General features: G+C 40.8%; 2 protein-coding genes and 1 long non-coding RNA gene across 5 annotated transcripts; 2 read left to right on the forward strand and 1 right to left on the reverse strand.

Moving 5' to 3' along the window:
* Positions 1 to 15,325: 15,325 nt before the first annotated feature.
* Positions 15,326 to 47,626, forward strand: LOC311596430. Of its 3 annotated transcripts, none has more exons than XR_014778831.1 (4): positions 15,326 to 15,484; positions 17,422 to 17,520; positions 46,130 to 46,212; positions 47,474 to 47,626. It is a non-coding gene; the product is annotated as an uncharacterized lncRNA (long non-coding RNA). The 3 variants fall into 3 exon arrangements; XR_014778832.1 differs by lacking the exons at positions 15,326 to 15,484; positions 17,422 to 17,520 and adding exons at positions 45,151 to 45,247; positions 45,329 to 45,416; XR_014778833.1 differs by lacking the exons at positions 15,326 to 15,484; positions 17,422 to 17,520 and adding an exon at positions 45,157 to 45,416.
* Positions 41,350 to 44,182, reverse strand: LOC311596427 (PC-esterase domain-containing protein 1B-like). Its single transcript, XM_084779873.1, has one exon. It carries the CDS (start codon positions 44,148 to 44,150, stop codon positions 42,942 to 42,944), a length of 1,209 nt encoding a protein of 402 aa, XP_084635999.1. The 5' UTR covers positions 44,151 to 44,182; the 3' UTR covers positions 41,350 to 42,941.
* A 24,152-nt stretch (positions 47,627 to 71,778) lies between the features above and the next one.
* LOC311596297 (small ribosomal subunit protein eS10-like) lies at positions 71,779 to 72,369 on the forward strand (the record flags this gene model as incomplete). The annotated part of the gene is made up of 1 exon (XM_084779544.1): positions 71,779 to 72,369. One exon carries the CDS (start codon positions 71,779 to 71,781, stop codon positions 72,259 to 72,261), a length of 483 nt encoding a protein of 160 aa, XP_084635670.1. The 3' UTR covers positions 72,262 to 72,369.
* Positions 72,370 to 144,179: the final 71,810 nt, after the last annotated feature.

The following is a 144,179-nucleotide window of genomic DNA, read 5'->3' on the forward strand; positions in this document are numbered from 1 at the left end:
AGGCCACCCTGGTTTACGAAGCGAGTCCAGGATAGCCAAGGCTACACCGAGAAACCATATCTTGAAATAACAAATAAACCAAAATATCTTTTACAGTTAGTACATCTATGTGTGGTGTATATGTGCATGTATGTGTTGTGTATATGTACATGCATGTAATTGTACTTTTATATGTATATACATGTATATGTGTGTTTGTATGCATGTATATGCATGCATATGTATATGTATGCATGTGTGCATATATGTATGTATGTGTGTGTATGTTCAAATCAGGTGGTATAGGTAACAGCAGAACCATAAGCTGCAGACTGCGTTGCTAACTCATTTGGCTGGTATCCAGCGGAGTTGCCTTTCTATGAAGTCTTCTTCCTCATAGTTTACATCCAATTAAAAAAGCACACAGAGGCTGGAGGTGGTTTAACAGTAACCATTTGATTCCTCAGGAATGTGGTGGCCCTTGTCTGAACAGACTGACATATGTACTACATGGATTTTCATGTCACTGGTGTCGCTCACAGTATTTTTGGAGTCCGATTCACCACTAGGGAAACAACATATTCCTAATGCAGAGCTTCAGCACCCATGAGCTTGGATTAATCTGTCATCACGGTGTTGACACTCTGCAGCAAAAGTTTAGAAATTCCGTTTGCCTGGCTTCTGAGCAGTCTTTGACTAATGAAAGGAAGACAGGTAAGGTGAGGCCCCCTCGGTCATATATTTCTGAGAAAAGATATAGGTTTATCAGATAAACATAAATCAGAGAAAATTGAAATTATTTTGAGAGCAGTACATTTTGGGAAGGTTTTTTTTTTGTAAGACTAACACAGAGGTCTGTCAGCAGCAAGGTGTAAGTCATTCATAATTAGGATTTTCTGAGCAATGAGTCATGTCTCTTGGATAGATGAACAGAAAAGCAATTAGTAGAGTGTGAATTATTTGGTTTCTAAATGGCCTGACAGTTACGACAACTAAAGTTAGATTTTTATCTGTCCAGTGCTGATTCAATTAACATTTTTTCTTAGAATCAGTGAGAAACCTAAAAAAAAAACCATACACACACACACACACACACACACACACACACACACACACCTTAACAATACTTGTTCTACATCCTATTCAAAGCCAGGGAACATGACAGAAAGATGTGTTTCCAGGGCAAGGAGAGGGCTCCGTCTGATGCACAGCACCAATGGGAAAAAGCTGAATTGGGTGGTATAGGGAGTGGGGTACAAATACAAGAGGATCATTGAAGCTGACTGGCTGGCCGTTCTAGCCAAATAGCTGAGCTCCAGGCTCAGTGAGAGAAAACACAGGGTAGAGAGAAACAGAAGAAGGCACCTGATACTGACCTCTGGTCTCTACATGTCTGTATGTGCACAAGGATTTCCATGCATGTGTACCTGCACACACATGAGTGCATATAATGCAGACAGACAGACAGACAGACAGACACACACACACACACACACACACAAAGAGAGAGACAGAGAGAGAGAGATGGTTTTTATACAAAGCTACCAATCAGGGTGTTTGGTCCATGTGAGATTATCTAGTGTAATGCTCTGTTTCCCATCTTCTGATGAAGGGCAAACAAAGCACCTGTTCTGTGTGCACTGTGTCAGTGAGAAGCAGAATACTGGTGACTTAGTTGCTCTGAATTCAGCTGAGATCACTCCACACACCCAAGGTTGTCTCATTTCCTCTCTCAAGCAAAATTTATAACCTGAGTGCACACACTGACATAAGCCTAGAGAACTGAGGACCATGAAGAGATTAAGAAATTAATCATATCCCTGTGGTTTGTTCCTTTGATTTATCTGAGAGTTTACCTATGACAGCATGGGTGACAGACAGAATGCTGCTTAAAAGCAATGTCCTGGGAATAAAAATGAGCAGAATTTTAACACAAGCCCCATATATTTGCATTTTGGATGACCTCGTACTATTCAACTGTCCCTCTATGCCTTCACTTTCCTATTTTACAAGGCTCTTGTGTGGATTAAACAAACATACTGATTAACAGATCTTAAATTTATTGATTTTTTCCCACGTCTTCCTTTTTTGCCACTGAGTCACTTGTACCAAGAAAACTATTTGAAGTATCATAGGTGCATAATAAATGTCAAGTGAATACATGTGTGCAATGTTTGTCATGGTCTCTACTCTATAGCAATGGTGACAGAGACAATTGCCACATTTAGGACCCTTGAGAATATCTTTGATGATTTCCCAATGCTTGTAGGTGAATACTCGAATTCTCATAAAGCCTTCATGATCCAAGTGGTTTCCATGTGTTGGCATAAGGTTATTGTGTAATTCAAATGCTGATTTCTGTACCCTCCATATCTGGTTGCAAGCCTTGTTTTGAAAAATCTCTGGTTTCAATGCTGTATAAACTCTGCTCTCCACTTGTCCCCTTGTATGCCAATAAAGCAGCTTAAAGCCAATCACTGAGCAGGATAATGAATAGGGCTGGACTTCCTGCCAGCCAGGAGAGAAAGAGTTAGGAGAGGAAGTAGGGGGGTCAGCCACTGGCAGAGGTAGGTCCAAGAGACTGAAGAAGATTCAGCTGGAGAAAAGAAAGAAATGAAAAGAACGTAAGTTGGGGATTTTGGCAAAGATGGAGTCAGGATAACATAGAGGGTTAAGTACAGACTTAAAGCTGCTCAAGACCATGTTGTAAAGCTTTATAAACAAAAGTAAAAGAGTCCCAATTATTTGTGTGATAGCCAGATTAAGAGAGAAACTAATTGTACGTTTCTAGGACCCTCTGGATCCTTTTACTTTGCCATTTTCCCATGCTTCTCTCATCTAGAGTCCCAATAGAATGTCCTCCCTGCTGTCTCAGTTTCCTGGTGAGTGAAGGCTTTCGTGGGACATGCCCCATTATGATAGGCAGATTTGGGCCCAGGGGTCCCGCTCAAACTAAAGCACCAGCCAAGGACAATACAGGCCGTAAAACTTTAAACCCCTACCCAGATCTAGCCAATGGGCAGAACACTCTCCACAGTAGAGTGGAGAGTGGGATATTACTTTCTCACATACTCTGGTGCCTCACCTTTGACCATGTCCCCTGGAGGGGGAGACCTGGTGGCACTCAGAGGAAGGACAGCAGGTTACCAAGAAGAGACTTGATACCCTATGAGCATATACAGGGGAAGGTAATCCCCCTCAGGAACAGTCATAGGGGAGGGGAATAAGGGGAAAATGGGAGGGAGGGAAGAATGGGAGGATACAAGGGATGGGATAACCATTGAGATGTAACAAGAATAAATTAATAAAAAAAGGAAAAAAAGAGAGAAACTAAGAGAAATGAATCAAACACAGTTATATAAAAATAGCTTTAACATGTATGATTATTTTTCTCTTGAGTTAATCTAGTTTAGCGCTCTCTCTCTCTCTCTCTCTCTCTCTCTCTCTCTCTCTCTCTCTCTCTCAATTGCATTGCTCCTGTTCTCAGGAGTTGTTTCCTACGTTGAGGAACTGTTTCCTACATTGAGGACTTTGAACTTTTGTGTTTTCCCTTTTTACATCAGTTCTCTTTCAAACTCTTAGTCCTTTGACTTAAGAAGTCTTCTCACTTCTTGTTTAAAGGACCACAAATCTCCTAACCTCTTATGAGGTTGTGCGCTGGCCTACTCCAGGGCACTCTGGAGCAGGAGATCATGTTCAGTTTCTTGCACACTCAGCTAGTTCACAAGCATGGTTGGTGACTTTTTCTGAATCTTCTCAGACCTACATTCCCTCATCTTCTTCTATAGTTATGTAATTATGATTCCCAGTCGAACATTGGGATCAATGCACCGACTAATTCACTGATTAAAAGACAGCAGATTCAGAGAACCTTGAAATAAAGGGAGATCAGATCACAATGAGGAAGGATCCTTCTGTGCAGTCATAATTTATAGAGCAGTCTCCTCTTTTCACTCTCTTCAAAGACATCTGTAATCACAGGATGACAATTTTTAGGGAAGTATAAATAATCAGGTTTTTAGGGACTGTTAAGCATTGTCTGCAAAATGATAGGAATTTCTGGGAACTCTCAGCAGTGTGGTTCACATTCAGAGTAGAGACTTACTGAGGTCAGGTGATGGATGAGAATTGGCCTTGAGTGTCTGCAAACATTCTCTGTGAATTTTGAAAATTATGTAGTCAATATTATTTATATTGGTGTGATGATACAAAATACCATACTATGCGGAAGCCACTAGAACTGGCTTTGCATAAAAATATAGCAACCCAAAGATAATTTGCATGCTTCGAGGAATTACCATGATTATTGAAAATATCACATGCCTATATAATACAGAAGTCATGGTTTCTCAACTTATTTCATCCAACGCCCTCATTTAGTTTATGCAGGAAAACATGATTTTGGAGGAATGCCCGCTTGCGGACCATAGTAAACTTAATTGATTTAACTTCAGTAGTTGCTACTGAACAAAAATGTAATCTTTATTGCTGGAGTAAATGAATGAACTCTCTCCCTCCAATATACACAGATATTGACATGTATAAAGCAAGTGCTTTATCCTCAGTCTCTATGCCATTCTGCTATCCCTAGAGCAATTTGCATTCCATGGGCAGGACTGCTATTACATCATCATTATCCTGTCCCAGGGCTGGAGCGACTCTACAATTCTTGTTTATAATTTTACTGTCAGGGACTTTGATCAGCCTTTTATTCTAGGTGACATCATACTATTAGTCCATTACGTTGATTATATCATCCTGCTTGAATTGGGAGAACATGAGATCGTCGCAATTTTAAGACTCTTTCAATTACCAGTGACTCTTTTGTGTGTACTCGAAAAGAGAGAAAAATTTTCTAAAAGTCTGGAGCTCTTCTACAGTGGAGACATTTCCTAGGGATGTACAGAGAAGTTCAGAAAATGTTGGTTGAGTCAGTTGCTTTGGGGAAAGTGAAAAATGAGAATTTTTCTTTATCTCTAGTTATACATTTGGTTGCCTTTGATCAGTCCATTAAGCAACTCTGTAGAGATAGGAGGTATGATGGTACTTGTGGAATGCTCATATTGGTCTTGAGGTTTCATGTCCACAGTGAAACCAATGAATACTATTCATTGCCAAACAAATGGATTTTAGTGGATAATATAAATAATAAAATGAAATATAAGTACAAATTTTACTACCACTTCTAATAGGTTGGATAGACATTAGCTAATAATGAGGATGCTCTTTTGCCCTCAGGTTACAAACATTAAAAATGGTGGCACTCACATGCTTATGCTGATCACAGGGTCGGGAAACAGAGTTTTGGATGGCAGTTTTAGAACACAGAGATTTGTACAGTGTTGCCTGCAACTTTCTACTGTGATATAGTAGTGACATTCATATGTGTGCGCAACAATTTCAACAAGTCTATGTGTCATGACACTGTAATGTCAAGAACTTGTAACTAGCTGTGGTGGCACAGCCTGCTAAAGCCAGGTACCAGGAGACGAGGCAGGGTAATTCCAACTTCAAGGCTTGTTTGGGTCAGAGACTGGGTTCATAACCACCTTGGGCCACATAGTAAAATCCTGTTCTTAAATTTTAAGAAAAAAAGAGAGGGAGAGAGAGACAGAGAGAGAGAGAGACAGAGAGAGAGAGACAGAGACAGAGAGAGAGAGAGAGAGAGAGAGAGAGAGAGAGAGAGAGAGAGAGATATGGAGAGAGAGAGAGACGGGGAGAGAGAGAGAGAGACAGAGACAGACAGAGAGAGACAGAGACAGACAGAGACAGAGACAGAGAGAGACACGCACACAGAGACAGAGACAGAGACACAGAGAGAGAAACAGAGAGACAGAGACAGAGACAGAGACAGAGACAGAGACAGAGAAGTCTAGGTGGCATAGTTTAAAGGCTCAAGCGCCTGACATATGTATGAAAGGCTCTGGCTCAACCTCCATTATTGCAAAAATTTTTAATTAGTTATATGAATAGACATAGTTAGTAAATGTATAGAGTATCTGCTAGAGGATAAAGCATATTTATATACCATGCGTGCGTTTAAAAACACTGATGTCTGAGAACAGAAACGTTTCTATGGTACATACAGTCATCCCTATCATATGCAAAACCTAATACACAAAACCGATTTCTGAAGGAATCTGTATGGTGTGTTTAACAGTATAAAGTGTTCGCTTCTGGCGAAGTGAGCTGGGTGAAGAGTGACAGTAATGCCTTCATCTTTTTTTTCTCCTATTATTGAAGCTAAAGCCAAAAAACAAAGCAAACAAAACAAAAAACATGTGTATATTAATTCATTTCATAATGTAAAGATTCATATCTGAGAAAATAGAACCTCCAGTTGTGTACCCACTTGAGATAAGAAAAAATTCTCTCCTTTCTAGAGTCTCCCTCTCTCTCTCTCTCTCTCTCTCTCTCTCTCTCTCTCTCTCTCTCTCTCTCTCTGTCTCTCTCTTTCTCCCCCCTCTCTCTCACTTTCTCTTTCTCATCTTCCCCCTACCCTCTATCTTCTCTTGCCCCTCCCCCTCTCTCTCCCTCCCCTCCCTCAATCTCCTCTTTCCTTCTTTCTCTCTCTCCTCTCTCCTTTCCCCCTCTTTTCCTTTCCCTCTCTCCTCTCCTCCCTTCTTTCTCCCCCTCCTCTCTCTTCTCTGTTTTCTTTGCTCGCTCTTCTCTCTGCCCCCCTCCCCTCTCCTCAGTCTCTCTACACGGTCTCACTCTGTATCCCAGGCTAGTATGTCCTGCATGAACTTGTGGTTATTCTCCTGCATCAGTCTCTTAGTACATCAGCGATGCGATTATTGTTCATTCGTTTCAATTAGGGAAAAGAAAACAATGGAAAAGCCGAAGAGGAGCTCTTTCTTATGCAAATAGTAGTTAATGGAAAATTAGCTTTTGAAAAATCAACATTTTATACTTATATTATCTTTAGGTTAAAAGTGGCTAGGTAACTCTGGTGCGATGGCTTGAGTGATAAATGTTCTCCATGGTTTCGGGCGTTTTAGTGCTTGATCGCCACTTAGTGGCTCAGAGTGGGGAGGTGTAGGAGGTGTGGTCTTGCTGGAGGAAGTACGTCACTGGGGATGGGCTGTGAGAGCACAAGGTCTCACCCTCTCTTTTGATTCTTGCTTGTGGTCCAAGATGTGACATTTTAGTGTGCTACTTCAGCTCCCATGCATGTGCCCTGGTCCCTGCTGCCTGCTGACCTGCTCACCTGCTGTCCTTACTATCCTGGATCTCTAACCCTCCCAACAGTAATCCTAAATAAATTCTTTCTTTCATGAGTTATTTGGTGATATTAAGTTATCACTGCAACTTAGAAAAGTAACTAATACATCTGGGAAGGTATAGAAGCCTGTGTTGATAAAGTGCCACTTACCTGCTCTTGCGCAGCATAACCAATAAAGTAGACAAGACAGACTACTGCCCCAAATACTTCATTTTTAAAAAGATGCCTGCGTTAAAATGACAGGCAGGATGGTGAGCGAAAAAGGAGTGTGGAGACAAAGACAGGAAGATTATTCCTGGATCCATGCTCTGCTTTTACCCAACCTTGTAAGACACACTGAGTATACAACCTCTGGCTCTTCACCTGAAAGTGATATTTATAAACACACACACATACACACACACACACACACACACACACACACACAGACACACACACAGAAGTAGGTACACACACACACACACACAGATATACAGAGCAATGCACACAGAGAAACAAACACAGACACAAAGACACGCACACAGACACAGACACACACCCACACACGCACAGGCACACATAGATGCACACACACACATACCCTGTCATTCCTCACAAAGTTGGCCTTTCAGCTCTGTGAACCTTCACATGAGAAGGCACTTCATAAGCTCTCAAAATAAAAAGAAAGAAAGAAAGAAAGTCAGTTTTGTATGATGTCTCCTCACTCCATATTTTTCCTTCTTAGTTCTTAAAGCAATGCAGAAATGATGATCATGATAATAACTAACCAATTTTGAAAATTATTGGATTAATATTTAGTGTCTTCCTTCATCACATGCTTATAGATTCTATCACAGCAGAGAATGCATCTGCTTTTTATTCCCACTACCAAGCAAATCAGACCTTAAACTTTCGTTAACAGACTGAGTGTGGTGGTGCTCACCTTAACTCAGCAGATCTCCGTAAGTTTGAGGCCACCCTGACCTATGGAGTGAGCTCCAGACCCCCTGAGGCTATGGAGTGAAATCCTATCTCAAAAAACAAAACAAACAAATAAACAAACAGAAACCTGTTCAGTGAGTGAATGATGGAATAAAAATTAGTTGTTTTCACTCTCCAGTTCCCTGTGTTTTCAGGTCATGTGTACCCTAAACAGATGAGCTTGTGTTAGTCACCAATGCCTCAAGGTTTGGGGGTAAACCTTGGATAGTGTTGAATCCTCCCCCTGCCATCTGTGCTCAGGGGACTTCCTTTGGAGCAGAAAGGTCAGGATCCAGTTGCCACACCTTTTCTAGGTAGTAAAACACTCCCAGGATTAGCTGGCCCTGGAGCCTGATGGCTGTCTGGAGTCGGGATCCTGACTTGCTGAACTTCCTATTTAGAATCAGCCAGAGCATTTGAAAGGCTGTTGACTTTAAAGGAACGCAACAGGCAAAGAGACTCTGTGAAGGTCTAGACTTTTTTTTTTTGCTAAAACAGCAAGCATTTAAATAGCAATTAGGATAATGAGATAGTTTGTGCGTGTTAGCTGATCAAACCAAACCATGGCCAAAGGGCTGCTCTAAGTGTGTATTGATTTGGGTAGAGGCAATCTCTTCTGGAGAGTGTGTGAGGCATCTTGGATGTAGTTTGGTCCTCAGTTAACTTGTGAAGTTTCTTTGGTGTACAGGAATTGCTCCATTATGCTGCCATTAGATTCCCTTAACTTCCTAAGCAACATTCTCTGAACTTCACATTAAAGGTAACCAGGCAATTCTAAAATTAAACCAGAAGAATCCTATAAATCAGCTTCCAACTCCAGGTGGTAAAAATCTGAAAAAGATCGGATTTTCTTTTCTTTCTTTCTTTCTTTCTTTCTTTCTTTCTTTCTTTCTTTCTTTCTTTCTTTTTAACAAAAGAGAAGTAATGACTTTTGAATCTTTAGAGGTAGTGAAAATATCTTGGAAAATGTCATAAGTTTCGAGAGCCACTTAAAATGCACCAGTTCTTCTGAAAAAGATTTACAAACCTGAAATTTCTCAACTAATTTAGAAAATTAACTGTTAATGGGAAGAAGAAGAAGAAGAAGAAGAAGAAGAAGAAGAAGAAGAAGAAGAAGAAAAAGAAGACGACATGATAGATAGATAGATAGATAGATAATAGATGATGATGATAGATAGATGATAGATAGGCAGACAGATGACAGATAAATAATAGATGATAATGATGATGATAGATAGATAGATGATAGACAGATGATAGATAGATAGATAGATAGATAGATAGATAGATAGATGCAACTACCTTCCCCCTCCACCTCTGTCCTTCGCATGAATTCTATGAAGATTTAATTAGCCCAGTTTGCAGCTCTTATTCATTCTGTCACCAGATGGTGCTACGCTGTACGATGGAGCTGTGTACAGCCCTCTTCTGCTGGCAACTAAAGACTTGTGGTCCTTTTAGAACTCATAGCTAAGAGCCTAACAGCTACTAAGTAGAAGGTGGGTTTTTATTTCCCATCAGCCTGTCTATATTTATACTCCTCTAGTGCACCATGCTTTTCCTCCTCTGTCTTCTAACCTAGTTTCCTTTACTGTCTCCCAATGTATTATTTAGCATTATTCTATGATAGCAAAAAATGCTTAACTAGCTTGAAAATTGTTTTTATTATAAAAACGTAACAGATTTCTTTTAATCTTTGCAATCTGTTAGTATATGGTTAACAGACCATACCAAACTGAAATGTTTACTTTCTGGGATGTCATGACAATTGTGCTAATTTTTATAGTTATTAAGGCCAAACATGTAAAAAATGAAGCCTTACTGGAGTGCAAATGATCATGAAAGTTTGTTTTAAAAGAGTCTTTGTCCTCATATATTTTGTTTACTTCATAAAGTACAGAGTACACTCATGAGAAGAAATGGATTATAAATGGACAAAACCCCCATATTTCTTTTATTTATTATTTATGAATAATTTTTTCAAAGAGACTACTTTAAAGCAAATATCTTTTTATGTTTTCCACTTGGTTTGTTTAGTGTTTGTGTGTATTTGTCTGTGTGTCTCTGTGTGTATACGTATGTGTATCTGTGTGTGTGTGTGTGTGTGTGTGTGTGTGTGTGCGTGTGTGTGTGTATGTGAGTGTGTTCACATGCATGCAGGTGCCCATGGAAATCAGAGGAAGGCGTTGGATCCCCTGGAACTGCAGTTATAGATGGTTGTGCCCTGTCCAATGTGGGTGCTGGGAACCAAGCTTTGGTCCTCTGAAAGAGCAGAAAAATTAATGCCCTTAACTGCTGAGCCATCTCTCTGGCCCTTAGCTAGGTCTTTCTTAAAGCATATTTAAAATATATTACACAAAGCAAGTTTGACCTTTACACTATTGTAGAAACTGATTCCTCTGTCTCCACGCTTACAAGTCATGCATACAGATCCCAGATATTTTACTCAAGTCTTGCATCAGATACTGTGTCCAGTTGTCGCTTACACCTATATGCTTATAAGCAGGAAGCCAACTTCCCTTGCACTGTCTTTCACCTAGACACCCCATGAGCAAGTAATAGTTCCTGTGACTTATTCACCATACCCGATGTCTGACCATGTGGTTGTCTTCTCTTTTTGCCTTTCATGCTCATAAATTGTTCTTTTTTTTTTTTTTTTTTTTTTTGTGCTGGGGCACGTGCACATGCGAGTGGGTAGATGTGGTGACCAGAAGACAACCTTCGGTGTTCCTCTTCATGTGCCTCACGCCCCTCCCCGCATTTCCTGGCCTGGAACGCAGCATCAAGATAGGCTGACCGATTAGCAAGTCCCAGGGATCTACCTGGTTTCACTTGGCCAGTACTGGGAGCACAGGTGTGCACCACCACGCTAGGCTGCTTTTGTGTACGGACGGAACTCAGGACCTCAGTTTTTGCAAATCAACCACTTTACTAACTGAGCTATTTTCTCAGCCCTGGTCAAAAAGAATTCTAAAGATAGAGGGCAGTCGGGCTCATGACAATACTTACGGTGTTCTATTCTTAGTGTCAATTAACAGAAACACCTAGAACAGCAATCATCTAGGCTCAGGGTACTCTATGACCTACAGTCGTTTCCTGACGCTCCTCACCACTCCATTGTTTAGACCCTCCTCAAGCTTTGGTCTAATTCCTCACTGACACCCTGTTGCAATTTTGAGTTGATTTTGTTGGTACTAATCCAATTTCCAGTAAATAATACGTTCTCAGTATAAATAATCAATTTGGCGATTTCTTTTTAATACTCAAAAATGCAATTATTAGTATATCAGTTGGACACATAAACAGGATCCACCGTGGTACTGCCATACATTTATAGGCGATGCATTGGCCAAGTCAGACCATCCTTCTTCTACCTACAGTAGCAGCCCTTAAAATTCCTAATTTCTCTTTCTCTGCTACTCCCACCCTTGCAAATCTCTGGTGACTAGCATCCCATTAGCCACTGCAGGGTTGGTGTATTGGTTTCCATGAGTGGGTAAGAACATATGGTATTTGTCTTTCTGTGTCTGGCTTGTGTCTCCCATCATAATGTTCTCCAACTTTTACTGAAACCTTTGATTGCAATGTGTTCAAATATTGAAAATATTATAATGACATGAATAGTAACTTCTGCCTCGTTTTCCTCTTTGGGAGAGAGGGTAATTTACTTTGAGTATTATTTTGATACACATCATATTCTATGATGATGTGTATAGTAATGGCTTACAGAGTATACAAAATTACCTCTTTTGGAGCACTTTTTTTTTTTTATCATTTTCAACAGTATATAGGGGAGGGGGGACAGAAAGCTTCATGCTATTCCATATGGATAGACTGAATAAAGCAACGAATATGTGTTTGTACATATGTACATAAATCACTTGTGGAAGACATAATTAAAACAAATAATTAGGTTTAAAAGATAATGTAGTTTTATAAGTACTAATAGCATAGGTAAGCTGTTATTGGTGTAGACAAAAGAAAGATTTATAGCATCCATGGGTCCGTTCTGAATTGTTATCAGCCTGATATATTATTCCAAGGGTGGTGCTTTGGGAATAGGGTGTGGCTTGTGGTACAGCCTTCCAATAGACTCACATTAGATGAGTAGGGTATCCTGTGAGGTGCTACCATGGAAAGAAACGCAGGATTCCCTAGATCTAAACAACCCACCCATCCCCAAACCAACACACTTGAATGGATTGTAAATTTGTCTCTGATCCTACAATAAGAGTAAATTAAAGTACAGACTCGAACTTCTCATAGAGTTCATGAAATTCTACTACTAGGGAAGTGAGGGGGACAGGAAAGGAGTCAGCTAAGGCTGTTGCCAGTTTAGTTCAACTTGGAGTTTTAAGGTTTCCTAGCTAGGTTGGAGAAATGGCCTCAGCAGCTAGAGGTGTCCAGCCCTTTCATAGGAAGTCCAGTTTCTTAGCACGCATGACAAGTGGTTCACTAACACTTGTAACTTCAGCTCCATCAGCATCTGATACCCTCCTCTGAGCTCAGTAAGCAAGTGCACACGCAGGCACATGAACACATGCGTACACAGGCATGCACATTTCCTACCTATTCAGATATCAACTTGAAAACACTGAAAGAAAGAAAAAAAAAAAGAACCGAGCATCAATTGATGATCAAACTTCTACATGATCATTTATTTGCAAAAGCATTTTCTTTTTCTGACTTGCTATGTTACAAAAGCATTGCTTTGTGCTTATGGAAACAAGGATCAAGTTTTCCAGGTATGGCAGAACCATCTTAAACGTGTGCATCTTAAATATCAAACAACACTATGATGAACAGAATAAAAATTAGCCGAAACCTGACACAACCAATTTCATTCCACTTCATGGTATAACAGAGCTTATCATTTGCAAAAATTTTACTTCTATCTATTCTACTTTCTAAATTATATATTTTAAGGTAACACAGTCACTACTTTGGTTAGCTGTCAAATTATCTATGGACTGCTAGTTAAGAAAGATGATATATACATACTTAGACATATTTCAATTTTTCTTATTTCCTAAACACTCTAAAAGATTTAGGAAAATTAATGTATGCATTCTTAGACGTGCCCGACACTTATTATTTCAAAATTTTGAGATCTGGCAAACGTCTTGTTTGCAGTTTTAATTCTTTCTCTCTTTCTTTAAAACCTGTATTCAAAAATTATATTTCTTATCTAATTTTATTGTTGTTTTCTCCTATAGTCTGTCTTTTTGTGCTATAATGTTTGAAACTTTCTTATATTGTCTAATGGGAGAAAAATAAATGTCTGTTCATCCCCAGATAAACCACATGTGACATATTAAGTTAATCTGGCCAAGTCAGAAGGCCTGAACCAATGAGTTTAATTAGTGTTATTCACAGAAGTATTGCACAGTGCCAACCATTAACTGCCTTTTCAACTGACAAGGGAAAAAAGGGAAAGAAGGGAGAAAGAAAAGAAGGAGAAATAAGTATAAAACATGCCAGATGCCATCAGCACAAAACAAATGGAACAGTTAATAGGATAGAAGCTGCAATAGTGCCTCACCTTACCACTATTATTACTAATAAAATAATAACAGCAGCTACACAACATATTGAATTCTTTCTGTTGCCCAGACATAGAGAGAACATCCTAGAAGCATCATCTCATCCAACATCCTATCAGAGGACAGCGCTTGACAAGATGTCACGTGACTTGCCCCAGTTACCTAGGTAGTAGGTACCATGACCAAATCTTGAACCCAAGTATTCTATCCAACACTCTTAGCCTCTCAGCCACTCCTGTACAACATCTCCCATGCCTTTTCATTAAATAACGAACTAAAACACAACAATATTCTTAAAAGGGGAGTTAAGAAACTGTAAATATTTGTGGTTATGGTACTTATTTCCTCCAGTGACAGAGAGATTGTGCTTTACAGTTTTAAATCACAATGACCCCATTAGTCTTCAGGTTTTGCTGTGAGAGGGTTTGGAGTTTTGCCACAAAATGCTCTTTAAAGTAAAAGTTATAGCCTAGGAGCAATGGCAGGGCATGGCAGATCTATTAACACGAAGCTGCCAGTCTCGAGTGGTGTAGGAAGCATAATACACACTGCTGACTACACACAAATCCTGAGTTATTTTTAACACTAACAAAGCACCAATTTTTCATACTTGGAAGTGTTCGCAAATAGTCTCTCGAAGTTCACTCACGTATTTTGCAGTCAGGCAATAACCCTATCCTATGAACCACAGCCGAAGACACTTCCTCTATCTCCTCCCATTTTAAATTCAAATATTCCCAACTCAAGTATACTGGAACTTGGGGTAGACAGTATATTCTTTGGATCGAAGCTTACAGAATCACTGCATTATTGTGCATTTAGGGCCCCTGGCTATATAAAGGTCAGAAACTCGTGGAGCTTAAGCATGGAATGAGTTCACTGATCTGTGCATGTGCAAATATTTAGGGCATTGGCACCCAGGTATGTCTGCATCTACATGGTCCAAGTATGTGATCGGAAAGCTACCACAGGTCAGCTATCAACTTTGTTTTCTCTGTGTCCTTCAAATCACTGGCAGGCAATGATTAAGCGGGCCAAGGTGATATATAGTAAGTATTTAGCTTAGTAGCATCGTAACATCAAATGTGCCTTGGTCCTTGTCTCTTGAGCCGATGTCCCTGGATACCTACCATTGGGACCTTCTGTGTCAGGTATCCACCCGTAAGTCATTGTAACTGAATGCCCTGACAGGCTACTCAGGGATGCCACTTTACCTCAACAGGTGTGTTTCATTCTGTACTGTTACGGAAGCAACGACTTACACAAGCTTCACTTTCAAAGTCTTGTTGCAGCTGAGGATTTCAATCTCACCCAAATCCCATGCTGGGTATCGGTGTTAGCCGTAGCTGTTACCTTGACAGGACTTGGAATCACCTGAGAAAAGAGCCTCCTAGGTGAGGATGAGGAATGCTTCTCCTCAGGTTGGCCTGGGAACATGCCCGTGGGTAGGAAGATTGTGTTTAGTGCCTTAATTGGTATAGGATGAGTTAACCTAATTGTGGGCAGTACCTGTGATAGCAGCCCCATGAAAGAACGGAAGAGCGCAAGAGCGGAAGAGCCCAGCGGGTGTGGTGGCGCACGTCTTTAATTCCAGCACTCGGGAGGGAGAGTCAGGTGGATCTCGGTTAAGTTCGAGGCCAATCTGGTCTACAGAGCGGGTCCAGGACAGCCAGGGTTACACAGGGAGACCCTGTCTCAAAAAATAAAACAAAATCAAAAACCAAACCAAAGCCAAAACAAAAGAGCAGGGAAGAAAGAAAGCTCCCTTCTCGTGATGGTGAGTTCCTGTTTCTGTTTGCTGCTGTTCTTTCTCTGGCGTTAGATTCTTTGGGCTGAAGCACTGAACACCAGCAGCCTGCCAGGAGTCTTTAGGCCTTTGGATCCAGATTGAGACTACTGAATTATCAGCCTTCTAGAGTGTGTAATTACTGGGTTCTGGGCCTCACTAGTGTGAGACAGTTACTGTTAAGCTACTCCAACCTTGCTGTGTATATGGGTCTAATCAATCCTCTGGTAATATATATATTCATTTTGTCAGTTTCTAGAGAATTTGGACCCACTGGTAGAGTAGAAGAGATGATTCCTAGTTTACAAGTGTTGGTAAATTAAAACAAGCCTAATACAACAGGATTCTTCCTTAAATCAAGTCACAGAGAAATGCCGTAATGCCACCAACCTCTCTTTTATCAACGTAATGCCAGATTACTTTTGATCAATTCATTTCGAGCTCACTTTTCAGTGCCTGATGATTTTCAGGTGCTAGCGTAGCTGGTACTAACCATTTTTCTTGGCTATAATTGGCGGCAACAGTATTTAAATCACCATAGGAAATGGAGATGAAGTGAGCTTTGCAGGAGAGACTCACCTAGGAGAAACTTAGGGAGCATAAGAAATTTTAAAGCCAGCTTTACATATCTCCTATTGCATTCCACTCAATGGTGAGTGGTGTGTCAAAGGGCCTGGTGTCTCTTTGAGTTGACTTGCTGTTTGATGGAACCAGTATGTTGTGACTTCATACGTGTCAAAAAGGAATTCAGGCAATTAGCCATTGTGTTAAGGCAAAAATCAGCTGCTCTGGTTCTCATACAATAGTGAAAAGTAGGAGGTGAGAATAAATGAATATAAATCATAAAATCAGAAGGATACCAAACATTTAGCTAGAGTAATAAGAAACAAAGAGCAATTTTAGCATTCATAGTTTATATGTAGCCAAGAAACATTTATCAATGAAAATCAAATAGAAGTTGCTCAGAGGAAAATTCTTCAAGGCTTAAAATAAGGAAGGAAACAAAATTGAAATTGACTTCTGCTATGCTACTTTCACTAGCCAGGAATAATAATATCCAACTTCTATGGCTATTAGGAGCATTAAATGAGACGACACTGTCTTATGCCAGGCTCATATAAAGTCCTCAATAATTATTAGAAAATGTATTGCATTTAAATGTCCACTTATGCTGATTTATTTATGTTAAAGTAAATAAAAATGAGAAGGCCTCCCATGACCATATCTAGGGCCTTGTCACTTAAACTTTAATTTCCCTGAAGATCTTGTGGTTCAATCACACATTTGCCAGTGCAAATGTTTCACCAGCCAGGTTGTGGATTGAGCACTGGGGACATTCTACGTCTGAGGGGGAAACTGTAGAGAAAATTTCCCTTCACTAACCAGAGGATCCTGGGAGGTGGGAGAAGCAGCGGGAGGGTGTGTGTAGGCTCTGGTCTGTTGTGCCACAGTGCCACAGCTCCGCCCTGATCCCTGTCAGACGGCAGAAGTCACCCCGCCAACTCCTGCGGTGCGTCAACACTTTACAAAGCTGCAGCGGGTGACTAGAGACACATCTGCGTTTATGGAAAACACCCTCTTAGCATCCACTCTCTTAGCAGTCTCCCATCCTTCCAGCCGCTTTTGTCCCCATTCCAAGCTGTTAGTAGTCCTGTACTTGGAGCCCTCTCTTTAAGATGCAGTTTCTAATAGTCCTGATTGATGCTCTCTTTGTTTAAAGAAGAAAAAAACGGCATCTAACGACGTTTAACTTTCCCCTTCCCATTCGCTAGCCTTTGCATCCCGCCAGACCCATTGATTCCCCCTCGCAAACAAGCTAGGTGCGCCTCAATCCTCTGAGCCAGGTGCAGGTCCTTTTAGCATCAACCGGAAGGACCCTGGCAGTAATAGCTTCATCACTTCTCTTTGCCTCTTTCCCTCCTGGCCAGGCTCACCTCTACAGCACAGATGAGAGAACTCCAACAAAGGTAAACCTGGCATTTCATTTCCTCGTTCACACCTTCTAGAGGATACTCCCAAGTTACAAGGTAAAACCCACAATCCTTTCAGTGGCTTTATGTGATCCTTAGTGATGTTGTCCACTGAGCCAACCTCGGTTCTTAGGTTCTATCTAGTCTCCGAATTTACATCTCCTTCTTCTCTTGTGAGGAGCCTCTCCTCTTGCATTCCTATAAAGCAGAAATGTTTAAAAATTAAAGCTTAAAAATTTCAGCTGAAATGTTCCTCTGTGTGTGTGTGTGTGTGTGTGTGTGTGTGTGTGTGTGTGTGTGTGTTGTCTTAATCCCAGTGTGTATGTGTATGTAAAGGCTTTCTAAAATTTGAAGGTTTTTAATTAGTTTACTCATTTATTTATGCTTTTGTTTCAACGTCTTTTGAGTCTCTAATAGGTACCGGGCTCTAGAATGTTCCTTTTGTTTTGTTCCCAAAGAACTTTCTTATTCAATTACAGCACTGTCCTTATTATGCTGTAATTTCTTTCTTTTGTATCTTTTTTTTTTTTTCCCTAAGAGCACTTGAATTTTCCAAATGGCAAGATTTATCTAGGTCTTAATCTAATCCCCACGGCCTAGCTGTCCATGGCCTGGTTCAAACTCAATAAATAACTGCGGAGAAAGGGACTGAGAAGGGAAGGTCACGGAAGGCGGCTGGGCTAGGGGAGTCCCCTGCACCGACAACGCCGTGAACCCACTTCTGCTCTCCATTCCCGGCCCCCTTTTCGAGGAGTGCCACCCTTTTTCCGTGTTTCCCCTCCAGCTTCTGCATCACATAGCTCTACCCCTCGAGCTAACCGACACAGTTTCATCTTTGGAAAGGTATTCTTACAAGTCATGAAGTCCTCAGAGAAAAACAAACAACTCCACCAGCAAAATCCCACACCCTGGAATATCATGCAGCCTCTAAAAAGAAGGAATTAGAGCTATAGTCAGTTATGGGGAATTTTCCATGATCAGAGACCAAAGCAACAGGCGTAGGCACATTGTGAGAGCATTGTTTTTATTAAACACAGATTCCTTCCATTTTAAACTCAACACTTGATGTATCTCTGAAACTGGGTTGGCACCCCTTAATCATCCTAAGTAGATGATTCTGTGATCATAATGTCACAGAGAAAGGATTGTGCTTCTAAATTGTATCTAGGCGTCTCGGTGTTACCATGGGAGATGTGGGCTAGAAGAGAAATGGTGACACACAGGTGAAGCAGAAGCCAAGCAGACAGCGGAGGGGAAACGCCTGCCTTGGGATGCAGACTATTATAGGGCAAATTTAATGTGAGTGCAGGTGAGGGATATTAGTTTCTCATTTAGCTTTTATGAGAAAAATACAATTAATTTCCACAGATTTCTAGGTAGCGATAACACACTGTTAATTGAGAAAAAGGACACCCAAGCAGTGCATAAAGATGGTGTTTGGTAGTGGATTATTGTGTACATGTGCGTGTAAGCATGTGCATGTGTTTGTATAGAGAGGGAATCAAATGAGCGAAGAAAACAATTAAATAATTAGGTATAATTACATTTATTTATTTTGTACGTGCTCAAGGCTGCTCCTGTGTGTGTATGTGTGTATGTGTGTGTGTATGTGTGTGTGTGTGTGTGTGTGTGTGTGTGTGTGTGTGTGTGTGTGTGTCTGTGTCTGTGTCTGTGTGTGCACGTGCACGTGTGCGTGGAGGTCAGAAGATGACTTTCAGGAATCAGTTCTTTGCTTCCACCATATGGGCCCTGGTATGGAATTGAGGTTCCATGTGGTAGCAAGTGCCTTTACCCTATAAAGCATCTTGCCTTCCTGAGGGAAGTTTTAAATATATATTCTACTTTTATTTATGTATGTGTATGTGAATTTATGCTGCGTGTGAATTTACACCTCTCCTCCTGTGTGCTCATATGTGACTAATGAGGGTCAAAGAGGTCATAAGTTCTTCAACTGTGGTTCTATGTTGGTAAATGGAACTGAAATCAGGCCCTGTGGACGAGCAGGATATACTAGGAACAACCTCCGAGTCATCTCTCCCACTCAAGAGCAATTTTTTTAAAAAGTATCCCCATTTGGTTTAATTTATTACTATAGTCAGGTATTGTTTTTGTAAAGAGAATCTACCAAATTAACAACTTAGAGTAAAAAGGTTGAAGGTGCTAAGATCTGGGTCATTTAATTGGAATGAGGATTAGTTTTGGGGGGATTTTAAATGAATGTGTTATAACCCTCTGAGGTCTCTAACAATAATAGTCCAAGGAGCCCCAGACCAGTAGCCACACCTTCTGTTAGGATTCTGCTACAGTCCACCTACCTGTGATATGTCACTGCTTACCTGCCACGGGGGTGTGGCCCTGCCCAGGGCCATATAAAAGAACAGACCCTCCACATGGCTCTCTCTTGCTCTCTCTCTCTTTCTCTCTCTCTCTCTCTCTCTCTCTCTCTCTCTCTCTCTCTCTCTCTGTACTTCCCTCTACCTCTCTACTTCTCTCTCCTCTCAACATCTCACTACTTCTTTACCTCTTTTTTTTTACCTCTCTCTCTCTCTCTCTCTCTCTCTCTCTCTCTCTCTCTCTCTCTCTCCACATGTGCACATGTGTCTCTGGAGACGGTCTCCGTGTTCCTCTATTAAACCTCTTAAGTGGATCTGTGGCATGACGTGAGTCCATCCCGCGGTACACATTTTAACACCTTCCCCATCTGTAGTGGAAGCCATGGGGAGACTTGTTCCTGGAGTGAAGAGGGAAGAACGAATATGGGAGCTGACTTCTCCAGGAGGTGGAAGATCATCCCATGGGGGGCTCTTTGTTGTTGCTCCTCCACAAAGCTTGCTGGCCCCTCTGCATTTAACATACAGAGCCCAGGACTCCAGAGAGTTCACATAATTGGCCTGGTTTTCTGAAAGTTCCACACAGATAGTCATGGAAAGACAGGTAAGAGGGAGGTGTACGAAGTCACCTAGCCTGAAACCTACTCTAGTTTGACATAAAACCCCAAAAGTATTGTTTACCTAATTTTAGTATGTCCCAAATTTCCCCCAGATGCACTACAGTACAAACTGTAGAGAAATTGTCGTTAGTTTTACTTTCAACGTTCCTTGTACTTGCCCACAGTTTATAATATCAAGAAAATATCGGTGGAGATTAAATCCGTAGTAAAACATAGAATTCATACACAATTAGTTGATTGTGGAGTTGTAGCTAATGGGGGGGGGGACACAATTCCATAGGTCTCTTCCTGCAGTTTAATGTCAAGTCCTCGTTACCACTTTGAAATGCATAATGAATAATTCACAGTTGCTTTATAAAAACTCTTATTACAGTTAAGATACCACTAATTTTTGAAACTGTGTGATAGGTGCTATGGGATGTATAATTTTTATTTTGGGAGAACGAGGGGAGAGCACAAATTATTGTAATAAGAGAAGGCAGACTGATAGGATGCGAAGAACCCCAGGGAGAAGAGCGAGGCTCTGAGAGGCAGCAGCAAACAGGGGGGATCAGGTTCCGGGTTCCGCAGCCCCTGGCTTCCGCTCATCTAGTCACCCTAGTCATGGACACAAACGTGCGGAGGGGCGTGGCCTCCCTACCCACTGGCGTGCTTCCTGGTTATGTGGTGGCGGAGGAACAGAACACAGGCACACACACACACACACACACACACACACACACACACACACACACACACACACACACACACCCCTCTGCTGTGGTTGGATCTAGTGTGCAGGCTGGAAGGGAACCCCAAATAAACCAAGCTAACTGTAGGGTTACTCCACCTTCCCGAATTCTTCGGCAACATCAGGGTGGAGAGAGGAGATGGAGCCACAGGACCACTTGAGGACCTTACTTGAGTCTTGCAGGTTCTCTCTTCTAGGTGAGGCTCCTGGGTTAAATTATCACTCTTTGATTTGTCCTTATTTTTTTAACCTACTTTGCATAAACATAACAGACAATGAGAACCCACCCAAGCATTTCAAAAGCCTTGAACTCAGCAGCATTACTGGCAAACCACTAGTCTTTTTTCTTTTCTTTTCTTTTTTTTTTTTTTTTCTCTCCTTGGTGGCAGAGAGTTTTCAGTGTCACTCAATAAATGCTCTTTCTGCTAGGATAGGTGTGTCTTTACTTCTTCCACCATGAAGTCAGGCTGAGCTCCTTACACAGCTACTTTATTTCTTAGAAGGAGGTATTTGTAGGAGTAAGGAAGTTCAGAAAGTTGTAAGACTTCAAGAAGCCAGCTCCACAATGCTATACAAGTAGTAAACAATTACTGGGAAGGGGAGATTTTTTTTTCCCATGGAGCTGTCTACAGTCTTGGTAGTGAGCTCCAAAGACGTAGCTTTCCTGAGTTGTCTGTCATGCCAAGGTGGGCGCTTTTGGTGATGTAGCTGCCTTTGAGTCATATGCTCCTGTAGGTAGGCCCAGGGGAACTTACTGGTTTACCAAGCTAAGACTTGAGTGTAATCTTTTTTTTTTTTTTAATTCTATTGTCCATGCCATACCTGGAGGAAAATATGAGAGTAGACATTTTACCTGAAGAAATTAAGTATTTGTCGAAAAAAAAAAAAGATACTATTTGAGAATATTGTTTTCCTGATTTTCCTGGGTTAGATTGTGTATTCTTTTTTATTGCTAGACAATGTATTTTCTGATCAACTGTCTGAAAAAGTAAAAGCTTATATAGTTTTAATTATTAAATGGAGTGAGCGAAAAATGGTAGCCTCGCTATAAGTGTAAGTAGTATTGGGGCATTACTTTTGGGTTTTTGATAAAGGAAAAATTTAGGAGGTTACTAAATGGAGGTGTGGGAATACAGTCCCTCAAGGGGGAAGAGACAGGGAAAGGGGAATTTCCAGGCATAAGACAAGTTTTTCCACTCGACAGTTTTTGCCTGGGGCTTATCCTGTTTGTCCTTATCTGGGCTCAGATAACTTGAAACTGAGGCCAAAAGGCTTGTCCTTTGTTCTGCATGGTGGAGCACAGGCAGGCCTCAAGAAGACTAATTATTAGTCTATTGAGGAGAAAAGGCAAGCAGAGAGAGAGAGAGAGAGACAGAGACAGAGAGAGAGAGAGAGGGAGGGAGGGAGGAAGGGAGGGAGATCCATTAACACAATTCCTTACAAACTCTGCTTAATCCTGTTTCTCAAATATAGTTCTACTGCGTTTATGAGTTCCTTTAAGGCATTTTCTCTTCATTATCTCTGTTTTCTTCCCCTTTTTGCTCTGAGTATTCTTGTTTTTATTGATTTTGGACTTTAACCACCCTGCATTTTGTGGGAAATGGAGAAGGTTATAAGAATTAGTCAATAAATTCCGTGCTAGGACAAAGGAAAGACACTCAGCAAAAGGTTATGGCCAACCCATTTGCCTACTTTCTCAGTGTACTGTGCTAGGGATTTGGTTTATGTAGTGGATAAAAGTTTTTTTAAAAATGATTTTTAGACATGCATATATAGATGTTTATCACAGGTATGTTGACATTCTAAGGAAGAATTTTATTTATTCATTCAGCAAATATTTATCGAGCAATGAGTATCGCTATCTGCTAGGGAAACTGTAGTGAAAAGAGAGAAGAAAATGCAAAAATGAAAGGTACCCTAACCAATCCCACGCACCATTAATTTTATGTGGGAAAGAGGGAATAAGTGAATAAACAAATCATATATTGAACACCATAGGGGAGAACAGATTAAATGAATTAGATAGTGACTGTCATGTAAAGAAAAGGCTGTATACATCTACATCTGGAAGAAAATCTGAATGCAGGAGGGAGCCAGTCAGTCTAATATTTAGAGGAGTTCCCTCCTAGGTAGAGAGAGCAGCACAGCCGGCCAAGGCCCTGGAGGTATGAGTGTGTCTGAAATAAGTGCGTAGAAAAGTAGCAGCTGGGTGGATGGGGCAGTGTGATCAGAGAGCAATGGTGACTCAGCTATGAGCAAGTCAAATTAAGACCTTCAAAATCCCTGGAGGGGCTTCTGTTTTTCTGAATAATAGCAGGATGCCATAGATTTTTTGTCTTAAGGACGGCTATGAAATAATCTGCTTTGGCCAAGTCAGTTTGGTCGCCTTGAGACGAGATTAACAGAGAAAACCCCAAAGGTGAGAGGAAAATAAGATGGCAGCAGGGCGGAAACAGACATCTTACAAGCTGAGACTACAAATGTTCCTAACCATGGTCAACTATGTCAGATGTCACGAGGGGGAGGGGGAGGGGGAGGGGGAGGGCGAGTGACTCTGCCTTTTGCTTTTGGCTGAGAGGAAAAGGTGATTGTCTTAGTTAGGGTTTTATTGCTGTGAAGAGACGCCATGAGCGCAGCAACTTTTATGATGAAAAACCTGTAATTGGGTCTCCTTAGAGTCTGTTACCAGCATCGCAGGAAGCACGGCAGCGTGCAGGCGGACATGGTGCTGGGCAAGCAGAGCAGTAGTGAGATGGGGATCTGAAACTGAGCGAAAGGCTTTGATTTGCTTGTTTCAGGACACGTTTCTTCTAAATAAGAGATAACTGACGACTCAAAAGCCATTGGGGCAAAATTGCTGAGTAAGGTAGATAGAATGGGATCTAGTGTGGACACTTGGGGAAGTAAGTGTAGTTGGAATTACGTAAGGAAGGAAATCCATCACAAAAAAGGAGTGCAAAGTCCTTGGTAGAGACGCCCTAGTTAGGTAATGTGGATGCTGTTTTATTGCAAATATATTAGCAGGGCAATCAAAGGTAAGATGATTGGGTAGAAAACAGAGAGACGTGTATGAAAGATGTTGAGATGAGAGCAGAAAGGTTACGACTTGAGAGAGTGCTCCGTTGAAGTAAGGAGAGTGAGCCGAATGGCCATGTGTGCTGGGATTTGATGAGTACACCATGGCCCTTCCTCTACCAGTGTGGAGGGTGACGCATTTCAGGTAAAGCAGATCAACTCTGCTGCATGTCTTGTCAAGTCGCATGCGGCTTCTCTGAGTCAGGTGCAGAATGCGAAGAAGCTGCTGCCAGGCAGCACAATGAATAGGGCAATGAAAGACTGGCAGTAATATTGTCCAGGGAACGTGTGAGCTAGTGAAAAGGACGATAGTTCGAATCTGTTCTACTGGGTAAAGGGGGGAAGAGAAGCTGCGATGATGCCAGGGAACGTGGGCAGGCTTGATCTCCCAGTGCGAATGGAGAACTGTTTTTGTTCTTGGTTTTGCTTCGTTTTGTTATTAAGGAGATTAGCAAAGAGTGTTGGTCACAACTAGGGCATTTCCAAATGAGGTTATTAGTATCTCCCGTCAAGGCAACGAGAGCATCTTCTACCTGACTTGGGAGCGGGTGGAAGAGGGAGGGGAGAATAAAATCACCAGACAGGTGGAGGTCAGGAAACTAAGAACAAAGACAGGGAGAGGACGTTCCACCAGGGGAGTCCACATGGGTACGGAACCACCAGGCTCAGAACAGTTGCTGAATCGTGGCTGTATCACAGAGCGGCTTCTGAATTTCCACTTTAATGAGGACCAATTGACCTCAGGTTCTACCAATGGTTTCAACGGGTGGTAGAGAAACTTCAACTGGAGGCTGTCAAAAGGCATGACCTTTAAGAGAACTGGGATTCCTTTTTTAAGGAAAGGGGATCTAGTTATCTGGAAATGCCAACAAGAAGCATCACAGTACTTTTAGATTTATAAGATGTAAGAAGGAAAAAAATGCTCCCCTTCTGAAGTTCAAAGAGGGAAGCGGTGTTCACAAGTACAAGCAAGCTTTAGCCCAGACAGGAAAGTAAAGGAAACACTCATAAGGAAGAAGAAAGATCCAAGTCAGTGAGTTATCTGGAATTCCAGAGCGTGAAGTTGGCAGGATTTGGGAGGAGTGGAAGATTGTTTCAGATTAGAGTCTGTTCAAAGCGCTAAGGAGATGTGAGAGTTCCCGTGATGAGAGAAGGCTTGTGGTTTCCAGGACTGACTGAAGTGAAAAGGAATGCCGGGCATGATGGGGTGAGCCCAGAAGGAAGCCTTCGGTATCTTCACAAGTGACTACTCAGCCATGACATCGCTTTGGGAAACATTAGGAAAGCTTGGAAGGGCAAGAATCAGGGTGTACGTGTTTGTGATAAACATGTCTAACTATTTAGCAGGAAACTCCATCTTCAGCACTACAAATCACTCGCAGAGCAGCAAAGTGATCATCTAAAACAGTCTAGTAGAAGCAGGACCACTGCCTCACCACTGGTTATTGAATATTTACTTTGAATATTTATTGTGACATGTGACTTATGTCTGTTATGTAAGTTTGACTCTTCAAATGACATTGCAAGTTGGTATAAAAGCAATGACTTCCATTTCATGGTTACAAAGTCAGCTACAATTTAGATGAGAGTGCTCTGACTCCAGAGTGAATGGCAAGCAATGGTGAGAAGTGCCCGAGTTTTGAAATACTGAGGGAGATAGGTGAAGTTAAAGTCTGGTTCCAGCAGTGCTTCGGTGCCAAAAATATCGTGTCCATCTCTTAGCATTGCCCTAGGCCACAGCTCAAAAGGTTTAAGAAAAAAAAAAACCTCATTGTCTTAGAGAAGCTCAACTGGATATGATGTGGTCACCAAGTAACAGTCAATTATAAGTAATACACATAATAAAATGCCCCTGTGTAGACACAGTAGCACAGAGAAGTGATAATCCCTGTATCTCTGAGAAAGGTAGGAAAGGACCAATTGCAGTTTGCCTGGCAAGCAAAAGGCAAGGCATAATACATTCTAGGAGAGGTCAACATAAGTAAAGACATACAAGTATTATGCTTCACTGGGGGGAGGGAATAATTTTCTGAGATTATTAGGAAAGACTTGAGGGCAGTAAAGATCTGCGGATACATGTCTGTGTGGGCAAGGTTAATGAGAAAGTAAGATAAGGAAACGCCCCTTGTTATTTTTTTTTTTAAGTTGTATAGTTGTTCTCACCAAGTTGGAAAGTTTGATAATAAAAAGATTAAAAATTTCCAGGACATCTCATTAATATTCATAAGCATGTCTTAGCCCCATTATGCAGGCAAGAAGGATAGAGACAGAAGTCTAAATATATTTGACTCAAAATCCATAGGCCACATGCACAGATGACAACAAGCATGTGTAAGTTATTTGGCCAGCTTAACAATTGTTCCAAGAGATGAAGCTGGAAAGGAAAATAAAAACCAAAACAAAGAGTACAGTACAGAAGAATTTTCCCAATAAAAATATAGATTACTAAAAGAATTCTCATTCATATATTAGACTATCTGTGAATAAGAATATAAAGCCAAACACCCTGTGTTAGAAATAATTGACATTTATATGTTCAATAATTGATTTTTGGTGTAACACACACATATTTAGGAGTTAATATATGCTGGATATTGTCATGGCTAGGTATTAAAAAAAATCTCTGCCTTGTATGATGTCAAATCAATTAAAAGAAGCATACGTCATTTTCAGAAGAAAACTTGTGGTTTGAGAATCATTCTGTATCGTACTCAAGAAGAAAATGAATGTGAACTTTTCTGGCACATAGTAGATGCTTGAAAATGTTACAATACAGTGTTCAGTGGAGGCAGAAGTGTAGGGCAATTTATTAATTAGTAGTTGATGGGGGAGGGCTCAGCCTATGGTGTGTAGTGCCATCCTGGACTGGTGGTCCTGGGTCTTATAAGACACCAGGCTGAGCAAGCCACGGAGAACAAACCAGTAAGCAGCACACCTCTATCATCTCTGCATCAGTTCCTGCCTCCAGGATCCTGCCCTGTTTGAGTTCCTTTCCTGACTTTCTTTAATTGTGACCAGTGATTTGGAACCCTTTCCTTCTCCACTTGCTTTTGGGTCATGGCGTTTCATCATAGCAATAGAAACCCTAACTAAGACACACCCATACACACAAATAAAAGCAAAGTGTTAAAAAAAAAAATTAAGGAGTACCGAAAGGATAACAAATTTGCGAAAGCCTGACACTTGGATCATAGTGGAATTAGCAGGGAAAAGTAAGTTCTGCTAGGAAATATTTTAAGGACTGGTGTGGACATGGACTAAGTTACACCTTTGACAGCAGGATGATAAAGAAAAGTTCATTTTAAATCACTGCTTCTTTCGAAAAAAAGGTGTAGATAGGGAAACCGGATAGAAAAACTGGGAGAAGGGGAGAATGGGTCTGAGAAGGAGATTTAAAACGTAGACAGAAGCCCGGTGGTGGTGGCAGCAGTGCATGCTTTTAATCCCAGCACTCGGGAGGCAGAAGCAGGAGGATCTCTGTGAGTTTGAGGCCAGCCTGGTGTACAAAGTGAGTCCAGGGCAGCTAAAGCTACACAGAGAAACCCTATCTCAAACAAACAAGCAAAAAACCCACACACACACCCAAAAAAGCAAAAAACAAAAATGGTAGACTGAAGGCAACTAACAGACTTTCCTTCAAACAGACTCTAGCTTGTTTTGGCGTTTACTTACCAAGCATGCAACAGATTTAGAGTCTAAATGCAGGAGCCAGCCAATGGATAAACATGTTTATTTAGCATAGGTGTGTTACAGAGTGTAAAGTGACCAGCGCTCTTCTCTTCTAATATTGAATAGCATGTAAATGATACCAGAAATGGTCCTGAAGGACCACATTGCAGGAGGGAAAAGGCTCCTGGGAAAATAGTACAATGAAGGTAGTAGTTTCCAATTATTGGCCGAAAGAAAAAGAATAAGGACGCTGACATAAGCTAAATGGCAATGGTGCAAGGACTGCACACACATACAGGAGGATGGCCACAGTGGTTAGAGGGACTGAAGTGGTAGGGTTAGTAGCACAGAAGATAAGAGTTAGGCAAACGCCATTTGCGAACAGCCTTTGGCTTGAGGATAGTGACTGAGTTCTATGAATACCAAGGAGTCACTATTTGCTTTGGATCATGGGTAATGGTGTGTGAAGGTAAGTTTAAAGATGGTTGGTTAATTTGGTAGCCAACCATGTGGTGTGACTTCTAAGTTGTCTGTGATTGGACGTCCGAGTCTTTCACATTTGGTTTTCTCTATTGAGCTTTGGTACTTTATATTCTCCTTCCTCAAATGAATTCCTCAGCATCTCTCTGCTCCCAGATTGAATGCTACCATCAGTTGTCCTGCAAATTTTATTCCTTTTGCTTCCTCTGGAAGCTCAGGCTACAGCTATGGAACTTTCTGTCGTGTGGTGTTGGTTCTGCTTCTGTTCTATTAGGCCATTCTTTTTTTTTTTTTTTTTTTTAGGCCATTCTTTTTTCTTTCATTTTTAAACCATCTTTCGCCACAACGCTAATGTAAGTGTTGGTGTGGTGCCTCGGTTCCCCTTTCTATGGCTTAGCCTTTGCTTCCCCACATCTATATATCTATACCACCACTGTACCACACACACACACACACACACACACACACACACACACACACACACACACAATCAGACCCATAAATATTCACAAGATATTCCCCATTTACTTAAATCTGGGCATCTCAAAAACAAGATTCTCATATTTTCTGACGACCCCCCCCCAAAAAAGAAACCCAAGCCAAAAAACCCTGCTTTCTACTCCTAGCAAGGGAAATATGTACTTTCTAATAACACCCTATGTGGGATATTGTAGTTTGTTTCATTAATTGGCAAGATTATGGGAGTTTTGTTTATTTTGTTGCTGTTTCTTTGATTTCAGTAACTTATCTGGAAATAAGAAACAACTTTTTTTTTCCTTCCTTTGTTCCTTTCTTTTTGTTTTATTTGTTTGTTTGTTGAGAGACGGTTTCTCTGTGTAACAGCCCTGGCTATTCTGAAAATCGCTTTATAGACAACACTTCTGTAACTAAAATGTGTAAATATTTTCCACACCAAGTCTCCAGTTCTCTTTAGATGTCAGCAAGGTATCCTATCATCCAGTCCAGTTTAAGGTTTCTGAGAGATACAGCACATCCAACAATATAAAATTTAAGGCAATTCCCACTGGAGATGCTAAAGGCAAGCTGGTGAGTCTGAAGGTTACTTACAGTCTTTGACAAGCCGTTCAATGGCCAGGATATTCCTGTAATCCTTGCCTCAGATTTCATAATCTTCTAGAGTGTTACATAGGACCCTACAAAAGAGTTTACTTACTGTTGCTGATTTAGAGCAAAGGTTTTGTTAAAGAATACAATAAAATATCCAAAGGCCTGGAGAGGTGGAACACAGTCTAGAAATGTGAATATTACCCTTAGTTTGTGTGCAGCCCACGATAGCTATAAATGTGGCCCAATTTTAAATAAAAAACTTACTTAAAACAGGAGGTATGTGGTAGTAGTGGTGTGTGTGTGTGTGTGTGTGTGTGTGTGTGTGTGTGTGTGTGTGTCTTGACTTTGTGGTTCTCAGGCATTTGACAATATATCTCTAGACATTTAGGAGTTTTGTTTACCATAAAATAGTGTGGCCTTCACAACAGGTTGGTAAACTCGCCAGCCTGGGACGCTCTGAAATCTGTAGTCAAGTTGTCCCTGAGACTTCACCATGTATGATCATGAACTCAGAACCCATCCACTCTCTTTTCCCCAAAGACAGGAAGAGTGAAGCTTCAAATTTGTTCTTTCTGATGACCAGAGTCTATGTGGGAGTCTACTAAATATTATGTCATTAACTCAAAAGATGTTCCTATTGTCTGAAGTCAAAAAGTTCAGCAACTGGGCCAGAGACCAAAGAGTAGACTGTTACTAACCCTCCTGTCATTTAGGAAATAACTAAGGTTTGAGGAGATCCAAGGGAACAGACCATATATGTGTATATATACTTGTGACATTATAGCCTTGGTGGTTACAACTTTCCATTAGAGTCTCACTGACACTGTAAGTTGGTCCTTACCCTTCCTTTTCGAGGCAAATGTACTCCACTAGCACATTTCAGACCTTCCCCTCCCTTTTGCAGCCTTTCTTGATGAGTACTATGAAGAAGGCATCTACGTCACTGCTGTCTTGTGCGACTCATTGTATTGCTCCCCCCTTTCCTAATCCATTAGTATTTATAGTGATCCATAAAAATATTAAGGGCATAATGTATATAAAATGAAGTCTAGCTGGGCAGAGGTGATACACACCTTTAATCCCAGCACTCTGAGACAGAGGCTGGTGGATCTCTGAGTTCAAAGCCAGCCTGGTCTATAAAGTGAGTCCAGAGCTACACAAATCTACACAGAGAAAACTTGCCTCAAAAACAAGCAAATTAACAAACAAATTATGACAAAAATTAACCAAACCAAACCAAACCCCAAACTATAGCTTTTAGGGGGCAGCTACAGGAGATTTTCAGAGCAACCCTATGCTACTGTCTCTGCTGAGTCTGAGAAGAATTTGAGGGTGCTTTTACTCTTACCACCGGTTCAGTTACACATGGAAATGATAGCAGCAGACCACTGCGTTTCCATTTCCTGATGTTTCTTTCAAGAATCCTTGTCTTTACCTGTCTCACTTCTTTCGGGTCATCTGGTTCTGCTAACTTTCACGAAAGGAATCTGGGCGTGCAGCTTTCCCCCTAACTTAGCAGAAAGTTGCTGGGAAGCAGAAAGGAATCACACAGGAGACAGAGGAATCTCAGCTTCAAAAAAAGGTGTTTGAAGGAAAGTGGGTTTGAAGAAAAAGGTTAAACTTCACAGGAATCAAGACAGGGGTGGGGCATTACAGCCCAGTTGTAGAGTATTTGGCTAGGAATCAAGAGACTATGATTTAATCCCTAGTACAGGGGTGGAGGAACCTTAGGGAGGAAATGAAAGGGCATTTTACCCAGGATACAGTTTTAGCAGCTTAGCTGTGACTTGCAGCAAAGTGGGCCACCCGAGGACAAGAACATGGATAACTAAGTGGTCTTTATGGATTCAACTGGGATGGATGACCTTTCAGGTCAGCTCTGGAGTGATGCCTCTGATGTATCTTTGGGCAGGTGCCATCCTCCTTTAGCAAACTGCATTAATTATGAATTTGAGGACTGGGGCATTCACAGCTATTAGAGCTGGGTGGAGCTTCTCGGTGAACATGGTCTTTGAAGTTATGAAATTAAAAAAAAATTTAGCTAAGAAAAAAAAAGCCTAATGAATATACCCAGGTTCCCGTTTCCCAAAAATTTGTTTAGTTTTATTATTAATTTATATTTTTAAATTCTATTTATTTTTTAAACTCATGTTTTTAGTTCTTACTGTCTTGCCTTTATTTAGTTCTCAAGAGGAAATGCTTTTGATGTCTCTTAGAGAGAGAGAGATAAATAAAAATAAAAGGGACTGCTTATGAAATAGTTAGAAAAAATGAGTTTAGCTACATGGAATTCTACTTCATATACAAAGATTATACAATAATCATTCATAATGCTGTAGCTGTTTAGGGGGATGGAGGGCACTAAATCACTCTTTCTTCCCCTTCCTTTTCTTCCCACCCCACATGCAGTCAGTCAGCAGAGCTTGAGGCTTTAACCTCAATTTCTTGCACATCAAACTTCCATCAATATTATCTTTGCCCCAGTCATGAAAGGAAGTTGGTATTTGGAATGGTCTCTTAATTTGTCTTCCTAATTCTAAGCTTCCTTCTCCACACTTTAAATCCATAGCCAGAATAATCCATTTAAAATGAGATGGTACCATACCATTTGCCCAATATATATATATATATTTTTTTTTTTTTAAACCCAGCTTAAGATAAAAATAACAAAGTGCTTTTTATGGCCTACAAGGATGGACTAAACCTCAAGAGGCCTCTCTGCTAAAGAGCTGCCACATCCCAACTTTATCCTTCACCTCCTTACTACTCACTGAATTTGACAGCAGGCATCCTTGGAACTTCCCCAGGACAATCTGCAAGGCTTGGTCCTGCCCTTTAGTGAGAGAAGGAATTTCTGCCGTATCTTTCACATCCATCGATCTCACTCTATTCCTTTCTTTCCAAAGGCAGACACCATCCATTTCATTGTAACTTTTACCATTCTTATACTTTAGTTTTTTGCCCCTAGTTATATAGAATCCTTTTGTTGACTTGTTCCCGGACCCTAGCCTAGTGCCTCCCATGGTGTTTTGGCAAATTCTTGTTGACTAAATACTGAGGTAGAAATCACAGTCAGTGTCCTATGTAGTTGAAGCAGAAGAATACAATGGGGGGGTGGAGGGAGAAGAGGGCCTCAAAAGTTAGGACTACTGTTCTTTGTTTCTTCACTTCTTAAAAAAAAAAACTCATTTAATGTACTTTTTCATAGAGACTTTTTAAGATTTGTTTATTTTTATTTTGTGTATATGGGTGTTTGCCTGCCTGTGTGTCTGCGCGCCACACATGTGCCGTGTGCCGTCAGAAGACGGTGTCAGAGCCCCCTTGGGACAGGCGTTACAGGAGGGTGTGAGCCACCAGGTGGTTGCAAGAAATCAAACTTGGGTCGTGTGGAAGAGCAGTCAGTGATCCTCATCACTGAGCCATCTCTCCAGCCCCTAACACTATTAGCAAAAAAATTGCATTCCCGAGATTAAAGGAAGAGTTGGATCCCCTTTTAGCCATGGTTGCTCCCCAGGAAGGGGATCTGTACCTCAGGAAAGCCATGGATTGGGTGGTAGCAGAGTCACAGCTCCTAACGAGGTCTGATATATAAGCTTCAGATTAAGAATTTTGCCAATGGCTAAGCATGGGGGAAAATGTCCTTTTGTACATACAATTGTTGCCTTTTCTTTCTCTGAAGCATTGAGAAGTTAAAAATATACACATACTTAAATCCATGGGATTCTATTTACTGAGGCAGGAGTTAAGAACCAGCCAACGGGTAAGCTACTTGTTTGCAATTGTGCTATAGAAACAGAACATGCAATTACGTTATTGTAATAATTTGTCCTAGAGTAAATTATTATATGTCCAAATAAAACTATATTCCAATAGAACCTACAGAATTTTTCAGTAAGGAGGGAGCCTTAGAGACCATTAAGTCAAAAGCTGACAGAAAGGACACTAGCTGAAAAGCATCCCCTGTAGGAAGATAAGATGCTAATTTTTAGAGGCACTCAGCAGTTGGAAAATCAATTTTTCTTAACGTTGAAAATTATTGAGTGGCTAGAAAAGCATCTTACTCTATGAAATATAGTCACTATTTAGTGCCTTTCCATTTTATTTACTATTTAAAGCATACAACAGCTAGTTAACCAACTACTTATAAAATATATTTAATGTTTAGAGGCACTCAGTGTGGTTATAAAATGATTTTAAGGGTATACAAAAATGGTACGTTAACCACATTTCATGAACTATGGTTCCCTCTGGAAAAACAAAAACATTTTCCCTGGCATCCTGCGGCATCTCATCCTCAAGTTTGTAAATGGCCCATACTGCTCCAACCGGCTGCCTCACTGGCTTTTGATGCCAGCCACTTTAGAGCACACACCAGAAAGATCAATATAACCCCTCCATAAGTGATGGAGCACTGTGCACTCAAAGGCTGTTAGACTCTCCGATAAAGAATAGCTTGACAGATGCAGTGAAATTAAGCAGCATGCACAAAACCCCAGCAAAGAGGTGGTGTGGCTGTAATCTTTTCTCCGTTCATGGTGGATTGATGGGTGCACTGTGACATAGGATGCACCGAGATGAGACTTGTCCCCTGCCATGTGTATGCATTAGCGAGTTTATGGCCTATGAAAGTGTGGGAAGAGTGTACCGAGGGTGTTATAAGAATGGAGCCTTTTTCCAAAGGAGTCTGCTATAGAGAATTACGACAAGTTAGACACAAGGAGACTCAATGTCAACTTGAGCGCAGAAGGGTGTTCAAAACAAAAAAGAAAAAACAAATCAACACCCACATATTTATTTCTAGAGATAATGCAGTTTCTGACCATGCTCCTAATACCTATTTTCACCATTGAAGTTCCGTGGCCCTGATTATTGAGGAAAAGGGATGGAAACCTTGCCTTCAGCCTCTGGCTCGCATACTGCAGTTGGATGTGGTTGTGTTGGCTTTGTCCTGTTTTCCTTTCTTCGTCTGCTTCACGTGGCTTTGCAGAGGGCATGCAGCCCAAGACTTTGCTACGTTATGCCAGGGAAAGAGTGCAAGGATAGACTAAAAGAAATGTGGTACAAACCCACCCTTTGATTTAGTGTTTACTTAGTTCAGGGGAAATCTTACTGGGAACTAATGCCATGGAAGAAAAACTAAATTTTAATTGAGTAATTGCTAGAGGCTCACGACATACAAATGTGAATGCTAAGCCCTTCAGAGGAGCTCAGCGGTGGTGGTGGGGTTGTCTGTGATTTTAAGCTTTACTTCCAGGAGACTTACCAGATTGTCAAAATAAAGATGAGAGAATACCCCCTTAGGCTTCTGTCAGGAAGAGCAAAGAGTAACCATTTTGAAATTTGGTAAGATCTTCAAACACTTGCCCTTGAAAACAAAAAACCCAAACCAAACCAAACCAAACAAAAAACAAAAAACAAAAAACAAAACAAAACAAAACAAAACAAAACAAAAACCAACCAAACCAAACCAAACAAAAAACCCTCTTTTACCAGTGCCTAATTTGTTACTGTGTCTTCATAAAAGTCCAACTAACCTAATAAATAGGAAATGATCCTTCCTTAGCTGGAAACACATCGCAAAGCCCTTTTGAAGACCACAGACTAGCACAGTAGTTTTCAACCTTCCTAATGCCGGGACCCTTTAACACAATTCATGTTGTGTCGATTTTTTTTTCCCCAGATAGGGTTTGTCTGTGTAGCCTTGGCTGTCCTAGAACCCACTTTGTAGACCAGGCTGGCCTCGTGCTCACAGAGATCTGCTTTGCCTCTGCCTCTCTAGTACTGGGATAAACGAGCCACCACTGCCCAGCAAGTTCCTCATGTTGTGGTGACCTCAAGCACAAAATTATTTTTATTGTTACTTCTTAATTGTACTTTTGGTAGCGTTAAGAATCATAATGTAAATATCTGATATGTAACCCTCGTGAAAGGGTTGGTCAACCTGCAGAGGGGCCGTGACCCACAGGTTGAGAACAGCTGGTCTAGTAGCATAGGCTTACTTTACACAGAGGGAATCAGAGGACTCTAGACTTCTCCTCCTCCTGCGATACCGTAGCAACTTATCAGTAGCAGTCCATTTATCATAGCTCCTTTACCTAGTATGCTACGTTCCACTTTCACAAAGCTATGTTAAAAGCAAGCAAGGAAACAAACAAAACTACAGTTTGGAAAGACACAGCAAGCATGAGACAGACACAAATATGGTAGGAATGCTAAAAATACCAGTTCAGGAATTTAAAGAATAATGCTTAATATGTTAAAGGCTCTAATTGAAAAAAAAAAAACAACAACAAAACAAAACCAAATACAGAAAACAGGGCTGGAAGAGATGACTCAGTGTGTCAAGTGCCTGCCTCGCAATGGCGAAGGCCCAATCTCATATCCCTGCAACACATACAAAAGAAGCCAGGTGGGAATGGCAGCCCATATGGATTCCTGCAGTGAGGATGTAGAAACAGAATTCCAGGAACGAGCCAGCCTACTGAAAAGAGGATCTCCTGACTCAGCAAGATGCTTAGCCTCAATACCTAAGGTAGAGAGCTACTGCAGGTACCCAGTGCCTACGTCAGGCCTTCACACATAGATGTGCACTCACCCACTCATCTGCTTACGTATGTGAACACCTGAATGCATACACACACACACACACACACACACACACACACACACACTTGCAAAAACATGCACCTTGCAGAATTAATGAATGATGTAAACAGAAGGAAGGACTTCTAAGGCAGAATCTTAAAAAACAAAACAACATAAAGACCCCCAAACACTAAAAAAGTTGAAACATGGTAACAAAAAGCCACCAAGGCCTGGGTTAATTGTGGTAGATTGGATGAGCTGACAAATTCAGAGGCAAGCCTGTCTAAGTTAAGTCCCTTGAACTTGTCAAGGCAGAAGGAAAAACTGACACCTTAAGCTCTCATTGAGCTAGGAGTGTGCTACAGACACCCAGACCACCCTCCACACATCATGTCTCCTGAAATAATAATAACTTCTTAAAATAGACAAAACAATGGGAACATTATATAGATGTGCTTTATAGTATATATAATATATTATTTATAACTATAGTATATAAATATAAACTAATAAGTATATTATTTATTAAATATAGCATATATTTGTTATATTATTATATAATATATTATTTTATAACATATATTATTATATGTTATATATAATATATTTTTATGTATAAAGTCAAAGAGAAACAATAACAAAACATCTAGGCACAAGCTTAATAAGAACACATGAAAGAAGGAGAAATTAGAAATAAATTGAGAGTTTACCAAATTAATATTACATACTATAGTACAGGTCTACGAATCTCAGAAAACAGTAAGTGGAATAAAATAATCAATTCTATATACAGCAATATTATATTTAACTTTCAATAAGTCAGAGATGAAGAGAGAAATACATTAGGGCAGAAGAAGGAAAATATGCTAACTTACAGAGAAGAAAAGGGAAGAAACACACCAGACTTCTCAGAAATCATGAATCAAGTAATCGAGAATGAAATAAAACAATTAAATTGTTGATAGAGGAAAAATATCCTACTTTTAAAAATCCATTTAATGTACCTTTTAGTATGAAAGAGAAAAAAATTATTCCAACGAAGAATTTGGAGATTTTTGTTGCTAGTAAAACATGCTTGCCAAAGATTTTAAAGAGGCTCTCTGTATGTAGTAAAAAAAGACAGAGAAGGGATACATGAAGGTAAAGGTTTTATTTTTATTCCTACCGGAATACCTAACAATTTGTTTAAAACAGTAAGAACAATCACGTTTTGTTTGATGGGATAACCCTGAACCAATGGTGAAGTGATATGGTGTCATCTGAGAAGGCTTGTGTTAGATTTAAGTGTGTGCTGAAACTTCAGTGGAACGATCAAACAGCAAGCGAGTAAACAAATAACGATGATTTGTGTGTTGAAATAGAGAAAAAGTAAAATTACAAAGTGCTCAATTAGAAAACACAGGAAAGGCTGGTAAGACGGCTCAGAGGAGAAAGGCACTTGCAGGCAAGGCCAACAAGCCAAGTTCTATCCCTGGGCCCTACACAGGAGAAGAGAAGAACAGACTTTCACACTTTGTTCCCTGTGGCACACACCCCCTCTTACACACACACACACACACACACACACACACACACACACACACACACATCAACATAATAAAAATAACTAAAACTACAAGAGGCAGAGAAGAGTGGAAGGGAAAAAAAAAGACAAACTAACAAAGGCAGCAATTAAGTAGACACTAAAATCAATAATCACCCAAATATAATGGTACAAATATACTACCTAAAACACATTGCCAGAATGAATCATGAGATGAGCTCTATATTGTACAAGAAACCTACTCTGAGTTTAAAGACACAGAGATTAAATGGAAAGAGATAAAGGGAGATCAAAAGAAAGCTAAAGTCGCCCTATAAATTTCCACCAGAGCAAACGTCAAAACAGTCTACGATACCAGACAAACAGAGGAGCATTACCTAATGGCAGGGGAACCAATTGCTTAAGGAGACACCCCTAGTGTGTTCTGAACCTAAAACCCAAGCACTGAGATATAGGAGGCAAAACATGGGAGTGCTCCAAAGAGAAACATCTCCCATTTGGGCTTCAACACTCTCTATAAGTGACAGTCATGCCTAGGTGGCAGAAAAATTGGGAAGAAGAAAAAGCAGGACCAAATCAGCTGGCTATAAATGACATTGCTCTCTAATCAGAGCAGAACTGCGACTTCCCCAGCTCATGCGGAATATTTACCAAGAGAGTCCGCACTCTGCTGCTGTAAGATGAACAGACCCGTGAAGTGTTTGCTGTTAGTACTCAGTGAAATCAAACCAGAAACCAGTTCAGAGAGAGATGAGAAATCCCCCAAATCCTAAGAGCTTAAATGCCACGTTTGTAAACCACGCACATGTACTATTTGCACATGTAAATAAAAAAGGAATGCTAGGTCAAAATGAACATGCAGCTCAGCAATATGTGTGTGATGCAACAAACGCAGTCTCTTCAGAGAAATGTACAGTACTGGATACATAGATTTGGAAAGAATAAAGATCTGAACTTAGTACACCAAACATTCACCTGGTAAGTAAGAAGTAAGTAACTAAATCTAGTGGAGAAAAGAAACAACAAAAAAGTAGTAAAATGGACTTGGAAACAGGAACTCAGCAAGAAAAAAAAAATCAACCAAACCAAAAATTGGTTCGTCGAATCAGCTAGGTAGCCAGATTGCCTAAGGAAAAAAAAATGAGATTATCAATGAAAGGACGTTGCTATGACCCTCTGGACATCACACAGATACTTTAGCAATTTTTTTTTTTAGCAACTCTACCCATTTATTTGATAACTAAGATGGAACCTACCAATTCTTTGAAAGGCAGGAGTCTGCGGAACTCACAGAGTTTGTCCGTAATTTAAAACTGTCTCAAACACTGGATGTGTAGATCAGTGATAGAACATATGTTTAATATCCAAGAAGCCTCATTTCAATCCCCAAAAGCAAAATAAAAACAAAAATGAAAGAAAAACAACAACAAAACTAATCAAACACAAACTTGTAAGGCACATGCTATCAAGGCCTGATGGTTCATTGAAGAATTCTGTTAAACATTTAAGCAGTGACCTGTATTATTACATCTCCATCATTTCCCACAGAAGACAGAAGCAAAAAGAATGTTTGTGTCTTTAATCCCAGCAACTCGGGAGACAGAGGCAAGGCAATTGCTGTGAGTTCAAGGCCAGCCTGGTGTACAGCCAAGGCTAGACAGAAAGACCCTGTCTCAAAAAAAAAAAAAAAAAAAAAAAAGTTCGCTAACTCATTCTATGAAGTCAACATCCCTCTAAGACAGAAACACACAAGGATTTACAAGAACTACACAGACCCATAGCTCTCAAAAAAAATGGAGGCAAGAAGTCAAATCCAATAATGTCTAAAAGTAATTATGTACTATGACTAATCATGACTTATTGCACGTTTACAAAGCAGATTAACATTGAAAAATTAATCAGTGTAATCTATCATGCCAACAAGCTACAAACAAATGAACATGGTTTCAGATTAGGAAAGCATTTTACAAAATTTAACACCTACTCACAATAAAGACTCTAAGAAAATCAGAAACAGTGGAACTTCCTCAACCTGAAAATAAAATAAAAATATCTCCAAACCCTATAGCTAGCATCTTTCTCAGATGAAGAGGCCTTTGAATTCTCTCATTATACCCTTTCGACACCATAGTGGATGTTCCGGCCACTTCGATTAAGAAGAGAAAAACCAGGTATACAGACATGAGATGACGTAAACTCTCCCAATTCATAACCAATGGAATAGCAAGTAAAAAATCCAAATGAATCAATCAAAAATATTTTGGAACTAGTAAGCGGTTGGAGCAAAGCGAGAGGATAGTAATGCCCTTTGCTTTTTGTTGTTGTTGTTGTTGTTTATTGGTGTGTGCAGGGGAGCAGAGGAGGCCTGTCTCAGGCCTGTCCCAGCCAGGGTGCAGAAGACAGAATGATGCTGACTTTCTGAAATTGGTTTTCTCCTTTCACCCCCGTGGCTTCTAGAGATCAAATTCAGGGCTGAGGCTTAGCCTAAGAAGCCCTTTGTACCTCCCGAGCCGCTTCACTGGCTCCCTTGCTTTCCTGTACACCAGCACTCAACAAGTAGAGCTTGGATTTCTAAGTAAATGTGGTGCCATTTACAAGAGTATATAGCCCAGCAGGAAATGCTCAGGGACAAATTTAACAAATTATCTTTAAGACCCATATGAGGAAACATTCCCTCCTAAATCAAAGAACTAAATTGATAAAGATCTATGTTCCTGAGGAAAAAACATTCAATATTGCCAATATATTCTACATTGATCTCTAGATTCAACGTAGTTCACCACACATTGCAGCAAGTGCTAAGCCAAGTCGTGACCCCACCCCCCCACCGCCACCCATAAGCCACAGAACAACTCAAAACATCAAATGTTGCTACTCAGGCACTTTCCACTTTTCTCCCCCACTAGCTTGGAAATAAAATTACCAAGCAGTCTATATTGGCTAGCTAGCAAATTCCAGGATCTGCCTATCTCTGCCTCCCCACTGTCAGGGTTACGAGTGTGTACCATTACTTGTGGCTGACCCTCCTTCCTTCCTTTCTTCCTTCCTTCCTTCTTTTTAATATGGGTCTTGGGATTAAACCCAGGCCTTTAGGCATTTTACAGACTTAGCTATCAATACAATCCTCAAGACTCACTCTTAACATTTTATATAGAGAAGTGAAAGACCCAGAGTAGCCATCACAATATGGAAGAGCTATGTAAACCGCAGCTTGATGGCACTCGCCTTCTAAAATTAGAATACAATCACAGGCATCAAGACAGTGTGTGATCCGTGTGAAAGTACAGAGAAAGAGGTCAGTGGAACAGAAAGGGAAGTCCAGAGCCAGTAGCTACAAATACAATGTGTCTTTGGTAAAAGAGCAAGGTCATACAATGGAGAAACTGATGTTTCCTGTAAATGGTGCTAAAGTGGACACACATGTATACAAGTATTTTACAGCCCTTGAAAGAAGTCTCCCAACACCCATAACAGCAAACGCTTGAATGGGCACACAGCAACAGGAGCTCTGGCTCATTGTTAACTGGAATGAGAAATGGCGTGGTAACCTTAGTAGACAGTTGGGCAAGGTTTCTGTTGTTTGTTTTCGCAGTGTTGGGGACTGAAATTCTGGTCTCGTGCATCCCAGGCATGCACCCCATGGCTAAGCTATGCTCTCAGCCAAGCATTCACTTACACAGCTTAACACAGCCATCACGCCACAATTCAGCAGGACTCACTCAAAGGAACCGAAGCTTTACGTCCGTCTGCACAAAAACCCACACGCTGCCACAGATGTATTTATAACGATTTTATTAATAACCGTCCCAAGTGGGAAGCAAACAAGATTTTCTTCAGCAAGTGAAATGGCAAAACAAACAGTGGAGCATCAAGATAATGTTATTTTATGCAGTGCTAAAAACAAATGAGTATTCCATGAAAAGAAATGGAGGAAATACACGTTCACATTACTATGTGAGGTAAGCCAATCATAAAGGTTACATACTCTATGAAGCTATGTAACATTCTATGTACATAATTATGCAAACAGTTATGGATCCTTGGTTTCCAGGGATTTGGAGGAAGGAGTGAGAAAAAGATGGAGTGAAGTGAGTTTTGTTTTTGTTTTTTACAACAGTGGTTATCACGGCAGACACATGAAATATTTGCCAAATCCTAAAAGACAGACAACTCCAACTGTCCATGCCGAAGTAGACAAAGTTGCATTGATAATGACTTACCAACATGAATTCATCAACTGCAACAAATGGCCACGCGGTAGGTGATGCTGATAACAGAGGAGCCCTAGGCTCCGCCTGTGTGGATTCCCAGTCTGCACAAACCTCTCTACATTTCCCGTGCCGTTTTCCTGAAAACCCAAAGCTGTTCCAGAACACCTCCTGTGGGCTCATGCAAGGAACCCTAATTAAACTTAGTGAGTTACAAAAAACAAAGCAATCAAACAAACATGACAAATGATGGTAAACAGGGGCAGTGGGAGTTCTGCAAACAACCCTAGTTAAACTTAGTGGATTACAAAACCGGAACTAAACAAACAAAAAAGAAAACAGATAACTACAGGGAGGAGCCCTAGGCTCTGCCTAGGTAGATCCAGAGTCTACCTACAGAAACCTCTCCGTGCTTTCCATGCAATTTTTACTGAGAACTCAAAATTGTTCTAGAACACCTCCTCCAGGCTCATGCAAGCAACCGTAATTAAACTTAGTGGGTTACAAAACAACAACAAAAGCAAAGCAAACCAAACAACAACAAAATAATGTAAAACAAATAAACAAAAGACACTAAGGTAGATGTGAGACCCTTTGGGAAACAGTAGTGCAATCGGTGGTGGAGGAGAGCGGGTAATGGGGGACAAAGGAAACCAAAACATAAGCATATGAAAAACAAAATTATAAAAGCAACGATATTAGGAGGTTATAGTATTTTAGCAAACAGATCTCTAGTGATTACACTTTTTAAAGGGCAGTGCTATTTTTAAACTGGCGACGACAGCTACACAATCTCCAATACGACTTACATGAGTATTTGGAGATCCAGTTCAGGTAACACATGCAGCAACCAACAGTCAATACGAAGTGAATAAAGTTTTGAATCAACCCCTTTACTTTTGCTTGAGGAAAAATGTCAACAGTGATTACTGCCTTAAGGTCTGATTAATTTCTAGGCCTCTCTCTAATACATGGGGACGGGGGACCGGCTTCTTCATGGGGGATTATTTGCAAACAAATGCCAACAGGTATAAGTGCATGGTGAGGAATTCCTGATCTGGGCTTCCTCCTCAAGAAAGGACCAAGAAAACGAAATTGCCTTCAAATAAGGTTGCTGAAGGCCATGCCACAGAGTCAGGCGGCTTTAAGGCCCCTTGCTTCTGCATGCACCTAGGTGCGCCGATGACTGTGGCTTCTATGGGATCTGTGGGAATCCCTGTGGTGCCTGTGAGGGTAAGGAGAAGCCTCCCTGCTTTCTTCGTGAGTAAAGACTCTGCGGATGGGGCCTGGCCTACGCTCAGGATCAGCCGAACGGGTATCCCTGAAATATCCGTGCCTGTGCCTCGGGGAATCTCGGTGGGGTGTTTGCTGCCTGGAGGATGGAGCGAAGGCCACAGGGTCCTCTCTGCGGCTGTGCAGGCTTCGAGAATGGGAATAAGACCTCCGAGGGCTGTGGCGGTGATGGTACCTGGGATAGGAAGAATGCCTGGACACAGAGGCTCCACGCCGCTCGCTTGGGTGGTGGTGGTCTCGAGGCTCTCTTCTGTCTGCCTGGTCTGGCTGTCTTTCGGCAGGAACATCCCTGATCCACCTGCCCACGGGCTGGTACGCCGGGAGGATCACGCCCCAGGCGTCTGCCACGTGTGCCAGCAGCAGCTGCGAGAGGTAACGGTGTGCACGCTCATCCCAGTGGACTCCATCGCTCAGCCGATGCTGCCCGGCATGGCGGAAGTGGAAGTGGAGATCCAGCACGTCGAAGCCGTACCTCACCGCCGCTGATGAGCTGTAGAAGTTAGCCACCATCACATCTTCGCGCAGGCGCGAAGGGCAGGTTGGGGCACCGGGCTGGATGAAACCCCCGGATACGACGTGGGACACGGGCATGGTGGTATTCCACACCAGGAGGCAGGAGGCCGGCAGCACCTGAGCTAGGCGTTGAAACAGTCTGTCCAGGTCTTCTCGGTAGCTCCTGAGGAAATTGCTTCCGTACCTGGAAAGGTCCCAGAGGCACGAGTTCAAGATCACCAAGTCGGGGGCGTACTCACCCCAGCGCAGCTGCTGCAGGATGTCCTCGACGTAGGGCGAGTAGGCTCGGGTGAGGAAGTAGAAGCGCACCAAGTGGTGGCCCGAGCAGAACTGGCGCACCTCGCGGTAGTGGGCACCATTATGCATGCGCCCCCATCGGCCGCCCTCCAGCAACACGTCGCGCTCGAAGCTCAGCTCGCCCTTGCTCTTCAGCTGACTGGAAGACAGCAGGCAGTCCCTCTGGAGCAGGAGGACCAGGTCCTTGTACACGGCGCGCTGAACGGAGTCTCCCATGACGACGACAAACTTGTTATGCAACAGCTGCTGCACTTCGAGCGCGCGGAGGTGGGGCATGATGGCTTCCCTTCTGTGAGATCTTGAGGAAGTGGGGGTGGGGGGGAGAAACCGCAGGGGAAGCCGGGGGTGCGGGGGTGGGGGGTGGGGGGGGAAGAACCTCGCCGAAAAGAGCTGGGTGTTGCCTTGTGGGCCGTGGGGCGGACGACTGAGAGCTCCCGTGGTCGAAAGCTGCCTCATCCGGTTTGCCACAGCCCACGGCGTGACCTCTGAACCCTGGGAAAAAAAAAAAAAAAAAGGATTGCGTGAGTCCAGGCTCCACCTGGCGGAAGAGACGTGCAGCACTCTCAGCGGGAAGCGGTGGCTCCCAAGCTTTGGCTGGAGCAGGCGGGTGTCCTGCTCCTGGCTCGCTAAAGCCCCGCTTTGGCCAGGGTCTCTGGTCAGGCCTCCACCGTCTTCTTTTCCACCAGAATTTCACTTAATGTCCACCGCTCCCTTGGTGCGTGTTCTTGTTGTTTTCTTCACCGCAGTCCTCAGTCTAGTGGAAGATTTCTTCATCATGATTCCATTGGGAGGTGGGGTGGAGAACGCCGTTCTGAAGGGTTAGAACCCGGCCCGGTGCTCGTCCGTGTACTGTCCAGATGTCATTCCAAGCGTTGATTGGCAGAACACACGGCGTGTTGTAAGAAACAATACAGAGGGTCCCCGTAGGAATCTTTTACCAGCTTTCCCGTAAACATGAAATCTTTAAGGATTCTGGTATCTTTTTTTTTTAATTTTTTTTTTTTTTTACCGAGGCTGGATATTAATTCCTCGTTGCACGTTACTTGGTGCGCCTATCAGCTTCTTGTTTCCGTCACCGTCCCATTCCCTAATGCCTTGTAACCACTTAATCTAATCTCCACTTACACAATTGGCCGTTTCAGGAATTCTGTGTAAGTGGACTTGTACAGAGAGTGTGACCTTGGGGAATTGTTCCCACGCCCACCCCGCCCATTGCTCTCTGGATTTGTCAACTTTGCAAAGTATGCCTAGCTCCTTTTTCCCGTGGATGGGAATGCTTCTACTTTGTTCCTTTTCTTATTGCTCCTTGAAGCCATCCACCGAAAGGACAGCTCGGGACGACAGTGTTTGGTCGTTACAAATGGCACTGCCGAGTACGTGTACCTCTTTTGCAAAGCTCTGCATTAAAAAGAAAAATAGAAATAAGCCTAATACTGCCATTGTGGTGTTGTCAGGTGGTTGTACAGCTAATGTTTTGAGAGTGTGCTTGATTCTCTGGCGTGACTCATGCTGGCAGTCCCAACACTCGGGAGGAAGACGATGGTGAGTTTGGGGCCAGCCTGGGCTGTTTAGCAGTGTCAAAAGAGAAATGAAAACAGAAATCTCAAATTGTTTTCTGGAGTGACAGGTCCCATTCTTATTGGCCGGACAACAGTTTTAATTTCTTAATGGCCTGTCATTTGCATAGCCTGAGAGAGAGAGAGAGAGAGAGAGATTGTTTTCCTCTGGGTGCCTTCATGGATGCTGTTAAGCTCTATGGAATTTTCTTTAAAATTCCTCTGTCACTGGGCTATCATAGGCCCTTTAACATGTGTTTGGGAAACCCAGTGGGATAATGTTTCATTTGGGAGCCAAGAGAAACGAGAGATTTCAGACACATACCTGGGTAGGTACTTGGAGAATCCTTAGGTTTGGTTTTGAAGTCAAGTTCTGAAACCACCATTTTTTTTTCAGTGTTCAAGAAGGATGGAAGTAAAAGAAAAAGGTTTGATCTTTCCAGGCTGTTTCTCCCAGTATGAATGTTCTCTGTGGGTTCTGCATAGTGCACACGTTGCTTTTGGCAGCCGAAGCCTCTGAGGACTTCATGGGTTTCCTCACTTTCTTTGGGTGTTTTTGACCCATACTTACCATTCGCTGTCTTTTCCAATGATCCAGTTGTACTTTCTCTTCTAGTATTTTCTCAAACTCTTGCCAAAATCTCTTTAGTTTCTCAGCACTCTAGTTTTTCTTTAAAAAAATTTTTTTTATGATTTCAGTGCAACCCAGAACATTGAAGAACTGTGTGTGCCTCCCATTTATAAGTGGCTCAGCTTGCTTATATTTTTTACTACACAGACAGGTATGTTGCACATTTAATCTCACTTTGCTAAAATAGTTTCTCTAAGGTGGTGGTAGTTTAGGAAGCAGGGAAATAAACAATTTATAAGGTAGTTTTCACATTATGGTAATGAATAACTGTGAAGTTGAGTAGAAATTTAAAGAAGTAACCTTTTGACATTATTTGCGTATAATACGGAAAACTACTTTTTATTCTAATAATCTTTTAAAATGACCCTCCAGACATCTCTTTGTACTATGGCTAAGCACACCCATTTCAAAAACAAGAATGAAAATTAAGTCCATGTTATTTGTGTTGGTGTATAGTTTGGATGTGTACTCCAAGTGGTTTTCTTCCTCTTACCTTCAAAGAGTCTGCTATAGTAATTCCTACTTATTATTTTTTCAAAAACAAACAAACAAACAAAAAACCAGGTTTGGACGTGTGTTAATATCAACGTATTTTGATTCCCATGCCATGAAGCGTAAATTTCAAATTGAATATCAACATTTGTTTTTTTCTCTCTAAATGAAGTCAATGGCATATCCAGTTGGTGAGATAAACCTTTCTTGAAATGGACAGGAAATATAGATTAATAAACTTGTCCCCGATACTGAAATAAATAACCTAGGATCATAAAAACAGAGGCAAAACAAGCTATTAAAAGTTTTGGCCGGGGAAATATATATATCTATCCACACCATGGATAGTTCTAAGCCAAGAATGTTAGATTTTAGCAGAGTCAGATTTTAAACTTTACTGTCATAGTTTGACTGCTAAGCTCTTCTGAGTTTAGAAAGCCACTCTGGTTGTAGGAGTTAACTCTTGTTAACCATATAGATGGTAAGAAATGTATAAAAGAAAAAGAGGGCCTGGGTGTGCTGGTGCACACCTTTAATCCCAGCAGAGGCAGAGGCAGGTGGATCACTGTGAGTTCGAGGCCAGCCTGGTCTACGGAGTGAGTCCAGGACAGCAAGGCTACACAGAGAAACCCTATCTCGAAAAAAACAAAACAAAACAAAACAAAAACCAAACCAAACCAAACCAAACAAAACAAAAACAAAACAAAACAAAAAAAAAAAGGAAAAGAAAGAAAGAAAGATAAGAAAAAGACTTTTAAGAAGGCACGAGGGGGAAATGGAGAGGCCTTTGCTGGCTGTCCTTCTTCCCCTCTTGCCAACAGTTTCCATACCCTGCCTTAGTTTTGTTTACAGCCCTTTACTGACACATCACTGTTTTGTTACTATTTTATTGCATTATCGTTTTTTTTTTATTCCATCAGATTTAAACCCTATGTGAAAATGACGTGTTTCCATTTGCTCACATCTCCTCAGCATCCTAAATAAGACTGACTACGTAGCTGATACATCAATAAATGCTTGTGTGATGAAACAATAACCCATGGAAATTTGTTATTGGCTGAGATCATTAAAGACTGCCCTAAACATCCCTCAAATGCCTGTGTTGCCTGTGTACTACCTCTGTTATAGAATCATGCAGTCTGTGTTCTGTACGCATTCACATGTCATAGTGGTGGGTAGCTGCGTCCCCTGAGAGTCTGTCTGTCCTCAGGAAGCATCAGCTAAGCATGCCTGTACTCCTAGATACTGCCGAGATACTCTCTGAAGGAAGGAAAGGAGGAAGGAAAGGAGGAAGGAGAGAGAGATGGGAGAAAGGAAGAGAAACCAGAAAGGGAGAAAGAGAAAGAAAACTGGACTATTAAAAGTCTCAGATTTCTTAATACTCTGCTTTATATAGGAGAGGACCGCCCTAGCTTTTCTCTGACGGGGCTGTCTTTCATGGTATTTGAATACTATTCATCCCCTTGTGTCCTTTTATATTAGCCTTAGATCTCTTCAGCTATTTACGACACCAAGGCATGATCCCCGTTAATTGTTAGGGCGTGGCTACGTAGTCTGTGAACAGATGGAAGGTCATTCAGAAGTGAGTCAGCACGCCAGAGCCAGGGCCACTCTGTGTGGCAATTATGTGAACGCTTGTGGGATAATATGCCCCTCTTCTCTACCAAGAGGCATGAGTTTTTTCTTTTCTCATAACATTTTTATCTATTATTTTGGATTTTGACACCATAAACTCCAATCACACCCCCTTTCCAGTTCTCCCAGGTCCTCCCCACCACCCTTGGGACCTCCCTCTCGAAAAAAAAGAAGAAAACAACAAACAAACAAACAAACAAACAAACAAAAACAAACCCCAAAACAAAACAAGTCCAATTTGTCTTGCCCCTATACTCACTGGAGCATGGTGGAAGACCCAGTGCCCCCCCTCCCCTTAAGGAAAACTGAGTCCCTCCCACCCGCCCCCCTTCGGTTGTGGAGAACTACAGTGTTCAGAGTTCTCTTCCCCGCTTTCTGCTTAGGCTGTTATATTATGGGCATCCTGCTATTGCTCAGAGCCGGGGCGATGATGGTATAGCTGGCCTGCCTGTTGTGGGCCTGAGCTGGAGTTGAAGCCCCAGGCTGCTGCATTCACTCCGTTAGCCCCTCTCCGCAAGGGCATGTTCCCTTGTCCACTCCAGCCTTCTCTCACACCTATCCCTTGCCATTGGGTCTCTAGTTCTGCATCTTACTGCTCACTTCTCCATTCCTCTTTTTTTCTTCGCCTCTACATCGAATATTCGTTCTTGGTAGTGGCTTTAGAAACTGCAGTAGGAGCCCTTGGTCTGGTTCAAGGTTTCTGGTTTCTGAAGCGCCGTAGGAACTGGACCATTCCAAGACGTATCTCAGATACCCTGCTGCTGTCCGGAGCCATGGTGATGTCGCAGCTAGACAGGACATCCCGGGACAGGTTCTGTGGGAGCATCCTTGCCCTTGATGTCTGCCATCCCGAAGCTCACCGGGCTGGACCCTTGTGCTTGTAGTCGGCCAGCAGCACTGCTGTGCTATACTCTCCAACTCCCAGCCCTGCACGCAGCACCATGGGCCGCAGCTGCAGCAGCTCCATGCTAGGTGTTGGCTAGCAGGCCTAGGACTGACCCTAGTCAGTCATGCTGTATTTCCTCCAGTCTGCTTCACACCGCCCCGTCCTCGGTACAGGCTGCCTTTCTCAGTAAGCACCCCTGGGCCAAACCGCAAGCTCTATTCCAAAGCAGGGCAAGCAGCAGAGGGTGCAGCTGCAGAGACTCCATGTAGGTGTAGCTGGGCCTAGGGTCAGCCCTATTCAGCAATAACCTGTCTCTTCAGGAGCTTCAGGGACATCTATCTCCTTCTCCGTGCCAGGCCTGTAGGCGGTGAGTAGCGCTGCAGGCCCAGCCTTCGGTCTCTCAGCAGGCAAGCTGCGCAGGCCCGGGAATGAGTTTTGAAATCTGATTCTCTGTCCTCCATGTTTGGGGGTGGGAATAAGAAGAGAAGCAAGCTTCAGGCACTTAACATATTTTCCACTGCACGTGTGCCCCTTATTCTTATTTTTCTTATCGATTGAGCGGTTATACCAAAACCTTTCTATTCAAGTTGTCGTCTTATTAGTTACTAAAGCCAGGCCGGCTTTTGGGTTTGGTTCTACTTAAAAATTTCCTCTCTGTGTCTACTTGCTCTTCTCAGAGTGCGTCACAAGACATCTGTGGCATTCAAAAGCAAATCCAGTTTTCCAGGTGTGATTTGAGTAACACAACTCTAGATTTGGATTATCACCTCTTTTGTTCAGTTAACGCTGCCTAAAATCTAATCCGCCCTGTTTTTGGGTAATCCACTGCTCTCATGACTCATTTTGCCTTTTTACCTTCCACTACACTTGTCTGAGTCATTTTAATACATGATAAATATTAACTTCTTTATCCCCAAGTCTATGCCTCTGGCCTTTTAATTTTATTTTTTATTTTTTATTTTTTGCCTTTTAATTTTGAGAACAAATATAAAGAGTTTATTTTTATTTTTATTTTATGTTTACTGTTAAGCTTTTTCTGTTGTTTGCCAAGGTCTTTTATTTCATCGCTGTAACCTGTTGTCATGGTTTTAGGTTCTAACTTTGCCATCCTGGTTCCTTAATGGCCTTCTCGGGAATCTGCAAAACATGCCTGGTAAACAACTTGAGGCAATAGTAAACAACTGAACTACATAGGGCAATCTTGGGGTACATATTTACCTCCCTTCCACTTTGCATTTTATCCAGCTCTCAGTACCCTTGGATGTAATGGTTTAACCCATTACTGACCTTTGCCTCTAGGCATACTTTTCCATCTTTTCCAAGACAAACTTTTCGTAGACATCACAGGCCTCTGCAAAGTCTTTATAGGGTAGACTGACAGGGCTCATGGCTTCTACAGCATGGCCTCAGGAAGATGTGCAGGACACTCTCCCTGCTTGTCCCAGTCCACTCTGGCCTGTTTCGTGCTCTTGGAAGCTGTTCTCTGTGTACTGCATTAGCTGGATTCCTCTGTCCTGAACGAACAGGAGATTGCAGGAGAATGAGGAAGTGAGATTCCAGAAGATTCCTTTCTTACAGCCACACATACTGCAGTGTGTAGAGCATAGGTTAAGTGCCTTGGCTCTTCCGAAGGCTAGAAAGGCCCTCCAATGAGCTCTCTCCCTTGGCTAAAACTGCAACTCTGCAAATTCTCAGATGCCCCCGCCTCCCTGCTGCTTCTTGACAGCAAAAGGTCAAGGACTTCCTGCTTGTGTGATCAGATAGGGCTCTACATTAATGCTCTGTGGTGTCTATTTTGAAATTCATAGTCTGTTTGAAAGGAGCCCTGCAAATTATGTAGCCAGTTTTGCTGGGAGTGCTACTGGTTCCCCTCAGTCACCTCACCCATGCCTGTAGGTTTTCCTCAACACTTCCCCATGCTTGTATGATGAATCCATTTTGCTAGACCTCTCTATTGCAGAGTGTGTGTGTGTGTGTGTGTGTGTGTGTGTGTGTGTGTGTGTGTGTGTGTGTGTGTCTGTGTTCCCTGCCAGGTCTCTGACTCATGCAAACAGAACTGTGATGAGTCAAATTTGTTCTTGTGAGGCTCCGTTGACTCCTAGTGATCACTGGTTCTTCATGTCCCCCACACCTATTCCTTTCTGTGAGAAATTCTCAAGCCTTAGCTGGAATCAATGTGACACTTCGCACTAATTTGCTATGGCTCCATTTGTCCCAGTTTTTCAAGATTGGCTAGTATTTTCCAGCATATGATTTTCTTTCCCCACTGCTGTTTTGAGCTCTTCAAAGGCCACTGGCAATGTTTAATGATCTAATTTACAGGCTCTTTAGAAACCTCCAGAGAAAATTGAAACTCAGCTGACACTCTAGGTTTTTCTTATCAGTACGCTTTGCTTTTTTCATCCGGGAAGAAGAGGACCCTGCTTTCTTTGTCATCATTGAGGGTCTTAATATCAAAGAATCTTTCTTTAGCTCCTTAAAATTATAACAGATTTTCAAGACTTAAAAAAAAAAGTTTCTACTGATTTACTACCACAACCTTCTTTAATCCATCACTTCCCTGCCGCATTCCCATAGGAATTCTCCCCTGATGGTGCTGTTTTTGTTTTTTTGGCACCTGACATTTTGAATACGTTGAGAAGTCCACGATATTAAAAAGGTGTAAGCTAATTCTATCTTTCACTCCATTCTAGCTCTAAGGAAAAAATATTGTTCCTGAATTTTTTCGAAGCTGTTTTATGAGACCCTGACTGGGGTCCACAGTACAGACAAAGGCATTGGTTCTCACAGGGAGAAAAGCCTGGAGTAAGATGTGGCTTGGGGGAGCAAACTTGGATTATAAAGCAAAGCATTGTGGGGAAGAAAGAGATGGCAAGCAAAGAAAAGCTGTGCCTTGCCTTAATACGTGTGACTGTTCTGGAGACCTCTGTGTGTGTTTCTTCCACAGCTTCCTTGGTGCTTGCTGTGTTGCCTGCACTTGCATGCTCAGGCTAGCCAGGAGAAGGGCTGGTGATGTGTAGATGTTATCTGTGCCCCTTCAGAGTCTGAGCTCAGCAACCACATTGGTTTCTTTTAGCTGTCTGACCCTCTTCTTCCTCTGTGGCTTCATTATTTGCAGTTGTACTGTTGGAACTGCATTTATGTGAACTTCTGAGATCATCTCCCATCTCCTTATTTCCTGGCATAAAACCCAAGTTTACCTTTCATTTTTAAAATGAAAATAAATCTTGTTCACTACTCTTCAGCCTCGTCCATGGGATATATTTGTCTTTATTCAGATGGGTAAATAAGTGTTTCGTGATAAATATTTAGAAAAGGGCTGTTTCTATTGTCTTATTCCATTTAGGATCAGCTAATATCCCTGCTTTACCTTATTAATATGTTTTGTTGTTGTTGTTAGCTCTCTGTGAGGTTTTTCTTTGTAAGTGTGCTGGTAGAAAAAAATTCCCAGAGACAGTAATTTATAAAGCATGGAAAAGTTCAAGGTTGAGGGGCTAGGACTCATTGGGGGGATTTTTCTTGTTTTTAGTTTTCCTTTTATTGAAAGTAGATTTTTTTCTCACATTATATATCCTGATTACCTTATGGTTTTCTCTCTTTTTTACTCCTCCTAGTTCTTCCTCATTCCACTTCTTGTCAGGATCCACTCTTTTTCTATCTCTCATTAGGCAACAAACCGGCTTCTAAGGGATAATAATCAAATACAGTAAAAAACAAAAACTACCACATCAAAGTTGGACAAGACAAAAAAAAAGAAACCAAAAACCCAAAACAAAAACAAAAACAAAAAAACCCCAGAAGAACAAGTGCTAAAGAGAAGGCAGAAGAATCAAAGACCCACCTTTTTACACACTCCAGAATCCAATAAAAACAGTAAGCTGGCCAGACCTGATAGCATATGCCTTTAATCCCCAGCACTCGGGAGGCAGATGCAGGCAGAGTTCTGTGAGTTCAAGGCCAGCCTGGTCTACAGAGTTGCAGGGCAGCCAGGGATATTACACAGAGAAACCCTGGCTTGGAAAAAAAACCTGAAAAACAAACAAACAAAAAAACTAAACTGGAAGCTGTAATATATACACAGCGGACCTGCTGCAGACCTATGTTGGCCCTGTGCATGCTGCCTTAGTCTCTGTGAGTTCATCTGAGCTTTGCTTATGTGGATTTAGAGGACCTGATTTCCTTGATGTCTCTCATGCTCTCTGGCTCTCAAACTCTGCCTCTTCTGTGGAGATCCCTGCTGCCTGAAGGGAAGGATTTAATGGAGACATCCCATTTAGGACTGAGTGGTCCTCGGTCTCTCCCTCTCTGTATAATGTCTGAGTGTGGGCCTCTGTGTTCGTTCCCATCTGCTGTATTCGGAAGCTTCTCACGGAAGTTCTTCTTGTTATATCACCCTACCACAGAAAGTGAGAGTTTAAGAGAGGGCAAGCTGTTGAGCCCTCGCCTCCAGCTGTTCTATAATTAACATACTCCTCGTGACTTAAGGCTCATGGGATCCCCTGAGGCCGTACTTCCCTATACTTCAGTTGTGGGGATTAACTTTCTGGCTTCTGACACATACTATGTGGATGACATATTCAAGTCATACCCTTCCTCTCTGGCTTCCCAAATTTATAATCTTCTAAGATATGGAATATATTCACTATGCCCAAATCACTTCAGAATATTAATGCATCCCAGACCCGGCTAAAAGTAAAGAGCCTTGAGTCTTGTGTGAATCGGATATGAATGTGGCACAATTTGCCACAATTTGCCCCACATATCGTGTGTGTGTGTGTGTGTGTGTGTGTGTGTGTGTGTGTGTGTGTGTGTGTGCGCGCGCGCGCGCTCAAAACTAAAAGACATCAGTGAGATATGCATAGGGCAAACAAGTAGGGGTGACTGGACTCAAGTGAACTTGAACTCCAGCTGGGAAAATAACATTAAGCCGTAAAGTTCCAGAATAATCTCTTTTGACTTCATGTCTTCTATTTTGGATATACTGGAGTAGGGGGTGGGCCTCTGAGGTTTCAGGTGATCTCACCCATGGCTACTGAGCTCAGCTTACTGAGCAACTCTTATCATTTTGTTCCTCCAAAGCTGGAGTTGCATACTGTGGTCCTGTAAGTCTGTGGTCTTGGAGACTGCCCTTGCAATGGGGCTCCACTTGCAACACACCTGGGAGGGCTCTGTGGGCAACATTTCCCTATGGCAACGCTGTCCGTGTCAGCATTCTGTGACATCTAGTGGTATCTACTGGGGACCTGGTTTTCCTCTGTATCAAGCTCTGCAGCAAATGGTTACTTGGCCACTCCCTTAGTCCTCACCTAACGTGTTTTACTTTATTTTCAATGGCAAGGTTTAGAGAGGTCAACGTCTTTCCATTCCTTTTCCCTTTTAATCACACACTCCAATGTTAAAACTTTCCACCAGGGCCTACCCTGAGAAACTTCCTACCCAAAGGTTTGTTCTACAGATACAAGGGTCCATAACTGTTTTCTGTAACTTTCAGGGTTTTCAGTAAAAACGTTGGAAGACTGAAGAGATGGCTCAGTACCATTTGCCGGCTAGGCATGCGGACCTGAGCTTTGATGCCCAACACCCACAAAAAGAGCTAGTCATGACAACTTGTCTTCCCGGTGAGGAAGAGAGAGAGATGGGGAAGAATCCTGGAACCTTCTAGCTGACCAAATCTGGGGGCTCCAGACTCAGTGAGAGACTTCATCTCAAAATCATAGGGTGGAGATCAATTGAGGAAGACACCTGACATTGACTTCTGGCCTATATACATGAGTGCACATGGGCACACATGCCTGAACACACATATACACACCCCCATGGACAGGAATACATGTGTGCATGGAACACTCACACATTCAAACCTGCACACATAAAGACAAGTAACTGATATAAGGTACTCCAAAGGAAAAAACTCATTTCATGGTGGGTGGCATCACCTAGAACATATGCTCTGAGGAGAGGAGGGGCAGACACAGAGGGAAGAGAAGGGGGGAAGTGGAAGAAGAGATGGGGATAGAAGAGGAGAGAGAGGAAGGGGGGGGAGGATGAGGGTATTTCATGTTTCATTGCAATTGTTCTTGTAGACACTATTCACTGTTGTAAGATTTGCATTAATTCCTTAACAAAAGCAGTAATGACCTCATCACCTAATTACTCTCCAGTTGACCCTTTCTAGAAGTTTCCATGGTCTCTTATCTGTGCTACACTGGACATGAAATTTATAAACCCTAGGCTTCAGGAGTCAAACCACATCCAAACTGCAGCAAATGTTTTGTCCATGCTACAAGTTAACATGCCTTTACAACTTGTCTTTAGTTACATAATTTATTCAGGAAATTTACTTGGGATGAAAGTTGCACATAACTTCAGGAGTTCTGAGGAAAACTATGAATATGCTTCATGTCCTTTCTTAGGACAGTCTGCCATCAAAAGATGTTTCCTCCTGCAGAGGAATTTTCTAATTGTTTATGTATGTAAGTTTTCCCTATATGTGTGTGTGTGTGTGTGTGTGTGTGTGTGTACTCTGACAGAAAAAAGCTTTAAATACCCTGGCACTAGAGTTACAAATGTTATGAGCTACCATGTGGGTGCTGGGAACTGAACCCATTTCTTCTACAAGAACAGCAAGTATTCTTATCCACAAAGGCCTGAAGTAAGTTTCGTTCACCATATTAAAAACCTTAAGCCATATTAAAAATATAAATATTAAAGCACATTAAACCAAATCTTAATCATTAAATTTCTGCAATTTTCATCAATATTCCAGCTTATAATCCCTCAAATCTCATAAATATTTCTGACACTAAAATCTGTCACTATATCAATATTATCAGTATATTTCCTTTACCATTGATAATCAAAACCAGTAGATGAGAGGACCTAATATTTGAAAATATGGTTTGAGAAGGGTCATTGGATTTTTTTTTCTTCAAATTGCTTGATATTTCTTAAGAAAATGTTTCTTGCTAATACATTCATGTATACAAAGAGGAGCTGGGCCATCTCTTTTCAGTGTATTTCTTCTATTAATCATGTGATATCAGAGTCAGTGATTTGAATGTAAGCAAAATTATCGTGTTGAAATGTATTTGTTTTCTGTTGCCATGAGAAAAAGCAACTTGGGCAAAGAAAGGGTTAATTTCAGCTGATGCTTCCAGGTCATCTGGTATCATCAGGGCAGAAACCTAAGCAGAAACTGAAGCAGAAGCCACAGGAGAGGAAGAAGACTGCTTACTGGCTCACTCCCTCTGCCTCATGTTCAGCCAACTTTCTAGTTAGGGTCTCTTGCCTAGGGATGACACTGCCCATAGTGAGCTGTGCCCTTCCACTTTCAGTCAAGCCAGTCCTCACAGCTAGGGTCTGTTTGACTTATGCTATCTCTTTCCCCAAGTACCCCTTGATTGCTCTGATAATAAAAACTAACAAAGAGAGTTAGTATTTGAGCACAAGACGTTTAGGAGATAATTAAGCCATGAAGGTAGCACAGTTAGGGGTAGGATCAAGGTTTTTATTCAAAGATTTGAGTGAATGGATTCTGTCTGTTTCACTCTCTGCCCTGAGAGCAAACTGTTTATGCTTTTTGGTTCTTTCTGTGCCATCTATGACCAATGGGCCATTTTCAGACAGCAAGTCTACCAGTCTCTTCATCTTGGACATTGCAGCCTCAAGCACTATAAGAAATAAATTTTTGCTCTTCATAAATTATGTAGTCTCATCTAGTTCATTATAGGAGCAAAAAAAAAAAAAAAAAAAAAAAAGAAAGAAAGAAAGAAAAAAAAAAGGACAGCAAGATACAACTGGTTACAGAATTTTATTCTTATTTTTCACTGAACTGAAATTCAAGGATGGTTTTGTTTTCGTGTTCCCATGTGCAGAATAAAAGGTAATCCTCTTAGTTACTTTTTTTTGTGATGAAGTATCCTGACAAAAGGAGCAGAAGGGGTAAAATGTTTATTTTGGCTCACAGTTGGAAAGTACAGTCTATCATGATAGGGATTCAAGAGGCAACAGGAGCAGTGAATGCTGAGACTCAGCTGGCTTCCTCATTATTTTTCATATCATTGGACACAGCATAGGGAGGGCTGCCACCTAGTTTGAGAATGGGCCTTGCCCCTCACAAAAAATGCACTAATGCAGATAATCCCTCACAGACAAGGAGAAAGTTAGCCTAGTCTGCAGAATCCCTGAAAGGTATACCTGGAGGCTTGTCTCCTGGGTGATTCTGACAAGGGGACAATCAAAACGGACCAGGACAGTAGTCTCAAAAGGTTATGTTCACAATTGATTTGGGTGCAAATGAAGTGTGAGAAAGATCTCAGAAAAGGTCTGTTTGTTAGAACTCTAACATGTCGGTCTAAAAAACTTTGACAAGCGATTTGAGTGGTATCAGCTTATGTAGTATCGCAGCTCACTAGAAGGTCTAGGACCTTCTCACACTTTCCTGGACTCTTAAGTAACCTGTGTTTAGGGTTTACATAAGGAAATGAAATCTGGAGTGAAATAGGTAAAACAGGACAGGGGCTCTGTGCCATAGCAATGCCTTAGGCAGAGTTACCTGTCATTACTCTGCTGTCCCTTGCTCATGTACTCTCTCCTTGCCCTGCCTTCTGTAAGGTAACTTCTCCCTCACCCAATGTGCATGATGAGGTGGGCAGATGTAAGGAGTTGAAGTCACAGTGCTAACACATTTTTACAGCATTTCAAGATTAAAAATTAAAACAAATTTACACATAGGTACAATTTGCTGAACCTCAATCTTAATTTTTTTTTTTCTTTTTTGAGAAACTAAGATGTAAGCAATTGCAGTCAGTACCTCAAAGGTGAGTTGTTATGACTGAGACCTTGATGAACCAAAAAGGCTTGTGATTAACATAAATGTACCTCTTTGTTGCTATATAAAGTAGGTAATAGGCATAAATACTGTTTCACATATTAACCTACATTTACATCATTGTTGATATGTAAGGTAGGTGGTAGGCATAAGTACTGTTTGTCATATTAACATACATTTACACCATTGTTGATATGTAAAGTACGTGTTAGGGATAAGTACTGTTTGTCATGTTAACATAAATGTACATCACTGTTGATAGATAAAGTAGGGGGAAGGCATAAGTACTATTTGACATTAAGGAAGAAGAAATAGGAAAAATGACATACTGTTCCAGCCACTGTAAATATTTTTATTGCACTAATATGATTTTCAGCAAGATTTTAAAGATAGTGATTGCCATTTTTGTGGAGCATCTCAGCTTTAGTTTTGAATTTTATTCATCGAGGCTAGAAAACTACAGCAGTGATCAAAGGCATAATTATAACATATTTATAGCCTATTATTATTGTAACATTCTGAAGTAAAGGGTAAAAAGTCCACCCAGCGAACTAGTTCTTCCTGTTAATGACATAGGATTGAGACATTTAAATGCTAAGACATGGATCCCTCAGGCAGAACATAAAATATTTATAATGAAGGGAGTATGGACCAATAAATTTCAGTTATGCGTGTTTTTAGCTAGGAGACATAATAAATAACCTTCCATGGGCAATACTTCAGGTTGCATTTATTGCACCTCATCACATCACATTTTCAGGAAGCAATAATGATTGCATAGTAGGACACTAAATTACGCTCATGTTTAATGAACAATTAAGCTGTTTAGCTTTGATTAAGATATAAGAGCCTCCTCTGTAATTCGACTATAAGCTGTGGTTTCTTTGAAAAGGGATAGTTTGTGATAATAATGATGACATAGTATTTTATATATTATACATTTTGGAAGCAAGCAATTTCAAAAATAGGGAAAGCTTGGATAAAGGGTAATAAAATGGTAGGTTTGGGAAAGAAATGAAAGGATAGCTACTTTAGTGATTGGGAGATGTTCCATTCACACGGGATGTCTTTGATTTAGCTGTAGTCCATTTAAGGAGATTTTTCAAATGGCTAGGGAAAATGGCCTGAATTTTATATTGAATTCTATATATAAAATACATATAATAAGTAATTTAATATAACATTTATTATGTAATATATTATATTGAATTCTGTATAGTCTTTATAATAACATATTCTATATATTTTATATTGCTAAGAGATTGTAGTACCTGGGAGATAGTGCATGCTGGGAGACAAAAAGAATTGTGCTTGTGTGACATTTGGCCTGTGTGACCATGATCGAGTCATTTACCTTCATATTTTCACTTCTTTGTTTGTGAAGTGACAATAAGACCTATATTAAATGACTGTTATGAAATGAGGTTATGTTTCTCAGCCTCGACTGCTAAGGGAGCAGAGGGGGAAGGTGTGAGCATTGTACGGATACGTGTGCTCCTGGGAACAGGAAGTAATGAAGCATTAGGAACCAGGCAAAGAAAGAAGGAGAGCCAAGAGCAAGCTGACTTGCCAGCAGACCACTGTACTAAGTGGCTGCTTGCTTCTCTGTCTCTCAGAGAGGCATTGCATAAAATATGAATCAAGACCATCTGTTAAGGGGAAGAATGGAAGAAGAATTTACTCATCCATTTCCTTCTCTACATTTGACACTTAAAGAGTATGTTAAGAGTTGAGCCGCATCCCCCACTTAAATCATATAGAGCTGGCATGCTCTATACCTCTGAAGGTGACTCTATTTGGCCATGAAGTCTTTAAAGGGGGCGAGGGTCAACTTACACTGATCCAAACAGAGTGGGTCCCCTACAACCTGAGTGATGTCCCTACAAGAAGAGTAGATTTGGCCACACAGAGAGAAGTGCATCTGAGGACATGCTGGAAAGATTGGCCAAGCCCTTAAGGAATGAGAAACAAACAAACAAACAAACAAAACTCCCAAAACAAACTACTGATACTGTGGCTTTGTTCTTCTTATCTCCAAAAACTCTGAGAGAAAAATATTATGTGGGGTGAGATACCCCATCTGTGGTATTGTTATGGTAGCGCTAGCAAACTGATTCAGAGTGTTAACGTCCCACTTTCTGGGTACTGCAGGTGTAAAAGGAAACCAGGTTCCATTCTTTTTCCCAGACTGGAATGTGAATAACTAGGAAGTGAGTGGAGGGCCCTGGAGGGAAACACCATCAGGCTGGTCCTACAGCTTAGGTGTTGATTTAGTGTCTGAAATGGACTGGTGGGGCCAAAAAAAACATGAAATAAAGCACGTGGCTACAAAGCAATAAAATATGAAAAGAAAATTTAAAACTGTAGTCTTATTAGTAGAAGTCGAAGATAAAACTACACATTACTACCTGATAGATAATTTATTTATTAGAAAATGTATATGAGTTCATAATTACATTACTGAAGGTTTTGTTATAATTCATGTTCATGCACATCTCTTGTGAAACCAGAGACAAATAGCTATGCATTTTCTCTAGAAAACAATCAAAACAGTATGTGAAATGTAACTATATGTGTGAAAACACAACGCTTTAGATAAAATATGGCATTGCTCTGATTTTCTTTATATGTGTGTTTGATTCCTTTGAAATCTACAGCAACAGGATTTGGCCTTCAAACTCCATGTGCTCTATTACAAAGAATCTTGAATTGGACGCCCTAGAGAAATGAGTGATTTTCTCGGTCAAAGGAGGCGTGCACATGGTTATACGTTTGGTTACCTGAGACCACGAAAGCTTTCTGTTATATTTGTGGAGATGTCGGGAAATGTCTCCATATTTCAGGGGGGTAGTTAAAGGGGTTTGTGGATTGGTGGAGCGAGAACGAGAGAGAGGAAATGTGGTTCCTGTGGGCAAAGAAATGGAGTCAGGAGTCCTGAGTGCTTTGACATGTACATGTGTGGAGGAACACGCAAGCAAAATCCAGCTACTGAAAACTTAGCAGATTGGAATTTTTCCATCCCACTGAATCCACCACCCACCCGCCTTGCTTCATGTATACGTTTCTCTTCAAGAAAATTGCAGTTTGATATCCACTCTTAGAGGTAGCATCATGAAGGAAGCCACGCTGGTTTTCATACAAATATTATCAAAACATTATGTACCAAGCAGCCTGATAAATGTTGGTAAGATGAAATGTGAACACTAAAATTGCAGGCTTTGCATAAGTCATCATTTAATAACTACCTTATTTACCTAATAGCTACCTTATTTACCTAATAGCCGAGAAGGGGAAAACAAGAGGAGACAGATGTGCTTGCTCCCCCACTGTTTAGCTTTGTGCTCCTCTCTGGCTGAGTGCCATTTCCAGGTGTTTGGTGTTGAGCCAAAAACTAAAATTAGACATTTGGTACAGCCCTGGTTGAGACACGGGGGTGATGTAGAAAAGCTTGTTCAGTTCTTGTCCCTGACACTGCTATTAGTGCTTCTGCTTCTAGAGCTGTCAAATTCACCCACCGATTTAAAGGGAGATGATGTAAGTTAAGACATGAATGCAACCACGGAAAACTACTATATGTCAGAGCGAAGTCTCCCTCAGCTTTTAGTATTCCATATTTTAAGTTCATTTCCATCTCTTTGGAAACACATGGAGTGCGTACGTGTGATCCTGTTTTGGGATTGGATCCAAATTAGCTTCTAAATGTGCTCAGAGACATGACTGTGATCCTTTAATACAGTTCCTCCTATTATTGTGACCCCTGACCATAAAATCATTTTGTTGTTACTTCATAACTATAACTTTTCTACTGTTATGGCTCATAACGTAAATATCTGATATACAGGATATCTGATATGCAACCCCTGTGAAAGGGATGTTAGGCCCCCAAAGGGGTTTCGACCCTCACGTTGAGATCCACTGCTCTAGAGGCTGGAAGTCATCAGAGAAGCACTTGACCTTTTATATGTACCTAATATTTTTGCATCAAAGGTTAACTTTGTGTATTGTACCTTCTCCCCAGGGGTTAAGAAATGGTTAATGTCCAGAGTTGAAGGAGAGGAAGGGCGCATAGGATACTTTATATAGTTAATAGTTTGGTCTGAGTGACCTAAGTATCATTTACATTTACTTTGGTCTCAGATGTACTAGGAAAAAAATAGAAAGAATGTTGAAGGCTGAGATCTGGAAAGCCTATTGTGTACCAGGCCTAGAGTATAATGAAGGTATCTTTGGCCCATCCTTGAGATCCCTGAAGCAGCAATTCAAAATCACAGAGTTTTCTCCAAGAGCAAAGGTTAATTCGAGGGAGGTAGAGAGGGGGTGTGTTTGGTCTGCACCTTGAAGATACTTGACAATGCCCACGACCTGATTTTTTTTTTGTTGAATGAGTTGAGCTTCCATCCCTGTGTCTGCATCTCAAGGCCCATACAGTGGTGCTCCTTTACTTTCTTGATCATTATTTTACCATTCTATAACATCAACACCCCTTTCTCTTCACACACATGAATTACTCCTTCCTTCCTTTATATGTGTAATTGATGTGTGTGTGTGTGTGTGTGTGTGTGTGTGTGTGTGTGTGTGTGTCTGGAGGGGGGGAGACAGGGTCTCACTATATTGCCTTGGCTATAGCTCACTCTGTTGATCATGCTGGCCTTGAACTCAGAGATCTTTCTGCTCCTGTCTCTGCCTCACAAGTGCCAGGATTAAAGATGTGTACCACCACACCTGGCTAATTAATTTATTTTAGTTAAGTTTTTTTTTTGTCATGACCAACACTATATCATTTATTAGTCTACACAAGGTCCAAAACATTCAGAAAGTCATTTAAAGCCGGGTGTTGGTTATATTTTTAAGTTAATATGTTCATTGTATATCTTTAACATGTGTGTGTGTGTGAGTGTTTATGTGTGTGTAAATGTGTGCTACAGTATGTGCACATGGCTGTGGAGGGCAGTAGTCAGCCTCAGGTGTTGTTTCTCAGGTTGGGTATCTAGTTGGTTCTTTGACACCAGGTCTCTCACTGGAACCAGGGCTCATTGTTAGGATGGTTGTAGGATGGGCAACCAAGGGAGCCACAGGATCTGCATGTGTCTGCCTCTCCATCAGTGGGATATCAAGCACTCCCCAACTCCTTGGTGTGCTGCAAGCGCTTTCTGGACTGAGCAAGCTGTGTAGTGCACACATACCTACCTACCTACATACATACACACATACATATGTACATACATACACACATACACACATGTATATCTTAAATCTTTAGATAAATCTTTTCATGACAAGCATTTTGTAATTTGAAGTAATGGGTCCAAATATTAATTGAAAAAAAATATAATTCTTATACTCCTTTCTGTGTGTTCAGATATTTTGACACTTACTTATACATTTATCTCATGCTTTTCCAGATTCAAAATTAAACACAAGAAGCCAGGTGTAGTGGCACACACCTGCAATTTCAGCACTCGGGGAGGCAGAGGCAGGTGGATCCCTGTGAGTTCAAGGCCAGCCTGGTCTACAAAGCTAGTCCAGGACAGCCAGTGCTACAGAGAAAGCCTGTCTTGGAAAAATAATTAAACCCAGGGGTTGGAGGTTGAAATTTAATGGTATCATACCAAAAAGTGTTTTGGACATAATATTTTGACAATGTAATTTAATATACAAGTTAAAAATGTTTACTCCTGTTTCAAGGTATTTTTAAATACCTCGAGATTCGTTTAGACAAACTTTCAAGGCCATGTAGCCTGAAGCTTTAATCAGAAGGAGCCTGACATTACTTACTGTCACATGATCCCAGCTACTGCCTGGCTTACCACCAGGATTTTGTCTTTTCATTTTTCTATGCCATTTGTCCGATTTTTTTTAAAAGAATGAGTTTGGAGTTCTATTATTTCATAAATAATGAGTGCTCACAAATCACTGCAAATTTTTGCCCTTGACTTTATATGGTTTGTTCCAGAACAACTTTCTCAACAGCTAAAGCAGCAGGAAATGTCCTATTGGAGACTGGCCCTCCAAACAACCAAGTTCACTGTTGAGTAACTTGGCAAAACTCTCCCAGCCTTGCTTGTCACTCCTGTTTACAATAAAACAAAGAAATCATAACACCACGAATTAAATTTATGCCCCACCGAGTGAAAAGTATAATTCAAATATTGAACTCGAAATATCTTCTGGGTGTAGAGAAAGCCTCATTGACAGGCAAAATAATTCGAGGGAAGTGAGTGCATACAGGTCTGAAGAAGCTTTGCAGAAGCATTCTGACACCTCCACCGAGCTCATGCGGCCAGTTTCTCTGCAGTTTGATATTAATTCCACCAGTGCCTGGCTAGCTCTGTGACACTTGGTATCTCTGTGACTTATAGACAGGACAGCATGTGGCTGGACATAATGGCAATCTGCCCCTGGAACAAGAGTTAGACTCTTTTCCAAGAGCCGCTGACCCTACTTCTAGTCCAAATTGCCTTTGCGCATGCTCTTGAACCAGTGACATTTATATTTTAGAATCTGAACCCAAGGTTTGACAAGTCGCAACACATTGCAGCCCATGATACCTACACAGTCTGTTCTCACTCTTACCTATTGATTCCCCAAAGTGGCTGCCTGGGGCAGAGAGGGACCTGATTAAAAGAAAATGGAGCTTTGAAAAAAAATCTTTGAGACTCTCCGAGATGCTACCACTCCCTATGCTGTTGAACCAGGATAAGACATCTTTAAAACAGTAAGAGAACTTTCAAGCATGTTCTTGCTCTCGCCTTAATTTTTTCCTCAGATTTTTGAATGAAGTGCAATCAATTTGAGAGTCTAAAAATGAGTCTACGCATCTGTGTGTACATTTGTGATCTCTACTGTTTGTTTCCAGAGTAATTAGAGATGTCCATTATCAGAAATTAAAATTCTCTATGTGCAGTAGGAACACTTTCCTCCATTTTATAGGCAGGGGCCAATGAGAAAGAAGTTAGGTCGTTTTCCTTTAATAATCTGAGTCAGCCAGGGAGACTGTTGGATAGGATTACAGCTCGGAACTGCTGACACTGAAATATACAAACCACCAGACCACAACATTGTTATCTTTCATTTTTGAGTCGACTAACAAAGTAGCGCTTCTGTGCTTACAAAATCCTTGACTTTCCCTCCGAAGCAGTTTCTAGACAGATACAACACACATATCACAAAATGATCACTTGTTCCTCTTATCTCCTCCATTTTGAATAAGGTATGGTCACTCAAGAGTAGGGAATATATTTAAAACAGCCCTGAGACCCTACTGTTTCGTTCTTTGCACTTGTGGCCGCATTCACATTGGATCACTTCCAAAAACCTGCAAAGGCGCTCAGCTAGAACAAAGATAAGGGCGGGCCACAGTGTGAAAACAACAGGCAGAGACTCAACACTCAGGGGTCCTTGCTAGCTAGTAAACCGTGAACATCCGTCCTTCTACACCCTGGGTAAAATTACAGGTTAAAAACATGGGGCCAGCCCATATTTGACCATGTCCCCTGGTGGGGAGGCCTGGTGGCACTCAGAGAAAGGATAGCAGGCTACCAAGAAGAGACTTGATACCCTAGGATCATATATGGGGGGAGGAGGTCCCCCTCAGTCATAGTCATTGGGCGGGGGAATAGGGTGAAAGTGGGAGGGAGGGAGGAATGGGAGGATACAAGGGATGGGATAACAATTGAGATGTAATATGAATATTATCAATAAAAAAAGAATACACATATATATACACACACAAAACAAACAAACAAACACAGGGCCAGAAGGGGAAATAGGAGATCATTCCCAAATAACCAAGCCACATGTTATCTAATGACCAAGATTCAATCTCATGTTTGAAAACACTACCTGCAAGGCGTCTCCTCAGCATTACAACGGTGAATTAGCAAAAGTTGAGAAGTATGAATCAATTCAGCTTCCGATTCCACCATCCACACTTTCGCCAGCAGTAGAGAGATGAGAAGCATCAATTATTTCGAATACGCCGGCATATCAGAACAAGCCAGTATCCTCCCACATATCCTCCCACAGAGTCAGCCGGAACTTCCAACATGGCCTGCTGACCCCACCTCACAGGAGGTGCTGCCGTTTGCTGGGCCACTTCCCGTCTACAGGTAACCTCTGCTGCTTCAGTAACTTAGATTTCCTTCCTTATCTAGACAGTTTAGGGGAGTTTTCCAATTGCCAGGGCAATAATATTTTTAAACTTCTAAACAAATTCTCAACTGTGTGTTCTAGAGAGAAAAATTAACTGGTATATGACAAAAGAAAACAAAGAATGTGATAAACTTTTTAAAATGCGCGATAAGATGAATACTGTTGTCTTTTTAGACTACAACTTCTCTCAGTAATTTAGGGAGAGACTAATTCTGTAGAAAATGAGGATTTTACCTTTTCTTATACTTAATTTTTAAAGAACACTCAAGAAAAATGCAGTAAGACCTACATTTTGGAACCTTCATAGTTGAATTATACTCTTTGCATTAATGTTGTTAGAAATCTCTCAGGGTGACAATTTTGCTTAAACTATTTATTTAATTTCCATCTCAGTTTGTCTTTTAAAGTCTCAAATTTTTTGCAACCATAAATTCCATTGGAAGGAATGAAAATTGTCAGATAAAAACAGACTCCTATAATGACTTTATTAAGAAAAAAATAGAAGAACTCTTTGAGGACTCCTGAATCTCCATGCTTAGGGACAAGACTGATGGAAGAGGGTGTCAGAGGTGATGGGTGCAGGATGGCGTGAGGAGCTAGAAAATTGTAGCCCTTGTTTCCCACGTGGTCTTCAGAACTGAGCTCTGGTAAATTATTTTAGCTTTTCTTTATAGGGCCGACCGACTTTCATAAGATAAATGAGAACTTAGGGCTTTCTTGAGTTTTTTGAATTGTAATTTTCTCCAGTTCTCTTCCACACATGCTTATAATAGTATAAGTCACAAACATATGGCCCTCTAGAATGTGTTATCTAGAACACTAGGACCAGGAGAGGTCTCAGGCAAGTAATTAGGTTAGTAGAGAGGGTGTTGGTGCCAATGTCTTATGTCTTATGTTTCTGGTTTCCTTGTATAGTCTCTTCTTCAGCAGAATGGCTTATCATTGTTACCTACTTTAAGAGACACAGGAAGTTAAAGGTAAATTTTCCCTCTTCTTTTAAGTGGATCAATAATTTCTTGCCTCTGAAAGAGAAGAAAGCTTAAAAAGCAAAGTATTTGAGGTTCCTAAGTACAGATGTTATGTCCAATGGCAGTGGGCTAATCCTAGTGTACTGGTAAAGTTTGACGGAATGTGAGTGCCTTTCTATTAAAGGAAATCTATATTACTTTTCAAAGTATATATAGAGAGAGCAGTTGCTATGTTGTATGGTTTAACTTGTACTGAGATAATGTTTACTATTCTGACACTAACTATTGTTAATTCCACTGTTCCAAAAAATGACTGTTGCCCAGTCGTTTCTGTATTGAATCAAAATATTCTTTTTAACACTTAGATTTGTACCTGGATTTTACCTGGTGGGTTAATAAAAATAATGATTTGTATTATAACAAACATCTATGTAGCCCATTCGGTTTTAAGTGCTTAATAAATCTCAACTCATTTACTCCTCATAATAATCCTGGGAGCTTGGGGACTTCATGAATGAGTGCCACTTGTCAGATATGGGAACTATTGTATTTTTAAAAAAACACTGAGTTTTCTAGAATGGTATAACTATTAAGAAGAAGGGTTAGTATTAGAACAGTTTCCAAGACCCACCAAACTGTTAACTGCCAAGAGCAGTATTTAGGAGTTCATGTGAGGATATATAAACACCAAGCGCTCTCCCTACCCACCCTCTCGCTTTTCATCATCACCTAACTGAGAAAACCCAGAAAGCAGTTAGTTGTGATACAAGGCGGAAAGCATCTCTATTGACCACTCTATGTGCCAAAGAAAGATTTCCAGACTAAATGCCTGTAGTACGTCCGTATTTCACATTCATCTTCAGACAAAATTTTTATTTATCTATATATTTAAAAAATAAACTACATGTTATGATTATGCTGATGCTAGTGTTGAGGTGCATAAGATATAAGGTTTGTGTGTGTGTGTGTGTGTGTGTGTGTGTGTGTGTGTGTGTGTGTGTGTGTGCTTGGAGCGTACCTGTCACAGGCCACATGTGGAGGGCAGAGGAGAACCTCAGGGTTGGTTCTCATCTTCTCCCTGGTTTCAGACCGTATCCCATTGCTGTCTTTCTGCTGTGTACTCTAGACTTGGATCATGAGCTTCTAGGGTTTCTCTTGTTTTTATCTCCCATATCAAAGTAGGAATCATAAAACCGTATCTATGATAAATATTTATGCCTAGCTTTATGAGGGTCTGGGGGGCGAACTCCGGACTTCATGCTTTCATAGTGAACATTATACTTACAGAGAAAGCTCCCTAGCTCTTACCCCAATATTTGTTGGGACCATACTTTCTTCAGACACTGTGCTAGGCGTCGTATCAAAACAAAACACTCCAAAAGTTATTTCTTAGGCAGCTTGTACGTTTATGAGAACACAAACAGATTTAGAGTAGTGGTCATGTGTTATCAAGTTATGATAGACATATGTTCGGTGTTCTTTGTGAAATGAGGGAAATGTCTATGTAAATAGTTGGAGGGCATTAGAAAAGGATTTATGTCAATGGTTATTCTTCAAACGAGTCTTGGGAGGTAAGCGGAAATAAACCAGGTAGAGAGAGAAAGAGAAATATCCTAAGAGCGGAAGACATAGGTGACATGGTTTAGCAGCATGATTGTGTATAAGGTGTGCAAGCACTGGAGTCTCCTGGAAGAGGTGAGCTTATGTGGAGGATAGCTGGACAAGACAACATAAAACTAAGATGGAGTGGTGCCACTGTGGTGTTTATTTTCGAAAGTGACTTATCAAACAGATATTATTAGGATCCTACTGTACACCAACCCTGGTACTCATCACTTGCTTCTCGTTATTAACAGTACAGATAGCACTGTTGTCTCCTTATTGCTTAGAGTCAGACACATTCAGCAGCTGTGAATGTGGCACTGTGATATAGGAGTTACTGAAAGCTGTGAGGATATGTTTTAGCACCGTCTTTGTCGTGGGATTATTAGGGTCGGTCAGCCTTCCTAAGAGAATAGATTATCTTTCTGCTTACACTAAAGATAGATGCAGTCAATGAATTTAGTTCTGAATTCACAGTATTTAGGATTGTTGAGACTGGGCTGTGTCCCACTATAAGCTACTTTATGTTGTAAAAAGCTGTGGCTTTTGAAGCTGTACTTTGCCTTTAGAAACTCCATTTTGCAAACACCTTTTGACACAATTTTCAGTATGAAGGATGACTGTGTGCCTGGGTGCACCCACAAACGTCATCTGTCCATCACCACCCATGCAGTAGAGACTGATTAATGACTAATTCCTGGGAAGAGAAGGAGTGCCACCCTATACATATATCAAGGTGAAATGAGACTGAAGTGGCACATGGGCATGCTAAAATTGTAACAGAAAAACCAGGCCCAAGAACATACTGGGTACACCAGACTGAGAAAACACTGCAGTTACCTTCCCTGGACCCATACAATGCCAATATCCCCAACCTATCTCTCATCTGACACTTGGTCTTATTGGCAATGGTGGACAGGCAGAGATCTCTTGACTGTCCTGGGGGGGGGGTTTCAGCTCTTTCAGATTTGAATATATTTATACCTTTTAAAAAATGGATATTTTATTTATTATAATTTATTCAAATTACATCCCTATTTTTATCCTCTCCATCTGATCTTCCCATTCCCACCTTCCTTCCATCTTCTGCCTATTCCTTTCCCCTATACCTCTGATTTGGGGTCCTTCCTACCCGAACCATCTGGCGACAGCCTATTAGGTCTCATCCCTTTTATTTACAACTTTCAAGTGATTGTCTTAATCTTCACTGGATGGTGTAGCAAAATATAGAGCAAATATGTTTACTATAACAAGTATATAAGGTGAAACTATGAGCTATAAGGTAGGTGGTATGAACAACAGAAATGTATTTCTTATTGTTCTAGATGTTGAGAAGTCCATGGTCAGGATATGTGCGGATCCAGGGTTTGGTAAAGGATCATCTTCTAGCCGTGCTTGTATATGGAGGAAGAAGTGAGAAACCTCTCCTAGATGTCTTTAATAACAGCATTAATCTTAGCCATGAAGTTTCTCCCCTCATGATCTAATAAGTTCCCTGATTTAGCTTACCTTTCAGTACTCCCATTGTAGGATTAGGGTTTCTCCAATGTGAGCTGGGAGTGGGAGCACAAACATCCAGTGGACAGATGACACCCTTAGTGATGAAAGAACTCGTGACAGGGAGTAACTGTGCCAGATATTACAATTGTCAGTACATGGCATGGTGGTCAATCTTGGTTTCAACTTGACTGGATGTGGAATCAGCTAAGAGATAAACTGATGACTACAACTGTGAAGGAGTTTTTTTTTTGTTGTTGTTGTTCAGTTTATCTGAAGTAGGTAAAACCACCTCAATTGTGAGGAGAAACTTTTAGTAGCAGCCCAAAAAAAAAAAAGCATATCTTAGGGGAAAGGTTTGTGTTTTGACTCACTACTTTCATACCTTGCTGAGAATTCATCTACCTTGCCCTGCGCCACCACCCCCACCTCCTACAGCAGAGTTGTTGCTATATCCTTTCACTAATAGCAATATCCAGCTTCTCCAGAATTCTTATGTACACTGGAGACCGCTGGCTCCCTAAGAATCCTCTATGCTCTCGCTTTCAGGTGGGAGCTGCTGAGGTATCCAGCCTTGAGGACTGAGTGGCTACTGGGCTCTCAGCTCTGCAGCGTGAAGACAGCCATTGGTGGACAACAGGAACACATCATGTAAGGCAATCTAATAAATCCCCATTTACTATGTATTATCCTATAAATTGTACTCCTCTAGAGAATCTAGCTAATACAAAAAGATAAAGGATCAGGAAATCTGTAAATAAAGCTACAATGAGTATATGGGTTCATATAGCAGAATTATATACACTCTTAAAGGGTCATGATATTTTATATGCATTGGGATAGTCAGCTGGGAAGTGGTACTGAAATGCAAGGGTGCCCTTAACCTCCTACAGAGCCTACAATGCGTGTTAAGTGAAAAAGGAACATCAGGACTGGAGATGGTTGATAAGATATTTGCAGGCAATCCTCATATTTAGACTGAGTCAGGAGCTCCAGAAATTATCTAGCAAAGAAAATAAATAAATAAAAAGAAAAAGAATGTCTAGAAATGCATCACTTGGAAAGAAAGACTCAGCTGTGTTAGCAGGTGTATGCGTGTTAAGAACGTTGCTGTCGTCTTTCCAGCCTCCGTCTCAGACCCTACAGCCTCTTTGATGTTGATGCCAAAGAAGAACCAGGTTGCCATCTATGAACTCCTTCTTAAATTATTTTTATTTTTATTTTTTATTAAATATTTTATATATGCATTTATATTATTACACATATATACAATAAAGTACCTATAGCAAGAAGAACCATGGAACAATCAGGAATTTTATAAATGTTACATTCATAATGTTTTGGCTACTTGTATTTAGCAGCCTTAAAGAAAACATCCTTCCTGCCTTGGTGAGTCTAAACTTCTGAATGTAAATCAATATCTATCATATCTCATCATTATCAACTTAAAACATCTATCTAGACCTAAAAATATCTTAGCCCATAAACAACTAAGCTTAATTGCAAAAGTAAAGTATCTGGTCTTCAACCATCAGAGACTTGAGAAGGAATAAAATTGATTACCTGAGTATATAGGGAGTACAGGTTAGCAGCTTCCCAAATGAGACGATGACAGAGACAGTTTGCTGCCTGAACAGTCACCCAAAACTCTCTGTAATGTTGGAGCATCACCCTCAGCCTTCTGGCCCCTATGAACTCCTTTTTAAGGAGGGCATGATGGCTGCCAAGAAAGATGTCCATATGCCCAAACACCCAAAGCTGGCAGGCAAGAATATGCCCAACCTTCAAGTTAAGAAGGCCATGCAGTCTCTCAAGTCTCGAGGCTACAAGAATGAACAGTTTGCCTGGAGGCGTTTCTATTGGTACCTTCCGAATGAGGTCATCCAGTGTCTCCGAGGTTTCCTCCACCCATCTCTAGAGATCATGCTGGCCACCCTGCACCGCAGCCGTCCTGAGACTGGCAGGCCTTGGCCCAAAGGTCCAGAGGGTGAATCACCAGCAAGATTCACAGAGACACCTACTGAAAGAGTGCTGTGGCCCCCTGCTGCTGACAGGCAAGCCAAGGCTGGGGCTGGCTCAGCGACAGAATTCCAGTTTAGAGGTGTCTTTGGTTGTGGGTGTGGTCAACCACTTCAGTGAAGTTGAAGAATGTGTTGTGTTGAAGAACACAACTTTAAAGAAACAAAAACCACTGGTCTCTAAGGATGGGTTCTGTATGAATATGGGCAAAAGGAACGACTGAGTAAGGAGGAGAGGAGTGCCTGAGGGTAGACCATTTAGGAGGCCAGTGAGGGAAGCAATAATAAAGGCTGTAAAACTTGAGTTTGAAAGACCGAGGCGAGTTAGAGAGCCGTGCCACTGAGCAAAGAAAACACATGTTCAAGAAGAGAGGTGCAGAACTGCTCAAGCGCTGTGAAGTGAAGTTAGGAAACAGGATCGTCTTCAAGTTAGGTGTGACCTGAACCTAAGTATTCTTGTGGGAACTGCATCATCATAATAATAAAAAAAATACATGGACTGGGACTGGACACAGGCTCAGTGGTTAGGAGCCTTAGTGTTCTTGCAGAGGCAGCTCACAACTACCTGCAGCTCCAGCTCCATGGGATCCAATGCCCTCTTCTGACCTCTGCAAACACTTGCACTCACATGGCATTCATTCACACACGCGTACACACACATGCACACACACACACACACACACACACACACAGATACACATTTTAAAATTAAAAAAAAAAAGCATGGATTATAAAATGAAGGAGACCACATCATGCTCGGAAATCAATTCTAGATGCATTAAGCGCTTAAATGCCTGTATTTAAAACATTTTGGGGAAAGGGTAGAATGCCTCATGTCTTCTGGAGACAGAAAGATTCTTTAAGCAAGAAACAAAAAGGTACCAACATTGGAGAAAAGTTGTTAACGCGTCAAAGTCACCTAAGTGAAGAAAAAAAAAAAGCCTCCAAGTAAATTGGAGATGAAAATGTGCAACACATTAAATGAACAAAACGTTACTTCTATGCAAATCAGTCTGTAAGAAGCAACCAAATAGAAAAAAAAAAAAGCTAAGTAACACACACACAGACATGAAAAGAATGTGGAGTACATTGGAGGGAAGGTCTTTGTTTTGATATCCAGGAAAACTCAGGGCAGGAGTGTAATCATATATAATTTTGTAACTGGGAGGTTGGTAAACAAGACATGCCTCTCTACGCAAAACTGCCCGAACACCCGTTCACTGTAGGGAGATAATAAAGTGGGATAGTAACAGTCGAACAGCCTGTCCCTTACGTGAAAAGCTGGGCATTTACACTTCTGTAATCTAGTCGTACACTGTGGGAATATTCTCAAGCTGGTTAAGTCCTTTCATACGTGTCAGCCATGTTAAAGTTTTCAGTAAACAGAAGGGTAGCCAATCAATGCAGCACATCTTTGTGTTTTCAGGGGCTTAGCTACAAAAGGAAGAGAGAGGAAGAGCGAGTTGTTTCTAATCTTTTCTGTGGTGTTTTCTGAACATTATCCTTCTGATGTTTGCCCCAGTGATGGGTACATGGTCCTCTGACTCCTGGGTGGGCTTTATTCCTGTATAGTTTATAGTTATGCAAGTTATGCAAGTTATGCAAGCTTTCTGCACAGCCCCTTCCCATTTTGTCTCATACTGCATTTGCAGTCTTTTTTTTTTTACTAGCCTAGAGCCATAGCCAGTATTGAAAGCACACTTTGTATGAGCAAAAAGGGATTCTGGACTTCAACAGAAACTTACAGTTATAATTACAAATTAGAGTGGTGGTGCCTGGTTTACTGATTTGTAGAGTATTCTGGCTTCCTGGAAAATGACTCATTTTTCCTTAGGGCCTTTGTGGAACCAGAGAAGCAATTAATAGGTAAGAATGATGCTGCAACTTATGGTTTTTGTATGCACTGTTCCAAGTGTTTTTCAGACATCACAGCTATCTGGAAGAAAGTCCACAAAGAGTATTGCCAATATTATTTTTTATTTTTAGTAAATATCCAGTGGAGGCTGAATCAATGCCCCCATTAAAAACACTTTCAGGACGGGCTTGGAGTCATCTTGGCATTTCTTCTGTAACCCATTTGTTTTCTAGACAGACTGATTGGTTTCTTGAGTGAGTGGTTTTCAAGCATGACTCAAACTGAGGTTCACGTGCTAAGCTCTAGCTTTTTTTTTCCTAAGGGCCGCAGTGAGCAAAGTGAGAATCTCCAGAAATAGGAAACCTTCAAAGATCATCATCATCAAAAGACTGGTTGAATCTTTAGCCATCCTCAGTCTGCACCATGCAAGGTTTTAAAGAGACTGCTTATGCCTAGGAATCAGAAAAGAATAAATATCTCAAGGAAAGAGCCATAGAGGACACATCTCGGAATGCAGAGTCTGATTTCTGCCATTTGAGATCGCTAACACTTTTACTTGCCTTATGTGTATTTTGAGCATTATATTATATAAAATGCCTCTGGGTAGGCTTTCTTAGAATCAGTCTGAAAGAAAAGCAAGGCGCTAAGTGTCACCCTCTTTTGAAGATTAAGTTGAGGTGTAAATATGGCCACCCTCTTGCCCCTGTGTAAAGGGCCAGTAAGTAATAGAGAAGGGACTGGTTTCCATTGCATTTTTCTGAAATTCCAAGTTCAGTGGCTTTTAACTATACAATACTACAGAGTTACCGTCCAGACAGGACAAACTGTAGGGATAATAATCTCACTCATATATTTCTAACTAATCTTGCTTGCTCTCCTTCCCCTGAGCAGCTATGTGGCAGTGTTTACTTAACTAGTCATCAATGATAAGTAATTTTTTATTTTAAGTTTCACTGGGGATAATTTTGTACTGTTTAGCTGTCTAAAAGTAACCCAAAAGAGGATTTTTTTTTTAAATTATAAGCTTTCCCCTCTCAATGCAGGGGCAGCATAGAAACCTATCTTTGCAGTCTCCTCCACTCCTAGAATCCTATGACGTGAATTTTAAAAATTGTATTTTTCTGTAGCAAAATTTTATGAACAGAGCACACTTGTGACTCGATGAAACTGGTATTGGTATTTGCTGGATGTTTTACAGGCATTATCTAGCCTAGGACTTGAAATACCCATTTGCAGGTAGAGACTATTAGTGTCTTTTGTCGATGGCAATGCAAACTCTAGTATCTATGTACACTGTTTTACTGCATCTGGTCAATACATGTGCTAAGGTTTGAACGGTCTGCCTTACGTTATGGCCCATCCACATAGCTCTACATTGCCTTGAAGAAATTTGATAGGCATAGGAAAACAGTTTAAGTCTAGGAAGTAGTATCAGTGAGGGTGAGAAGCAACACTCAGTGACTCATTATAATCTGGGTAAGGATTCCTAGTTCTCTGCAGAGGGACAGCAAAGTCCAGCCTTTTGAGTAAAACCTGGCTTAAATGTGGAACATACAAATCTCACACAGTCTTAGAAAAACAACAGTAAAATAAGGGGTACAGAATATCTGACGTGGACTTTGACCTCAGTAAAATCTGCCTTTCTCAGACCTTACCTTTTACTTACATAATATGCCACTTAGAATACTCTTTGTTTTAAGAAACAGAAACTCCAGTAAAAAATATATCTAACAGTTATATTGTAAGACGAACAAAGGTGGGTAGGCACACTCACTGACAAAAATACCCAACAGAAACAGCATAACAGAGAAAGGGTTTATTTTGGCTCCCAATTCAATGGTACAGACCGTCATGGAAGTTGGAGCTTCAGATGGCTTGTCATGTGATGTGAGCAGGCAGGAGGCGGGGAAGCATGAATGCTGTGCTTAGCCCAGGGTATGACTGCTGTCCTCAGTCAGGGTGAATTGTCCCATGTCAGTTAGTCTAATCCAAAACTTTCCTCAAAGACACACTGAAGAGTTTTGTTTTCAGGGAACTTCTAAATCCTATGAAGTGTGCAGTCAGTATCACCGTGGGCAGTTCAGCTGTGACCGACTCAGAGTCTGTAATGTTCAATGGAGCCATATTTCCCCACTTTCTGCTTGGTATTGCTGTAATGCTTTTGCTTGCCCACTGGGTGACTCAATATACCAGCTACCCTATATCAACTGGGAAAAATGGAGGTCTCTCTTTTAAGACTTCTCTTTTTAAAATCACCAGATGAAAAGTTTAACATGTCTCTACCAAAACATATCACTGCCAAGGAAAGTAAAGTTTATATAAGTAATTGTAGTAAAAACCAAAGGGTCCAAGGATAAGACAAGGTTTACTCATTCTTTAAAGCATGTGGTCACTTAAAACCTGTGTGTGTTTGTGTGTGTGTGTGTGTGTGTGTGCGTGCGTGCGCGTGTGCGCATGCGCACACAAATACCAAAGCACATGTGTGGATGTCAGAAGACCTTTGGGAGTTGGTCTTTGTCTTTCTACTTTATTAGAGACAGGGTTCCTGCCACTGCAGGGGTGGACTTACTGGCCTGTGAGCCTCAGAAGGCTCTCTTTATCTCAGCTCCCTCCTTAGGGTACAGACATCCTGGGGTTACAGACACTTGCGTTACTGCATCTGGCTGTTATGTGGGCTCTGGGCTCTGTAATAATGTCATCAGGCTTGGGTGGCCAGTGCTCTTACCAAGTGTATTCTCATCTCTATAGGAGAAGGGGGTGGGAAGAGATGTGAAGTAAAGAGTTGTAAGTGTGTATGCCACCCTGAGAGGAAAGTATAGTATGAAGTATACATCTCTTTTCTTGAGATAATAGTAATGACTCTTGCAAGTGAGTCACAGCCTGAAAAATTGATTTTGTTGTTTATTATTTTTATTATAATAAATACTTTGAATGGAGTTGGGTTTATCCCAATTCAGTTGTGGCAATGAACCTTAACTAAGAGTCAAAGCAGATCTAGTCTTCTCTTCATTCATTTTCCTTGTTTAAGTTCCTAATTCTTTGTTAATGACTATACTCCCTCAGCAAATGTGTTTTTCCCTTCTTTCCATAGATAGGGTTCTTCTGCTTGGTTGTCTGTGATGGCTGTTCTTGGTTGTATGAAAGACAGTAATGATATATTTACGCATTACTATGGCATGTTCATTGTTTTCATTTGGAAATTAATCATAACATAAGAGGATATGATTGTATGTCAAGTTGAAAATGGGTGGACTTGTAATGGCTGTTCTTGGTTGTAAACTTGACTATCTCTCGAATAAACTATAATAAATAAATGAAGGATACACCAATAAGAGATATTCAGCTTGGTTTGAAGTGGATGAATCCACTTCTAGTCTGGATCTTTAAGGTAGGAAGACACACACCTTTGAGCTGCATCTTGAGACTGAAAGACATAAGACTTTAACTAGGATCTTGAGATCAGGGCACATATCTTTAAGATGGACCACACCTTCTGATGGAAGCCTATATAAGGACATAGAAGAAGGGAGCTTGTGCTTTTTGCCTGCTTTCCCTGACCTAGTTAGCATATCCATTCTTTCACTGGCATTGGAGCCTACTTCCTTGGGATTCCTGCATATACAGAAGACCAGCTGAGACATCCAGCCTTGTATACATATATATGTACACATATATGTATACATATACACTTTCTATATAATTCTCTCCATATATAATTTTCTACGTAAGTACGGTATTATTTTCCAACACTCATTTATATCTGGAGTCCATATTATCACTATTTCTATCCCTACAGCCACTCTGCAATACAAGAAAGCTTCAGCTGCTTTGTGAGGAGACTGTCGTCTTAAGCCTTTTTATTAGAGTTCTTTTTTATTAATAATCGCATTCCCTCTGCCTCATTTTGCCATGCTCTTCCCTGCTTTAGGGATTGACTTGACTGGAGAAGACATGGCAAGCACACAGGCATACATGCAGAGAGGCTGATCTCCTGTGGGCCACGTGCTGTTTGATAGAGACACCAGCAGCAACCCAGAAATTCAACACTGTTGCTTTATACATTGTAATCAAGGAAGCAGGTTTATTGTACACAGCTGAGCAAGGAAGTGGGGTTGTTATGTGGTGCTGAATGGGGCGGCAGGCTTAGCATATGTTGGTAAGGGGATTCTGTAGGGGAGCGGTCCAAGATTATAAACATGTGGAAGGAAGAGGCTGTGATTGACGTTTTCTGCACATAGTGTCAACACACTAACCATGGGATGGCGCTGCCATTCCCATCAGTCTCAGGCACTGACATCTTTGACATGGCTGAATTCATGTAAACCAACACATGCTCACCTGGCACTTCATCTGCTTCTCACATCCTTTGATACACTTTTGTAATGAAATGGTTGTAATCCCTTGGCAACTGCAACAAACCCTCTTCATACGTCGCCTACCAACATTTCTCTGTGCCCGTTTCTTAGCTTATCTCAAATGCTTATAATAACTTAAGTCTTTTTCATCATAAAAAACTTTTAAGAGTATTTCTTACATACATAATGAGATAAAGGGAACAGTCTATCCATGCTTTGTTTGTTTTCTGTTACTATGGCAAATGTCTTGGCCCAAAGCAACGTACAACAGTAACTAGTTTATTTAAGCTTGTAATTCCAGTCACAGGCAAACACTAAGGGAAGTCAGGGCAGGAAATACTGAAGCATATCCAATGAACGGATGCTTCTCTTGGCTTTCTCTTTTTTTGAACTTGTTCACTGGTTTGTTTGTTTGTTTGTTTGTTTCATTGGTTGGTTAGTTTGTTTTGGTTTGTTTTTACAAAGCCCAGAACCACCTGCCTACTGATGATGCCACCCTCAGTGGACTGGTCCCTCCCTCATCAATCATCAGTCATTCTTTCACAGACAAGGCCACAGGCTAATCTGACCTGTGCAATCCCTCAAGTGAGACTTGCTCTTCCCAGGCAACTGTTAATTGTGTCAAGTTGACAATAAAAACTAACCAGGAAGAGGGTTCTCCCACATCAATCATCAGTCAGTCTCTCATACAGGTGAGGCCATAGGCCAATCTGTCCCTGAAACGAGACACCTTCTTGCCAGATGACTCTCGTTTGTGTCGAGTTGACAACAAAAACCAACCAGGGAAATATGTGTATGTAATTATAGGTTTTCATTATTTTCCTTAATTATTTCTTAATATCTTTCAGAACTAAGTGGGCAGGAGGTTAATAAGAATATACTAAGAGAGTATCACTCAGTTGGTTAAGAAAGAAAAAATTTAATTTCTTTTTTGCCAAGGCAAAGATGCCTGTCTTATCCTAATGTATCTGCCCAGTATCTGTCATTTTATATCGAGTGCTGGCTTGAATCAATTGAAGCTCATCAAACCCCAGTGGTAGCATGGTGATGTAACACGCAGGTGGAGTGTGCCAGGAGGCTTACCTCTATTTTTTTGTTTTTTTTTTTAAGTAAAATAAGCCATGATTGTTGGCTGTCAACCTGACATATTCTGGCATCAAACCAAACCAAGCCTGGGGCCTTTAGAGGATTTAAAGGCTGTGGAAATGTCTTGATCATACATATTATCCTGTGCTTCCATAGGTGTTTCTCTCAGGTCTCACGTGGTGTCACCTCTACCCTCATGCCCCTGTGCGTTTATGTTATGTAGAAATGAACGTTAACGTTAAGGCAGAATGGGGAAACGAGGCAATTAACGTACTCAGCAGTAATCTTGGCAAAGACAGGACCAAAAAGATCCTCCTCATTCTTTCCCCTAATTGGAGCGAGAACTGGTGAAACTGCTCCACCATTCTTCCAGACCCCACCAATAACTTAGATGCATATCAGGTGGCAGGTGACAGCATTTAATGTTTGGTTGTGCACGAAATTACTCCCAAAACCTTAGCCTGAGGCTCCTGTGCTAGCTGTGTAGCAAAGTGCCTGTCTCGCAGGCATGAAACCCTGAGTTCAGTCACCAGTGTTGAAGAAGAAAGGTAAGAAAAGAAGAAGGGAAGGAGGGGAGGGAAGAAAAATGGAGAGAAGAAAAGCTAAGGTAAGATGAAATGTAAAAGAAGAAAATTAGATAGCTGTTCTAGATAAGGTTATCAGTGCTGTGATGAAACGTCTTGGAGGAAAAAAAGCAAGCTGGTGAAGAAGGGATGTATTTGACTTACAGTTCTATATAGTGTTCATCATCAAAGGAAGTCAGGACAGGAAGTCAAGCAGGGCAGGGACCTAGAGGCAGGAGCTGATGCCGAGGCATGGAGGGGTGCTGCTTACTGGCTTGCTCCTCATGGCTTGCTCAGCCTGCTTTCTTATATATAGAACTCAGGGCCACTAGCCCAGCTATGGCACCACATGCAATGGGCTGGGCCCTCCCACAGTGATTGATATTATGGAGGCTTTTTCTCAATTGATGTTTCACCTTTCAGGTGACCCTAGCTTGTATCAAGCTGACATAAAACTAGACAGGGCAATAGACTAAGTTGTTTGTTATAATTGCTATGGAATTTATATCAGTTATGATTTTTTTTCTGTTTAAACAGACATTATATACCAAAAAATTCACGTGGTTTGGGGTAAAGAAATAATACTTAGGAAAATGAGCCAAATACATTATATATTGGGTTACATACTTATTATGTAAATAATATTGATGGTTAGGTGGAAGTATATATTTGTTTACCTGCTATAATTCCTGACAGTTTGGATTTCTAATGTAAAATAGTCAAGGATGCCCATCCCAGGTAGGAACATGGGTTTATAACACCCAAAGCCCTAGCTCAAGTTCTAGTGCCAGGTAAAAAAGGTGTTCAGTGGACTAGTGCTTACTATAGACAAGGCTACATTTGATTCTCACCTATCTCTCCCTCTCTCCCTCCCTCCATCCTTTCCTGTCTGTCTGTGTCTGAGTGAGGCTGAATTCTGCAGTTGGATTAATTAATGAGGTGGGGTAATGTCAATACAAGTTAGCATTTAGTCTACTACATGGTTATTGCTCACTACCATTAGTGAGATTTACAGGGTAAATCCAGATAAGACTAAGACGTGAAAACTGTAAATGGAGTGGGAAAGAGGGAGTTTAAGGTTGCAGAGCATGTGTGCAGCCAAAGCATCTGTAACTACCAAAGGGAATAGTGAAATTAAACAGAAACCACATACCTTGCACTATAAGAGTAACGAAGGTGAAGGCAAGTCCGTGAGAAGCTCCAAGGTAAAGTAACTTCGAAATCTTTCTTGTTTTTGCCTCAGTTATTTATTTTTATTTTATGGTAATTGTACCATGTACGTGCTGTGCCTATGGGGACAAGAAAACGGTATAGGGTCACCAGGAACTTAAGTCTCAACCAGTTGTAAACTACCATGTGATACTTGGTATTAAACCTAGATCTTCATCAAGAGTAGTCAGTGTTCTTGACCACAGAACCATCTCTCCAGTTCTTGTTTTCTCTTTTTTGTTGTTGTTGTGTTTTTAAAGACTTGCCTTTTGGCCTTGCCCCACACAGGAGAGTTGGCCTTGCACCTTGCCTGGGCAGCACAGGAGAGCTGGCCCTGGTGGCATGGCTTTGGGTACGCTGGCCCGGAGGACATGAAAGCAAGAAAGGTGGCCCCATTCCTTGCCAGCTGCACCATTGGGTGACCTCGCTGAAGCAGTGCTGGAGACCTCGCCCTGATGGTGTGGGTGCAGTAGAGCTAGCAGGCTGTCCAGCTCAGCCACCACCCAGGCCCAGATCCAAGGCTTTGAGTTGGCCCGTCCCAACATCTACCCCACCTATGAACTGCTGGAGTGAATGAAGGGGCTGGTTGTGCAGATCCAAAGTTGCAGGATCTCTATGACACAGGGCAACAACAGGCTATCCTAGAGGAGCCCTGGAGAGGATTCAGTATTGATAATGCAGCAGAAGCCAAAGGCCTCAAACCAGACCGACGACTCACTGCAATGAACATTGCTAGTAAAGATGTATGGACAAAGGGGTATAGTGTGGGACACACTGTGACACACTACAGCCTCCATAGGGAAATTTTTGTTTTATTTTTATTTTTTACTCTGTAAGGGAGGGCTGCAAGGGCAGAGGTTGAATACAAGGGGAAGGAAAGATGAGTGGGATTAGGGTGCATACTATGATCAATAAAAGGTAAAACAGAAACAAGCAAACAACAATAACAACAAATTTGACTGTCTTTTTTTTTTTGTTCCCAGACTAGCATGGTACTTACTATTTAGTTCAGGCTTCACGTGTGTGGAATTCTTCATGCCTCAGCTTCCCAGATCCTGAGATTTCAGGTGTAGGTAAATAATAACCCCTGGGTTGAAAACTTTCATTTGAAGAGAGTCCTTGAAAAGAGAGCATAGGGCATCCTGCTGGAGTGAGCAGGGCCACCTAGGAAGTGCCACTTGAGTTCAGGCAGGCAAAGCACTCAGTGGCTGCTGCAGTCTTAGTTCCAGGGAGCCAGGGCTACATTTCAAGCTGTCAGCAACTCTTGATGGCTTCCAAATGGTTCTGGTCTCGCAGGTGTGCAGATGCAAGAACGAGGGGACGGTGGGGACGCGCAGCTAGGCTGCCGGGAAGCTGCGGAGGCTAGGCAATGTGTACCACGTCAGGCACTCTGTAGGAAGCTCCCGGATGGCTTGTGCAGGAAGATGTGAAGGTCAATCCAAGTGTCAGTGGAGACCCTGGGATCTACGAGATGCTAGAAATAAGGTAGAGCCTGTGAAGAAGGCTGGACCTTCTGCTTCTCTCACTGTGAGCCAGAATAAACACTTTCTTAAATTGCTCTTTGGTCATAATAACAAGGAAAGCTAGCTAATACAGAGCCCTGTTGCTTTTCATCTCAACCCACCAAAGTCAAGGCCAATAATTAAAATTTCACTTTCAAAGGTTCAAGAGGTATGTATATTCTCCCAGTTATTTCTTAATAATTGAGTTACATATATATTTACATTGTATAGGCTTAGATGCTAAAGCTATTGCATAAACATTGGATATATCTTAAAAGAGCAAACACTGAGTTGATGTAACTTCAAAGTACTGTAACCTTTCCTTCTCCCTTAGTACTTGACCCATATATTAGTCACGCAAAGTAATTTTGACTATTTACTTAATTTGATAATTATGGCATTCTTTCTTTGTGCCTTCCCCACCCTGCTATATACTCAGTGCATGTGTGAAACTTGAGTTAAAAAATGTATACCATATTGTTAAATAAACATGTGCACTAAGGAAAGGAACCTTAAACCAGTAAGTATCATGAACATAGATACATAAATCTTCTGATAATAAAAGAAGAATTAAGAAAAACCTTAAAAATCCAGGTCCCGGAGAAGTATAATTTGGCACTTATGTAATGCTTTCTCTTTGCCAAAGGTCACACAGAGACTTAGTAATAAACTCATGACCCTTTTTAACCCATGCAAATTAATATTGCCTGCAAGCATAATGTAGAGCAAATTATACAGGGGCTGAAGAATATTAGGCAGTGAGCCTATAAAACAAGTAAAGGTGTTTGACCTGATACCATATGGAATATGTTAACAGGGGCCCAAAGGAGAGTTCACACTCTTTTTTTTTTTTTTTTTTTTTTTTTTTTTGTCACTTTGAAAGCCCAAATATACCTACTCAGAGTTAACTGCCTATTGATTTGGAAAGGTGATATGGAGTTAGACTTCAGCTATATATCAGCCGCTCTGGATAGGAAAGACATTCATCCATCATAGAAGTCCTTGAAATGAGGGTTTTAGTAAAGTATTGCATCATTTTTGTTTTCTGTATTAAATAGGCTTAGTAGACTCTTATTAAAGATAAATTCTGTGAGCACAAAGAAAGTGCTAGACCCATGGGTGGAGATATGAACTTGGCAAAAGTATTAAAAGAGTCCTGAATTGAAGTGAATTTTCCCAACATTTAAATTTTTTTATTTTATTTTATATTGAAACTAAATTTTATTTTATTTTTAAAATTAATTTATTCAATTTACAGCTCAATTGTTATCCCATCACTTGTATCCTCCCATTCTTCCCTCACTCCCACTTTCACACTATTCCCCTCCCCTAGGTCTATGACCGAAGGGGACCTCCTCCCCCACTTTATGGTCATAGGCTATCAAGTCTCATCTTGGTAGCCTGTTTATTCTTTCTTTGAGTGCCCCCAGGGCTCCCCACCAAGGGGAGGTCATCAAATATGGGGCACCAGAGTTCATGTCAGAGTTAGCTCCTGCTCTCCACCCAACTGTGGAGAATGTCCTGTCCATTGGCTAGATCCGAGTAAGGGTTCTATGTTTACTATTTGCGATGTCCTTGGTTAGTGTAATAGTTTGAACAGACCCCCTGGGACCTGATCCACCTGTTACAAGGTGGTTCTTGTAAGTTTCTAACTTCCTCTGGATCCTTCTATTTCCCCATCTCCTATATTTCTCTTACCAAGAGTCCCAGTGTGATATCCTTACATCTATCCCAATCTCCTGGTAAGTGAAGACTTTCATGAGACATATCTTTTGGGCTAGTGCCCAATTAGAAGTGAGTATATACCATGTAATTCTTTCTGCTTCTGGGTTAACTCATTCAGTATGATCATTTCTAGCACCGTCCATTTATCCACAAATTTCAGAATTTCCTTATTTTTTATAGCTGAGTAGTATTCCATAGTGTAAATGTACCATAGTTTCTTTATCCATTCTTCAACTGAGGGACATTTAGGCTGTTTCCAGGTTCTGGCTATTATGAATAAGGCTGCAATGAACATGTAATATTTTAATTTTGTGATGTTAACTTGATTGTTAGAAGACAGCAGCAGAAATGGTGTTAATGATAAAAGGCAGAGAGGAAAAAAAAAAAAAGCCAGGGCCATTTGAAATTCCAGAAGGTCAGTCTGAAAGGTAGGAGCCCTGAAGACCTTCCTGAGAAGGGCGGAGCTCAGCACTCATTTGCAATGTGGCCAGGGGCAAGATGCCTGGCAGTTACTTCCCTTAGCTCCCCGAGTTTATGTCAGATGAAAAAGGGACCATGCTAGGGCTCTTGAAAGAACTGCACAAGACAAAAGCAGTGTATAGTCCTTTTCATGGGGGGAGACGAGATACAGTGATTTGTTCTCAACTCTTTGTTTATTTGTTTGTCTGTCTGTCTGTCTGTCTGTTTTTACCTCAGAGGATTATCTTGCTGTGTTTAAAAACCTTAAAAAAATAACTAAATGATTCCTTATTTAAAAATATGCCTCATTTTCTACTTGCCAGTTTCCTTTTTGTTCATTTGAAAAATGTTTACGTGTTAGACACCGTGTGTGTGTGTGTGTGTGTGTGTGTGTGTGTGTGTGTGTGTGTGTGTGTGTGTTTTCCCTGGTGCCAAGCAGTTATAACAAAATATTATTAAGATCCAGGTCGTACCTTACTTAGGGAGCTGACAGACCAACAGTAGCAATAGGTAGTGGAGATTCTCAATTACGGTAGAACAAAATGTGGTTAAAACACAGACATGTGGCTGTTGACTTTTCCCTCCAATGCATTCAACAATTGTGGACAAGTGACTGCTTTGAGTGCCAGGGTCCTTTTGTTTAGACCAATGGACAAAATGAATTTCTGGTTTCACTGAGCTGGTACTCTAGTGGTATGAGAGACAGCAAATGCAAAAGCGAATAAGTACTGTAACCGAGGTCCTGGTAAGCATGATGGAGAAAGGAGTAGCACTATGAAAGGAGAGAGTGTGTTTAAGTTGCTGGTTAAGGCTTTTCCTGGGAGACAATATTAAAGCGAAAGTCACAGGGAAAGGGCAAAAGGTGTAGCTACTGCTGTGGCACTCGCCTGGAAGAGACTTGACCCCAGCACAACCTTGAAGCCATGCAGTCTTAGTGGAGCCTTTAAGGGAGGAATGGTTTGAAGGAGATTGGAACCAGGGAGTAGTTAGTTACAGGAGGATGAAGAGGAAGGGTACGGTCAGAGTTTCATTTTAGTAATAGTCTAGGGCAGCAGAGTGGAAGCAGACACCAGACTTTCAAACTGGCTACAGAAGACCTGAGATTCCATGCCCTGAGTCCATTGGATGCTACTCGCCTTCTGGTTACTGTGTCCGAGACATTTTGCTGGTGATGAGGTGTTGTTCCACCTGCCTGAAATGCAGTTCTAATCTAATGTGATTCTAATTTGCACCCGAGATGTAATTCATTTGTCCTTTTCTCACCAGTTTACTAAAAGAATAGGCTTTTGCTATGAATTAGATCCTGCCTTCCTCCCTGCTGCACCTTCAAGACAACCATTAGCATTGTTTAAGGCTTTTGACTCTCCTGCCTCTATTGAACTTGGTGTCAAATAATAAGATGTAGCATTGCAGAGATCAGCTCTATCTGAGTCATCGGACAGTAGAGCTTTATGTCATTTGGTTTATCATTTCCTGTGTTTGGCTTAGTGGATATTTACGTTTATAAACACGTATTTATTTATAACATATACATATATACACATATGTGTCAATGTGTATACTTATGCATATAATTTTGTGTGATCCCATGTAATAGCACAGCCACTATTTGTTAAGTTATCTCTTTGTACAGCATTTCCCTGCTGTGTAATTTAAGGCCCTTGGGAAGCATCCAATGTGTGAATGCTAGTCACATTATGAAGGCGCAGGAACAATAGGTTCAATTTACTGAAGACCTAGTAGGAATCACAATTCAACTCGGGTCAGCGTGACTCATGACTCAGTACCCCACACTAATTCTTCAAATAGCCCTAGAGCAGGTAAAATGCAGAATGGGTTTGATAGCAAGAGAGCTTACTTCTAAGAAAATGACACCAGGTTCAGAAATCTTTACTCCCCAAATCACATTTCTGTTAACTTGTTGAGCCTTTCTTCAGAGGTCGCCTGTAAAGAGAGTTATTTCATTTCAGCGAACACATGGATATTTACATCCAGTGACTTCATTTTGGGGAGACCATACAAAGCCCATCTGCATTTTATTCTCCTTGTTAAGCCTGCTGCTTCCTTATAAATAAAAGATTGCGAAAAGCTGTTAAACCGCATTCAACGAAACACTCAATCTTCAAGCGTTTACAGGCCTTTGGAAAACTAGTGATCTGGGGGAAAAAACATCCTGGCTGGGACTATAGTGAACAGATGAGCTCACCCCTGGTATGCAAAGCTGCCGAATTAGCTGGTTAAACAGGCTGCTGAGATAATTACATTGTCTGTTTTGTGACACATTACACCGGTGCACTTGGGATTAACCTGTTCTCTTGAGTCTATTCTGATCAGTTTTTTAGACAGCCTTTTATCTGATGAAGGAGCAGAGACATCAAAAGAGAAAGGGGCGTGGGTGAAAAAGAAAGCCCACATTAAGCGGAAGAGTTAAAATTTCTATTTAAATCACCAAACGTATAGTCCTTATTTCCGTAACTTTGCTTGCTCTCTAGAGACCTCTGCTGGAAATTATGGGTATAAATAAAACCACACTTGCTTTCGAATTTATTGTTTGTGCCTTACTGCGGCCGTTCTGTCATAAGGCCCGTGACTAATTTAAGAATGAAATCTCAGTGTCATGATATAAGCATTATACATTAACTGCGAAGCTACATGCATACAGAAGTGTGGTGTTTTGAAAGTTTCTGAAGGCATTCTCAAGCTAAAACTGAAGCTGGTAGCCAATCAGTATGCATCCACACATATTAAAGGAACCCACTTTATACGCTTAGCGATGATAAATTTTGGCTTGGTTATTTTCATATTTTTGTTAATGCTGCCCAAGTTTAAGTAGAATTATTTATATTGAAATTAAGTGTGGTAGACATAAACACCAGTGATAGTAATAATAATAATAACCACACATAAACGACACTAAAAAACGGTCCCTAAAGATATTTATGGGCCCCTTTTACGGACATCATTATGCTTACGAGGAAAATTATCCAGACCTTCCGATAATGTGGGAATGAAGCAAACATGAGATTTCATCACAGTGATAATTTAGATAAAGAACAATTAAGAGAATAAATAGAAATCCTGCCCATTAACAACCCCTGGCAACTCAAATTGAATTTAAGCAACTACTGAGCTTCTGGCTATAGGGAGATGCAATTTAAAGCAGGTATAATAGATTTTAACAACTAAACTGTGTTTGTTACACTGTACCAACCAAGATATTAGTTAAATGGAGCAAGAAATGTCCCTTCGTGTTAATGAACACCAAATTTAACTCCTGCTGCTCTCCGGCCCCATCCGCACCTCACCCCCACTCTCAGGAAGAGCTGTCCTTCATTCGATAGGTCAGCATTCAGGTGAGTTTCCTGCAAACAATATTCTCAGAATGAAGCTTAACTTGGCCAAATCTGTTTGCTTCCCATGCTTTCAGTTTGTGTTAAAGGACTTGAAAATATTGGCATCTTTCTTCCCATTGGGAGTCCGTATTATACTGTCAGATATGCGAGGCTCTGCCAGCCTCAGCCAGAGATCTCTGCATCACTGTTGCAGAACGTGCTGACACGTGATCACTCCCAGATGTCATCTGTCTCCTGCATAATTGTTTTAAATATTTTCAGCAAGGAAAATAAAATCTTTTTTTTTTTTCAGTGTTGTTATGCGAGTCAGTTCTGTTGGCTCTAGATATATATCTACAGTTGGCTAGCTATTTAAATGCAGGCAAAAGTGAGGATACTAGGAATTTTGTCTTTTTTCATCATCTCAGCTAATATACAGAGAATTTAATAGATACCTATCTTCATGGATTGATTCCGAAGCTTTAAAAAATTTTATCATATGGTCATGATTTTACTACATTTTGCGATAAAACAGAAACAAATGACTTAGTCAACTTTGTATAATGCAATTGTCTTCTTATCAATGCTGGAGAAGACAGTTTTCCTTTGACAATTTAAAAAATTATTTCTGGGATATACAGCTATGGATTATACTATTAAAATTCTCAAATTGGTCCTGATATATATTATACATTGAGTCTAACGGTGATTCAAGTTGTATTTTTATATCTTGCAATCTTTTTTAAATGATTGCATGTATGCAGAATCATCAGCCTATTTATAGCACAAATGCCCATTTTAAATTAATCTGGAAAGAATGTGTACAAGTAATGGTTATGTGAAGCACTTACATTCAGAATGCTCAAAACTGTACACATATAACTTCATTGGTTTCCCCTAATGGTCCAATGAGGCAGTGATCATTAATACATTTCACAGATGAAACTGTATGGTGTTCGCATAGCTCAGAATTGGCAGATCCCAGACGGAAAGCCAGATTACTCTTCCTACTCTAGAGCCCCAGTGTTAGAATAGTTCTGAGAGGAGGCTGGCATTAAGATTCTCTCTCTCCCTTGGGATCCCCAGGACTTTGGTTGCAGGACTCTCCTTGATGCCCGACTGCACAGATACTCAAGTCCCGCACGTTTAGTGATGGATTTGTCACAATTTAAGTATGCTCTTTGTGTGCTTTCGGTGATCTCTCGATACCATGTAAGTTATATGTAAACTACTGTTACACCATGTAGTTTAGAGACTAATGACAAAGGACCGCAGTGCGCACATTCAGCACGGAAAATAATTTTCTTTTTCTTGGAAACTTTAGGCCATGATGGATTGAATCTTTTGGTAGTTGCGTAGACTGGGTATGTATTTCACTGAAAGAGAAATTATATCCGGTTCCTAGAGCCCATGAACTCTCCTTCTACATCAGTGGGGCTGCTGGCTGTGTACACTCAGATGATCAAGGCCAGACTTTGCAATATGGAGGGTCCCCCAGGAAGTCTGAGAAGACACAGCACTGCATGGATTTGAAATAACACTTCCTCAAATTTGAATTCCACTGCACATGTGAGCGGTGATGCAATGAGGTAAGACATACGGGGTCTCTGAAGCCCACCTTCCTTGTCTGATAAGTGGGGATACTAGCACTCACCCCAGTGAGTAGCCGAGAAGATTAAGTACAACACGGAAGTGCCTGGCACAGGAGAAAAAGAGGTGCAGAAAAGAAAAGAAAACAAGATAGATCTGGAAAGATGCCTCTGTAGGGTAGGGATGGTTGCTGCCAAGTCTGATGACATGAGTTCTAGTCTTGACATCCACATGGTAGAGGGAGAGGATGGCCTTCTAGGAATTTTTCTCTGATGTCCACAGGTGTCATGTGGTATGTGGGTGAACCCCCTGGCTCTAATAAAGGAATAAACTGTAATGGAAGAAAGGTACAAGGTATATTCCCATCACATCCTCCTCTCATAGCTAATTTCAGGAAACTTGATGTGTGTGCCAGACACAAGCAGTGTAGAAACAATGACGGAATCCAGGGAAACTACATGGGACAAAAGGCAACCCTGAATCTTGAGAACGGTTTTGTCAATAAGAACTGGGGCTTCAAGGGGAGTATTCAGGGAGAAAATGGGGCTCAAGATAGGCCTTAGAAGATAAGAAAGGGGATTTGTACTGTTTGAGAAAGGAAGTCATTTTATTCAAGAAGCACAGCACTAGCCGAATTGCCCGGGCATAATAAAAGTCCAATCGAGTTACAAAAATACCATTCCAGTGAAGAGCTTTAATGAGGTTTCTGCACCCCAGCAGATGACCCATTTATTTAAATACCACACAGCATTCAATACTACAGAATTCCTTGATGACACAATTTAGTCAATCTCTGGCAGTTGGCTGTAATTTAATCAGCGTAGAAGTTGAGAACACTTCACTCGGAGTCAGCACATTGCTTCTTGGTTTAGCATTCTGCTCTGCCATCCCAAGCCTGCTTTCTGGTTGCTTGGCCTTCTCCTGTTTTTCTAGAAGGGCTAATTCGGTGATCTCGCTGCTTGTGCTCTCGGACCACTGCTGCACACAGACCATCAAGTGGCTCACCCTGTTTACCCTCTCAGCCCTTACCTTAATCTCGGGGGCAGCCTTACTCACACTCTATCTATGGTTGGTTAGTGTGACGAAACTTGTTCACAAAGTCCTTTGTGAGTCACGGACAGTAAAAGTGGAGCAAACACAGAGCATATGTCATCTGTGCTACAGTCCGGGAACTTGCACAGTCCTGGTAAGAGCATAATTAGCTGTGGCTCTCGTGGATGTTTAACAGAAAGAAAGGAAGGAGGTGGGAGTCAGGGTGGGGGGGCTCAGAGCAGCAGGTACACACTTAGGTGCCGGCCAGGTGGCCCTAGCACAATGGTATTTTACACCCTTCAGGTATTGCATTGTCATAAATCAAGTTTGCATATGTATGTGGTTCAGCTTCCAGGAGCACTATTCTGTTCCAGCGGTCATCTTTTCTGTCCCCGTGCAGATACTAGATTGCCCTCCATATGTCTGCTTTATAATAAAGATGCATAGTTTCTGCAGTCTTTGTTTTCTTATATGTTCAAGATTACTTGGGATAGTCTTAAGTCTTTTCATTTCCAAGTCAGTTTTTAAAAAAAAAAAAAATTCATCAATTACAACCCTGCACACAGATCTTACTTATTTTAAAGTTTATGATACATTGGATACAGTATCAGTATGATATGGGTCTATTCGGGTGGGATGACACTTTAACAATATCGAATCATCTATGTCATGACCATGACAAAGCCTTGTATTTATGAATTTCAAAGTAAGAGTCTTACGAAATTTATCTTGATATTCTATTTCAAACCTCTGGAGAGCTTAAATTGAATGTCTTACACTGAATTCAATTACTTCTAGGTAGCTTATGCTTTTCTGTATTTTTATAAGTGATGCTGTTTTACTGTGGTCAGCTGGATGGAAAAGGTTCTGATTGTCCAAAGGTACCATTTGGAGAATCATAAAAGATACATCACGTTCACATGCAACCATAAAAATCTGTATATGGACCTGTACAACGTAGCATGATAGCAGGCAACTCAGTTTTCTAAATAGACAGCACAGAATAAGAATTCCCAACAGTGTAATTCAAAGAGCCAATAATCACAGAAAAACATTTTTCGTTTTGGGAAGAAACTGAAATCACAATGAGATGCATAAAAAACATGAACGTGCACTTAAAATAAACAAAAGAAAGCAGACAATGCTGTCATGAACTGTAAAAATCACCTGGAATTCCCATATTCATAAGTTGTTGAAGACATCGTTTGTAGAACTTAGAAAAATTATCACTGTCTCCTAAAGTTGAGTGTAACAAACATAGCCTGGCAATTATACTGCTGCATAAATATCGGTCATTTATACCCGTAGATAAGTACCCAACACAACGTGGCAACACAATGCTTTAGCCAAGTACTTATGACAGGATTAGACATGATAGTACCACACTGAAAACCCTCCAGTACCCACAGTCAGTAAAGTGAATAGTGGAATGCCATATATTAGGATATAGTGTCTTCTATACACATACTGTTTCCTGGCAACAAGATTACCTGTTTATGGATAGTTATGCATGATAGGTACGTTTTGCAGTTGCAATGTGAATTTTAAATTGACCCACAGAACACATTTTTTTTTTATGATGCCATTTATCCAGGTGAAGTGGACAATAGTTCTAGATTCAGGGTGGTAGTTGTCTCTGATAAGCTAAGCGGGGTTGGCACTTGGGGGGAGGGGGCATGAAAAGTCCTTCTGGGAAGCTGTCACAATCCCATTGCCTAACTCAGGGAAGGGGTACAAGGGTGTGTTCGCTTTATGACAATTCTTCAGCTGTCTGCCTTCGAATTGTGTACTTTTCTCTGTGTTATAGTTCAATAAAACCCTTTCAAAACTACCATAAAAAAATGGAGCCTTTCTGGAGGAATCTATAAAAAGTCCCATTTCTTGATGAGTGAGACTGTACACTTAAAGAGAAATAATCGAGCTTTATACTTTGAAAGATCTTAACTTAAATTGTTTTTAACCCTTCACTATTTATTACATGTTTCATTTTTAAGCATTAAACGAGTTAAAAAAAAAACCATGCAAAATATGTAGGAAATCATGTGTTTGTAGTAGAATTGCTTTACCTCTGAACTCATTCCCATCTTCTAGGTTTTAATAAGCCTAGATGCTAAAGTACATTTTAAACACTTCCCATAATGCCATGGTTGGAATATAATAAACAGAGGCAGGGAGGATCAGTGTATCCCTCGGATTGTAGTTGATTTTCATAATAATTATTTATAGTATATTCATAACATTATATGATATTAATTTAAATCATTGTATTATATGTTAATATGTTATATTCATAACAATATATTATGAACATGCTATTCCTAATACATCATTCATAATATATTCAAAATTATGACTATATTATTTTCTAATTCATTTGTGCCTAAAGCTTATAAAAGGCTTATTTTTCTCACATCCTTTTACATTTATCTACTTATATTTCCTAGTATCATAAAATTATGAACACTGGGGATCTTGGGTTTAAAAGGGAAGCCACAAAAGTGTTGGTGTGAGATCTAAGTTGGATCAAACTTTCTGTGTAAATTGTGTGAGCAACAAAATAGATATCTGCAAATTCTAACAAAATCAAATTTTTCTTTACGGAAGTTTCCTTGCAGAATTATTAGAGCAGATCATCTTTTTAAATTAATTAACTTATTTGTTGTTACTTTATGTCAGTGTCAGATTATGGAGCTACAGGTAGGTGTGAGCTGCCATGTGGATGCTGGGTACTCTGGAAGAACAACCAGTGCTCTTGACCGCTGAGCCATCTCTCAGCCCTGAGCAGATCATCTTGATACATGTTTATGGACTGAATAGAGCATCCTTTACAGCCATATTTTAAAGTGGTTAGCAGTTAAGAGTGTTTACTGCTTTTACAGAGGATGTTAGTTCAGTTCCTAACATGTATTGGGTGGCTCAAGAGTATCCAAGTTCCTTTTCTGGACTTTGTGAGTACACACACACACACACACACACACACTAAAACAAAATGTTAAATAATTCAACTTCTATTCAACACTAGTAAGGCTGTAAATGCAAATATCATGGACACCAGCAACAACCACTCAAAAACCCCAATTCTAGATGGGTGTAGTGGTGTACACCTTTAGTCCTAGCACTCAGGGAGGCAGAGGCAGGCGGATCTCTGTGAGTTCAAGGCCAGCCTGGTCTACAAAGCAAGCCCAGGATAGCCAAGGTTACACAGGGAAAGCATGTCTTGAAAAACCAAAAACTAAAATCCAACCAACCAACCAACCAACCAAAAAAAATCCAATGGTAGTTGCTACAAAGTTTCACTTTGAAGCCACACAACGCATATAAGCCTATGTGTATGTAAGTATTATGTTTGTTTTAGAATTACAGCTGTAATAGTATTAAAGGTAAATAAAATAACTGTTCTGTTCTTATACTACAATTTGGCTTCAGGGAATCATGATTTTTCATATGTAGAATCAAAAAAGTAAAAGAAAATAAAATTGTTCACAAAAATCTTTTGTTGTTGTTCACAAGTACCTTTTCAATTTATAAACTATTTTTTAATGAATAAATGCTACTTGACAGCATTGATATATGATATACTTATTTAGGAGAGAATGAGGTATCTGAAAATGAAAGATGAAAGTTAACTTAAGGTTTTTAGTATTGCAATGCTGTGACTCTAAAATGCTATTTCCGTTTATGGAATTCAACTTAAATCTTAGAAAAACAGTAGGTAAAAGGAATTAATATATATTACCTCAACTTGTCTAAGTATTTTATGTAATTTAATAATAAAGAAAACCTTATATTAAAGGTTATTTCTTTCATGTTACAGGTTAAGAAACTGTAATTCAAAGAGATTTATAGACTCATACAATGTCATTTGGTTTGTAGAGGTGGGATTCTGATGTGGTTAAATGCCTCTGAATCCACACCCAGTGTTTTGTTAAAATTATTTATTTTTATTTTTATTTTGTTTGTTATCAAATTGTACTCTTATTAGCATTCATGCTTATAAGTTATATGATTATATATTACATTATTATTATATTATGTATTATAAAAGTATATATTAATATTTATACTAATAAGAACTGTTTAGTATTTTTATATTATATTTTGCTTCATTTCTGTTTTCACTGATGTAGTTATAATGATTTTAAGTGTTGCATTGACATATTACATTTTTATAAGTTTTTTTTAATGATACTGAACTTCCTTGTACAAAGCTATCAAATTCACATGTGTTAAATGGGTCTATACTTTAAAAGTGTTCATGTTAGAGTACAAAGTAACGCTATTTTATGAACTATTTTGCTGGCCTAGAATCAGCAAGAAGATCCTCATAGCTGACAAAGGTCAGTAGCCTGACCCTTATGAGAGCTACTGGAATCACACCATAACTCTAGAATTTCTAGATGTATACTTTTGTTTTTATGTGAATAAGATTCCCTCAGCTCTTCCCAGAGTTTGTTTTACTGCTTTGTGTTGGAGAATCCAGCACTCTAATTCAGTACTAGGCCAACAAGCTGTATCCTTGCCAGTGATTATGAGGACTTTTTTCATACAAACCACCAGTGGTTATGGTGGACAAAATGGTCCTCACCAGATGGAAGCACCATTCTCTTCAACTTCCCAGCCTTCAGAATTATGAACTGAAGAAATCTTTACTCTATAGAAACTCCGCTGCCTGGGATATCCCGTTGATAAGAGCTACCTTTTTTATCCTTGAAGTAGGGAATGCAAACAATTAGGAAACAGAATTCTCTGTTCGGTGACGTCATGTCTAAAGGGCCATGGAAGGCATTCTCTGTATGTGTAGGTGAGTGGGGATATAACTGTTAGCTGTGCAGACAGAAGTCAGAGCTGGAAGACGTAATAATATTACTCTCTATGTAATAATATCCTGTAATAAAATAATTCTCTATCTTTTTCCCTAAAGACAGTGTCTCTCACTGATACAAAACAAAGCCTATGGATTTTGCAAGCTTCATCAAACCTCTTTTCTCCTCTCCACCCCACCCCCACACCTAGTCCCAGGATTGCAGACACACAGATAATCATGTACAGCTTTTTTTTTTTACTCCAGGGGTTTAAGCTAAGATTGGCTTACTTGCACAGCAAGCACTCCCACTTGCTAAGGCATCTCCCCAACCAAATTTCATCCCTTTAAAAAAATTTCCCCAAATTTGGGGAAAAGGTTAGTTTATCTTAATGTATTTTACATATTTAAAAATCATTTGAAGGTTTTAGTTATATCACACATTTTATACTTTTTTTGTTAACAGAATGCAGTGTCATCAGTTGTCTGCACCTACAGTTTGCGTCTCTTCTTCCTAGCAATCGTTGCCTCAACTTCAAGAACTCAGCTGAACAGAACTCTGTAGAGCGCTTTCCTCATCCCCTAGAAGTCCGTGGTAACTCTATTCTTATTACAAAAATAATTTGATCTCCTGATAATTAATTTGTGATTCACATGGTCTTCCTACATAGCTTCCAAACATTCTGATCTTTGTTGAATTTTGTTTTTCTACTGTTTTGCTTTCTTTGGAAAGTAGCCATGCCACCCAAGTCCATGTTAACTGAGTGGGGTCTTTAATCTAAGTGAAGCAATTCAAATGTAAAATACATACATATGGATGCATGTACATACATATCAAGATGTGTGATAAGTTGTTCTATCACAGCTGTGTAGGCATATGCAGAAAAAAAAAGCCTGTTACCCTTCTTATCTTTCTCTTAAAATGTTGTGTTTTTCAAGTTCAACATCAAAAGCAGCCGTCCATCTACAGTTTTTACTGGAGAGTTTCAGTTGCCTTTTCAGTACTCGTTAAACCTGAAAGATAGTCTTAATTGCCTGAATTGCATGTAAACAGCGATACATTAATGGGTTAGGTTACTACAGTTTAACTGGGCTCAGGCCCAACATACACAGACTTTGCATGTACACTTCCACAGTATGAGAACACTCTTCTGTTAGACAGAGTAATCGGGAGGTTGGACAAGGATGCAGACAAATTATGAGAATTCAACGGAGTATAATCTCATAACCTTGTGAATATAAAGTTTGGTTTATGATGGAGGCTTGGAAGTTGGCCAAGCATCAGCTGGAAGTAGACTATCTATGAATTGGAGAGAATTATGGAGTGAAAATATTAGAAGGTGTTAATGTCCCAAGAGAGGGAAAAACCTCGAGTTTTTTCTTTATCTACTTGTCATTGGTATTTTCGTTCATCCTCACATTTTTAGATGTGATTTTTTCAAACTTCTAGCTCAACTGCTAGCCATTTTCAGTTGGTTATTTGACTATTATCTCAAAACCAGTGCTATCAGATCTCCTAAATTGTTTTCCTTTCCATCTCATGTATCTGTGTTTTATCAAGAACAACTTAATTTCCTGAGTTTGAGTTGCTTCTAATACCAGCACAGTGGACACAGTAGGAACGTCCATGACTTGAGAGTTACAGCAGCTCCTAGCCTTCCAGCCACCTGTGAACAATCCGTTCTTGTGTTTGGTTGCCTTTTCCTTCAGGGTGTCTTCAATTCTTCCAAGATTCTCCAGCACTTGACCAAGTTATCTTCCTTATCTGGGTCGCTTTTGCATGGTGGGATGAAGCAGTCTTTAATCAATTTCAGTATCCTCGTTCAAACCCTCTTCTAAACCCTACTTGCATGTCGACTTCTTAGAGGCTAAATATGGACTTCTTAGCACAGAGGGATTCAATAAGTATTTGTAGACTCAGAGGCACGAAACAGTTAAATCTCACAGAATATGCTACCGTGGCAGTAAACTAAGACAGGCAAAGGTAATCCCAAGGAAGAAAAAGTGTGTGATTCTGTGTGCAAGCATATGTACCCTGTCAGAGACATAGATGTCTTAAAAAGCAATGACAACTTCAGAAAGAAAGCACCGAAAAATCCTCACAGTTGTCTTTTTTTGACACTTTTCAAATTTGGAGAGAGAAAAGGAGCTAATTGCGAACTTCGGATGTGGTGAAAGCGTGCGCTAATAATCTGCAGCAATGCTGACCCAGGGAACTTTCCTCAGTGATGAAACCGGCCATATGGTGGGCTCTTGTTACCTGCGGTTAGGGAGCACTCGGGATGCGGTTGCTGCAATTAAGAAGCAAAATTTTAACCTTAATTAACTGAATGTCCAATGGTGACCATATTAGACATCACAGGCCTAAATCCGAAGTTTTCTAACGCTCACTGGTGTCTTTGAGCTTTTCTTGGGTCGTTAGTTTCATTTGTCAATGTGCTGCAAGTTTTCTTTCAGGTAGAAACCATCGGTGGCAATCTTAGTTTCAGTATTAAATCTACCCAAACTCTCGTGTATTCACACGTCAATATTTGGTGGTCATGTTCCTCTTGTTCACTGATCCCAAAGCACGGAGTGACCTACTAGACGAATACTAGCCTCGACGAAAACTGACCATTCCTGATCTGATAGAGCTTATTTTCTAATAACAAAGTAACCAACCGATAAGTCTATAACGGCAAGTAGTAGAAATTAGATGAGGAATATACAGCAAGGAGACAGCTTATGACACAGTGTACCATTTCCCCCCCAAGAACTCTGAGGAGACAACACGTGAGCAGGGACCTGAAAGGAAAGGAGGATTGAGTGTAGACAGAAAGAGAAGAGGGATTTATGTGCTAAGTGCCTGAGAAATGGGCATAACTAATAGCCAGCTTTAATAAGCAGCAAAGAAACTAAGGATGACTCTAAGGTTGCTACACTGAACCAGTAGTGGTTCAGAAGTTACGTTTCAAATGAGTACATTAGGCAGCCATAGTAAAAGCACTGAGTAGAGATGCAGGTTGGAGGCTGCAGACATGATTTGGTCAGCAGTGTTGTCAATTTTCACTGTCAGCTTGACTGGGTTTAGAATCATCACAGAAATACCTTTGGTGAGTCTGTAATGGCTGTTTCCAGAATGATTAAACCAAGGAGGGAAGATCTACCCTGTATATTTGCGACACTGTTCTTGTGCGACAAGACTTTTTGTGGGGGGGACACAACACATACATCTACTCACCTCAGATAGGTAGATAGCTCACAACAGACCAAAGTGTGGATGCCATCAAGGTCTTACTTGATGAACCAATGAGTTTTATTGGAGTTGCTGACAGGTGTATGGTTGAGGGCTTGCTTACAGCAGCAGAGCAGCAGAGATGACTTAAAGACAGCACTATCACCAAAGCCCAACTGGTATGAGTGACAGCTCAGCAAAGCTCAGCAGATTGGAGAATGTTCTTTCCATGTAAACTTCTTCCAAGCTGTTGATCTGATCTCAGAGTCTTATTTGCAGTTTTGCTTCTCTAAGTCAGACTCTCAGCAGTCTTTATTGTTTACTCTTGGGAGGAGCTTGGTGAATCTGGTCAGTTTCAGGGACTTCCTGAAATTATCTGCCTCCTCAAATTGTGAGCTAAAATCAACAAACCTCCCTTTAATCTGTTTCCTGTCAGCTACTTAGGTAATTGGTCACACCAAAGAGAACACTAATTTAATCCTTGAGCTCATATTTAAATCTGGGAACCTGAATGTAACTTCTCAGAGTGTAGGTGTAGATGCGGAGGGAGACTGTGCTACCATCACATGTAGAGCCTGAGAGCATGTTGAGGAGTCCACAAAGTCTGGTATTTGGTGCTAGAGAAGGTACAGGCAATAGAGGCAGGGTAGTGAATCATTGCCAAGTGTATGCAGAGTGTTTAACAGCAGGAAGTGCTCACCCACCCAGACAGAACTGAGAAATTACTAGAAGGTCTTAGTTGCCTTCACAAGTGACATGGAAAACGCATCACCCCTAACCTGAAAACCGTCTTAGTAATAGGAGCTTGGTGGCTCTAAGGGATTACAAAAAAACATGGCTGTACTTTCTCTTTGGAGTTACCACCAGGACCAACTATTCTAAATTTGCTTGGACATCTTAAGAGTCCCCTTTCCTGGGCTTCTTTCCTTTGTGTATTCCTCTTCTATAACACCTTGATCTTTCTAACCCTCTGCACTCTCTTCTGCCGATTCCTTTGTCCTCTCACTGCCTCAGTTTCTTCAGGTCTCGTATCCTCGGAACTTCAGGCGACCCTTGGGAGTACCAAGAAATATTCACAATAAAAACTGTTTTCTAATTATTAGAAGTGATACTTCTTATCACAAACTTGTATAATTTAAAACATCTCTTCATTTTTTTCTTCAACCAAGTAAATTTCTTTTTGTTTTTAGGTTAGTTAAAAAATTTTTTTTTATAAGTGGCATCTCAGGTTCTTTGCTGGTAGCCATGCCAAAACAAAGCCAGGAGACAAGAATTAGTGAAGGGTAGAAGAATTCTTTGTAGTTTGGGCCAGAACTATGGAGAAACAAGATTTCTTAATTTCTCTCGGCCTTTTTGGTAGGTACTAGGATCAACATTTGTTAAAATGGCGATTTAACTGTATGACAAGTGACTAGAGCTGTGATGTGGTGTTTTCTAAGATGACAATTCCTCCTCTGTGTACCTGAGCCGGTCCTCTGCATAAGATTTCCTGGAGAAATTTTAACTTCTTAGGATCTGTATTTTAAGGGTCTGCATTACTTTGGTACAATTTCAACATTCATGTCTCAAACCCACTAGTTCCAACTGCCTTTATTCCCCCCCCATCTACATTTTTTCCACTGTAGCATTTATCACCTTGTACCACAATTGCCTATTGATTTTGCTTGCCATTTATTCATTATCTTTTCTGCTAAACATAAACCCCAGATGAGCAGTGGCTTATCCCTGTTTCACTTACTGATGCATCCTGAGTAATAGGTGACTGGGAAACTATTGATAACTAGATGAATATTGTAGTCCTCACAAGTAATGCTTAGATACAGGAAGCAGTGTTTTAAAGGAAGTGGAAGTGTACGAGAGCAGATGCCTGCCTTTGCTCCAGTTCATATGATGTTAACTAGAACTTAGAAAAGTGTTCTTCCCCCAATCTGTACCCACCTCATCTACTTCACCCTGCATCTCCCATGGGAATGACATGAGAGACATGATCTCCCTCTTTCATTTTGCCACTGACCAAGCCTAGTGCCTGCGTGTGTGGCCTGCATGTTGTAGTGCATATTTCATCTTAGAAACTGTCATTGCATAGAAAATTATTTTATTTCACAATGTCGTGTATGTATATATATGCATGCATGCATGCATGAATAATGTACTTTGATCATATTCTGCCATAATCCTTGCTTAGCACCCTCCTATTCCTACCTCATCCCTTCTTCTTGCCAATGAGTCTCCTTCCTACTTCCATGATTTTTATATGTATGTGACCCACAGTATTTAATCAGGAATGTTTGCATAAGCATGGGTTGGGTCATTTACTTTATCAAAGACAACCTACCAGTGGCTATACCACTGAGGAATATGACTCCTCCTCCCCGGAAATCTACTAACTTCTCCTCTGGGAGGGGTGGGACCTCATGAACCCCTTCAGAATCTTTGTTGGAATATACTGATATTAGGGAAGTAATTACCATTCAGGTGGGTTCAATAGCCATGGCGTGTCTAGAAGACAGGGCTTCTCAGCATTTCTCCTCATCTTCCGCTTCTTACGTTCTTCTTTTCACCTCTCCTTCCATAGTGGGCCCCATGCCTTGGAAGAACTGATAGTGATGTCTGGTTTATGAATGAAGACTCACCGGAATCTTGTGCTCATCCACTTGAACCCTTATGAGTTTCTGCCTTCGCTACCACTCGCTGCAAACATCTCCTCTGAGAAAGGCTGAGAGCGGTACTGATATATGAGCACAAACCAATGTTTAGAGGACAGTTTGATAACATTGTCCATTTATCACAACACCGGGATCCTCCCAAAGCCTGTGACACCCCTAGCCATGTGCTTTTGGCCAGGTTTATAATGCCACCATAGTTTCTTTCCGGGGAATTTGGCCTCACATTCAATCAGAGAGCAGTTGTCGGCCCTGTGCCCATCATGCTACTTTTGTACAGTGGGCACAATGTGACAGACTGCATTATTTAATGCCAAGTGTGTTTTAATCGGTTGGCCTCACTATACCTGAATAAAAAAAAAAAAAGCATACACTTAGAAATAGGTTTCTTGTGACTATACTCCATACTCACTACCCTCAATATATTTAGTAATTTGATCAAAATTGTTATGTATGCAATCACCCTTCCAGGCCTCCAGCCCCTGACCTGCATACACTTTCACTACAGTTTAGCTATAATCCCTGTAATGCGCAGTGCATTCACTCACAGCCCGCTTATTAAGATGGCCATGGTCGGGCATGCCTTTAATCCCAGCAGAGATAAGCGGATCTCTGAGTTTGAGGCCAGTCTGGTCTACCTAGGGAGTTCGAAGACAGGCAGAGCTACCCAGGGAAACTCTGCCTTGAAAAAAGAAAAGGCAAACAACCAAAAAGACAACCTACTTATTCCTCTAAAACTTCATACTGTGTGCCAGTGCCAGTCATTCCATATAATACATTTTGCTTTTGGAATTATACCTATTGGCAAATTTTATTAACTTAAAAATGCCATTAATAGTAGCCATTACACACACACATCACTTGATGTGCAATACACCATACAAGAAATGAGTGTTGATCTTCTTAGACCTTAATAATGGAATGAGAGACTAAAAATGGACCTTAAGAGTTTGAGGGAACTAATGCCACTTCTTTCTTACATTTTCAAGTTAAGAGGGGTTCAGAGCATTACCTTTGCTAGCTGGTGTGACAAGAAGCACTACATGACCAAATCTAATTGTGTAATATGCATCATAAATTGTTATATGACAGCTTATGTCATGTCTTTGTTTTTAAGCATGATACTTAGGCTAATCTCTTGTTACTCTATAAATCTTATGATAGATTATAATAAAAGGGGAAATCCAAGGCCATGGATCAGGAAAGGAGGACACGTTTTTTAATTAAGCAAAGCCAAGTTAGCATTGGTAGACAGAACTCAATGCAGAACTAGTGGCTATAATTCCAAAGATGGCAGCTCAGATTACCAGATATATTCTTCCTAAATGTTGAATGATTCCTTCAACTGTTAACGATTCTATTACCATATCTTCTGATTAAAGGGCCTTTATATTAGTTTAAATGCACATAGCTCTAAAGCAGAGAATGGTGACTCATACAGGTTAAATAGGCTACATAATTAATAAGAAGTTAGTTAAAACTAACTGCTTCAGGAACAGCCCCCAGTGCTCTTTTCTTCTTCTTCTTCTCCTTCTTCTTCTTCTTCTTCTTCTTCTTCTTCTTCTTCTTCTTCTTCTTGTTCTTGTTCTTCTTGTTCTTGTTCTTGTTCTTGTTCTTGTTCTTCTTCTTCTTCTTCTTGTTCTTCTTCTTCTTCTTCTTGTTCTTGTTCTTGTTCTTCTTCTTCTTCTTCTTCTTCTTCTTCTTCTTCTTCTTCTTCTTCTTCTTCTTCTTCTTCTTCTTCTCCTTCTTCTTCCTTAGCATTCTTGCTGTGTTTATTACGTGCCCATAAATGTTGGCAGTAGAGCCAATATCCTAGCATCCTATAACAAGCTCCACTGGAATAAGAGAGGATTTCTCTTACTACATACATTTTATTCATTCCGAGGAAGTAAGCATCTTTGAGACAGCCTCAGTAGTGCTCTAGATTAATAAACAATATTGTTATCGTGTGGCCACATGGAAACCTGTCACTGGACAGAACAATCAGTAAGTGATGGTTGTCTTTTATCAACCGTTATTCCCTTTGTGGTGAGAGCTGAGTTTCAGCTCCCTTGAAGTTCAGGCAGGGAAGGGAGACCAGATCTGGGGAGGGAAAAGACGGGGACAGCTTAAAAGTCCCTGCCCATTAGCCATGAAGCTGGCTGCCTGAGCACTATAAAATGCTAAGGTTCCTTTTTCTGATAAATTCAGAATTCTTGCTTGAGAGTGGGGTTGCTATGTTTAAAAACATTCATCCAACTTCTCTCATTAGCCACCTCTAAGAAAAATTCAATGGAAGCAATGAAGACTAAGAATTCTTTAAAATGCCGTTACAGGCAGGGAGTAGGCAGACTAACTGAAGCCCTTTACCTCCAAAGCTAATATCAAAATAGATTATACTTCCAGAAGTTAGTGAGAGTCAGTTTTATAGCAATTACTTTTATTCATATGAGAAAAATGTATTAGGAATATCAACTTCCACACATAAGAAAAAAAATGAGGTTTTAAAATTTTATTTGCTAATCGACAAGCTAATGAAGGCTTTAAAGACTTATGTACAAAGTGAAACTTTAATTATATGAAGTACTACCGTTATTTTTGCCTATTTGAAGTGCTCAATCCTCCATAAGATTATAGTTTTCTTTTATAGTAAATTTCAAAGATTATGGTCCTCATATGGTATGCGTGTGTGTATGTGTGTGTGTGTGTGTGTGTGTGTGTGTGTGTGTGTGCGCGCGCATGCATATGCATGTATGTGTGTGTGTATGTATTACAACAGTTGAGTTAGTAGGTTGGTTTATACAGCCAGGACTGGTTAGCTTAACACTTTCTGTCTGTACACAGGCTGAGAAAACAGTGGCTTCTCAGTCCACAAAGCTGGATGTCTTAGAAGTTCAAATCAGGTACTGGAAATTTGGAAATTCCTTGGAGATCTCTGGTATTGAGTCTACATTGGGAAAAACAAAGAAGGTGGGGTCCAATGCAGTAGTGGAAGGTCAGTAGAGGGTGGCAGCAGAAGGCCTAGACACACTTCACCTAAAAGAGACCAACTAGATGGGCACATGTTGCTTCCTTGGATCTCTTTCTGCCTGAATTACTTGTGGGAAATTATTACTCAGTTTGAGGGTTGGCCTTCCCCATTCAGTTAATTCTGTCTGTGGTAATGCCAACAGACAAACCCAGAGCTGTTTTCCTAGGGCAATTCTAAACCCTTCCAAGGTGGCAATCAAGACTATGACAGGTACATCTCTAAACACTTCTCCAGCACTAAGGGTAGAGTGAATTGTGGCAGACTCTTGTGTCCTCTCCTGCAAATTATCCAGGCAATTCCATTTAAAATCTGACTGTTTGTATGTCTTCACCCATGCTAGTCAACTTCTGTCTCCTGTTTCAGAGCTTGGCACCGCCATGCTGCCAGTTGTTCAAGCTGGATAGTTGGCACATTCCCATTCCGAGTTTCTTCTTCAGCCCTTAAACAGCAAATCTCACTGGTGATGCTCTCACTCGATTCACTTCCCTCCACTTCCTTTGCCATTACTTTATTTAACAACAACATTGTCCTTTCTCTGAGTCTATACAAACTACCTTCAAGTTCCTCTTACTTTGTTCTCACCTGGAAAGATTGTTGTAGACATTAGTTTGAATGTGATACTACTCCTTTACTTAAAATATGTTAACAGTCACAGGATAACACCCTAGTGGATAGCCATATATGTACTGATTGGACCCAAGGGCGGTGGTGATGATAATGATGATGATGATGATGATGATGATGATGATGATGATGATGCAGACATGAAGCTAGGAAGGAATAGTTTCCTGGGTCCCTGGGAGAGTTGGAGAGATGTAGGGTGGGATATGGATATGATCAGAATATATTGTATACATGCATAAGATTTGAAAGTGCAACAACTAAAGTCAATCTCCAATAGAAACTGCTTACAGGAAATATCACATTCTTGGCCTGCTGTCCTGTTTCATCTCATCCACTGCCACTGTCTACCTCAGAGCCTTAATGTGAACTAAACTGTTCTCCCATTATGCTACACCCTTTTCTGAGTGTCTCTGTCTTTTGGGAAACTAGCCCAGATCTCCTCCTTTCTCCCAGTGGTACTTTACTGTATGCATTCATCACCCATATCTACTGTTTACTAAACTCTTCCCTCTGTGAATAAATGATTTGATGGCTTGCCTAGCTTACTATTCTATCTTGATCTCTGTAATATGAATTTCTAAATGCATAGCTACCCAAACTGTGGGGTTTATGATCACTGTGCAAAACAATACCCCTCAAACATAGCCAGAGCATATCCCCTTTCATAAATTGGCCACTAATTTGTCAGGATTATAGGCATCTTACCTGGCCTAGGTAAGAACAATCATTTTAACACTTGTTATTTTTCTCTGTAGAATCTCAAGAGTTACTGTTAAAGGATAGTGCGTGAATAGAAGCAGGATCAGGGCACCCAATTACTTCCTGATTCATCATTCTTACAGAAACTGATAACTGCATCATGGGAAAAACTGCCATCGGCCCAAAGGAGTCTGTGGACTCCACTCCTGAGCATGTTATGCGAAATTCCTGTCTAAACTAACTGCAGCTGAAAAGCGAAATTTAGAAGTAGTATTCTGACACAGTGGTGCACTGGGGAGGTGGAGGCAGAAGGGTCACGAGGAGTTAGAAGACAGCCTGGGCTACAAGAGTGAGACCCTGCCTCAAAATACAGTAGACACACAAAGATTAAGTTGTATCATTTGGGTGTTTTTTGAAAAAAAAAAAAAAAGCACCAGCCAAAGCACGGTTGTGAAAATTATAGAATATTTTATACAAAGTGTTTCTTAGTGTATTATTTTTATGTAACTGTTGTTCTACTACCAGACCCAGGCTCATTTAGTATTCACATTGTGTGGAGGACTTTATAATTGAAGGGGAAAAAAGAAAGAAGTAATTTACACACTGCCATTGTACCTCAACTTCAGCTCATTTTAGGACTTGATAAATCATGTAAGGAGTCTGGTAGGGAAATTTGTCTAAAACTGCAAGCTGTTAAGAACAATTTTTGTGATGCGGAAAGTCTATTGACTTAGTCTCAACATAACTAAAACACTGGAGAGAGTATTTCTGAAACCTAATAGAGTAAAATTGTCACAATGCAGGGGAGGCATCCCTTCGGTGTGGCTACTCTGATATAGACATCAAGGTCAGCATAGGACACGATGCATGGCTACAAACAGGTAATAAAACAGTGTCTGAAGGCTTTCTGTGCGGTCACATGCCATCTCCGTACCCCTGCATGTAATCTACCCAGAATCTCTCTAGTTGAAATATTGTATTAGTTGGGATCTCACTGTAGAGCCTTTGGCAAGACTTTTGGCTACCTTACAGTTTATTTTCTTCACCGTGATATGAGGAAGTGGACTAGAGTAGCCACAACCTCCTAATAGATTTTGTGATCACAGCTTGATTTGCAGCTTAAGGTGAAAGCTGAAAACTGCCCATCTGGAATTCATTTAAGAGGTATTAATTTTATATGCACTGTAGAGGGCAATTAAACATCTGACCCACAGTCCTTTGTAGCTCGTCTCCGAGGTTCCTACCTGAGAAATGGTTTATGTAATCTTCTGATCAGCCACCCAATTAGCTATTTATGCAGCACTTAACGCTGGTGCCTACTTTCCCGACAAGGGAAGAATAAAGAACAAATCATATCAGTTACATTAAAAAAAGATCTCTCAGGAAAATTCGAAGGACTTGCTTCCAAGTAACCTTTGAATTATTTACTATTGTGCACACTGTACGGAAAACCCTTTCCCGCCACTGGACCTCCAGCTGCTCTTTAGTGGCGAACTTCGTTAATCTGCAAACTGTCAAAAACCTGGGAGCTTCTCCAGGCCCTTTCGAATTCTGTGCTCATCTTCTGTCATGCGTGCTTTCATAGGAAAGAAGAAAGACACAGGCAGAAATGTGTTAGGAAATAGAAATTTCTGTAAGGTGGCGTGGGGGACATACATCCTTTTTACTGATATTTTTCTTCTTTACTAAGGATATTTTATCTGTTCATTCTTGCTGATGGATAAGTTGCTCCTATTTGCATTTTGATAATGGGGCAAAGACTGTGGGAGAGGTAAATTTTCAAACAGGTCAAATTTTACGTATATAAATTGGTTGTTGAGTTTTAACTGCAGTTACGTGTATTAAGTCTGTGTTTCTCTCGACTCTTAATTTTTAAGTTAAAATGATTGTGGCTGGTTTTTGATACTGAAAAAAATTTCAGGGTGGGAATGAGTGTGTGTGTGGGTGGGTGGGGGGCAAACCCCATAAAGTGATTTAGAGACTTTGTCTAAATCTGGGAACAAACCCCGTGGCCATCACAGGAGTTTTCAATGCATTGCCCTCCTCCTTATGAGGGCTTGTGTAATCAGCATTACTGAGACAAATATAAAATTATGCCTGTAATTGTATTGCTCCAAAGAATTTGAGCATTTTCTGCAGCCTGCAGTAGGCATATAAATACTGAACTGAAAAGTGCTGCCAGGTATTGAGCCGTGACCAACATATTGACTGTAGAAATACCTTCGTGTTTATATGGTGTTAATTGCATCAGGCGACACAACTGTAGTTGAGAAGATACCGTGTTGGCCCCTTATCAGAGCCTGGAAGTTACTCTGCAGTGGAAGGGCACACTCTTGTCACTCGTCTGCACTTGGCAATGGACCCTTATCGTTCCAACTGGTAAATGATGGTTGGTCTTCCAGCATTAAGGAGAGGCATTTCGGTTAATAACAGGAGAAAATTAAAGTTTTGTTTCATAATGTTTTGACTTGCCATCCTTAGGAAGAGATTAGCGCTGCTAATGGGAATATAAATTGTTGGTATAAGTGTTTATTGTCCTCGTCAGCACGTCAGTTAGGAGTTTTATGATGCCTACCCTAAATGAGACCCATATGTTTAGGTAGAAGGTGAGAAATGCGGTCAGCCATCCGTCAGTCTGTGTGTTTCCTCAGGTGAGGATGTGAACTAGGGTCTGCCTTTGTAGCTGAGAGGACTGACTGCAGAATTGGAGGCTGTTGAGTGGCTGTTAAAATCTGCTGCAGTGTGTCTGCTCGGCCTGTCACAGGTGTTCAGCAGAGATAGTGGGCTAACGCTTGTCTCCCAGGCAAAAGTCAAGTTGTGTTTTCCCATTTAAATCAAGATCACTCACATGTTCCACAAATCGATCCCATTCAAGATAGCAGGTTATTAGCATTTAAAGTAGAGTCATATGTCTTCGATCAAAATAAGAAAATATGAAATCTTCACTTATGGGTGGATTTGTGCTCATCCATCCTTTTGTTCTGGTCTCTGGAACAAAATGCATAGTTGGTATTTATGTTTGTGTTGCCTTTAGTTTGGTGCTTTATTGACAGAGCATATTCATGAATGTAGCATCACCTCTTAAGAATAGAGCTGAGATTTATTAAGCATGCATTCTGACTTAAACACCCTGTTAGTTTGCTGTGCTCATAGTAACACTATGAAAAGGATTTTTAGCTTTAATCTCACTTTTCCATATGGGAGAAATAGAGTTCAACACAGTAAGGCTGAAGTCACATTCCCGGTGGGAAGAACTCCTGAGGGGCTGAGGTGGGTTCAGACTATGCCTGATTTTATGTTTTAGATCAAAGTTCAGTGAGGGTGCTTGAAGGTGAGTTGTTTTGTTCTAGAGCTGCTCATGGTTATGAAATATTTTTCCTTTTGTGGAATCAGGAAATGATTTCCCTTGTCACAATTATGATATATACATATATAATATATTTGTATATATAACACATTTTATATACATAACACATTTTATGTAACACACTATATATATATATATATATATATATATATATATATATATAAATCTCATATATATATAAGAGATTTGGGGAGCGCAGTGGTATCTGTCTATTGGAGGACTCTAGAGACCAACCCTCCTTATATTCGGGTCTTTCAGAGTGGCTAGGTGGATCACCTACTCTGAAAGAAACAAACTGAGGTATAAATTGTGACATTAAAATTGACACATAACTCATTCAGCTTTGATTTTATTCCTTGGTTGGCAGTGAAGTATGTGTTTGTGAGTCAGCAGCAGGTTTGCCCATAAAATATCCAGGTAATGGAAATCTTTAGATACAAAGTATGAGAAAGAGAAGAAACAACTCACTTCTCTTCACCCTCCTCTGTGTTTTCTAGGTCCTTCTATCTGTAAATAATACAGGGGTCCTAAAATGACCTAAAATTACTCAAATTTAGAGAGGTGGACATGGCAGACACATTCTTGAGAGTTTATATAAGTTAGTACAAATCAAATCTTTTTTTTTCTGTTTTAAAATGTCCACATGTTTATGTATTTGACATCCAACTTGTCTAGGTATTAAAAATTACCTTAATAGAAAAAAAGGCAGAAAAGAATATCAAGAGGGAGCATGAGACATGTTGTAAAGAGGGTAGAGGGGAAATCTAGGATGGGCAGTGAATACAGAGGTAGGCTGTAAAGGCTGTAGAATTTTCTAAGTAATTAGTGTATACAAGTGATATAGAAATATAGATGAAAGAAGAGTGAGATGAGAGATTGATTTTTTTTGGACAATGTGTAAGAAAAATAAATGAAACTTTGCTTAACTTTTATGTTAGAGACATGTAACTGTGTAAAACCTATCCTAACAGCCCTTACCTATTTGTGAGTTTGAAAAAAAATCACTTCATTGTTGATTTAGAAAACAGCTGCCTCCTTAGCTTTTTGTATAACTTGATGGCACCAAGTTTTAATAGTCTCCCTTTTCTTCTCTTTTCTAGACTTTCTCTAGATCTTCACAGCTTCGTTTCCTCCTCACTCGGCAGGTATCTCTTTGAATCTCTTTGAAAAGAGTCTTGAGTTCTTTCAAGCTCTAATTCTCTTGCACTTCTGAGTTTCTCTAAGTGGCTACTGAGTGTGCTGGTCCATTCTTTAAAAGAGGACTCCTGTTGACTACCATCCACTGAGTACCAGCATATTTTGACTTTGGCTTGCTTCTGCTCCTCTAGTCCCAGCTGTCACTGGCTGTGTATTCTGAACTTTCATGGATATATTGATTGGGCTTCCGTCCTTATTATTATTCCTTCTTCAAAAAAAAAAACCATCCCCATCACTGTGACATATTCATTGATCACTACTTCTGAGACCTAGTGGGTAAAAGATTTAAAAGTTTTGCTTGTGTTGTTCAACACACAGACACACAGATGAACACACACTAACACACAGATACACACACACACACACACACACACACACACACACACACACACACACACACACACACTTTTCTTCCCTAGGGGATGAGCCATCAAGTTTACGAAAGTCACATCCCCAGTCAAGTTTTACTCCTCAGTCTTTTTGATGAGGGCAGATCTTCCTGTGAGGAATGGTGTCCAAATGCCTAACATGAGCCCCTGCTGCTTGGCTTTAAGATTTATCACCAGCCTTTTATTTCAGGAGCAGCTTGGCCTGTCTGTAGAAACTAACAGTAGGCATTCACATCTCTAATGCTAACAGTGTAGCAACTAACCTGCATTGAAGTTTAACATTTTCTATTTTGTTATGGTAAATTTTTCTTCTTCCTGGTATAAGAATCCTTGCACTTGGTTTTTGAGGTAAGATTGTACATTTGGAAAGAATAAAAACTTTCCAGTTTGGGAAGCTAACGATGATTTCATGTGTCTAAGATCTGCATAACTTGTATCTATAAAGAAATCACATGGGCTTCTTTGAGCTTCTGTAGTCTTGAGATTCCAAAAGATAATTAAGAACTGCTGTGATATAAAAGGTAAGAAGGAGACAAAAAGAAATGCAAACTGACAATAACAACGCAGATGTGGGAAGAGAGCTAGGAGTTTCAGCTTTGTCTTTGTGTCCACCAAGGCGTGTCCATCAGAGAGCCAGTAGCTTCATAGCCGTGTAGTCTGGCTGAACAGTTGTATTTAGAAACAGAGCAACAGTAACTTCATCATTTAGGAGCTCAGGAAGGTGTTGAGGTGATTCTGCGCCTCGCTTTGGATATAAAGTGTATAAAACCGAGTGTTCAGCCCATGTCTTTCCCTGAATGACTTGATCTCATAAACAGTGTTTGGCTCTATTTACAATGAATGCACAGAGGCAGGATGCCTCTTCCTTGGGCTCCTAATCAGCACCAAGTCAGGCTTCACCCATGAGGCACAAACTGGTAAATAATTTTCCTATGATTAAAATGGCTCCTATCCTTTGTCGTAGTAAACTGGGAGTATGAGAGCATATTAAAAATGCAGAAAATAGTCCCGAGTCTTGTGAGCTTCTGTTGCAGCAGCTGTCTGTGTGGCCCAACAACTAAGAGGCATGGTGAAGTCTGAATTTTCAGAGATATGTAATCCGGGGTATATTGAGACTGAGATAATGATGGGACATCCAAGTAGGGTTAGCTGGTGGAAATCAGGAGACACTGTGGAAAGGATCTCTGTGTTTGGAGCCAGGTATGATGTTCCAGGTTATAGTCCTAATACTGAGGCCTAGGGATCACCATAATTTTATTGCCAGTTTAATCCATGTATGAGTTCCAGGTCATCCTGAGCTACAGAGTAAAGCTGTACCTTAACAGTAAAACAAAACAAACAAACAAAAACAGACAGGAAAAACACAAACAAATGGAACGATCAAGTAATCTCACTCAGGTAGTCATTTGAAGACTGCTTGAAGAGACAGTGGGCAGCAAAGTTAGTTATAGGGGAGATATAAACAGTAGAAGGCCAAGGGACAGAGAACTTCACAGGATGTCTTGATGCCTGGAAAAGTGGTACTCAGACAGCATTGATTTCTTTTCCCAGGAGACCTAGATATTATCCTACTAACCAACTTCTTGTAGGCACAGCATCATGGGAAAATGAGACCCAGCAACCTTCCCATTAAACACACACTGCTTCTGCTAAATCAGGTGAGCCACCTGCCATGGTTTTCCCCCAGCAGGAGCCATAATCCTGTCCGAGGACAATTCAGAAGCCTGTTAGAGCTACACTGACGTCTCATTTTCAGAACAAGTCTGGCTCCATATGGCAAAATCCATGATCCCAAAGTAATAAAGCCAGACCATTTCATCTGAACCACTAGGGCAGGCCTTAGTGAGGTTAAGGAAAAAGGAAGACCCTCACCCACACAGAGTTATTATACTGTTTTAAAGCACTGGTGAATTTCTGTTCTTTTCACAGTACTTTTAAAAAATCATAGTAAAGTTATTAAAACACATACATACTCACTCATCTTATTAACCGATCCAGGAAATAAATCTTATCAGAAGGACCAGTGCAGAAAGCAGGATCTTCAGAGGACTCCCCCAGGGAACCAGGTCCCCTCCTAGATTATGAAAGCTGAGGAGAAACTGCAAGTCTACAGTTTTCTTAGGTGGGGCTTTCAAAGGCTCCCCCGGTGACATCCTCTATGGTTGGCATGCTCTATGTCAAACCTGACTAAACCTCAGTGTCCTCATTACTAACCTTACAAGCACCTCTCATAAAGGTTTGGTTTGTTTTTCTAAATGGCATCCTGAGTCATTGGAGGGAGTTGAACAAATGCTCCTGACTTTCTGTGCACCCCCCTAAGCTGTAAGCAAAGACTTAGTTTTCCTGGGTCCTTCTGGGCACATTATGTCATTGTTCCCATTCCATCAGATCTACCGTTTGATTGCCATTAAAGCCATCACACCCACACCTTTTATTTACTATGCATATTATTGCGGCTTCCTCAATCATGTTAGAACTTACAGAGAAATAACATGCTTATTTTTTTCATGGTTCCTATGCATTCTCACAAAGTGTTGTCTTAGTAGAAGCTTACTGAAAAATCAAAAGTAATCATCGTAAGTTCACAGGGTAACTTAAATATATTTGCATTTAAATGATCGTTGTGTTTCTGTAACTGGCCCAAGGAACCATTTCTTTCCTATTGGTAATTACAAATACACAATTATTCGCTGACACATTAGGCATTGGCTCTGTAAGTGTGCATGTGTGTGTATGTGTGTGCATGTGTTGAGTGTGTGTATTTCTGTATGTGTATCAGCAATAATAATAACAAACAAACAAAATTGTGACATTCATTTTTTTTCTTGTGGAGATAAAAACTGAATACAGAAAGGAAAATATTAGGAGTTACCAAGGAAACAGAGCAAATGTTATAAACATACAGTTAAAGGTAAATTTTCTATAAGCATGGTACTTTATCTTCATATATGCCAAGTAGGAATTTTTTAATTAAAAAGACTTTCCACATTTTCCTATCCATTCTAAACTCATAATTTTCTGACACATGCCAAACAGCTGTTAGATTTTAACTTACAAACACACATACAAACAAGTTGGGCTGAACACAAGCCCAAAGATTGTTATCTGTTACAAGAACATAATAGTAGCTGAGGTTTTCAAACTTATTTCACCGAGGTCTAAAACTCTTCTCCATAGTTCCCTTAAATGGAAATTCTCACAGTCATTTTAACATTTGAAGGTATTTTCACCCCTTCAAACTCATATAACTGTAATAAGTGAACATGTGAGTTGAAAAGATTATAAAGCAATTTCACACAGAAACATTGCCATTTCACGTGTACCATCTAGAGTAGGCTTCTGCAAAAACCATAATCAGCACAAAAGAGACCAAGTACATTGTTAACTAAGATGTGAATTTGTAACAGTGATTTCAGCAAACTTTCTTGGGAATCTTTCTACCCTGTGAAATAAATACCTTTGAGTGTCTTTAATCACTTCCGATAAAGACAAAAGCATATAGCAAGTCAGATGTTTTCAATTCACAGGTTACTCAGGTAAGAAGTGAAAGCCTGGAATGACTCAACACAGTCTTTATTGCAACTCTTTCATGTAAATGTGATCTTTCACATGCCTCGAGAATTGATGTTCTATTTTCAGCCTTGCATTTCCAGATTTTTGAGTGAGTGTGGGGTAGTTGCATTGAATAGATGAGCCTGGCCATTTTAATTTATAGATATTATTGTTAATAAAGACATACTAATCAGGATAAGCTGGTGTGTGTGTGTGTGTGTGTGTGTGTGTGTGTGTGTGTGTGCGCATGTGTGAGAGATGTGGTATGTTTGCATGCATGTGGAAGTCAGAATACAGTCTCTAATGTTAGCCCTTGCCTTCCACTTGGTTAGACACATGGCCTCCTCTTGTTCACTGCTATATCTACCTGGTACCCTTACCCATGAGTGTCTGGGTCATTCTGTCTCCACTCCCTATCTCCTCATAGGAGTGCTGGGATTATAGACACGTGTGCTGCTGCATTTGAATTTAGATGTAGGTGTATTAATTACTTTTCTCTTGTTGGAATAAGATACCACAGCCAAGGCAACTTATACAAGAGTTATGTGGGGCTTACAGTTTCAGAGAGTCAGAGTCCATGATGGTGGATTGTGGATAAGAGGAGACAGGGCCGCAGCTGAGAGCTCACATCTTGATCCGTAAGGAAGAGCTTGAGAAAGAGCACACAGGGAAACACAGCATGTGTCCTTTGAAGCATCAAAGACTGCCCCTCCTCCAACAAGGCCCCAACCCCTAATCCTTCCTAGACAGTGTCACCAACTGGGGACTAAGTATTTAAAGTATGAGCCTATGGGAGCCAGTCTCATTCAAGCTACTAAAGTATGCAATGAGGATGGGAGCTCCAGTTTTCTGGGCTTGTGCAGTAAATAACTTTTCCCACTGAGCTATCTCCCCAGCCACCAGATGCTATGTGTTTTTTAAAATATTTCCTGTAGTTTGTGGTTTTATATAACTGTATTGCTGGCCATGGAGCCTATTGGCATTTGGATGAGGAATGCCCTCGATTGTCTCACATATTTGAAAACTTGCTCTCCAGTGGCTGGTGATGTTCAGGTGTTCTGAAACCTTTAAGAGGTAAAGTCTTTCGGAGGAGGAATTATGTCACTGGGGGTAGGTCTTGATAGTTTCCGGCCTTGTTTCTGCTTTCTGTTCTGTCCTTCTGCTTCTTATGTGCATATCAGATGTGATCCCTGCTTCCTGGAAGCTGAACTTGTCAATGCCGTCCATGTGATCCTGAGGAGGCCTGAGAGGCAATTGCTTGGTGCAGTAAACGTAAAGTGGGGGTTGTAGTGGAGACTGCATGATGATGCCGTGTCAGGTCTGGGAAACATCTGCCAAGAAGAGCAGAGTAGAGGGATTAGAACCTGACTTGAGTCTCAAAAGAGAACTTGTGCCTTTATACAGTGTTGAGGCTGTTAAAGACGACAGGTACTTTTGAAGTTAGGCTGAATGCATTGTCCAGAAGACAGTCAGAAACCTATGAGTGCCCGGGGGCCAAAATGTAGTGGTTTAGATGAGGCCTTTTCTCCATAGTCTCATACATTTCAACACCTAGTGTATGGGAACCTTAGGAGGTAGAGCCTTGCTGGAGGAAGCGTATCAATCACTGGGGGTGGGATTTCCTATGTCGGAGTGGGACTTCCAGTGTTGGGATGAACTGTGATCTCCTTTCCTGCTCCGGCTGCCATGTTTTCTTCATCATTGTGGATCTCTCCCTTTGGGATCCTGAACTGGAATAAATCTCTTTCTTCCTTAACTTGCTTATGGACATTGGATGTTGTATCACAGTATCAGTAACAGAAAAATGATACAGGGCCCATACCTGTAGCAGTAGCACTTGGAAGGTGAAACAGAACTGTGAGTTTAAGGCCAGCTTAGACTACCAAAACAAAGCTATTGCCTTTCATCTCCAGCCCTACGTGCTGTTTTGCATTTTAATTTTTAGTTGAGTATAATAATTTTGAGATTCAAACTTGTTGTTGCCTATATCTACAATTTATTCATTTATTGTTGCATTGTAGTAACCCATTATGTAAATGTACTCTCTTTTAATTATACAGTTGTTGAACTACTTTGTATTGATTACATTTTTTTGACAATTATGAAATGATCTGAAATGAACATCAGATATATAACAGATGCTTTTACATCTCTAGGATAAAGAACTAGGAGTCATAGAGCTGGATCATATAAGAGGTCAAATTGTTTGAAAAGCATGGCAATATTATATGTTATCAGCTATAAATATAGTATGTAATATATGGGAATTCTGTTGTTTCACATCCTTACCAACAGTTGTTGTCAGTTTCTTTTTATTTTTTAAATTACTATTCTAGTTCCTTTACTGTCATATCTTATTGTAAGTATATTTTAAAAAATATTTAACTTTTTTTGTTTTATGTGTATGTGTGTATATGTACCTGCATATATGTGTGTGGTTCTCGGGATTTGAGATTCCAGACAGTGGTGAGCCACTGTGTGTATGCTGGGAACTGAACTTGGGTCCTCTGCACAAGTAATGACAACTCATAACCATTGAACCATCCCTAGGCTCAGTGGTTCTCAACTTTCCTAACACTGTTACCCTTTAATACAGCTCCTCATGTTGTGGTGATCCCCAAGCATAGAATTATTTTCGTTGTTACTTCACAGCTTATTTGGCTACAGTTATGAATTATAATGTAACTGTCTGATATGCAGGATATTTGATATGTGACCCCATGAAAGGGTTGTTTGGCAGTCTCAAAGAGGTCACCATGACCCACGGGTTGAAAACCTGTGCTCAAGCTCATGGATTAAATTTGCATTTCTTTGATGTCAGATCATATTGTGTGTCTTTTCATGTGCTGGTTGACTAGGGCAATTGACAGTCCTACTGACTGTGTTTTTGTGGACTTTTGTTTTCTTTTATGGAGAGAGAGAGTGTATGTGTTCATTTTAAAGACAAAAGATATTTTAATCAACTGAGGGTTGTGAAGACTTTCTAGTACATATCTTTTCTGTTTTCGAGCATGTTCTTCAATCTAGGATTGATTATATTTTGTTTAGAATATAAGATCCATGTCAAGAGTTTTGTTTTGCTTGTCCTGTATAAATATCCAGCTGTTCAAGTTTACTGGGAACACTTGGTTGTTCTCACTGAATTTCATTAATGCCTTTGTCTAAAGGCAAATAATTAACCAGGACCCATGGCCGCTGCAGCATTGCTAATAACAGTGAAGATAGAAAGCCACTGTACATGTCTACGGGGGTGCCTCATGACTGCATTCTGTCCTGTGACAGAATACTACATGCTGGGTAGTGTGTCATGAACACAAAGTTACTGGTTTACAGTTCTGGAAGCCGAGATGCTCAAAATTGAAGGTGCTAGCATGTGGCAGTGCCTCATGGCATAAAGACAAAGAGCAAGATCAGGAGATGAAATTCAACCTTGAGGCTTTTAATATGAACCTGTCTCAGATCTACATATGCATATGTATACATAAATATATATCATTAATCCACACACAAGAATGCCATTCCCATGACCCAAATACCTCTCTTCTTACTTCTTAACTTTTTTCCCACAGGGAAAAGTAGACAGCACAGGCTTCTAGGGAGACAATTAAAACTACAGCAAATAGATATAAAGACAACATGATGTATATGTATACAGGTAACACTTATATGTACTGTGTATAATTTTAGATAAGTGTAAAATAATATGATTTCTTGAAGTTTTATCAAGCAATCTAAGTTTTATTTGTCCCTCAACCTTCCTTCTCCTTCTGTGTTGAATTTCCTTCCTGCTCCCCAATTGAAGAACCTCTCAATTTCCTATGTCACTTCACACGTAGTCTTTATTTTCTCACCAGCCCATCCCCCACCCCGGTCTCTTAATACTTTGTTGGCTTCTATGGTTACTCCATGTTTTATACTCACATCTGCAGATATGGAGCTAGGAATCATAGATGAGAGAGAACATATGGCCCTTGTATTTCTGTATTTGGCAATGCTCCCCAAGTAACAAACTCCATTTGATATTTGTCTTTCCACATCTGGTATATTTTACTTGCTATTATAATCTCTAGGTCTATCTGTGTTGCTGCAAAGGGTAGGCTGCCATAACTTTATTATGATTGAAGAGCATTCTAATATATATATATATATATATATATATATATATATATATATATAATTTTCTATCCATTCATTAGTTGATAGGAACCTAGACTGACTCCTGACTCCTTGCTTTGTCTATTATGGATTCCTGCATTCACTCTCTAGATCAGTTTGGAGCTGGGATATTCCTCTAAAGTTGAAATGCTCCTAAATGAAGCAACTACAGATCACTGTCATTTTCGTGACTCTGACAACAGAGACTTAGGCATAAAAGCAGAAAGGCCAAGCGTGGATTTCACCTTCATTAAGCCTCTAGAATTTTGCATAGAAGCAATTTCAACTAATGCTTGTCCAAAACTTACCTTTAAAACAGCAGCAAACCATATCTCCAATGCAGCAGTGTGCCATAATCTATATTTGGCAATCTGTCCCACCACTGTGAAGGAAAACCATACCTAATACCTGTGCCTGCTCTAAAAACTTGCTTCAAAGTGCACACAGGAGTCAGAACTCTGGTACTAGGTCCTGGGAACGACCTTGTATGGAAACCTCATGCTTTCTGCATGCCTCAGCATCTGCGCACGGCCAGACCGAGGAAGTGCTGCATTGATTTAGATACCAACACACCAGAAGAATTGAAACCACCTTTAAGACTACTTCACCTAGGGAAGTATTTGGCCTCTAAAGGAATTTTCAGAAGCCTCAGAGTGCAAAAGCCTATAACCTGTTTACTCAAAAATTTTCTTTGACCTTCATTTGCTTTTGTAAATCTGAGTTGCTTTTGTTACTTTTCTTATATTAAGTATGTTCTCATCAACATCCTTTATGTGAAATAAAGTCTGTGAGTCTCAGCATAGATTGAAAGCAAAAAAAAAAAAAACAATGCTAAACAATATTTCTATTATGATAAGACAACCCAGAATGCACTTTGTCCTGAAACCAAGATATTTTTGTTTTGATCCCACGTTTTGGACGTGAAACAGACTTGTGTGAAGGTGTGCAGTGTTTGTCCGCTAGAAGCCGACTTGTAAGAGAACACGTATGTGGTGTTTGTCCACTAGAAGAGGAGATGCCTCTTGTGGGGTAATGGTCTTTGCCAGCTGGTAAACCTCCTACTATGAACTCTGGGAGGATATATAATATATACGCCCCAAACCAGAGGCGTGGCCTCTTGAATTGTGCATCGTTTGGCCGTTCATCTCTCTGCTTCTAGGCACTCCTAGCGAGAAACGCTCCAGAGAACACTTCCAGATCCCAGGTTCCTGCTGCTGCTCCAGGTGCCAGGCACTGCAGTTTCAATCACCTTCACTGAATTGCTGCTTTGGTGTTTAACGGGTCTGCTGGAATACTCATGACTAAGAATGGAGTTGCTCCAAGGAACTGAGTCTCAAAAGGTCTACTTCTCCTGTGCCCGTTAACCTCTTTTCTCTCCTATCTAGGGTAGGTGGGTTGGAAGCGAGATAGAGCACTAAAGACCCCCAAGTAAAGTAGGTTTGTAAAAGTTCAAAGCCTACAGAGGAGCATGACACTATGTGAATAATTTTATGGACTAGACAGAGGCCCTGGCCAGACCAGTGCCTTTTGAATGAACTTTTATCTAGGAATGACTTGTAGAAATTAGCCTACTTCCTCATAGTGACCACAAAGCTGATTTTCAAATAGATCCGCTTGGCTATTCTCTCTGCTATTTCTGAGACTCTAAAGAGGCAGCAACTGCTTTTTTTTTTTTTTTCAGTTCATTTTCTAAAAATACACATGGTAATATGATTCACCAACTACTACGTATCCCACACAAAGAGACTGGATTGTTGGGGCCACAAAATTCTGGTTTTGAGAGGATGTTGTCTGGTTTCACAGCCTGCATTCTCTTCTCTTTTGGCTGGAGGCTTGTCAAGGGCACCTCCGAGCAGCTTCTCACAATGCAACAAGATGTGGTTTTGTGCAGAACTTCAGGCAAGGTGGAGGGTCTCGGAGAAGAAACTTCCCTCTGGTCAATTGGCAGAAAAGCATTTGCAAAGGTTACATGCCACCCACACATTCCTTTTAGATGATCAAAGGCTCACAGGAGGTCAGGGAAGCAGAGAAGAGAAGAAAGCCTGAAAGAGATTTTTTTCTTTAATTCCCTGTATTGCAATTCCTGCTGAATAAGGCACAAATTGTGACTTTAAAAAATCCTCTGGGAAATGTCTGGATTGAAGGAAATAAAATTTAACGTAGTCAAATTGATATTGCTGAGATGTACAAGATATTCTTTGCGGCACCTCCTTAAACATGAGTTTTTGTTTATCAAACCATTTGTGTGTGTGTGTGTGTGTGTGTGTGTGTGTGTGTGTGTGTGTGTGTGTGTGTGTAGACTTACTGAGGCTCATACCCAGGGCCTTTGTACATGCCATGTGAGTGAATATACTTTACTGAGTTACACTCTCGGCCCCTCCAACATTTTTAAGTGTAATTTTTACCCTTATTTTTGTTTTAATTTCTTTTCTTTCGGTTTAAATTCCATGGGCTTCTTTGCTTCCTGGTTTGAACAGAATATACCAAATCTGTTATCTTATATTTCTGGCCCATCCCAAATCAGGAAGTAAGTGTTCAGCCTTTATAAGAAATGTGTTTGGACATGATTTCCTTACCCATTGGTAGTTTCTATCTCCAGCCCAGTGTTATGTGTGGGCCTTAGATTTGCATAGATATTGAATCATTCCTTCCAGCCCTCTTCTGGTCTTCAGCTCATTTCCATCAGAGAGAGGTGCTCTCTCGTCTATGTTTTCCCAGTAATGTATACCTTGATTAAAACTATTCAAGTACATTTTACTGGTTGGCCTCACCCTGACACTGAAATCCCCTCAAGGGAAGAGCCTCTCCTCCATATCTCTGTATTCCTATCTTCCAGCTAACTGCCTGACAGGTAATGGATACTTAATAAATATTTGCTGAAAGAATTAATAGACTATTTTTCATTTGCAAGGCCCTAGGCTTAAGTCTGTGGGGTTATGGTGATTATTTTTTTTAAACACTCTCTCCCAGGTGCAGGTGGCTGGAGGCCAGGGTTTTTCCTTGTTGTTTAATCTGTTCTTCGTTCCTTCCCTTGTCCCTGTTGCCTTGGTCTACACACAAACACAGGACCTATGTCACAACAGAGGAATGACATAAGAAACTCCTTGAAAGGTGCTTCAGCTTCTCAGTTTGAGGGACTGTTACAGCAGGTTTTTACTTGACTCTAGTAAATATTCTTTGTGTAGCACTTTATGGGTGACAATCTAAACACGTTATTTTCTGCCCTTGGTCTCTAGTGGCAGGTAACCGAGTCTTAGCTCAGCTTCTGGCTACTGCCTTTTCTATCAATGATGTCTCAGTTGTTCCTAATTTTAGGATATTATTTTCCTAAAACAGTGTTATTATTTGGGCTCTCTTGCAAAGTGTGCCTTTAGTTTAGAAAGATAAAGCACTTATTTGTGTTTGTTTCTGGTCAGGACTTTTAGAATACCATTCCTATTGAGGCCAACACTTGCTTTATTTTACTTTATTTTATTTTTTGTCTTTTTAGAAGACTAAGTATAGTTTAAAGAGTATGTGTGTCTATTGATGGGGGAGGGGTAGGCATATGCGTGTGAACGCTGGTCCCTGCGGAATTCGGAAGATGTTGTTTATCCCCTGGGATTAGAGCTACAAGGGGTGAGCAGGAGCAGAGTGTATTAAGTGCTGAGCTTTCTCCCCACATCCCAATGCTTCCTGTTCAGAGTATGATTTGATCAGAGTCCGTATCGCTGCTGTGAGCACTGTAACTCTAATGCTTTGAAAGAGTGTGACAGCCTGTTCTCGTACTCCTCATACTTCCAACCAGACAACTTCTATTGCATTTAGATTTACCAAAACCCACCTGTTTTCCTCACTTTATTTTCCTCAGACACTTCGGAAAATTATTTATGTATCTTTTCAAGATATAGTTTGTCACAGTTTGAAAGAGATTTCAGTTTCTTTGTTAAGGTATAATTTAAGGATCTGCTCTTATTTGCCAAAGTTACATCTTTTGGTTTATCTGCAAATCATATGTGTACACACACACACACACACACACACACACACACACACACAAAATTTCCTAATTGGTTGAATTATAAAATTAAAAACATACGTGCCTGAAGGGGGGTTCACAGAACCCTACCCCTTGCAGAGGATCTATTGGCAGTTGATGATTTAGGGAAGAAGAAGAAGAAGAAGAAGAAGAAGAAGAAGAAGAAGAAGAAGAAGAAGAAGAAGAAGAAGTTTTCTTCAGAGATGTTGCATTTGGTAGATGATCCATGTTCCATAGATGGCCCAGGCCCATGTACATCCTGGAAGTAATGACTGGAAACTATGTGTGAAGAAAAATGCTGGTGGGTGGGCAGGGGAGAATATGCTAACAACGTACTGTGTACTGATATGAAGTTCTCAGACATCGTCATATCGTCTATTTCTGTGTACCTGAGTGAATGGATTGTTTGTGGTCCCCTGCTTTTCATAAAAACTTTCAGCAAGTAGATGAGAAATTTTACTGAAATTATTTAGTTGGTAAAATAATACACGATCATATGTCAAGTTAAAATAAAATAAGTTATAGAACTTAAACCACTATTCTCCAGGAGACAGAGAATTAAGGAAACCCAGTGCATTCACATCACTTCTGGGGGAAGAAGTCTTTAAAATGTTCTGTCAAAACAAAACCACTTGTTTCACTGGTGAAGGCTCAGGTGCTAATTCTTTAGGAGCCTAAGACCAAGAGGAGATGAGAAGGCAGGTGTTGAAGAGGTAGGAAGAACGGATGACACCACATCTTCACCCCCTAAAGCTAAGGGCTGCACGCACACACGGGATTCCTCCCAGAGGCCTCTTCTCCCCTTCCCCCCCCCCCCACTAACCTGGTCCACAGTACATCCGATGAAAGGAGAGTCTTGATAGATGGTGCTGAAAAGGGGGTCACAAAGGTTTATGGTCTGGTGGAGAATTAGGAAAGATTTGGTACAGCGATGTCATATGTTAGCGATTGAAAAGTAGAATGAGAAACATTTGTATTATCTTGGGTTTTCTGCAACATATTATCTTGGAATGCTTATTTAGAATGCAGGTAAGCCCTCCAGCCCAATGCCCCACCCACGGTATTCAGTAAACTTGGATCCCTGACATCTGCTCCAGTCTGCAGTGTAGGCATATGGAGTCCTTTGGCAAACCCTGTATAGGCCCTACCTGGGGAACGTGTGGACACAAAAGAACCAATGTACATCAAATAGTGTGCTTAGCAAACAGCAGAAGGTTCCTTCAAGGAGAAGATGTCACGTTCAGAAAAACAACAACAACAACAACATAAACCTTAAAAGGGCAAGTACATTGGGCCTTTATGGTGACTATGGAGTAGACTAAGCATGAGTTGGGGGCAAGTGCTGGGGATCTGAAGCTATCCTCGGTACCAAAGACAGATGTTGTTCTCTCAAGTTGATTGCGCAAATATGAAGCATAGGTCAGATATAAAGACATTGTTGTCTTTATTGCAGGCTAGGCTAGTTCATTCACTGAAATAGACGTCTCAAGCAATTTGTTTGCATTTTAAAATCAGAGCGCCATTGTTTTTTAAGGGTCGCTTTGATGTTTGTGAAATGCCTTTTGTTGGAAGCGAGCCTCCATGTCCTATTTCCAAGCTTTGTTTGGTCACCATAAGGGTGTCCCATGAAGGTAACCTGCTCCAAGTAACACCACCAATGCTGGGCTGAGCCTCTGGAGCAGACTAGTAATTAGAGATAGCAAAGACCTGGAACCAGCTCTGCAGAAGCAGCCCACAGCTCAACTAACTACTACAGAGGGCTCCGCAAATTGTACTATGGATACCACCATTTATTTGCCTTTCTTGTAAAGTTCAAGTTTGTACTTTGATTCTAGCCCAATGAAATGACATCTTAAGGAGAGCTGAGACAAGATTTTATCTCTCCTTACCTGACAAAGTCCCCAGGATGTCTTATTTTCAGATTAACTACCTGGAGTAAGCTCTCTCAGCAACATCTCAAGCTTCCCCCTGTCACACAGAGCATTAGGACCTTCTTTTAGGGTGGTGTAAAGCAGCTCAGTCAGTGAAGAGGAAGATGCAGACTGGCTTCACATGGCAGAGGAACAGTGTTAGCCCCCGGCAGAACTCTGTCGTACTAAAGAGGAAGACAAGAGCATCTAATGAATATTTTAATTGGATAATTGTATTGTTGCTTAGCAAGGCTAATTAATTGGAAAATTTTAAATGTGTACATACATGCATTAGATTTTTGTGTTTCTAGCAGATACTTTAAAGAGTAAGAATAATGACAGCCTTTTAGAAATTAATAAGTGGGCATTCTTTAATGCAGCATACAAATATTTGCTGTCCCATTGGGTGCACCATAGCTCTCATTCAGGAAGCACCAAACCCAGCCAATGGTAGTAGTGCCTTTATCTTCACTTGCCTTCACCCTTCTGCCCTCTCAACTCCACTGTACTAACTGAATACTGAATGCCCATGGGAACTGGTCCAACTCATGTTTATATTGGTCTGCTGAATATTTTCCCAACCACTAAAGGCTAGATATAATTTGTACCCCACTTTATAAGTGGGGAGGCAGAGAGAGCCTGAGAAACCTGTCTAAAAGCTAGGATGACAGACAGAGCTGGATGCGGCAACACCAAAGCTTGTTACATCATTGTCCAGTGAGACGGAAAGCCCATGCCTGGGTTTCTCCTACTTTGGCTACTTGGGCTTTCAAATAAACTGCACTTTAAGGTAGGATTGTCTTCCTAAAGAAAAGTAATTGAGAGGAAAGGAAGAGTGAAAGAATAGAAAAAGAACAAAATCATGGGCACCCTGGAGGTGGATACTCTCCAGTGACTGTCCTTTGAGAACTGTCTACAGCTATGACTTAGCCTGGGATTGGCCATCTTGACAGCACAGATATGTCCATGTCAATATCAATACAGCCTAGCAGATAACTTTTGGGTTGCAGTTCCAAACAATCTAGCAAATATCTAACCATGTGCAAGCACTAGAGTTGGCACAGAAAGGATGGGAACAGAGTTGCAAAGGTACTTATGAATAGGACTGGGGCTCTGGCAGGTGTAGGTGGAGTCAGGAATATTTTCATCAGAGAGAATGGAGGCTGACTCTCTTGGAAGCCGAGGAAGTGTCCAAGGGGGCTGGCTGGTGGCAAAGAAACAAATGTGGTGAAAGAGGGAGGCTGGTATTGGCATGAGGGGGGAAATATCTTTAGATTTTATTTTTGGAAGATTAATATCATATCACTGTGGGCATTAAGTCATTGTAGAATAAGGGGGGGGGAGAGACAGAGAGAGAGAGAGAGAGAGAGAGACAGACAGACAGACAGACAGACAGACCGAGACAGAGAGACACAGAGAAATAGAGACAGACAGAGACAGAGAGATTGAGACAGAGACAGGCAGAGACAGAGACAGAGAGAAACAGACAGAGAAAGACATACATACATACATATATATATATATATATATATATATATATATATATATATAGAGAGAGAGAGAGAGAGAGAGAGAGGTGGGGGGGGAGTCACACAAAATGAGCTTTTTGCTGGTCAAAATGTGATTTTCCTAAATGAGATCAGGAATTATGTTCCATTATTAATAATTCTATAAGATTTAGGAAATTTTCAATTTTGAGATTGAGCTGAATGAGTTGATAGCTCATTTTTACTTTTGCACGTGTGAGCCATTGCAAATATGTAAATTTATAAATGATTCTTTCTCCTCCTTTTTTTGTTTTGTTTTGTTTTTTGTTTGTTTGTTTGTTTGTTTCAAGACAGGGTTTCTCTGTGTAGCCTTAGCTGTTCTGCACTCACTCTGTAGACCAGGCTGGCCTCAAACTCACAGAGATCTGCCTGCCTCTGCCTCCCTAGTGCTGGGATTACAGGTGTATACCATCATGCCTGGCACAAATGATTTTTCATACATTACAACTATGGCCAGAAATAAGCATTTGCCATTGCCTATGGCAGCTGGGGATGTAACTGAGCGGCAGAGCAGTTTCTGTACATCCTTGCGGCTCTGAGTTGTTTGATGAGGGAAACTGTTACAGACATATCTGGACGTGGGTCCCCCAAGACTAATAACAACTGACAGAATAAAAATACGTCTTTGACTATGAAGTGATTCTTTAAAATTTTATCTTCTCTGTGAGTGGATATATTTGTCTATTTTGTTTAGCTGGAAAAATATTTAGTATGTGTGTGAAAGAAGCTGATAAAGATCCTGACCCTTTCATGTGGATCTAACCTCATTTTAGCACTGAGTTGGTCTAACTAAATGGAGACATACAAATAAGGGATATGCAAAGGTTATTCAGAAAAGAGCTGAGCCAGGAATGCGGAATGTGTGTGACGTTGTATAGAATACGGAATTTTCTCCTCTTGACGCTCCCCGTTATCAGTCCTTACTAGTTTTCCACGCTTCATCTTATTGCTTGTCTTTCTTTCTGGGAAAACTGAAGATTAATTGGTCATGTTTTGGCTGTTTCCTCTGCCCCATTAATGCTGGTACCAAATCCTCATAGAAATTGTGTGGCTGGTTCAGTGGGGGAAGTTTCCCAATTCCCATGATGCATCAACTCTCCCAGGTCTCCATATTTCCTGTAGGTGTGTAGACGGTTCAACTCAACAACAATTTTTTTTTTTATCATCTACAACCAGATATATATCTCCTGATCTTTCTCTAGGAACAGCGCTCCCTTTCTGGTCTCCCTCAGCTGCCCCGATGCTAATTTCTCTCTGCTCCGCTCTGTACCTTGCTGCATTGGGACACTCTTTGCCTTCTGTTTCTGACAGCCACAGTGGCCTTAATGCCTTACTGTGCATCACTATCGGCTCCGTTTTCCCAGGGCATTTAGCATGTAAGAGTCAGAAAGACAAAATGGTCTGGACGCAGCACTTATTGAAGTAGGCACACGCTTTATTGATGACTTTGGTTTGAAAATGTCTTCCAAGCAAAACTGTCTCCTGATACAGTCTTCGGAGAAGAGATGTGAGCTCATAGCCACCGACACTGCCCACACAGACTGCTAAGTTATCCCGTGCTCCGTGCTCACCTCAGCTCCAGCATTTCGTCTTGCCGGGAGACCTCTGCCTCGGTTCGCACCCCATGATGTTTATGATTTCTTCGTGCCATATTGGCAGCTTCTGGATTCTTGTTCAAGAAACTAGTGTCTAAATCACCCTTATGAATTAACACTATGTTTAACAGGCAAGATATAACGCGATAAATGACAATCTTCCCTTCGGTCCTGCGTCCCTGTGAGTGATGGGTTACCTCGATTTAGAATCTCCAGGCAAGCACACATCTGGATGTATTTATGAAGGCAAGACGTGCCCTTGGTGTGAACAGTACAAATTAGGCTGGTCTCTAATACTAAGTTAAAAAAAAAGTGTGGGGACAAGGAACTGGGACACCAGCATCCCCGTCCTTTCTGCTTCATGATTATAAGAGAAAATGACCAGCTGCCTCTGCTTCTTCTACCTTGCCTTCCTCACCTCCGTGGACTGTGTTCTTTCTTTCTTTTTTTGGTTGTTTGTTTGTTTTATTTGAGACAGGGTTTCTCTGTATAGCCTTGGCTGTCCCAGACTCACTTTGTAGACCAGGCTAGTCTCGAACTCACAGTGATCTGCCTGCCTCTGCCTCCCAAGTGCTGGGATTAAAGGCGTGTGCCACGTGTTCTTTCTATAAAGAGCGAGTCCAAACTGACTCTGTCTCCCCTGAGATGCTTCTTGGTGGATATTTATATAATCACAGCAACATGAACAGTGCAAATCCACCTTTGCTGCCTGTGAAACTAAATCTCAGTTCTGGAATCCCCACCTTAAGCGTCGGAGTAACTGACAGCTGCTTGGTAAGCGTTTGCGTGTGAGTCAATGAACTCACGAATGAGTAAATTGGTTGGGCTACAGCCCCACCTTTCTTCCACCCACGTTCCATTTTTTAAATTCCACTGGCAAATTAGTGGGAGAGGAGAATGCTGGTTTGAGCAGCGGGAATGTCTGACTTTCCCTCTTGCCTCTCCTGCATGGTGTTGTGTGACAAAACCGCAAAAGAGTCTCAGCTTTGCAAAGTGCAGTGTTTTCTGATGTTTGGGCCTTAAAAAAAACAAAACAAAACAAAACAAACTTCAGTCATAGTATCGTGTCTTTCAAGTGTGATGTATGAAGGAGAGAAAAATCAGGCTTTATTTTAAGACTCCTTGCCCCGGTGCAAATTGAAAATCTTATGCCTTGCTTGATAACAAAGATGAGAGAAATAGTTCGTTTAGAAAGGGTGGAATACAAGTAAAACTCACATTCAAGTGTTTTTCTTTTTCCTGGCGATCTGCTTTTGCAGAGGACAGCTTGAAACGCCCACGGCTGTGTTAATCTTCACAGTGGCGCAGGGCGGGAGACTCAAAGCATGCTCCCACACATTTCTCCTTCAGATCTTGTCATCCACACCATGAGCTTTACCTCCTGTCACTCTCCCTCTCAATGGAGCCACATGTGCTTGCTGTTCTTGGAACAAGCCACCGGGGCTCCTCCTTACCTTGGAGCCCTTGAACTGTTCTCCCTTGTTCTGGAATGTTCTCTCTGCTGCCCTTCTTGCTGTGCTGTTTGTTTAAATCGTGTTCTCCAAGGAGACTGTCTTTGGCCTCCCCAGGTAAGCTCCATCTCCTCGTTATTCTCTTCTGTTTGTTCTCCTTAACTATCTATCTTCATGGGATTCTTGGCAAGTAGTTCCGAATTATTCTTCTATTTCTCTGTGTTCTCCAGATACATGAAAAAACGGATGGAAATGGGGATTAGGCCTGCGATGATATCCATTGCCTGTCTGACACACGCTAGGCTCTCAGCAAGTACTGAATGCATGGGGGCAGAAGCAAGCCTTTGAGTCCCTGACTCGGCAGTTGGGAAAAGAAGCCTCCATCATGTGGCTTGCCTGCTTCCTACGTCAGCATCTGCAGTGGTAGAGATGGATGTGGAAGGGAGGACCTCCGCTTATGATTCAGTGGAAGCGTGCTTTCCTCCATCCTTTCCTTACCTTGTTCTCTTATCTCTAAGTCCCGGATAAGGTGAGCAGGTGGAAGTGATTGGAAATGCAGGCGGAAGGACTCCTGTGTTGGAATGGCTGCTTATTCTGTATCCATTTCTGGTGGATAGATACTTCGCCCAGACTAATTCCAGTTGGCAAGACAGATTTCAGTGCACCGACCCCAGGAATTACCACTATCAAATGCTTTTATAAACTTAGAAAAAGACAGTGCTGATGTGTGCACCCACAAACACACACCCCAGCTACATGTGCACATACATACATACATACATACATCATGTATACATACATACATATATGCAAGCAGTTTGACTTCCCAGAACTCATTTGGACAGAATCCATCCCCCCCCCCAAGTAAGAAATAATGTACAGTACTTGTAGATACAACCCTCTTTGCTACAACAAGTTTTGTCTGTATGCCTGGAATGCCACGCTATATTAATATTTTGCAATCTCCAATTCCTCTTCAGTGGCTTTGTGTCTAACCATTCCTGGTGGCTAGGGGTGTGCATCTCCGCACTAAGTGTGGGCATTCTCCACAGCAGCTCTCAACAAACAGCCTTCAGCTACGTGAATGGATCTAGTATTACACTCACTAACTCAGTCAGTGCCCCACGTTGATGGGTAGCTCATGTCATCTCTCATTTTACCATCAGTGACTTGGGTTCCTGGGAGATGGAAAAAGGATCTGAGTCATCAGATCCCTGGCTACCTCTGAGCTTGGTGTTGCCTTTCTGGTGTTGTTTCTTTGGTCTTTATTAAATTTAATAATACAATTCTAATACTTATTTAACTTTCAGGTAAAATATATGTGCACACAGTGCTTTTAGACTCTATATTCTTTCATTCATTCAATTTTCTTTATTCTTCTCTCATATATTATATCCCGACCACAGTTTCCCTTTCCCCCTCACCCTTGTCTCCCCACCCCCTCCTCCCCAGATCCACCACCCCCTGGCCTTGCTTCCCCTCATAAAAGCACAGGCCTCTCAGGGGCACCAACCAAATTTGGCATGACAAGCTACAATAAGACCAGACACATACCATCACATCAAGACTAGACAAAGCAACCCAGTAGGAGGAAAAAGTTCTCACAAGTAGGCAGAGTCAGAGATAGTCCCCATTCCCACTGTTAGGATTCCCACAAGAACATTAAGTTACCCACTCAGCCATACATATGTTCAGAGGACCTAGGTCAGACCCTTATAGGCTCCTTGATCTCTGTGAATCCTCTCATTCTAGAACTATTTACCCAGGCATACGCAGTGTTAAACCATCAAGGAACTGTACTTCAGTTGTGTGAGGCTTACTATTTTGTGAGGTTAGGGGGAGTTCTCTTTTAAACTCAGAACCTTCAATGTAAATTTTAGTTAATACAACAAATACAGTTTTCATGATAGCATGTACCTGGTTTGTGGGGTTGACAAAGGTAGGAGGATCCCTGGGGCTTACTGGCTAGGCAGAGTTGCTGAATCAGTAAGTTTCAAGTGTCATGAGAAAGCCTGTCTCAAAAAAAGAGGAGGAGGAGGAGGAGGAGCAGGAGGAGGAGGAGGAGGAGGAGGAGGAGGAAGAGGAGGTAGTAGAAGGGGATTGACAAAGGCATCTGATGTCTATCTCTCATGTCGACAGACATGTATGTGCACATAAATACAGTTAATAAAACAAAAACCAGTAATTTTGTTGGCCTAGATCAGAGGTTCTCAACATGTGGTCATGACCCCTTTGTGGGCTGCAATGACTTTTTCACAGGGGTCATTTATCAGATATCCTCCATATTTACTTTACAATTCATAACAGTAGCAAAGTTGCATTTACGAAGTAGCAATGTCATAACTTCATGGTTGGAGTCACTGCAACACGAGGAGCTATATTAAAGGGTCACAGTTTAGGAGGGTTGAAAACCAGTGCTTTAGAAAATCTGGAACTGTTTAGAATCTCCAAAATAAAGAGACCCAGATAAAACCTTACCAACTGTGAGGCTTGGCAGAGGTGAAAAGATGGAGAAGATAATTCCAACCACCTACCACTGGTCTCAAAATGATCATTTTAGTTTTTCAAGACCAAGGAAAAATGAACCTGCCTTGCAGGAGAGCTGAAGTTGGTTAAAAAGATGAAGCTGTAGACAGACAATAGAAGGGCATACCAATGTTACTCAGTTTAATTATTACTTTGAGATAGGACATATACGGCTATATATAACCTCATGAATTAAGTATTGCTGTGGTAATTAATTAGATGTCTATCTTAAAAAGCCATTGGTAACCTAATTACTCCTTCCTCATCTGAGGTTAATGTGCATCAAGATGCTCTTGCATCGTATGGGACGAACTAGTAGGAGAGTTCTTTCTGTCTGTGCATCGGGAATGAGAAGGAGTTTCGTAAAGTCCTATAAAGCTATAGGATCATGGAATAAGGGAATGTGGAGTCTATAAAGCGACCCACTCATGAAGCATCAAAGCCTACCCCAGCAAGGGAAAGACAGTGACTAAAGCCCTGTTTTTTGCTAGTGCCTTGGGCTCCTGGGTCTTACACAAGTGTCTCTTCTACTTCACAGTCTGAGGATTTTTTTTAACAGCTTAGTGTCAGTTTGTGCTTGTCGTGCAAGAAATAAGTATATTACCTGGAACTGCACTTCAACTCAATATGTATTTATTTTGTGGGTAGCTGAATGAAGACATGACCTGGTAGCACTATAAATACATCTTTTTGAATGTCCCTGAATTGGCTTCCTTTCCCATGTCTCTTAGCATTCTTTTGAAGCCTTTTGCTCCAGAATTCTTATGTTGGAATATATACCTCTTTACTAAAGAGATACAGGCCATTGGTTGGGAATCTCTCAACTCTTTCTCTATTTCCTAGCACCTCCACTAACTGGCATACATGCACTTAAGCCATTGAGGTTTGTGTGTATGTGTGTGTGTGTGTGTGTGTGTGTGCACGCATGGATTTACATGTACACAAATGTGTGTAGGGGCTAGAGATGGAGATCATATATCTGTGCCCATCCGCCTTTAGCCCCTCCCCCCTTTTAAAGACAGGTTTTCTCATTGTACTTGAAACTTACTGATTCAGAAAGTCTGCCTAGCCAGTAAGCCCCAGGGATCCTCCTATCTTTGCCACCCCCCCACAAACTAGGTACATGCTCTCAAACCATCATAACTGGCTTTTTACCCAATTTTGTAGATATGAACTCAGAACCCTATGTGGAGCAAACACTTTATTGACTGAACCGTCTGGTTAGCCCCTTAGCCACTGAGTTTTGGTTTTCTTTATCTGTGTGGGATTGCTCCCACTGTCACCTCTCAGGGACCTTCCTCCACCACTATCCTTGATGCACTCTCAACTCCTTAGTAAAATAAAATTAACACCTGTTGGGGGTGAAAAATAAAATCTGATAAAATACACATATATTTTTAATACTCAACTAAAAGCTGCAGTCAGTAACATAAACATCTCCTCAGATATACAGCTCTCATGATGATACAGAAGATGAGGAGTTTATATTGAGCAATCAAGGATTGTTTCTGAAGAGAGGAACTCCAGGAAAGTCACGCCAAAGCAGGAGTCAGTCATGCAGACAGAGCAACTGCAGACGCAGATTTCTGAAGTAATAGAGCTTCACATATGACAGTCTCTTAAGATGATTGGGATAAGGCAAACTGGGAGGGGAGAGCAGAAAAGAAGAGTTTGAGGTTCACTGATAAGCCATTTGGTCAAGGAGTTGAGGGCATGTAGGATGGGGCAAAACCCAAACCATGCTAGACATCATAAGGCATGCTGAGTTCGGAGTTTAAGCTAAGATCAAGCAAAGGGGATGGGCCATTTTATGTTGTAGTGAAACTATTTTACTACATTATGGGGAGGAAGAGGAGTAGAATAGATAAGGATCCTAATAGCAAGTTAGCTTTAGAAACCGTTGGTGTGTAGTCTGTGTAGAGGTGGATACAAGTGGATATGTTGGATGGAGTAGCTTTGCACTTGTGACCTCAGGAAGCAGAAAGTAGAAAGAGGTCCTGAATCAAGTGAAGCACAAGTTATCGTGCTGCCAGGCAAAGGGCATGGAAGAGAAAGAAGAAAAATAAAGAACATTAGAAAATTCCGGAAAACACTGAAGATGAGGTGAACATGTTGCTTAATCAGATTCTAGTTCTCCCTATTCCAGGCTATCGTGAAAACACGGGAGCCTTTGTCCTGAAAGATACAGAGGAGAAATATAAGGTCCAAGATTATCCACTGTTTTTCACTCTTCCTCTTCTCTTGGCTGTTCTACCACAGTGGTTAATTTTCATTGTCAACTTGACACAATTTCAGATAACCCTGGGAAGAGAGTCCCAATGAGGAATTGTTTGGATTGGAATGGCGAATGGGGCAAGCTTATGAGAAAATTCCTTACCTGACAAACTGAGGAGTTGAAGGTGCCAGTGTATGTGAAAATGCACACCTTGTGAATTGAAAGAATTGGCATGCTCTTCCAGGAGCCTCGCCTCACACTGCACTCTAGAAGGCAGCTGCTGAGTCGCTCCAGGAATCATCCCATCTGAGAACAAGACATCTCTCTCACCCTCCAATCTTTTACTACTCAGACTCTAATATCTTACTCTCTTGGAGCACTTACTCCATTGATGAACAATACAACAGAGGGGATGAGGGAGCCAAGGCAGTAGTTAATTTTGGTAGATTCTTCTTCTTCTTCTTCTTCTTCTTCTTCTTCTTCTTCTTCTTCTTCTTCTTCTTCTTCTTCTTCTTCTTCTTCTTCTTCTCCTCCTCCTCCTCCTCCTCCTCCTCCTCCTCCTCCTTTTCCTCCTCTTCCTCCTTCTCCTCCTTCTCCTTCTCTTCCTCCTCCTCCTCCTCCTTCTAATCCTCCTCCTCCTCCTCCTCTTTCTTCTTCCTTCTTTCTTATAAGATTCTAGTAGTGGTTCCTGGAGTCCAGTATCTTTGTTCTATTTGCTGCCTCAGAAATAAATGGTTTCTAACTTGAGTCTTTGCCAGTTCTGAGTCATCAGTGTAATGCCCATATAAGCTCTTCTTGGAACTGCTTTATTTGACTTTGCGATTACCAAGTTCAACACCAAGTATTAGAAAATGGTTGGAAGTTCTCTTATACTTTTGATGTCTCTTGAATGTTTTTATGATTTTCAGTTGGCTCACAGGTTTATGTGTTTGTTATAACACCTGGGGGACATGAACACTTATTGGCCAACCTTCTGCAACTTCTACCTTTCCTAATAGGTCTCTGATGATTACTCATTTTGCATCCATAGAGCCATCATTGTGTGAGGTGGTTCTCAGTATCATTAATATTCATCAAGATGCTTCCAGCCAGTCATTACTTGCTTTGTTGGGGGAGGAACATATTTGTCAATTCTGCCCCTTGCTCCTATCCAGTTTCCTTGAGTTAGTAATTCCACTATTAAGAAAAAGCTACAGAGGACAGAAATGTAGAGAAAGAGAAGGAAAGTGACATAAAGTTCACCAGGTATGCAGCTTCTTTTGGGGGAGATTTTAGACTTTAAATATATGGTCAAAAGACCTGTATAGAATTATAGTCACAAAAGTCTAGGTCAAGGTGGACCTTTGTCATAAAATAGTGGCTGCTAGTGATCTACCAATTAACCACTATCCTCTTCTATCTTACCAACAAGACTTGAGTGCATTTATGGTGGTGACAGACCCACCTGACAGGCACACTGCTTCCCTTCCAGATAGGTGTATCCAAACATGAGAAGGTTATGCCCTTAGAATGGCATAGGGTTGGGCTATAGGTGTGATGGGCAGAATGATGGGAAGTATTTTCACAGCTGTAGAGATTCAAACCACGTGACAAAAATGTAGATGCACAAAACTGGGAAGCATGTTGTGAGTCACATGTAAACTGGGACCAGTTTATATTGAGAAAGCAAATCCCTAACAGACAGACTGGTTACCTCATAAAGCTCTTACATTTGCTGTCTAAGTAGATAAGTCCTTTCAGAGCAAAGTTCCACAAAATTTCCAGAATGTCATGGGAAGTGTCAATTTCATTATTCTCCTGGGGTCAAGTCACGAGCTCTGAACCACTGTTTCCCTCTATTCATTATTGAACGTCAGTGTCTGTGAAGGCGTTCTGGTTAGGACGTGTCTTCTTCACATTTTAGGCTGTGAAACAGCCTCTGGCTTTGAGTATATCCCTGTTGATTGACTTTGTTCACAACAGAGTAATGTCCTATAGATCATATTTTCCTCATTGCTTAGAATTTTAAACAGCTTTTTATTTCTTATTGATTAGAAATCCAACCCTTCACTCTGAGAAATTGTTAGCTTTCTATGCATGAGCTTTTGTCTTGACATTTCAGCTCGCGTTCCTCTGTTGCCTCATACTTAACTCTGAGTCCCACCCTCTCTCAAGATTCAGCTCTTTAACCACTCAAAAGCTGACAGTTTCTTCTTTACATGTGGCCAGCCAGCCAAGGGATCATCATAGGAGGCCCTTGAGGTCAATTAATTTTACCATGTTCTCTGGGTTTCCCACATCTCTCGGCAGTTTCTTAGCTACTTTAGTTTCTCAGAATTCAGGTCAGCATTATATTCTTCAAGAGTTGCAATTTGAATGAATTGTAAGTTTTACTACTGTTCTTTCTGACTAACTTGTTCTAGTCCAGATTTCTTTGCATAAGGTGAAAAACTAAGGAATGAGACCCACATTATAACAGCTCTGAAATCTGGAGAAAGTAAATGTATAGTACTGCAGCTCATTCTTGTAATACTGCAACTTAAGAGGCTGAAACGGGAGGATTACTGAGAGTTCAAGTTTAGCCTGGGCTACAGTATTGTTACAGCCTGTCCTGGGCTACACGTTGAGACTTTCTGTCTCTCCCTGTCTCTGTCTCTCTGTCTCTCTCTCTCCACCTCTCCTTTCTCTCTCCAGACCCGCAATGTTTGTGTGTGTGTGTGTGTGTGTGTGTGTGTGTGTGTGTGTGTGTGTGTGTGTGTGTAATTTATGGAAATTGGTTCTTCCCTTCTACCGTGTCAGTGCCCAAGACTGAACTCAGGTCATTGGGCTTGGAAGCAACCTCCCTTACCCTCTGAACCTTATTCCTGTCCCTTCTTTAACGATCAGTGTGATTTTAGTTAACTTAGGCATAGAATTAGTCCTGCAGAGACGTGAAGCAGTGAGTTTGCCAGCAAACACAGTTCATAAAGTAAATGTTTTATTGTTAGAAACTTTCGAGGAGGGAGCAGCCTAATGAGTCTGGCCAGTTTCAGGGACTTCCTTGAGCTGCTTTGAATTGTTTACTTCCTGTCTTAGTGACATTTTCCTGCAAGATAGAGTGTTTCACAACCATCCTTCCTGAAGCATCCTGCTGTTTCACCTCTTTATAAACACCCTGTCCTAAAATATCCTGCTGTTTCATTTTCCCTTCACTTCCTGCCTCAAGAAGCTCACCCCTAAGATAGAAGGGTTTAACCTTGAGGGCAACTGCTGCACAACTCCATCCCTACATAGTTTTTAATGGCATAATTTGTGTATATGTTGGACTTGTGTATATGTGTTTGGACATAGGCACACATGTGTGCATGTAAATATGCATGTATGTTTTAAGACAGGGTCTCTCCTTTGAACCCAGAGATTACTGGTTTGGCTAGTGTTTAGCTAGCTTGCTCCACAAATCTCTTCTGGAAGCTTCCCAATTGCTGGGCTTATAAGTGGGTTACTATACCAGCACAGCAATTACGTGGGCACTGGGTATTGAGTCCCTTATCTGCTTACCTGTTTCCCTAGCCACTGACTTACTAAATTTCCTATATTCCGACTTAGTTGCTCCAGACCTTAGCAGTTATTTTCTATGATTGTCACAACTTACTTTAATATATCATGTCACTAAATTCAAACATCTCAGATTATGCTGCAATTTCCACTACCATTAGACTCAATTAACAGCACCACAAATATACAGGCACAACCCCTAAGAAAGTGAAAATGAATTCCCACATGTGACAGGGCTTTGTAAGAACTGAGCACCACTAGAATTTGTCACAGTCCAGCTATTCTCTTCAGTTTATGGTGTGTACATGTGTGTGCAAGAGTGCAATATATAGCAAATTATATGTCCATACACACACATATATAAATATGAAAATTTGTATTTGAAAGAGGACAGAATATGTAAATATACGTGATGTGTATATGAAGAAAACAATAGACTGGTTGCATGTGTTTGAGCACCATCTTAAATAAATTATTGCTCTGCCTTTCCTGTTGTTTGTTATTAGGAAGAAAACCGATAGCAAAACAGCTCTCATGAAAGGGGCTGCTTTTTTTGTCAGAAGGGCATTTTTGTAGCTGTAAGTGACATTGAGGATTAATTCCCCTTATTATCACCTGTCATTGTTTGACTCAGACTTCTATATGACAAGAAAGTGCAATAAGTTAGATTTGATTTAAGACCCTGATGTCAATTGAGAATCAATGCATCCTAACGTAAAGTAATATGCTTGAGAGATGAATTTAGAAGGCATGAGATTGTGTTCGCATTACTAACGCCAGAGATCTTAAGGTGATACACTTGGTCTCTTAACTGTAAGTGGGCCATTTTATTTTCTGTTAGTTCCCATCTCTCCCACTAGCTTCCCTTCTCATATTCTGCTACCTCTCCTTGTTCCTCATTTTGTGTTCTGTGCTTAGGGAGACTGAAGCATGCTAGTTGGAAGACTATGCACACAAGTATCTGTACTCGGGGAGCAGAATGTGCTGCTTTAAGCGTTAAGGATTTCATTACTAAAATAAGCATATGGGGTAGAGAATTGTATGATTGAATAAACAGTGACGCGATTTTTTTTTTGTTTTTTTTTGGTTTTTTTTGGTTTTTGTTTTTGTCTAGAAATTTGCGTTGGAATTGAGTGAAGTGAAAATGTCTTTTAGGGTGGAAGAAATAAATTGAGAGATACCACAAAGCTGTGAGAAGGCAATAAAATATAAGTAGAGTGGAGCAAGGTCATTCTGCGTGTGGCTTAGTAACAGGCATTCATATCTTCAAACCTATATATGGCAGAGGCACTAAGCGTTAGTATGAGTTATTTACCTAGGGGGCAGGGAGGAGAATACTTTTATTCACATTTGGAATGTTAAGAATGAAACAGAAATAGCTGCACTGTTGATTGTTGGGGTAAAGCTCACACTAAGCTTCAGACTTGGTGTCGATCTACATATTTACTACAGTGAAGAACTACAGAAGTGTTGTCCACAATGAAACCACTTATGTTGATCATCAGTTCCACAAAGCTGAGCTTTTCCCCCTGACTTCTTGAAGTTTCAAATGTTTTTAAACATTCTTATACTAAAGAACTCTTAGCATATGTTTGGTTTCTATGTTTTATTTTATTTTATTTTATTTTATCTTATTTCATTTGAGTCAAAGCCTCACTTTGTAGCCGAGGCTAATTTGGAACTCATGGCAGTTCTGCCTCCACCTTCCACATTCTGGTTCATAGACACGAGGCAAACTATTCTTGGCTTCCTTTTGTCCTTTTGCAACTGTTTGTTTTTCTTTTTCTTTTTTTCACTCTACTGTGTTTGTCACTACCACATGTTGATAGTTAGCCTTCCTGTAGAATGCTTTATGGGTAATATGACACCATGATACTTGGGAAAATCCAGGAAAACTGTGTGTGTGGGTTTTTTTCCTGGAGAGAAAAAGGAGAGATGCAATGAAATTTTACAGCTGGAATGAAGCTTGGACAGTACTAAATCTAGAGCATCATTTCACAGATGAGCAAATGAAATAGAGCAGTCACAGATAACAGACAGCAAGGCTGACATGCAGAATTATACAATAGCAGAGATGTAGTTACATTTAAGAAATTGAACTACATTTTCACGTCCGAATGAAGACACCATTGTACCTAGAAAGGAGACTTGGATCAAGTCTCATTATTCTCCATTCCACACCAAACTCAAGGTTTGGATCACTTGGGACCCTGGGTCATGCAGTATGCTTCTTTGAACCTCATGATTTCATCAGTAAAATGAGCAATGACCTCACGTGAAAAATCTGAATGACTCTGTTCACTTATTCTTTTATTCATTTATTGGCAAATAATTGTGAATGTTTTAATGGTTGAGACTACATATGCATGGTATTATGGGATAGAAAAGGAATAAAATCTAACCTTTGTCTTAAGGAATGTTAATTCAAAAGATATAAACTACATAATGTGATTTATTCAATATTATAATTTCAGTAACACATGTTTAATAAATATAAGGTATCCTAAGGAGTGTTAATTTTAGCTCTGAAGGCTGGATGTTTCATTACGTAGAAATCGTCCAAAGAGGGAGAGATGAGGACAAAACTTCAATAAAGAGACAAGTCAGTTTTTTTCAATAGAAAGTGAATGTTGTGTGTCTACAGAGAGGGCTGACAAAAGGACAAATAAATAGATTGATGGGAGTAGAAGATTCATGAAAAGAAGGAGCAGCAGGTAATACAGGAAAGACAGGTTGAGGCTAGAACACGGAAGTTTTAGGGCATTGGGAGGATTCAGAACCAAGATTCCCTTGGGTTAGGGCATGCAAATATGCTTGCAACATGGCATCTGTACACAGAGAATTTGGTCTTTTTTGTGATTCTTTGAGCATTTCGTCTGGTCCTATTCACCACTCCTTCCCTAACTCTTCCCCATTTCTCCTACATCCCTACCCAACCAAGTTTATGTTAATTTTGTTACTATTTTTCTTCTTATTTTGAGACAAAGTCTTTTTATTACCTAGCTCTGGCTGTCCTGGAATTCAGTATGTAGACCTGGCTGGCCTTGAACTCATAGAGATCCACCCACCTCTGCCTTCTGGATGCCGGGATTAAGGCATGTGACACTGAGCCTCATTTATGCTATTAAATGTTATTAAATTAATTTTACAAAATCTGTTACAACCAATTTTGTGCTGCCAAAATATTCTTGGATATGTAGTCTTCTACTGGAGGGTGGCCAACCCACTGGAGGCCATACTCATAGAGAAAACTGTCTGTCCCTCTTCCAGCCACGGACAATTGCCAACCTGTCCATGGCTTGGGGTGAGACCGTCATTCTGTACTGCTCTTTGGCCTGGCTTGGGCTTGTACAGAGTGTGTGCATGCTCTCACAGCTGCTACTGCACGCAGCAGTGCTGCTGTGTGTGGAACATGTTGCCCTGTAGTCATCTACCACCTCAGGTTCTCATGTTTGTTCTGCCCCTTCTCCTACAATGATTGCTGAACTTTGACACTGGGGTAGTGGTATATCATGCTCCCTTTAGGGCTGAGTGTTCATCAGTCTCTTGTTCTCTGCATCTGATTGGTTCGAGGGGATGGTCCACAGGTTCTCACTGGCCAGCAACTCCAAAAGGAGAATCTCATGCCTGGCAATGGGCTTCTTATTGGTTAGCTTGTGGTACCCAGTAGGGTCATTGTTGTATTGTTATAAGGTAACTCCATTTTAACTCTTTTTGGGACTGTCTGTCTGTCTGTCTGTCTGTCTATCTATTTATCTATCTATCAATCAATCAATCAATCAATCAATCAATCACTTGTCTGTATGTCTATGCAAACATGTATATGGTAGAAAGTGGAAGTACTCTGCAAGTTAGAGAGCAGCGGAGCAACATGCATGGCTTTGAGCAAGGGGCTCTGACAACACCATATGGAACATTAAAATGAGAAGATCCCCAAGTGGTATATACTCACTTATATCTGGGCACTAGCCCAAGGGGCATGTCCCATGAAAGCCTTCACTTACCAGGAAACTGGGACAGAGGGGAGGACATCCTATTGGGACTCCAGATGAGAGAAGCATGGGAGAATAGAAAAGTGGAAGGATCCAGAGGGTCCTAGAAACCTACAAGTAGAACATCATGATAGGAAGATTTGGACCCAGGGGTCCTGCTCAAACTAAGGCACCAGCCAAGGACAATACAGGCGGTAAACTTCAAACCCCTACCCAGATCTAGCCAATGGACAGGACATTCTCCACAGTTGAGTGGAGAGTGGGATATGACTTTCACACGAACTCTGGTGCCTCATATTTGATCATGTCCCTTGTAGGGGGAGACCTGGTGGCACTCAGAGGAAGGATAGCAGGTTACCAAGAAGAGACATGATACCCTATGAGCATATACAGGGGGAGGAAATCCCCCTTAGGAACAGTCATAGGGGAGAGGAGTAAGGTGAAAATGGGAGGGAGGGAAGAATGCGAGGACACAAGGGATGGGATAACCATTGAGATGTAACAAGAATAAATTAATAAAAAAAAATCAAGAGAGAGAGAAAAAAAGAAAGAAACTATTTTTGTGAGTAAAGATGGTATTTCTTACAGAAAAATAAAATAAAATAAAATGAGAAGATCCGAAACCAGTAGATGGAATCGGAGCAACCACAGTGCCCAACAGAAGAGGTACTGGGTCTGGACCTGCTTGGTGACTAAAGGAGGATGGACAGCTTTTCCTAGGGCCCCTCTGACACTTGGCATCACAGCCTTCCTTCTTCGGGAATCTGCTGAAAGCTGCACCCTTATACTCAAAAAAGATGTATGTATGTGAGTGCACAGTTTCCATGTAATATTCATATAAGATCATGCAGGGATTTTCAAGTTAAGTCATTCTGGTTAAAAAAAATTAGGGGTTCTGGAGTGTTCCATATAGAAGGGCTGAAAATAATTGTGAGTTATGAGATTGCAAGGCTGTGAGAAGTGCAGGATTGTGAGTATATAGAAGGTGAACTTACAATGGACAGATATATTACTTTTATTGTTGTCCTTGGCTGTGAGATTTGAATGATTTGGTTCTTTCCTCCGTCCTCTCTTCTAAGACATAAAGGCTGCATTAGTTTTAGTGAAAGGATAACAGCTACTTTGGATTAAATGTACTTCAACACATAAGGACATATTATTTGTGACAGAGTGCTCAGGAATCCGTATGGCTTATTCTTATATTCATGCAGGTCTTACATATTTTAATAGCTGGAAATTAATTTCCCTCATTTGTATTCTAAACATGATGAAGGTATTCAGTATTCATGTGGCTCTGATATAAAATTATATGGAAATTCTAGTACAATTTCAGTAATTAATGTCTGTCAATTATAAAGGGTTACAATTATAGGACTCATAAGAGATATAGTATATGGAAAATATACAGATCAGCAGAGAAATTAATTTCTGATACCCAACCCTTTGATTATTGAAGAAAGCTAATTACTAAGTAATCACAAGGTGAAGAATGCTAAAAAGTGGTCAAGTCAGAGGAACACTTTATTTTCTGATAAAAATAATTCTTATAGTTTAGGAGACAAAATGAGAATGAAATAACTTATAAAATTAAGTAAAACTTAAATATGAACTATTTATCAGTATAAAATGTGTATTAGTTATTTTTCTCAATACTGTGACAAAAGCAGCTTACATGGCTCATGGTGGGTTGCTATAATCTGTCATGGAGTGAGGACATGGCCTCAGGAGTGTGAGACAGCTGGCCACATTACAATCGCAGTCAGGAAGTGGAGAGAGATGAATGCTGGTGCTAAGCTCATTTTCTCCTTTGTAGTCTGGTACCCTAGCCCACAGAATAGTGCTGTCCATGGTCCAGGTGGGTCTTCCCTTACCAGTTCACCTAGTGTAGAAACTCTCGTACCGATGTACCCAAAGGCTGGTGGTCTCTTAAGTGATTCTAGTTCACAGCCTGATGGACACGTGGGTCAACTTTGTTGTCCTAGACCATAAAGACGTGGAAGAAAGATGAGGCTTGCCCTTAAAAAGCATCCAATCCAGCAGTAGTTTCACTCTGCCAATGAAGAGCTGAAGCAGAACATTTCGTTTTCTAGGTTTGCAGAGGAAGACTTCATCATGTTACTGTTAGGTCAACCATGATGGCTGTAGAAATGAAGCCCTTGTGCTCAACCCTGTTGAATGGTTCCACTGTGCTTTCTGTAAGGAAAATGGCACAGTCTGGCATGGATATTTATCAAAATAATGGGCTATAAATTAGAAGTATTATATTCTATATTCCTGATGTACAGTAAAACTTTTTTGGAAACAGTCTTTCTACATAGCATTTGCTGGCCTGGAACTCACTATGTAGACCAGGCTGGCCTATAACTCATAGAGATCTCCCTGCCTTCTCTCTGGAGTACTGGGAATAAAGGTGTGTGCCACCACACCTGGCTCAGAGAATCTCCTTAATGATCCATACCTCTCCTAGTAGATGCTTAACTAAAATAGTTGCAAGTAAGGCTAAAGAGATTCTCAGCCACTAAGGCCATGCTCTGCTCTCACAGTGACGTGCGTTGAATTCCTAACACACACCCAGGGTGGATCTCAGCTCCTAGGAACTTCAGCTCCAGGAGATCTGACAACCTCTTCTTTCCAGGGGCACCTGCAGTCATAAGTTCACATGCTCCCCCATGAACATAATAAAAGTAAATAAATCCTTAAAAGTAATTGTGGGATGGGCGTGGTCACACACGCCTTTAATCCCAGCACTTGGGAGGCAGAGGCAGGCAGACCTCTGAGTTCCAGGCCAGCCTGCTCTACAAAGCAAGTCCAGGATAGCCAGGGCTCCACAGAGAAACCCTGTCTCAAAAAACAAACAAACAAAAAAGTAACTGTATATAATTTTATAAACCCT

Source organism: Acomys minous (genome assembly GCF_964271855.1).
Source record: "Acomys minous genome assembly, chromosome: 4".
In the NCBI taxonomy this organism is placed as follows: Eukaryota; Metazoa; Chordata; class Mammalia; order Rodentia; family Muridae; genus Acomys; species Acomys minous.

Excerpts from the sequence above, each read along its gene's own strand:
- LOC311596427 (XM_084779873.1), bottom strand. The coding sequence starts at position 44,150 with ATGCCCCACCTCCGCGCGCTCGAAGTGCAGCAGCTGTTGCATAACAAG.